General features: G+C 46.0%; 10 protein-coding genes across 20 annotated transcripts; 5 read left to right on the plus strand and 5 right to left on the minus strand.

Moving 5' to 3' along the window:
- The first annotated feature begins 4,773 nt into the window (after positions 1–4,773).
- Tmem97 (transmembrane protein 97) lies at positions 4,774–14,230 on the plus strand. The gene is made up of 3 exons (XM_076870193.1): positions 4,774–4,981; positions 11,481–11,625; positions 12,488–14,230. The coding sequence occupies exons 1-3, from the start codon at positions 4,865–4,867 to the stop codon at positions 12,739–12,741; spliced, it is 516 nt and encodes a 171-aa protein (XP_076726308.1). The 5' UTR covers positions 4,774–4,864; the 3' UTR covers positions 12,742–14,230.
- On the minus strand, positions 13,885–21,205 carry Ift20 (intraflagellar transport 20). Of its 6 annotated transcripts, none has more exons than XM_076870197.1 (7): positions 21,061–21,205; positions 18,736–18,803; positions 18,227–18,262; positions 17,942–18,070; positions 16,607–16,692; positions 15,242–15,345; positions 13,885–14,202 (listed from the first exon to the last, which is right to left on the minus strand). In XM_076870197.1, the coding sequence occupies exons 4-7, from the start codon at positions 18,066–18,068 to the stop codon at positions 14,049–14,051; spliced, it is 471 nt and encodes a 156-aa protein (XP_076726312.1). In that variant the 5' UTR covers positions 18,069–18,070; positions 18,227–18,262; positions 18,736–18,803; positions 21,061–21,205; the 3' UTR covers positions 13,885–14,048. The 6 variants fall into 6 exon arrangements, with proteins under 6 accessions (XP_076726312.1, XP_076726309.1, XP_076726311.1 ...); XM_076870194.1 differs by having other exon boundaries at positions 18,227–18,459; XM_076870196.1 differs by lacking the exon at positions 18,736–18,803 and adding an exon at positions 18,849–18,964 and having other exon boundaries at positions 18,227–18,459.
- Positions 21,206–21,414: 209 nt separating this feature from the next.
- Tnfaip1 (TNF alpha induced protein 1) lies at positions 21,415–33,592 on the plus strand. 4 transcript variants are annotated; one of them, XM_076871238.1, is made up of 7 exons: positions 21,415–21,574; positions 26,178–26,496; positions 27,118–27,287; positions 27,912–28,001; positions 28,078–28,130; positions 28,994–29,189; positions 30,929–33,592. In XM_076871238.1, the coding sequence occupies exons 2-7, from the start codon at positions 26,292–26,294 to the stop codon at positions 31,163–31,165; spliced, it is 951 nt and encodes a 316-aa protein (XP_076727353.1). In that variant the 5' UTR covers positions 21,415–21,574; positions 26,178–26,291; the 3' UTR covers positions 31,166–33,592. The 4 variants fall into 4 exon arrangements, with proteins under 4 accessions (XP_076727353.1, XP_076727356.1, XP_076727354.1 ...); XM_076871241.1 differs by having other exon boundaries at positions 26,178–26,325; XM_076871239.1 differs by having other exon boundaries at positions 21,415–21,550.
- A 178-nt stretch (positions 33,593–33,770) lies between these two features.
- Poldip2 (DNA polymerase delta interacting protein 2) lies at positions 33,771–42,774 on the minus strand. Its single transcript, XM_076871237.1, has 11 exons — positions 42,546–42,774; positions 41,087–41,168; positions 39,728–39,825; positions 39,013–39,109; positions 38,767–38,842; positions 38,442–38,549; positions 37,872–38,008; positions 37,033–37,059; positions 36,712–36,837; positions 35,635–35,714; positions 33,771–34,835 (listed from the first exon to the last, which is right to left on the minus strand). Exons 1-11 carry the CDS (start codon positions 42,704–42,706, stop codon positions 34,721–34,723), a joined length of 1,107 nt encoding a protein of 368 aa, XP_076727352.1. The 5' UTR covers positions 42,707–42,774; the 3' UTR covers positions 33,771–34,720.
- Positions 42,775–42,897: 123 nt separating this feature from the next.
- Positions 42,898–47,072, plus strand: Vma12 (vacuolar ATPase assembly factor VMA12). The gene is made up of 6 exons (XM_076870245.1): positions 42,898–43,126; positions 44,165–44,238; positions 45,229–45,318; positions 45,815–45,857; positions 46,057–46,169; positions 46,456–47,072. Exons 1-6 carry the CDS (start codon positions 42,916–42,918, stop codon positions 46,549–46,551), a joined length of 627 nt encoding a protein of 208 aa, XP_076726360.1. The 5' UTR covers positions 42,898–42,915; the 3' UTR covers positions 46,552–47,072.
- Positions 47,073–49,898: 2,826 nt separating this feature from the next.
- Sebox (SEBOX homeobox) lies at positions 49,899–50,770 on the minus strand. Its single transcript, XM_076871723.1, has 3 exons — positions 50,740–50,770; positions 50,437–50,597; positions 49,899–50,279 (listed from the first exon to the last, which is right to left on the minus strand). The coding sequence occupies exons 1-3, from the start codon at positions 50,768–50,770 to the stop codon at positions 49,899–49,901; spliced, it is 573 nt and encodes a 190-aa protein (XP_076727838.1).
- A 1,466-nt stretch (positions 50,771–52,236) lies between these two features.
- Positions 52,237–55,229, minus strand: Vtn (vitronectin). 2 transcript variants are annotated; one of them, XM_076870015.1, is made up of 8 exons: positions 55,019–55,229; positions 54,816–54,935; positions 54,427–54,738; positions 54,208–54,347; positions 53,783–53,939; positions 53,455–53,607; positions 52,641–52,994; positions 52,237–52,429 (listed from the first exon to the last, which is right to left on the minus strand). In XM_076870015.1, the coding sequence occupies exons 1-8, from the start codon at positions 55,092–55,094 to the stop codon at positions 52,323–52,325; spliced, it is 1,419 nt and encodes a 472-aa protein (XP_076726130.1). In that variant the 5' UTR covers positions 55,095–55,229; the 3' UTR covers positions 52,237–52,322. The 2 variants fall into 2 exon arrangements, with proteins under 2 accessions (XP_076726130.1, XP_076726131.1); XM_076870016.1 differs by having other exon boundaries at positions 55,031–55,228.
- Positions 55,230–56,708: 1,479 nt separating this feature from the next.
- Positions 56,709–75,558, plus strand: Sarm1 (sterile alpha and TIR motif containing 1). Of its 2 annotated transcripts, none has more exons than XM_076870285.1 (9): positions 56,709–57,529; positions 61,590–62,208; positions 64,477–64,689; positions 64,987–65,078; positions 65,189–65,428; positions 68,144–68,374; positions 68,449–68,638; positions 74,871–74,992; positions 75,138–75,558. In XM_076870285.1, exons 1-9 carry the CDS (start codon positions 57,060–57,062, stop codon positions 75,265–75,267), a joined length of 2,307 nt encoding a protein of 768 aa, XP_076726400.1. In that variant the 5' UTR covers positions 56,709–57,059; the 3' UTR covers positions 75,268–75,558. The 2 variants fall into 2 exon arrangements, with proteins under 2 accessions (XP_076726400.1, XP_076726401.1); XM_076870286.1 differs by having other exon boundaries at positions 65,189–65,424; positions 68,272–68,374.
- A 3,013-nt stretch (positions 75,559–78,571) lies between these two features.
- On the minus strand, positions 78,572–85,982 carry Slc46a1 (solute carrier family 46 member 1). The gene is made up of 5 exons (XM_076870485.1): positions 85,691–85,982; positions 84,297–85,149; positions 81,711–81,794; positions 80,102–80,258; positions 78,572–79,202 (listed from the first exon to the last, which is right to left on the minus strand). The coding sequence occupies exons 1-5, from the start codon at positions 85,916–85,918 to the stop codon at positions 79,154–79,156; spliced, it is 1,371 nt and encodes a 456-aa protein (XP_076726600.1). The 5' UTR covers positions 85,919–85,982; the 3' UTR covers positions 78,572–79,153.
- A 46,538-nt stretch (positions 85,983–132,520) lies between these two features.
- Positions 132,521–134,560, plus strand: LOC143410148 (proton-coupled folate transporter-like). Its single transcript, XM_076870859.1, has 2 exons — positions 132,521–132,748; positions 133,357–134,560. Exons 1-2 carry the CDS (start codon positions 132,521–132,523, stop codon positions 134,236–134,238), a joined length of 1,110 nt encoding a protein of 369 aa, XP_076726974.1. The 3' UTR covers positions 134,239–134,560.
- Positions 134,561–138,782: the final 4,222 nt, after the last annotated feature.

Raw genomic sequence — 138,782 nt, forward strand, 5'->3', positions numbered from 1 at the left:
TATAATTCCATCATCCTGCCATTTTTTTTCAGTGCTAGGGCTCTACCAGAGACGCATCTCCAGCCCATCATGAAAAATGTCTGAGAAATTCAACAGGTGATATGTTACCTAATATGTCAAGCACATTCAAATTTATTCAGTTGTCCCTCATTTCATTTATAAGTATTACCCTCTCAATTCAGAATCCAGTTTAGGATCACATCTTACATTTGGTTGTCATGTCTTTTTAAGTGTCTTTTAATACAGGAGAGTCCCTCCCTCTACCCCTTCTTATTTCGTGACACTGTAATTTATAAAAGGGCGAAGCCAATTATCACGTAGAAATTTCCACAAAGATTTGGATTTGTCTGTTTCCCGATATTTCAAACATTTTTGAAAAAAAAATGTGAAATGGAATATTACTCAAGACATTCTGTGAAAAACTATTACAGAGGTGATGTGGTATACTTCCCATTTCCTCAAAATGAGCAGAAGCCTGGTGCAGAAGCACACACCTATAATCTCCAGACACTTGGGAGGCCAAGGTAAGAGGAATACAAGTTCGAGGTCAGCCTCAGCAATTTAGCAAGGCCCTAAGCAACTTGATGAGACCCTCTCTTTCAAAAAAAAAAAAAAAGGCTGGGGATGTAATTCAGTAATAAAACACCCCAGGTTCAATCCTCAGTTCCAAAAATAGGGGGACCATGCAAAACAGCCTAAAGCCAGGTGGCCAACTGCCCACTACCTCAGTGAAACCCACAGATCTCAAGAGAGATTCTGAGTCTTATGAATGAGAACCTACTAGTTCAGTTTTGAAGCGTGAAGCCATCTGCTGATTGGGGAGCCACATGGCTTTCCAGTTTTTACCACTTTCCATAACACCAGAACCTGTTGAAATTTGATTCATCTACATCATGCCTTTGGCTGGCTGAGACCCTTTGTTCCTTATCCTAAGTATCTGACTACATGTGGCAGAGGATTAATTTCTCTATTTAGTTCATTCAACAATGACTCCAGCTTTGTGTTAATAAATCAAGGCTCATAAGGCAGAATGCTTGTTTGTGAGGAACCTGAGATTTAGTGGGAAACATGTTCAGAGACAGAGCCGCTAAATTCAGACAATGGGGGTGGGGGAGAGCACACGGCATATGCCTGTAATTCTAGTGACTCAGGAGGCCAAAGCAGAAGGATCAACAGGTTCAAGGCCAGCCTAGGCAACTTAGCAAGACCCTGTCTCAAAAAATAAAAAGGATGGGTGGGTGTTGTAGCCCAGTGGTTGAATGCTTTCCTAACATGTATGAGGCACTGGGTTAGATTATTAGCACCAAATAAAAATAAAATAAAGGTCCATCAACAACTTAAAAAAATAGTAAAAAATAAAAATAAAAAGGACTTGGGGTGAAGCTCAGTGGTAGAGTGGCCCTGGTTTCAATTCCTATTACCAAAAAAAAAAAAAAAAAAAGAGGTGGTGGTAATGGGGAGGGATTGGCTTTCAACAGGGCCTTAAAATACAGAAGGATGTAGGGAGATAGGTGGGGATAGAGTAAGAAGGGTGGGTGCGTTTTAAGTAGAAAAGTGAAGCAAAAACAGGATAATAGCTAGAATCCCCTTTGCACCAGCACAGTGTCCAGTGTTGAGCTGATGATGATTGTCTTGTCATAATGCAAATAAATTTCAAAAGGTCCTAAACATAGTCTCTTCTCCTAAGGACACATGCTTTTGGGTGATGACTGCAGATTAGCTGTGTCCTCCTCAGATGATCTCTCCCAGGACCATTTACATTCCAAGACTGATCTGAAAAACCTCATCAAGTCAAGAACCAGTTCTCCTGCTAAAGGAATTTCACAGAAGGAACAATTGGAGAGATTTGTATGTGTGTGTATGAAGGGGCCCTCCAGTGAAAGTGCTTGACCTTGAAAATCTTTATCTACAGATAACAAACTTGGCTGGGCAAGATGTTTTTCCAGTTGCAGTCACACTGACAGCTGTACAGTTACCATGTTCCCTGGGCAAATGCCAGCTAAGGGCCCTACACTCCTCCCCCAGCAAGCAGTGATAATCAACTTGGAGTACAAGGGTCTGTACTCCCATGCTCATTAAAATATGCTGTCCCATTCTTAAAGCCATTCAGGGTGTTGGGGGTGGAGTTGGCACACGCAGGCCCTTTCCTTCCTGTCCAAGCTTCTCCTGGGCCCTGGTCTTCCCTCATTGGGAGGGTCTGGGGACCTTATTGGGGAGGCACTTGCCCTGCCCCAGAGATAGAAGCCCTGAACCAAACACTACTCCACCCTTGTAAGAGACAGGCTGGGGTTTAGGACACAGGTTCTACTGTCTGCCTTATTACCAGTTTTGTGAGCTGGGATGATACCTCTCTGAGCCTCAGTTTCTTCATGAGGTATTAGGTCCTCAATTATCTGGAGGGGGCCATCTCAGCTCTTCTTAGTCTCTAACAAGTGAATGATATGGAGAAGGGGAAGAGGCAGAAGCTTACAGACAGAATTGAAGGCCAGAGTGGAGGGCAGGAAGGACCAACTTGCCTTCAAGGCCTTACTTCATAAACAACAATCTCCTCAGGTGACTGAAGATTCCTCAGACACCAGCCTTTTTTCTAGAAAAAGCCACAGCTGGATCTGAGTTATCCCTACCTCAACCTCCCTAAAGGGAAGTTTTTTTTCCCCTGGACTCAGATCTTCTCTGGAGCAGGAAAAACAGCACTGAATGCCCCTCATTTGCTCAGGCTGTTGGCTCCAGAACCAGTCCAAATTTTGTGTTTTTGCGTGTTCACCATCCAGGTCGTTCACCCGCTTGCTCCCCAACTCAGACGGAACCTCCATGTCCCTCTGCGACTATGCCTTCTCACCCCCTGCCAATTGTATTTCCTTGGTAAACACCCCCTCTTCCCCAGTCAAACCCTTCCAGGCCCCTCAGCCATGGACTCTGCAGAAATTGGCGCCTGGCTCTCCCCAGAACTCAGCTTCCACACAGCTGTTCATTTTCTCACTCTTCAAGGTCAGACTCAGGGTCACCAGCCTCCCTGATCCCTAAAACCATGCCCACCTTCCTCCTGATTACTGCCATTACATACAGGCCTTCTCACGCAAACATGCCTAAGTGGCCTTTGGATACTCTGTCCCTTGACCTCATCTCCAAAGACCTTCCTCCCCATTCCATTTCAGTCATACCCTCCCACAGGCACTGACATCAGGATTCCAGTCATTGCACCTCCTTGTCCTAATCTCCCAGCCTCTGGCTAATGACACTCATCACACGAAGGGCTTCCTCATCAGTGCTTCGAACCCATTCACTTCTCCATTTTCTCTGTCACCAGCCCCCTTTGGCCTCATGTCTTCCTAACTAGCTTGAATTGCATGCTCCATCACTTCAACCACCCTCCTGTTCAACTCCCTCAAATCACCTTTGTTTTCCTGCCCACTTCTGGATGAGTCCAACTCCCTTTTGCTGAGCTGACCTCACAATGAAGAAAAGCACAGCCTAGGAGAATGGGGCCTACAGGTCAAGGACCACCCACCTCAGCACTGCCAACCATCCCTCTATCCATGGGGCACACAAACCACCTAAACCGAACCCTAATCCTTCCTCCAATTCTTGGAAGCCTTAGGCCATATTTTCTACTCTTTTTTCCTCTATAGACAGGCTTTCCTCTGACCATAAACTTTAAACACCTTCTTTTGAGGATCTGTCCTCCCCTTTATGACACTTTCTGCCTCCATTTCCCCAACTTCCTTATTCCTTGCTACTCTGCCATCTGCCACCCTGCCCCCACAACTGTTCTCAACAGGGCCAATGGTGGGCACTACCCCAGGTGGCCCTGACCCAGATGACCCTCCCTTCTCCCTGTGATGTCATACTCCTCCTTGCCCACCTTCATCTCAGACCCCTGAGGTGGAGCTTTAGGATCTCTTCTAGGCTTTCTCCTCAAAAATTTGACTCCCATCAAACGCTGATGTTTCACAAGTCTAGTCTCCAACAGGTTCATCCAACGGCCTATTAGCATCCACCAGATGTTGCAGAGACTACGCAGTGTCAACAAGGCCAAAACTGAATCATCTTCCCTTGAACTCACTTCCCCTGTGTCCCCTCTTCTCAGTGAATGGCAACCCCATCCATCCTGTTCCAACCCGACCTGGGTTCTGCATAAAAAATCAATATTTGCTCAGTGACCAATGAATCTACTCTTCCTCCTCTATAGACAGATCTTTCCTCATTCTCCACAGCCAATCACCAAGTCCTGTCCATTCTACCTCCTGAGATTACTTCCTATGCATCCTTCTCAAGTTTCCCTGGACCCCCAAGCCGGCGGGACAGGGATCTTGCGGAGAGCGCCATCGCACAAGCCCGGTCTGCCCGGCTCTGCCACCCGCACTGTGCACTGGCAGCTCCAGTCCACACGCTCCATGGCCCAGCACTTAACAGGTGGTGGTAAAAACGACTGAGCTCAGCGGGCGAATGGAATCTTGAAGGAAAGGGACCAAAGCGGGCAGCCCCTTGTACCTACGACCGGCGCCGAGACACCAGGCGTCTCCTGGCAACCAGACTCCCGCGCGCCCACTTAGGTGTTGGGCAAGAGCCCCGCCCCTCTCACGCGGCGCTCCCGGCAACCAATGGAAACCGTCTGCGGGGCGCCTTCTCTCAAGCTATACGCAGAGAAGCCAATAGCACACCGCAGAGAGTCCCGCTTCCTGTAGGCGCGCCTCTCCTGCTTCTCCACCAGCCAATGAGAACAGTCGGAATGCCCTTCAAGGGGGCGGAGCGACCGCTGCGGCCCGGGATCCCTCCGCCGCTGCACGGCGCGGGCCTTCTTCCCAGGTCTGCGGGTCCGGACCCAGAGAACCTCGGCCCCCGGCCCGTCCACAGTAAGGGGACTATGATCGTCAAGCGCAGCCTTGACTTTCTGCTGGGCTTCTACTTTCTCTCCCACATCCCCATCACCCTGTTTTTGGACCTGCAGGTGGTGCTGCCGCGACAATTATACTCGGTCAAGGTGAGGAGCGTCCCGTGGTTCCCCGCCCGCTGGCCCCTCGAGTTCGAGACACCTCGGTGCGTTGTGGGTGTCCCCTGGTGTCCCATAGAACCTCTTCTGGCCGGGCGCGGTGGCGCACGCCTGTAATCCCAGAGGCTCGGGAGGCTGAGGCTGGAGGATCGCGAGTTCAAAGCCAGCCTCAGCAATGGCAAGGCGCTAAGCAACTCTGGGAGACCCTGTCTCTAAATAAAATGCAAAATAGGGCTGGGAAGGTGGCTCAGTCGAGGGTCCCTGAGTTCAATCCCCGGCAGACATACACACACACACCCCAACACCAAAAAATAACCAAAAGAACCTCCTCTGGCACGTTTCTCCCTCCCGCCTTCCTTGGGACCTGCCAGTGACCGGCGCACTTCTTACCTAACTTCCATTCTGCGTCTTCCTGGCTTTTTGTTCATCTGCCCCAGTCCCTTCTCCCACATTGCAAGGTACAAACGTTTTGTTTGTTCCCTGAGTATGTGTAATGCTGCACAGTTTCACCTGTGGTCAGTTGTCATGTTTGAGGGAAGTAGTTTGAATGAACCACTCTCATCACATGTTGGATTCAAAGTTGTGGTTTTCTTGCCAAGCGCGGTGGCGCTCGCCTGTAATCGCAGCGGCTCCGGAGGCTGAGTTAGGAGAATCGGGAGTTCAAAACCAGCCTCTGTAATTTAGCGAGGCCCTAAGCGACTCAGCGACCCTGCCTCAAAATAGATAATAAAAAGGGGCAAGGAATGTAGCTCAATGGTAAAGCGCCCTTGGATTCAATTTCCAATACCAAAAAAAAAAAAAAAAAAAAAAAAAACCAAGCTCAAGAATAAATAAATTACCAGCCAAGGGCATTGGCGCACGCCTGTCATCTCAGCGGTTCTGGAGGCTGAGGCAGGAGGATCATGAGTTCAAAGCCAACCTCAGCAATGGTGAGGCACTAAGCAACTCAGTGAGACCCTGTCTTTAAATACAAAATAGAGTTGGGGAAGAGGCTCAGTGGTCAAGTCCCCCTGAGTTAAATCCCAAATACAAAAAAAAAAAACAAAACAGTAAATAAATTATCAACACCTTTCACACTGCCATTATACTTAGGTTTGAGTAAGAATGATCACCTGAGTGAAATGTCACATCCCTGCCCCTCCCCCCTTTCCCCCCCTTTCCTGGCTATTGGAGAGCTTTTTTTGCTTTTAAAGTATTCAGAGCTACACTTGGTTTTTTTGGTTTGTTTTCTTATCTGAGTTTTTGTTTTGTTTTTCCTTTATCTTGGCCATGTAACCTCCTTCTACGAAATTCCTACCCTCAATTCTGTGTTTCTCCAAACTTCTGATAGAACTGGGCAAGACTGACTCCACTACCCAAACACTTGATTTTTCCTTTCCTTTCCAGGAGCATTCTACCTCTGAGCTACAATTCCCAGTCCTCCTCTCTCCACCCACCTATCCCTGCTTAAGACTTTAGACTTGAGATCCTCCTGCCTCCAAAGTCACTGGGATTACAGGCATGTGCCACCATTCGCCACCTAAAGATTTGATTTTTGCCTCACTTTCTCCTGAACTGCTTTTTCTCTGCAGATCAACTAGTTGTCTTTGGTGCTGGAGATTTGGGGTTTGAATTCAGGCATGCTTTACCTAAGAACTACATGCCCAGTCCTTTCTTTGAGACAGGCTTACTAAATTACTGAGACTGACCTCCAACTTGTGATGATCCTGCCTCAGCCTCCTTAGTTGCTGGGATTACAGGTGTGTGCTGCCATGCCCAGTTTGTAAAGCAGCTTTGTTTTTTTTTTTTTTCTTTTTTAACCTTTATTTATTTTTATGTGGTACTAAGGATCGAACCCAGTATCTCACACATACTAGGCAAGTGCTCTACTGAGCCACAACTCCAGTCCCTGCAAAGCAATTCTTAATCTGAACTCCATGAGCTTGCAGTAGTGTACACAAAATTGCATGTGCCCTGTATTTCCTAGAAGAGTCAACTTTTCCGGGGTCAAACCCTCCCAAAAAGGTTAGAATGCAAAAGTATACCAACTCCCATAAGTCTCCTTTTTGCTCGCTTTTAGAACTAAGCATAACTGGGAAGACTTCTGACCTCATTTCCATGGGAAAAGCGAGGCGGGTATGTAGCAAGAGCATTGTGCTACACTCTGGTTACTCCGTTCTTCAGAAACTAGCCAAGAGGGTGAGTCAGGGACCTGTAGCCTCTACTTTTAAATAGGAGTTTAAATTATAAGCTCAAACATACATAAGTTGTAAGTTTAGGGATGGAGCTTGATGGTACAGCACTCACCTAGTACACATGAGACCCTGAATTTGATCCCCACATGTGCATACCTTGTAATTTCCTACTGCTACTTGAACAAATAATCACAAACTGTTTCCTTTCAGATTTATTCTTTCACAGTTCTGGAGGTTAGAAGTTCAAAATGAATCTTAAAGGATGTCATTAGCGCTGGTTCCTTCCCGAGGTTCCATGGGAGAATGGTGTTCCTCATTTTGTGGCCACACCACGTTAATCTCTTCTTCAGATCACCCCATTGCCATTTACTTTTATTTGGTCAAATCTACCTCTGTCTTACTTTTATGAGGTTACTTGTATTGCCATATCTATGGTTTTTGAAACCTGTGTGGCCACAATTCAGGCCAGCTGCCTATTTATAGTTTTTCGATATAATAGGTCCCTTAAATACTTGGAAATTGACATGTTACTCCACATAGCCATTCCTGACTTAGGAGCCTGTGGTTTATCCTTTCTGCCATTCCCCATCCTTGCTCACCACTTACAAAATACTACTAAAATGTGCCCAGCATCATGAAGACCCCATTTAAATGTATGTCTTTGGTTGGGCAGAATATACTCCGCTTTGGATCTGGGAGTTTAGCTCAGTGGTAAACTAAAAACCAAGTAACCACAGCCTTGCATGTACAAGGCCCTGGGCTTGATACCCAGCATCAAAAATAAAAAGATTTGAAAAGGCTAATAACCAATGCAGATTGGATCTGGCTAGAAACTATGTAATTATTTCTTGTTGGTTTCAATCAAATCACTTGGAAAAACTCCTTTTTTATTATGAAACAGTAGAAGAATTTGTATTGGTTAACACATGGGAAGCATTTGTAGTATCCTTTGCAGCTAGATAAAATGTTTCTGTTAAAATAAAAACAGGTAGGTGTCTGTCCTTGTTCAGAATTAGAGAAATACAAGATTTCACAGCAAACTTTGGCTTAGAAAGCCATGAGTGCAGGACCCATGAATCTTTTTGTGGTGCTAGGGCTGAAACCCAGGGCCTCAAACCTGCTAGACAAGTACACTACTGCTGAGCTACAGCCCAGCCCGGTGAATTTTCATGGGTATCAGTGATGACTTGAGTCAAATGTAAGTCAGCTATAAATGGAAACAATTTTTAAAAATATTTTCTTTAGTTGTAGTTGGACACAACACCTTTATTTTATTTATTTTTATGTGGTGCTGAGGATGGAACCCAGCGCCTTGCACATGCTAGGCGAGCGCTCCACTGCTGAGCCCCAGCCCCAGCCCAAATGGAAACAATTTTATCACATTCTTTTGGGGAGAGGGATCTTAAGTAATATGTAATTATTAATGACCAGTTAGTTGCATGCCAAGATTTTTTTGGGGGGGAGGGGGGTTACCAGGGATCAAACTCAAGGACACTCAGCCACTGAGCCACATCCCCAGCCCTGTTTTGTATTTTCTTTAGAAACAGGGTCTCGCTGAGTTGCTTAGCACCTTGCCGTTGCTGAGGCTGGCTTTGAACTCACGAACCTCCTGTCTCAGCCTCCCAAGCCTCTGAGATTACAGGCATGCGCCACCGCACTTGAAAAATGCCATGCCAAGATTTTTATTAGAATTAACTTGAACATCCCCAGATATATATTAATTACATCCAGTCAAGTAATTTTAGCTAGCAATTGTTCTAAAGATGACATGTGTTGCCACAGTAAGATTGGCCCTATTTTATCAATGGGGAAATAAAGAGTACATTAAGGGTCTTGTCCAGAGCCAGGACTTAGCCAAGAGCTCTGCCTCTGGCTCCCATGCTCCATGCCACTCTGCCAGGGGCCTGGGTCTTTTCTTCTGCCTACCCTTTGTTCAGCTCATGTTATGACATCAGGTGGTTGGTTTGTGCCTATGTGCAGTGGTTCCTAATTATTAGGAGAGTGAAGTGACTAGATTTTTTTTTAATATTTATTTTTTAGTTCTAGTTGGACACAATACCTTTATTTTATTTATTTTTAGGTGGTGCTAAGGATCGAACCCAAGGCCTCACATGTGCTAAGCAAGCGCTCTACTGCTGAGCCATAACCCCAGCCCCAAGTGACGAGATTTTTAAATTTTGTTAATCTCACCCTGCAGCCCAGTACCCTAACAAGCCTACCTTGATTTATGAAATAGGTGAATCGAAGATAAAGTTCAAGTGGACCAGAATGCCTTTCAAGTTCTGTGCTAAATCTTTGTTTTGTTTTTGTAATACTGGGGATTGAGCCTTAGATTGTGTATTTTTTGTTGTTTCGGTTGGTGGTTGTTGGGGTTTGGTTTTGTTGTTGCTTTTGTTTGGACAGGACCTTGCTAAGTTGCTGAGATTCAAACTTGCAATCCTCTTGCTTTAGCCTCCCAAGTCACTAGGATTACATGCATGTGTCACCACATGCCGCTGCAGTAAATTTTTTTTTTTTGCTTTCCTTTTTTTCCCACGTTTTTTACTAGTGCATCATAGTTGTACATAATGCAGTAAATATTTTGAAGCACATAGTTTTCCCTGATACTTTTATGATTTTTTTGTTTTTAGATTTATTTTTAAATCACTTAGTTCAACTTGCTCATTTTACAGATAAGGAAACAGAGCCCTGAAGAGGAGCAAAAACTTACTCCTTTAGAGTTTTCCTACCACATTACTATCCTGAAAGTGCTTAGGAGGTGGCAGAGGGCACTACCTTGCCATGAATTCAGAGTTCACATTAAGAACAGACAAGAGATCATTGGTCAATAGACTGGTCAACAGACAGAACCTTTCTGAAATTAATATTGTGCCAACAGAATATTTGTTTCTGGATGTTTACCTCTATTTCATAATAGTGAACCTTTATCTTTTGATTAAACATTAACAGGAGAAAGGTCCTTGAATTTTCTAATGTAAGATAAAATTTTTAACCTCAGAGTTGCTTTATATTTTGGGAGGTGGCGGGCAGGAGAGGTTCTGGGGATTGAACCACCCGGCTACATCCTCAGCCATTTTTATTTTGAGACAGGGTCTTGCTGAGTTGCTGAGGCTGGTCTCAAATTTGTAGTCCTCCTGCCTTGGTCTTCCAAGTTGCTGGGATTGCAGACAGTGCCCGGTTGATAGAGTTGCCTTCATTCATAATATCAAGATACTGTTTGGCTTTGAAACATGTGTTGAGACAGTGCCACCTCCTGGAAGCTAACTGTGATAGACCTTGGTAGTAAACCCAAGCCTCTAGGCTTTAGGTTCCTGTAAAACACAGTAGGCATCTCAAACTCTACTGCTTCCTTCTTCTGTCTATGGCCACTTCAGCATGGATGTGCTTCCCCTTATTTGATTATAAGGGTATTTTCTAGTTTGGGTGGGGCCCAAACTAGAGCTGAGACCACTAAGTCAAGCCTTGACAACCTAGCAGCTATATGGTTTGGGGCAGTTCATTAATCTACAAATATCCTACTGGTCTTCTCAAAGAAAAAAAAAATTGGGGAGGGGGGCTAAAGTTAAAAACAAAGAGGAACTTACTTGTGATATTAAAGTATCCAAATTTACATCTCTACATAGGTTAGATTTATCCTCTTCCCTCTCACAACTACCTTCCTCCACCAAAAAAGAAATAGAAATTCAACTTATTTCTTTCTTTTTTTTTTTTTTTTTTTAGTGAGAGAATTTTTAATATTTATTTTTTAGTTTTCGGCGGACACAACATCTTTGTTTGTATGTGGTGCTGAGGATCAAACCCAGGCCGCACGGATGCCAGGCGAGCGCGCTACTGCTTGAGCCACATCCCCAGCCCCTCAACTTATTTCTGCATTGAGGGAATCTGGCCTTTGGAGTTGGGTGTACAGTTATTGTGAAAGGAAAAATGTCAGGATGATTTTCACATTTCTTGTTTCCTTACAAAAAAGGATGTCAGCAGAAATGTCATTTTCCTTTAGCAAACATCCTGAGAGCCTACTGTGTGTCAGCTGTCTGTTGCTCTTGACAGTGGGCAACATAATCTGAACTTGTGTTGTTATAGAATTCTCAAATTCTGGGTAGCATAAAGAAGGGACTGGAAGAGTTGAGGGAAAACTTCGCAGAGAGGGTAACATTTGAGTTAGAGCTGGACTATGATACAGAAGCCAGCTGGTATGCCACCTGCCACCAAAAGGACTGGACAGTAAAAGACTACCAGTTATCCCTAAATGACCTGAAGATGCTGAACCTGACCAAGCCAGGTGCTGTAATTCCCCATGATTATCATCTTGTTTTCAGCTCAGAAACCTGCTGGCTTGGTATGCTGAAGAGTTCAAAGACCCTCTGATACAGAGCACCCCAGTGTGGTTCCAGTCCTTCGTGTTTTGTGAGCTTTTGTTTCAGCTGCCCTTCTTTCCCGCTGCAACATATGCCTTCTTCAAAGGTTGGTAAATGGTGGGAAAAATCTCCTTTTTTCTCAGAAAACAAGCCCCAGAAATTTTTTGAGAAAGTATCTCCAAGATAGAGGGGCATAGTCCCTGAAGTTTGCACAAGGGCCTCATAGGATCTGGTGGAAGCAATCAGGATGAACTGGTAAAGGGACATTAATTTGGCTCAGACCATCTGGTCAACTGAGGCACATGGCTACTTCAGTTATCTGGAAATCTCTCCCATTACATTTAAAGATTGAATTTGTCATCCCCTGACCCCACCATTGAGTCTCTCAACCATTGGCTTTACTGCCCTACTTTGAATAGTATCATACTGACCTACAAGCAGTAGCATCAAGTGAATTCATAAAAGGCTTAACTTCTCATTTAAAAATTATTCTTACATGTTCTTGTATAATTAATGCCCTTATAAATAAGAGGCCATACCTCTGTCCTTAGTAACTAAGCTCATACAGCTGAAAGTGCCTACTGGAGTTTACCAGAGGCAGTGGATCCAACTGCAGGCCTCTTGCCTATATATGATGACTTCACAGGCGGGTGCTGGGACAGGGATGTACCTCCTTTTGCATTTTAGACCAAACGGGTAATGGGAGTTTTACTATCCTAGAGTTCTGCTGAGTTATATTCTGACCCTCACTCTTGATTTCTCTGGCAAGTCAGTGGCTAGGGTCCTAGCTCTCAACTAAGTTTATGTGTTGGATAGTGTAACATCCAGTTTTCCATTTTTTTTCTGAGTTTCTACCTGGAGAAAAGCACAAAAAGGGAACAGGCCAGCAGAGATAGGGCAAAGAACATCTCAGACGTCCCAGAAGCCATACACAGATCTAACCATCCTTTTCTCTTTCTTTGCTTCAGGAAATTGCAAGTGGATCCGTATGCCTGCAATCATCTACTCAGTTCACACCCTGACAACATTAATTCCAATTCTCTCCACATTTCTATTTGGGGATTTCTCCAAAGCCAGTGGTTTCAAAGGAGTAGGTCCTGAGAGTTTCCATGAACGAATAACCCTCATGGCCATCTATGCCCCCTACTTTATCGTTCCCTTCATACTTCTGTTGTTCATGTTGAAGAACCCCTACCGTGAGGAGAAAAGAAAGAAAAAATGAGGGAAACAATCATTGACCCAGGAAGAGACATTCACGGGGCAGTTGCCCCTTTTGACCCAATACAAGAAAAACTACTCTGAACCCATGTCTTCAGTAGCATTTGAAACACAAACAGCAGTACTTAAGAGCAAGATGGTGGCAGGAGCCACGTCAAAGGGATGAACAGATCCATCAGCAGGGGTGGGGGGCAAAGGAGAGTGGGCTGTCGTTGAAAAGTCGTGCCAAATACCTTATCATGTGCCCAAGTTCCATTGCAGGATTTATAAGAGCAGGATCAGACCAGAAACTGAGTAAGCTCCCTCAAAACATGGCCTCCTTGACTCACTCATGAGGCATCTGACCCACAGCATATACACATGACTGAACCTTTGACTCATGATTCACTGTAGCCTATCAATCATCAATCCAAAAATAGTGGAGTGTTTCAGACCATTCAAATCAGAAATTGTGCCTCTTTAATATTCATTAAAAACCATGTTTTCTTGGCCCTACCTCTACCCCTGGGAGAAAAAAAAGGAAAATATTATGCAGAAGAGGTTTAAACTGAGTTTTCCTAAGGTTCAGCCTCAGCATGATTTGTCAAACCGGTTAGACTGGAAGGTGTTTGTTTCTTAAACAGGTCATCCCAAGAGATTTTAAGTCACCTTGTTCATCTTATTTCCAAATCTTAGACATGTATATTTTTAAAGACCACCTGGGACAGTTCCCTTCATTCTGAAGTCTGGAATCTAAGGACTGTTCTGGAAGTGTGCTCCCTAATGGACAGCTTCATTCTTCCTAATACAGTATGGTCATTCCCACCCTGTTTAGGGCTGGGGATAGTTGGGTGTGACAAGCCCAATATGTGCATGTCAGGTCTCTTCACATTAATGCTCAACATTCCATCAGGTTTCTCTAAATCTACTTGAGGCCAACACTAAAGAGGGTAAATGAAAAGTCCTGGTCAACTCTTTTTGTCTTTTTTTTGTTCACAAGTCGTACTGGTCTGACTGTTGGTACTGACTCTGGTGAGACTGGTCCAAATAAAGGCAGCTGCTGACCACTGCCTAATGTGTTTTGTGGACTGGGAATTGAGCATCCAGGGTTCTCTCACAAGGGGTGAAGCACACTGCAAACCACAAGGGGGGAAAAAGGCAACTAAGCTATTTGAAAACAATAGTTTATTGCTTTTTCTTCCCAAAGCTTTGTAAGTTTACAAAAAAGAAGATCAAAGTTTACAGACTGCTTCATTCCTACTAAGAATGTAAGAGGTGAGAACCTGCCCAGCATGGCCACTGGCAGTAGCTGTTCACTCACTCATTCCAGTCCTACCCCTGGACTGCATTACTGCCTTCAGAGGGCTGTATTCCTTGCACACTGTCATGACGTAGATCATTAGTCAAGTCACTGGAATGGTACAGAGGTTTTTTGGTTTGGGGCTTTTTTGCCTTCCTGGTATAAAATGAAATTTTCAGTTCATTTCTGAAAAATAAATTGGTCAATAAATTCATTTTGTTCTGCTTCTACTTTACACAAAGCTTCATATTCAACCCGATACCTGAAAAACAAAATTATTAGAAGCCCTGAAAAAGATGAAATAAACTACAGACTTAAGTCTTCCAGAGAAGACTACAGAGGTTTAAATGATTCTAAGAAATGGTGAGTTCAGAATGAAGTTAGGATAAGAAAGAAAAAACAAACAGGCAAAGTCCTACCCATAGGAAATCTCCAGGGCTGGGTTGTGGCTCATGGGGAGCACTTGCTTCACATGTGTGAGGCCCTGGGTTTGATCCTTAATAACAGATGAAAATAAAGGCAGGGTTGTGGCTCAGTGGTAGAGTGCTTGCCTAGCACATGTAAAACACTGGGTTCAATCCTCAGTACCTTATAAAAATGAATAAAATAAAGCTATTTAAAAAATAAAAGGCGGGACTGAGGCTTTAGCTCAGTGATAAAGCGCTTGCCTCACATGTGTGAGGCACACTGGATTCGATCCTCAGCACCACATGAAAATAAATAAAGATACTGTGTGTTCATCTACAACTAAATAAATATTTTAAAAATAAAAATAAAAGGCATGCTATCCATCTACAACTACCAAAAACAACCAAAAAAACTCCACCCCTAACAAAGTTACCTCTGGGAGCCAGCCAACTGGCCCCTTGCTATCCGAATTTTCATACTCAAACCTGGTCAAGGATGTTTGTTATAAAACCAATTTTCTGTTTTCTTCCCATAAAATGTAATTTTTTTTTAAATTTTAATATTTATTTATTTTTTAGTTATTGGCAGACACAATATCTTTGTATGTGGTGCTGAGGATCGAATCCGGGCCACACGCATGCAAGGCGAGCGTGCTACTGCTTGAGCCACATCCCCAGCCAAATGTAATTTTTAAAAATTCTTCAAATCGGGTTGACTAGTGCAATGCTATTCCTGGGGAAATGATAATGAAGATGATCAAGAAGGAAAATAGAATCTAAGTGGAATGAAGAACCTGCTTCACATCATGGCTTCTTACCTTTCTAGCTGCATTTTCTTTTCTGCTATCAGTGCTTGAAGTTGCTGCTGTTGGGCTTCTCTCTGCTTTGCTATGGATTTGAGCAAGTTCCGAGCACCAATGGCCTAAGAAACAGAATCACCAAAGTTTGTGGCTTCATTAAAAAATCTATAGCAGGAAGTCCTCAAAATAGGGGTGGGCCATCAGGAGTTATTTCAGTGCCCAGAGGGGAAAAGAAAGTGGCACACCAGGGCTTGGGGATAAGCCAGAAAGATGATTAACCTACCAATCAGAGTGCCTGGGGAGAACTGGCCTATAGCTAGGAGGCAAGTCCAGAGCTCTTCCCAGAGCCCTGCCTGCAGGTACTGAATGGCTGGCTGGTAGTGCCCTTCAGCCTCATGCCCTTTAAGTTATCTGTACCATGTAAGTCTTCATTTTTCCATGTATATAAGATAAAACCTGGGGCTGGGGCTGTAGCTCAGTGGTAGAGCGCTCGCCTAGCATGCATGAGGCACTGGGTTTGAGCCTTAGTACCACATAAAAATAAAAAGGCATTCTGTCCATATACAACTACAAAAAAAAAAATTTTAAAAAAAACAAACAACTCAGTACTGATGTGAAGATCAAAGTAATAAAAGTATCCTGACATATAAGCTCAGGTTAACTGGACCCTAAATTGTTACAAAAATCTTGTTTTGACTTGGAATGGGACCACCATTTGGCTCTGTTATCCCATTCCTTGGCATATACCCAAAAGGACTTAAAATCAGCATTCTCTAGTGATATGGCCACATCAAGGTTTGTAGCAGCTCAATCCATAATAGCTAAGCTATGGAACCAACCTAAGTGCCCTTCAACAGATGAATGGATATAGAAAATGTGGTACATATACACAATGGAATATTACTCAGCCATAAGAATGAAATTATGGCATTTAACAGTAAATGGATGGAACTGGAGACCATTATGCTGAGTGAAATAAGCCAATCCCAAAAAACCAAAGACCAAATGTTCTCTCTGATGTGCAGACAGTAATTAAGAGTGGGGGGTGGAGTTCACTAGATTAGACAAAGGGAAATGAAGGGAAGGGAGGGGAGATGGCAATAAGAAAGAATGAACTGGACATAACTTTCCTATGTTCATATATGAATACACAATCAGTGTAACTCCACATTGTGTACAACCACAAGAATGGGAAGTTATACACCATGTAACATGATATGTCAAAATACATTCTACCGTCATGTGTAAGAAGAATAAACAATTTTTAAAGAATCTTATTATGATTAAAAGAACCCACTCATTCTCCCCAAAAATAAAGAGAGCAGAGATTAAGAGAGTAGAGAATCAGTGCCCTGGGCCAGGCCAGAAGCATGCTAAGCTTACCTTCATTTTTTCATTTTCTGCTTCTTTTGCAAGTTGGTCAACAAGCTCAATTAGACCACCAACTATTTTCTGAAACTGGCCAATTTCTTTTGGAGAAAGAACAAAAAATATCTTATTTTCTCAGCACCATCACTCTCTCTCAGCACTCCCCTGAAGCAGTGAGGGCAGAGCTGAATGCCCCTTTTAATCTATGTCAAAAACAGTTTGGTGCCTACTGGTGCAAGTCTCCCACCCTTGGTCTGAACCTAGAGAAAGGTGGCCAGGGGCCCAGAGTTGGACCAGGGAATACCTAGACCTTGAGTTACCACCAAGCCAGCCACCTGCTGCTACTTCAGGCTACAAAGGCAGCAGGCTCCTGGTGGTCCACCTGGAGGACCCAATTCCCCAGGAGTGACAAGAAGCACAAAGCACAATTTACAAAAAAACTGTTTCAGAACACCAGTGCTACCACTGGACTAGCCACACATACCCTAGATTTCAGTCAATGGTGGGGTGGGACCTTCCCACCAATAATCAGAGCCAAGTAAAGAGCTCACAGCATTTAAGTATTTAATCTCCCACTCACTTATTTCAACATCCTTGGTATGCTGGAACCCCATTTTACTAGGGGAAAAAAGAGGTGAGACAATAGCATGCACATAGCAACCACAGACTGGCAATGAAACCCAAGCAACTTTCACCAGCTAAACTCTCTTCACAGCATAGGGAGGTCCAGAGGCTCAGAAATCCCTTGCTCCAGCTAATCTGGCTCTCTTCATCAGCACTGGGCTTGCTTGGCTGCTGGGACAGGAGATTCTAAAATCTCTAGCTCAAACATAACTTCATTAAGTCTGTTGAGCTGCCTCTAGAGACTTCAGTTAGCACCTCTCACTCCAAATAATGGATCGCCTACCACTGAGAACACTTTCTATCAAGAAATCAAATAATGCATAATTCCCATTTCCCACCCCAAAGCCCTGGTTCTGCCCCATGAAGATTAAGGTTTTTAAGAGCAAAAAAAAAAAAAAAAAAAATCACAGATGGCATGTCAGAAAACACCCTCCTCTCCCAATGTGCTCAATACAGGATGACATGACAAGTATAAGAAGACAGCAGTGGGCTGGGGCTCGTTGGTAGAGCACTTGCCTAGCATGTGTGAGGCACTGGGTTCAATCCTTGGCACCAGATGAAAATTTTTTTAAAATTTTCTTTTTTTTAAATAATAATGACAGCAGGTACATGGAGATTCAAAGCCAGGACCATTCTTGCAACCAGGAGAAAGAGTGGGGCTACAAATCCTACAGTGGGGTGCTGCTCAAAGATGAATAGTACTGTGTCTCCCCAAGTGATACTCACTGTCCACAAACTCCTTGCACTCTTCCTTGAGCTCTATGGTCTGCTGGGTTACCTCGGGGTCCAACACCCGCAACTTGTTCAGCTCATCAAAGTGCAGCCCTGCTTCACCCAGGATGTCCTTGGCCATAGCTACAGAGAAACCAGGCCCAGTACCCAATCACTTCTCAGCCACTAAGGAAATACCTGCTGCCCGCCCTAGCCCACTCCTGCCCCCAGACACTAATGCCAAAACCCCTGATGTTCCAAAGAATCCCCAATCCCACTGTCTCCACCTCTCAGCCTCACCTGTTTCCCTTCCAGGTTCCCTAGAGAAGTTCTGTTCTGAAGGGGTGACAGTGGCAGAAGAGGTGTGCCATAGGAGCAAGGGTCAGGAAAGAATAAAGTCCAGTTGCTTGTCACAGGCATCGTTCATTCAACACACATTTCTTGAGTGCCTACTACATGCCAAGACTGCTAGATGCTGGGGGTACAAAGCTGAATGCAACATGGTGCCTGCCCTGGAGGAGCACATAGTTCAGCTGGAGGAAGATAGACAGGTAAACTGAAAAATTATGCTGTTAAGTGCTTTACCGAAATATCACTACAGAACAAGAAGAGAACAGAGCAGTTAACTTGAGTGACATCGGGACTGTTATGAGCCATAAACATATTTATATATCCCCATTTATGTAGCAAAAAAGGCTTTTCAAATACATGTTTTGTGTTGTTTGTGGAATAACATCAAAAGCAAATTTTTTTAAATCTGGGTAAATTAAAAGGGTTAAAAAAAAATAAGCTATGAGTAAGAATATTACCCAAAATGTATGATGCAAGTCACTATACCGTTGCCCGAAATGGGAACCAAAGTTGGGTCAGTCTCTTCCTAGCAGAAAACACAAAAAAGAATAAAGTATCAGCAAGAACGTACCAAGTAAGGAGGCCAGGGAAAGGCATTCCAAGCAGAGAAGGCAGCATGGACACAGGTACAACGTCACTGAAAGGATGCCTCAGTTCCGAGAAGGAAACTGGAAACTCACCCTCATTCTGGCTCAAAAAATAATCTTTTAAATACTAAAAATAAGTGAAATGTGCATGCTCTGTTCAAAAAGGGAAGTGATGGTAGACTAGCCCAGTGGTAGAGCACCTGTCTAGCAGATGTGGGGCCCTAGGTTCCATTCTCAACATCACAAAAAAAAAAAAAGAAAGAAAGAAAGAAAGAAAAGGAGGAAATGCTAATTAGTTCTAGTCATTGGCTCTAGGCCCATTCCAAAACCCAGGTGTTCCAAAGACTATCATCACCTGTCCCTGTACCACCCCTTTCCTCTGCTCCCATCTCCCCATGCTGCACCTGTTTCCCTTTCAGCTTTGTAAGAGGTTTGTTTCCGAATGGGATGAAGTCAGAGAGTGGCTATCAGAAACAGGTGTGCCATAGGAAGAGCAATGTTTGGAAAGAATTAAGTCCCTTGGGCTGGAAATGCCTCTCAGGGGCAAAGCGCATGCCCAGCATGTGCAAGACCCTGAGTTCAATCCCCAGCACCAAAAAATAAAGAAATAAAAAAGAATTAAGTCCTACTGTTGCCACAACACTGTGTGAGCTAACTAATACATGTCTTTGGGCTGTCTATATTTGACTCTGGCCTTTGGCCGCACTGGAATCAACTAAAGTGAGTTGATTCTTTCTTTTTAAATGTTTTAATCATTCAAAGCTTCCTTAAATCTGTCTTCCTGCTTGTTCTCTTTACACATCTAGTCGAAGTACTTAACAGTTACCCAGGTAATCAATCAGACCAGATGCTCCAGAAAGAGCCACATAACTTGATAGAGCAAACAAACACTTCAACTTCCACTACCTTACCTGAGACAGAGCATTTATCCAGAAACTCCTAAGTCCCTGCTCTGGGGATAAAGAGCTGTCTCTGGACAGAAAGTGCACTAATCACAAATTATGGTAACAGTGTGAGGAAAAGCACATGGTGCTATGTGAAGATGCAGCAGGACATAGTGTGGAGCACAGGGATGTCAACAAAAGCTTTCTAAAAAAGTGATTTTTAAACTGAGACCTAAAGGATGTCAAAGTTTGTGAGATGAAGGCAGGAGGGAGGCAATCTAAGAAGAAAAAGCATATGAGAACATCCTGAGGCTACAAAAAATCCAACATGTTCCAAGAACTGAAAGACTAGTGTGATCAAAACAGTGAGCAAGAGACAGAATGGATCAATATGAAGCCAGAGAGGGAAACCAGGGCTGGATCATGAAAGGCTCCAAAAGCTGCAGTAATGAGCTTGGCACCTGGTGGTTTCTCAACAAAGTGACATTTTCGTTGAAGAAGATCACTCTGACTCAGTCTGGAGACTGGACTGGAGGAAACAAAAGAGCAGGGTCATGCTTACCTGATTCCTCACTGTCACCCTAGCACCTAGCATGGTGCCTACACATAATTGGCACTCAGTTAATGTTTGTGGAATGAATGTCTGTGGAAATAGAAGGCTACTGCAAAAACCAAAGCTTGCAGCTGAAGACAAGTGTTCTGAGTTGAGATGTTTTCTAAGCTGATCTGATAAGAGAGTAAGGAAGTGAATAAAGGGAGTGAAAAAGGCATGATTCCCATAAATCTGGCTTGAACCAATGTATGATTGGAGGGGATAGTTTGAAGAGATGGGTGAGATGGAATAAGGGATAGAGAGAAGCTTCACGGAGGGCTATCGTATTTCACAACTCACACCACACACGTGTCTGAGTATCTGAGGAACATCAGAGACCTGGGACTGAGCTCCCTAAGGATGAGGGCGGTGATACGCTGTCCCCGCGTCCGGGCCCTCCCAGGTCCACGCTAGGCACTACCTACGGGCTCCACCAATGGGCTGTGGAAGAGGCACTGGACAGAAAGTCAGAAAAGGCCCGGGCGAAGGAACTAGCGGTCTTCTCTACCTAAACCCCGCGCGGTTTCCGAGCCTCAGTTCCCTGCGGCTATCAACGGGCCACGCTTCAGGCGTCACCTGGGTGTGAAACCACTCCCTAAGAGTCTGGCGGAATTCCCACGTTCCTTTCCGCCCGGGTCTGCCTTTTCTTAAGGCGGGGGCCTGTCAGATTCCTCTAGCCCCAGGTCCGCCTGCGTACCCCAACCCCAAATCACTTCTTACCTGCCGGCGCTCTGCGGCCGAGGGTGACGTTGGCAGGCAGCTTCTTCCTCCAGTTAACAGCACTCCGTACGTAACTCGCTCCCCTCGGCTGCTGCCACGGCTACAAGATCTGTTTACCATAGCGTCACTACCTAACACCGGAAGCACTTGGCCTCGCACATCCCACAGAGCCTACTGGGAAATACTGCCTACACAACCCAGAAGCCTTTGCGCCAGGGAGATCGCCGGAAGTAGCTGCGCTCTCACGGCGAGGGCGGGGTGTACGGAAAACTCGCAGAATTCTGACTCCGCCCCTGATCGGGGGCAGTGCATGCCGGGCCTTGTAGTCTCAGTTTCCCAGATAGGCAGGGATGGGCCGCTGCACCGGGAGGAGTCTGCTGGAGCAGGATGTGAGCTCACACCCCGGGATTGCTGTTGGGCAGGCTACAAGCTAGGGGCGGCAAGGAGTCGGTTGCCATTCAGCTGAGAGGAAGAAGCGCCCCCGGGGACGGTGAGAGCCTGGCCTGCCGATGCGGTAGGGGAAGGGAAGGGGAGGACTGGCCCCCAGACGGGTCAGGGGAAAAAGGGTTGGGACGGCTTAGGGGAGATGGAGAGTTCAAATCCTCCGCTGGGTGGTGGGTGTCTCAGTTTCTGTGTAGAAAGGCAGGGTGCGGGCTGGAGGAGAGCCTGCACTAGCTACAAGAAAGACTGGGCGTCGCTAATTTTTTCCCAGACTCTCTGGGTGAAGCGGCCACTTCACACCTGGAATTTCTGCTTTATCCGCCCTCTCTTGCCAAGCTCGGCTTCCCCTCCCCCGCCGTCCGCCGCGTGTGCCTTCTTCCTTTAGGACCCCATCTTCTTCCACCGCCGCGGTGATTTGTCCTTTGTTCTGCTTGGGTTCCCTTTAGCTTTGCTGAGTGAGACACGGATCCGCCCCTAACCCCAGGCATCCCCAAATATCCACAAACAAGTCCGGAAGGAAGAGCACTGAGGCTTTCAGTGGAAACTTCAATCTCACCGGAATTACTTTCTAGGGCGTCACCTGCCACAGGATTCCTGGCACCCATTGGTCTGGGTGGAATCTAGCATGACGTCATCCAGGGGCTTAAAGCAACTGCTTTGTAGGAAAAGAATAGATTAGCTCTGGATTTGACTTCCTCTCTTGGCAAGCTCAGCCATTGAGTTCCTTTGATTTGGCAGAAGTCCATGTGTGTGTGCTTTCCTCGATACTGGGGATATTGGGACTGGACACAAAATACATGAACCTAATAAAACCTTTAATTTTTCTTTCTTTCTTTTTTTTTTTTTTTTTTTGCGGGGGGTGGGCGGGTGTGCTGGGGATTGAACTCAGGGTCACTTGACCACTGAGTGACCGCCCCATCCCTGTTTTGTATTTTATTTAGAGACAGGGTCTCACAGAGTTACTTAGCGCCTCGCTTTTGCTGAGGCTGGCTTGAACTCGAGAATCTCCTGCCTCAGCCTCCTGAGCTGCTGGGATTACAGGCCTCCCACACCGCGCTTTCCTGGCTAGCTAAAACCTTTTAAAGGGTGGAAGATAAAGTGATTTCATGCCATTCCAGTGTTACTTACTTATTAGACAGCATCCTAGGGTTCATCTCATCCATACCCCATCCCTGAGGCAAACCACCAAAGGAATTCACTACTTCCGGCAACACCCACTCTGGCCCTTCCCTGAACATTCTTCCCACAGACCTATCTAAATCTTTTCAGGGTTAATTTCAGTCTAACAAGCTGACATATATTGAATACTTAAAATGTGCATGGCACTTTTCAGGAAGCAGAACAGTTAACAGAACTTAGAAAAACCAGTACCATGCTTCTAGTTGCATTTATGAGAGATGATGAGCAGCCAGGTGCGGTGGCTCACACGTGTAATCCCAGCAACTTGGGACACTGAGGCAGGAGGATTGCAAATTGGAGGTCAGCCTCAGCAACTTAGTGAGACCCTGTCTCAAAATCAGAAATAAAAAGGGATGGAGATGTAGCTCAGTGGTAGAGTTGCCATTCTCCAAATAAGGAAAGAATGGAAGGAGAGAGGACAGTAATTAATATAAAACCCAAACTCTTTACTGTTATTTACCACCTTAGGTGCCTTCCCAGGCGTTCATCGAATCAACTTCCCCTGTTTTCTGTGTACCAGCTACCATATCCTTATTTCTGTTCCTAAAACTCAATTCCAACAGGAACTTTGCACTTACTCATCCAACTGTCTAAAGTGCTCTTCTCAGACCTTAGCAGAAATGTTATCTTGTCAGGTGCCTCTGTCTAAATTAGTGTCTTCCTTGGTCACTCTCTTATCACTGTTTTATTCTCATCTCCTGAAGTTGTCTGTTTTCGTGTTTATAATCTGTCTTCTCCCACTTAAATGTAAGCTCCATGAGGACATGACTCTTCTGTATTTGCTTTCTGTTCCCAGTGCCTGGCACATAGCAGAAGCACAGTAAATGCTAACTCAAAACATTTATGTATTTATTTATTAATTTTTTTTTTTTTTTAGAGAGAGAGAGAGAGAGAATTTTTTAATATTTATTTTTTAGTTTTCAGCGGACACATCTTTTGTTTGTATGTGGTGCTGAGGATCAAACCCGGGCCGCATGCATGCCAGGCGAGCGCGCTACCACTTGAGCCACATCCCCAGCCCAAAAACATTTTTTTAAAAAAAAAATTCTTGCTAACAGTTCTTTGACCTTTTTGAAGGCAAGACAATATATTTGCATAGTTCCTGCCTGAGTCAGCTTTCCACTGCTGGAACAAAATATACATATGAGAAAAACAACTTCAAGGAGGAAAGATTTATTTAGACTCAGAGTTTCAGAGGTTTCAGTCCATTATTGGTGAGCTCCGTTGCTTTGGACCTGAGGTGAGGCAGAACATGTGGTGGAAGAAGGTGGCAGAGAAAAGCTGCTCATCCATGGCAGATGGAAGCAGAGAGAGTGAGAGAGCAGGAAGTAGGGGCTGGGGAAGAGAGAGACTCTTCCAAGGAACACCCCCAGTGACTTATTTCCTCTTACTGGCCCCCCGCCTACAGTTTCCACCACATCCCAATAATGCTATCCAATATGAATCCCTGATGGATTGATAGATTGTTGAAGTGGAAAGTCATGATCTGATCAGTCCCCCAAATCCCCACCTCTGAATGTTGCTGCACTGGGGACCAAGCCTTCAACACATGAGTCTTTAGGGGACACTTCATATCCAAAACAAAAATTTCCTACTGTTTAACATAGTAAGCACTCAATATTTATATTGCTGAATGGATTAAATGAGCTAAAAATAGATATGAAAATATTAGCATAGACTAGTATCTGGTACATAGTAAATATTCAATGAATGCTAGCTATTGTATTTTTTCTTCAGTGAATGGGTTATATTGATTCTTTAGATAGCCAAAACATAATACCCTTGCACCTCTGTTGGTTCCAAGACCTCTGCAGACACTGAAATCCAGGGATTCTCCAGTCCCCTTATATAACTGGTATATTACTTGCATATAATTGATGATCATCATCCTGTATACTTTAAACCTCTATATTGGTTATCATACTTTTAGAATATTGTTTTAGTCAGTTTTTCATCACTACAACCAAAATACCCAACAAAAACAACTTAGGGGAGGAAAAATTTATTGGGACTTTTTGGAAGTCCCAAAGGTTTTGGAAGTCTCAGTTAAAGATGGCCAACTCCATGGCTCTGGGCCCAAGAGGAGAGCACATCATGGGGGAAGGGCCCAGTGCTGCTCAGCTCACAGCAACGTTAAAAAGAGAGAGAGAGAGAAAGAGAGGGATAGGGGAGGGGCCAGGGACAAATGTTCCCTTCCAGGGCACAATCCCAGTGATCCACCTCCTCCAGCCACACCCCATTGTTACAGCTCTCACAATCTAATCATTTTACCTTTAACATTCCTCATTTACTCAGGAACTTTGGGGGGATACCTCATATCCAAACCATAACAGTGTGAATGCCATGTAAGTTGTTGTTATACTGTATCAGGAACTAATGACAAGAACAAAGTCTACATGTGTCTGTACAAGTGCTACTATTTTTTTCATGTATTTTCAATCCACTGTTAATTGAATCCATGGATTCAGATGGGTTAGAGTACATATCACAAAAAAAGGGGGGAAAGAGAATGTAAATTATGAGGGTGACCTGGCTTTCCTTACTCCTTGGTTCTGTCAGCTCCAGTTAGTATTCTTTGTGTGTGTGTGTGTGTGTGTGTCTGTGTCTGTGTGTAAATGGTATCAAACCCAGGGCCTTGTGCATGCAAGGCAAGTACTCTACCAACTGAGGTATATCCCCAGCCCTCCAGTTAGTATTCTAATCCCCACATTACTCAAAAATTTTTAATTTATCATCTGATCTTTTCTGATACTTTCTCCTCATTCTTCTTTGGAGCAAAGAGAAGAAAAGATAAAACTGGGTTCCTTCTCAGGAAAAAGAAGCAAAAGTAGCTATCCTGTAGTTGTTCTGCCTTGGAAAATAGCAACGATTTCAGGAACTTGGGTCAAGTCTGGTGCCAAGAAAGGGGAAGGCCAGAAGCCCAGCGGGAGCCCAGGTAACCCTTGCTAAAAACATTGGCTTGCTGCTCCAGACTGGCCCACTCCATCCTCTCCTGAGGACAGGCTACTCCTGCCAGGGCTAAAGGAAACCCTGGCTCTGGAATCTTGAGAAAGGAAGTGTATCCTGTTCCTTTGGCTCCTGGGAAACTCCTAGACTGGCTGGATTCCTAGTAGGTTGGGCTGAAAGTCTGGTATCACAGGAAGTTTATAAAGAAAAATCTGGAAACTCACTGGTAGATCCCCAGAACGATCTCTTCCTCAGAGCCTCTGTGTCTAGTTCCAAGGCTTTGCTTGTCTTACCACCCAGAGCTGAGTTGAGTCTCAGAGGCTGGTGAGGTGAGCAGGATAGGGGTCTGGGAGACTACTCCCAACCTGGCTTCCAGTACAATGAGGAACAGCAGGAAAGTCTTTCCTACTATTGCCTAGGGATGGAGCTTCGCTGGGAATGCCTGGCTTACCAAGGAGGGAATGGCATTGTCAGTGTTCCTTCTGTTAGCCCTCCCTCATTGGAGGACTCTTCTGTTGACTTTCATCTTCTCTCCCATCTCCTGCTCACAGCACTAAGAGTATGAGGCTCTGGCCTCCCCAGGACACTCCCTTGTGAACACTTCCACCACGGCGGAGCCTTCCAAGCCTACCTCCTGCCGTGTGGTGATCTACCTGCAGCGGGAGATGTCGGGGGACACATGTCTATGCCCAGCCTCAGGTGCCAAGCCCAAGCTAAGTGGCTTCAAGGGAGGAGGGCTGGGCAACAAGTACGTGCAGCTCAATGTAGGCGGCTCCCTGTACTACACCACGGTGCGGGCCCTCACCCGGCATGACACCATGCTCAAGGCCATGTTCAGTGGGCGCATGGAGGTGCTGACCGACAAAGAAGGTGAGGCATCAGGGCTGTCTGTGTGGGTAGGGAAGCAAGGGGGAGTCCTGAGAAACTGCTTCAGAGCAGGTCTTACACCTGGTAGATTAGAATCCGGATTCCCATTTTCTCTCACTTGGAATAGGACTTCTTCATCTGGAGTTCTTAGGAGAACCACAGAATTCCCTGAAATGGTACATAGAATATTGTGTATTTATGCATTTTCCAGGGAGAAGATCCATACTTTAAAATATTTAAATAGTACTAGATTCTTTTAAGAGCTGTTACTGTACAGCCTGGGCTGTGGGCAGAAAGTGAGCAAGGGCTGGTGAGTTCTTTGTGGCCATGGTGGCCTGAGTGCTCCTGAGCTTAGACTTCAGTGAGCCTCCACAGAGCCTGGCAGGCCTCTGTGTCCCATGGTGTGTGCCAGTCCTTGGGTTCAGGTAGGAAGGGTAAAGATCAGCCATGGGCCTGAGAGCTAGAGTGTCCATTCCCACTTCTCTCTTCCTAGGCCCTGGGCTCTGTGCTCATGTAGGTCCTTTCCTTGCTACCTGCCACCTGGCTCAACATGTGATCTTTGCCTGCTTCTGAGGTTACCAGGAGACAAACAGTAATCCTGTGGGGCCCATTCTGAATCCCTAGGCTGGATCCTCATAGACCGATGTGGAAAGCACTTTGGCACCATTTTGAATTACCTCCGAGATGACACTATTACCCTCCCTCAAAACCGGCAAGAAATCAAAGAATTGATGGCTGAAGCAAAATATTACCTCATTCAGGGCCTGGTGAACATGTGCCAGACTGCCCTGCAGGTAAGTTTGGGGGTAACCTAATGAAGGTGGAATTTACCACTCCTCTAGAGACTTTAAGTGCCAGGCTTTCTGTATGGAAGATGAGGTCAATGATTCCAAACCTAGTTAGAAGTCAGGCACAGTGGTACACACCTGTAATTCCAGTGACTCGGGAGGCTGAGGCAGGAGGATCGCAAGTTCAAAGCCATCCTGAGCAATTTAGTGAGGCCCTAAACAACTTAGCAAGACCCTGTCTTTAAAAAAAAAAAAAAAAAAAAAAAGGTGGAGGGATGTGGCTCAGTGTTAAAGTGCCTCTGGGTTTAATTCCTAGTAACTAACTAACAAACCCATTTAGAACAGTGAAATGCTGTACAGGCCCAGCAACCTGGCAGCCAGGTTTTCAAGCTCAGCAGTGAGACTCTGCTTCTAGTCCATGTGCTTAGGTATGTGGACTCCAGGTTTTCTGGAAATGGGGGTCTGCTTGCCAGCTGTCAGGATCTCTTGCCAGGGACCTCATGATCTCTATCTGATGCCTCCTTGCTAAGCAGAGGGTAGCCATGGCGGAGGGGCTACAGGGGTACCTAGCTAAGCCTGGCAAGCAAAGAACCCAAGGAAGGCTCTCTGTTCTGTGCATGTGTCTCCCAGGACAAGAAGGACTCCTACCAGCCTGTGTGCAACATCCCCATCATCACATCCCTGAGGGAGGAGGACAGGCTCATCGAATCCTCCACCAAGGTACCGGGAGCTCAGAGGGCTGTGGCCAGGGAATGCCATGCCCCCAGCCTGGCCCTCACTCTCTCCTCCCTCACAGCCCGTGGTGAAGCTGCTGTACAATAGAAGCAACAATAAGTATTCCTACACCAGGTAGGTGGGCATGTCTGCAGGGGGACTTGAGAAGGGCTTCAGAGGCAGCTGAAAGGGCACAGCCAGAGCAGACACAGGGCAGCAGACCTGGGGACAGCCTCCTGCTCTCCTGGAGTGGATAACTTGGATCTGGGGTTATTTCTTTTTTTTTTCTTGAGGTGCTAGATTTGGAACACAGAGTCTTGGGCATGCTAGGCAAATGCTCCACCACTGAGTTACACCAGGGGAAGGGAAATCAGGGTAGAGACATTTAGAACTTGGCACAGGACCTTGTTGGGATATAGAGGAAACAGGAAACACGCCCTTAACATGTATCATGTCAAGAGCATGCCCAGTGTTTTCATCAACATTGTCCCACCAGGCAGGGGGCTGCTAGGAAGCCAGCAGGCTGGGAATCCTCCTAAGCCTCCTGCAGCCTTTGTGTTTCCCACTGGACAACTTCCCCGTTGCCTCCAGGGTCCTTGAAACAGGCCACAGTTAATCATACCCAGATGGTTGCGGGCTCAGAGTCCCAGACTCTCCCTGTGCTTCCCTGTAGACAGGCACATTGCCAGCCCCACAGCAAGGGAAGGAACGCCCCCTGCTGGAGTAGCAGCGGGACTTTGTCTCTTTGAGCTTAGGGAGAAGAGATCCCCCTTTCCTTAGTCTCTGCTATAACTTAAAACCAACTCAATCCCTTTTCCTCACAGGCCCCCAAACCCAGAGGTTGCCCCATGACTGTCTTCCTGTGCCCCTGGCATCTTGACTTGTCTTCATTTCAGCATGGCAGGCAGGGAGGGGAGGGGAGGGCCCAGCTCGCCCTAACAGCTCCTCTGGTGCCAGAACCTCATTCCCAGGCCTGCCGGCCCTCATGGGTTTTTCAGCAACTCCGATGACCACCTACTGAAAAACATAGAGCTCTTTGACAAGCTGTCCTTGCGCTTCAATGGCCGCGTGCTCTTCATCAAGGATGTCATCGGTGACGAGATCTGCTGCTGGTCCTTCTATGGCCAGGGTCGTAAGCTGGCAGAGGTGTGCTGCACCTCCATCGTGTATGCCACAGAGAAGAAGCAGACCAAGGTATGGGGCCTTCCTCTGCACAAGGCAGAACACACAGCAAGCAGCTGGGGCAGTGCTGCCCCCAGATGAGGCTTTCCCACAAAGCTCTGTGTTTGGCTTTCTTTCCCAAACATGCTGTGATACTGCTGGCTAGGACAAAGCCAGAACAAGGGATTCGGGAATGGATGGAAACCATCTGCTTCTGGTAGCTAAGGGACAGGAGGCATTGGCCAACAGGGAACTGTGTGATACAATGGGAAGGACCAGGTATTTGAAGTTGGCCCAATTCGGATTTAAATTCTGGTTCCACCACATACCAGCTGATTTTCTGGATAAGCCATTTAACCATTTGGGCCCATTTCCTCAATTGCAAACACAGGAATGAGAGTGCGAGATTACTAGAGATCTGAAAATGACAGTTCTTCAGAAATCAGCATGATGCAGTGGATATGACTTCAGTTTTCAAGAACACTGATAGGATCTCTCTAGCCCTGGCTAGTAAGGAGTTCCTGGTCAGTCAACTTAACCTCTATAGTAACACCACAGTGCTGGACATGCCTGAGGCATTAGACAGGTGATAGTTTACACAAACTCAGCTAACCCCTTTTTCTCAGGATGTAAGCAGAAGGTATCTTCCCCGGAAAATAACAAGGGTCAGTCCCAGAGATGGCAGAGCTTTTCTAGGGCGGAACAGTAGTTCATTTGGGGAAGTCATTTAGGTACGAAGGGCTTAAGCCCAGATAGCACCTTCTCGGTTACCAGGTTGCTAAAGTGCCTCCAGCTAAGTGTTTCGCCAGGGTCAAAGAGCAGCTTATAGGAAGTGGCCCTGCTTCCTCATGACATGGGACAGTGAGTGTGGGGCTCTCAGCCATGTCCATGAAGGGAAGACTTGGGGAGCTGAGTTGCAACCATAACACCTGTTACCTGCCTGTGTTTTTTCTTGGGGGGGGGGGAGGTGCAGGGATTGAACCCAGAGGCATTTAACCACTAAGCCACATCCCCAGTCCTTTTTATTTTTTATTTTCAGACAGGGTCTGGTTAAGTTGCTTAGGGCCTTGCTAAGTTGCTGAGCTGGCTTTGAACTTGAAATCCTCCTGCCTTATCCCACTGAGCTATTGGGATTACAAACATGTGCCACCAAGCTTAGTTTCCCGTGTTCTTTTGTCCATGAACTTCTCTGACCCCTCACACCACACCTACAAGACAGGCCAGGCTTCTGCCATTCTTTGCATTGAGAGATAAGGGTACAGAGCTTAACATGACATGGCAAGTTTGCTGGAATTCTGCCATACCTTCTCTTTCCTCCATACTGATCCTGGGGATGGGCATGTTGGGTCAGGCAAAAACAAAAAGCAGTAAGACTGCTCATCAGAGCAGATGATATATACATAGGCAGACAGATAAACTGTGTGTCAACCTCTCTGCTAAGCAGTTTACATATTTCTTGTGTTGTTAATAATAACTCTGGGAGGGAAATATTAACCATCACTTTACACAAATGGAAACTGCAGCCTGGAAAGCTTAGACCCAAGGCCTCACAACTAGTAAGTGATGGAGCTGTTGGTATCTAGGCCACGGGTGCATACTAGTCCATCAGTCTCGGATTGGGGTGGGACAGGTTCAGGATGGTCTTCTGTTATGTCCACAGAGCATGTCTCCTGACATTTAGGAGGCCTCATGAAGCAGCACAGGGCCTAGAGCCCTGACAGGCTGTACATCCTGAGACAAAATCTGAATCAGTCTTGACTACCTCGCCCCAGGTGGAATTTCCAGAGGCCCGAATCTATGAGGAGACACTCAATGTCCTACTCTACGAGACCCCCCGCGTCCCTGACAACTCCTTATTGGAGGCCACAAGCCGGAGCCGCAGCCAGGCTTCCCCCAGTGAAGATGAGGAAGCCTATGAACTGCGGGATCGTGTGCGCCGCATCCATGTCAAGCGCTATAGCACCTACGATGACCGGCAGCTCGGCCACCAATCTGCCCATCGTGACTGATAAGACCTTCAAGGAGATGGGGCACAGGAGGCCCTGTCTCCTGCCCTCTGCAGCCCCACACCGCAACTTCCTGGTTGTCTGCTCCAGCACTCAGAAACATGACAAGCCCTTCCTGTGAAATCAAGGGCCTGGGCTGGGAAGGGCCCGTTCCCTGGCCCTGACTGTTGAGCACTACTAGATCCATCTCCCTTCCTGTCCAGCAGGGAGCTACTTCTGTTGTGGGGTGAGCTGACCAGCCTCCCTCCTCCTGCTAAGCACATTCCCCTCTGGGCCCTATGCTGAGTGCCCTTCCTCAGCGGAGCCCCACAGGAATGGCTTCATTCTGGGGGAAAGGCTGCTTCTGGTGCTGTGGAGGCCCAGTCTTTATCACAGGTGGGGCTTCTTTTTCCCTAAGGTGTTGAAGCACAGGTTTGATGAGCTTGATTTTTAAAAAATAATCTAGGAAATGAATAGTTTTATATAATGAGGGACTAGGCATTTGTTACTAGGCAGGGCGCCAGAATCCTGCATAAGGTAGACCCCTCAGCCCTTCTTGGTGCTTTTGGGATCTGTCTTTATTGCACTTTGTACTGTTATTCAGGAGACTAGCCTGCCCTGACCCACACCTTTTCCTGACCCTAATTCCCTTTTCCTGCAGAATCATTCTGAGAAAGAGGATAAAGAGAAAGCAATAAAAACAAAACTGACCAGTTTTGGCTTTATCAGCCTGGCCAGGCAGCCCAGTACACCAAGGAAGACAGGCTTTGTAAGACGAGACCGTGGTCTCACAGCATGGTGCCTAAAGAGACATCTCACCCCCACGTCCTGGGGTCATGTCACTGATTCCTGGGATGTAATAGTGCTATTCTCTTTGATTCTTATCCTTGAGTGCCCTTAGTTCCAAGGCACATTGACTCCACATACTATAAAGGCTAACACTGTCAATAGTGGCTAGGAGCTACCCTGGGCCATAAACACAAGCAGCACCTGGAAGGCTATAAAGCCCATGGGCGTTGTACAGTGCTGGTCAACATGCCCATTAGCTGAGGACAGTGGACTCAGCCCTGCACATTCAACAGGCCCTGTGGCCCACCCCAATCTGCATGCTGTTGGTTTTTGTCCTGGATGGGATGGTGGTTCTGCCCAGTGGTGAGTCTCTGAACACAGAGCTATAGGAAAAACCTAAATCCCTAGAAGGTCTTCATTCCTTCTTGGCATGGAAATGCCACGTATCAGCCAGGATATGAGTTCTTATGACTTTGGTTTTTCATCCCGTGTGTGTTTGGCTTGTCCCTCGGGAGGCTGCTCATCTGAATTCTTTGCTGAGGAATGCCCTCAGGGAGGGAGGAGTCTACCAGCCTAACAAAGGAGAAGGAGCACAGGCTGTCGGGTTTATCCCTCTTTGACTACTCAAGCAGCTGCTCACAGCTGACCCCATAGAGCTTATGGGCAATTGCCAGGCCCAGGGTTGGCCACTCACAAGGACCTGGAATGACATGATGGAACAGGGGAAATGTGACTTATTAAGCAGGCATTTTATGTTAGTCAGTCTTGAATGTAAAATTAGCTGAAGACTCTCAAGTCAGGTACTTGGTGATCAGCTACTAGGTCTTCCAGCCTTCACTGCAGTTAAGATGACAATCCATTTCTTTGGGCAAATTTAGGCTTCAGGGGCTGGGGATATGGCTCAGTGGTAGAGCATTTGCCTGGCATGCTTGAGGCCCTAGGTTCGATCCCCAGCACCAACAAAAACCAAAAAAAATTCAGGCTTCAGCTGTGTGGCTTTCTTAAGGAGATGGAATGCTTCAGCCTAGAGCCACTGGCCTGTTTTCTCAGCTGCACTCTTAAAGCCCTTTAATACTCAGATTCTCAGCTCCCCACTGAGGCATGATCACACTTGTCCTTTGATCTCCACATTCCCCTTAGCTTCTACTTAGTGCTCTGATATTTCAGATCCTGGGCTGTCTCAGTGACCCCTCTTTTTGGTTCTGAGGAAGCACTATAGTCTAGGGCTGGGCATTTATCTTCTGACTGAAATATCTTCTCGGTCTTACAGAAAACACTGACATAATTTGTTGAAATGATCTCTGCTTCTTTAATCAGACTTTGTGGCTTAAGGGTTTGGGGAATTTCCCAGCCCCGTTCAGAAAGCAGCTCTTGGCAGTGTTGAATTTTTCAACTCTAACCAGGTGGGTGGGGAGGGGTAAGCAAAAACTGTGGGATGAAGGTCAAACCTTGTTGGTTTCTGAGAAAACTGGAAGCTTACTGTTAACAATGCAGACCAGTAATGGGGTTTTGAATCTGGTATGTGACCATAGCCTACCTGAAGGATGGCACAGATCCTGGCATGAGAAATTTTTTCCTGTATCACATAACTGCGATCCTTTTTTGCTCAGTCTAAGTGATGGAAATAAACACTAATTTCTAATAAAATTGTGTTACACTGAAGTGGTAGAGAGTCTTGTTTTACAGTGAGGAGAGCTCGGCAGGCTTGCAGCTGTGGGCTTGGTTCCTGTGTTTCTCTATTCGCCATCTGACCTTGAGTTCTAGCTAGGTCATAAAACAGAGGACTCCAAGGCCCTACAACCCAGGCTCCCTCTGGTGGAGGATTAAGAAAAACAGTAACAAGGGCTGCAACCGAGATTTAATAATTATTCAAGAATGAAATGACCTCTAACAATCACTGCAATGGTGGAGAAAAAAGAATCCCAAGAATTGGGGCAAAATAATCCCAATTCATCTATGGCTCTTGGAGATCTGAGAGAAGCTCAGGAAGTAGCTTGGCTCAATCAGTGTCCATACCTTAAGCTGCTCCTTGGCCAAATTCTTGCCCCTGTGGTCTGGATGCTTGACAGATCCATCTTTGCAGTTGGCAAGCTCACTGCTGCAGGAAGCTTGACTGGCTTGCCTCGCTCCTCTCCCAGGCCCTGCGAGGCCAGGTACATGGGTGGTAGGTTAGTGCCAAGATCCAGACCACTGTGGCCCTGGAATTGGCCTCTTCCTCTGCACTTGGCAAAGAATAAGTAAAAGTCCAGTCCGGTGCCTATCCACTGGCTGAGAGGCATAGTGCCCCTGGGAGACATCCAGCCGGTCTCAGAAGGAAAAGAAACCTTAGCAGTAGAGGCAGTTCTCTAGACATGACCTTGCATGGAAAGCAATCCAGGGCCCCACTGGGTCAGAAAGGGAACCTGAAAAGACCCTGAGGGCAGAAATGGCAAGGATGGCCAAGCATATATTGGTTTATTAACCAAACCTCATATTCCATACAACTTGAGTGACAGGCTAAGAAACTCCTCCACCTCTGTGGCAGCTGAACACAGTTCCCTGTGGCAACATTTACTGGACACAGTGTAGGCAGGGCTTATGAGGAGGCCAGCCTTGGAAGAGTTCCATGTGGGTCTTCCAAAGAAAACAGTTACAAACCCCCCCACCAGCAAAGAACCCCACAATCAAATGTTGCAAAGGATTAAATGACCCAGTGTGGCCCTTAATGGGGAGAGAAAAGAGTTCTGCAGCAATTGTGGGTTGAGACCTGTTCTGAGGGGCCAAGCCTAGGTATTCAGGGCCTTAGCTGGTCTACCAGTGAAGGCCTGAGGGTGGTGTCTTCTCATCTTTATTGCTTTCCAAAGAGAACGGTGGGATCCGGACATCAAAGTGGGAGCCATCAGGTCTCTCGAAGCGGAACGTGCCCCTGAGGATCAGAAAAAAGCTGATTTAGAGGGAGTCAGGTCAGAAGCCCTTCTATGGAGCTGGATGGCCCCATGCCCTCATCTCCTAAGCCACAGTGTGGTGAGGCAGGCTTGAACTCTCTTTTATCTTAGCTCATGACAAGATGATTGGTCCAGGGCTGGGGTTGTAGCTCAGTGATAGAGCATTTGCCTAGTATGTGTGAGGCACTGGGTTTGATACTTAGCACCACATAAAAATAAATAAATAAAATAAAGAGTTTTGTATCCATCTACAAATTAAAAAAAAAAAAAAAAGGACTGGTCCGGAGACCTAAGAGCCCCGCTTGGCTCCAAATGAAAAGAAACAAGACTGGAATGATGGCTTGTGCCTGTAATCCAAACCACTTGTGAGGCTGAGGAAAGGAGGATCACTTGAAAGTTTAAGATGAGCCTGAATAATATAGAAAGACCCCATCTCAAAAAAATAAAGAAAAACACAGTTGTGCAGATTCCATCCCTTCAGTACATTACATACATACTATATGAGCTGTCCAGCTGCATTTTCAGGTAAAGACGTGAAACACGAGTTAAAACAGCCAACTACATGAGCAACACAGTGCAGCATCAGATCCCTGGGCCCAAGTCCTCAGCCCACAGCACAGGGAACTTGAGAAACAGGCACTCATAAACACCAGAGTGTTCGCACACAACCTGGCTTGGCCCAGAGCTGGCCATAATTTTGAGCTTGCTGTGAGCTCTCACTCTTTAGACCTGTAGCAGCGTCTGTGGAGTCCAATGGTTTGTGCCCCATTACACACTCACCACATGTGCCCACTAGAAGCTTGCAGGGAGACATGACTGCTATATTGGAACGCGGGCTGCTCCTTAGATAATACAGGTTCCTGTGAGAATACAGACAAAAGTGGTCAGGCCAGGTACCAGGGACACATTCCCTGAACCAAAGGGCCACATACTGACTGCCAGTTCATCAAGACTAAATGCCCCCAACCTAAGACACTACCAGAGCAGGCACTGCCACAGTGACTACTTAGCAGTGCCCTAGGGGGCCTTTTATTCTGACTCTGGGAAAGATAATCTCAGACTAAGGTACCAGGAAAAGATTCTGAGCATAAGACCCACTCCGAAAGCATCCCTTCCAGTGTCCATTCATGAGAATTAAGTGTCAGGCACCAGAGTCTGTATTCTGCAAACCTCTGCTGCTTAACTTCCAGTGATCATACAGTTTTAAGTGTGATCTCTATTTTAGCAATAATAAGCTGAGATTTTGCTTACATAATTTACTGAAAGTTTGCAGTGAGTACTCAGCTGGAATTTGGAGCCAACTATCTAATTCCAAGTCCTGTTCTTAATCACTTTTCCACCTTGCTTCCCCAATCCCCTCCTGACATGAATAAATACTTTGGATGTTGGCCTTGACATTAGTACTACTTATGACTTTATTTCTCAAGAAACAGGGTGGGGTAGGCAGGGATTGTAAAATCAAATCTCTTCAAGGACCAGCAGAGGATGTAGACAAATAAAGAACCAGAGACAACACAACCATGAATGATGGGAGTATGCATGCCCCACCCAACTAGACACAATTAAATTTAGGCTTTAAAAAGGCATTATGATGCTCAAAAAGTGCATAAGCTTTGACTTCAGACTCGTTTGGATTTAAGTCCCAGCCCTAGTGATGGGACTGTAGACTTGTTATTTAGCTTCTCAGTCTCACTCTCTTCATCTGTGAAATAGGTTACAGGATAACCCACTTTACAGGGTTGTTGTTAGATTTATCACCCCAGGCAACCCAATGTGTTCACACAGCGGGCCTCTGTGAGGAAACCACGTGTGAAGCCCCTGGGGCTTGCTAGGCAGGACCAAGCTAGTAATGCTCACCCTGCCCACCACCCCTCGGCCTCGAACTGTCTCCAAGGTGCCCGAGAGACTGAATATCCTCCAGTGCCGCTCCCGGAGCTGTACCACATCACTGTCCAGGTTCTCCAAACGAATACAATAGCGCCACTGTGGAGGTGTGGGGAGAAAGTTCATGTTTGAGAAAGAACAGACCTTAGGCAAGCCTATCCAGAATTCTGAGAGCAAAAAGAAATAAAGGCTAACAATTGCATTAAACAGGCTCCACCCACACCAGGACACCACCTTCCCATCTGATCCCTGAGCACACCTTCTGAGCTCACCCCACCCCAGGGAGACACTCACCCAGTAGACGTGGGAATTCTGGGCTTCCTGGGGGGAAAAGAAAACACAAAGAATTTAAGTCTCAGAGAATAAGACCAAGTCTCTTTCAATCAACATGTATCCAAAGTAGAATTCCAGAAAGGTTGCAGAGACAGCTCAAGCTGGGAATGAGTGGGATGATGATGACAGTATCAGAACTGTGGCCAACAAGCCCACAGGCAGCCTCCTGTGTATGTATACTCCTACTCATGGCCACTCTCCTTCTTGTCTTGCCAAGATCACCAATAGCTGGATGCCATCAAATCAACTACAAGACTCCCTCCTTTCTCACCACCTTGCTTTCCAGGCCTGGCCTTCGCCACTGCTGCCCAGGACCCTGTCCTCTGTCCTCCCATAACCTCTAATACTGCAATACTTCATATGTTGGACATTGACCTCCCCCATTACCCTAAGCCCTGAAAGGCAGAAACAATCTTCCATTTGTATCCCAAGCCTGACTCAGAGTGAGGCAAGACACAGCTCAATAAACATTTGACAACTGTATAAAGTGTGAAGATTAGCCCACTCTCATTCAGGTAAGCATGTGCACATTCTTAAGGAAGGCTCCCCCTGAGCCCCAGGAAAGGCAAACCCACGTGGAGAACGCTTTCCTGGGACCTACAGGTTACCTACTCTAGGTCTTCATGTCAGCCACCATCAAAAGGCTACTCAACCCCACCCAACACATGAGTACTCTGGAACAGAACCACAGGGACATGTTTTAGATTTTGGCCTTCACCCCCACTCTAGCAGTCAACATTAGGACACACACAGAATCTGGAACCTAGCCCTGTGGGAAGGAACACAGGCTGGGCACATACCCTCATGCCCATGTAAAAAGGGATGACAGTGACACGAATGTTCTCAGTTGTTTCCCGGTGGACATCAGAGAGCTCTAGCCAGGGGTGATTCTTCTCTTGCCAGGCCCGTAGTGTTTCCCGAGCCACAAAAGGGGGTGCTAGGACAAGAGACAATAGATTAGTCCAAGCCAGAGTCCAGGGTGTTGCACCCACTCTCCAACTGCCCTTCCTAGAAATTCCTTCCCAGTGGTGGCATAGGCAAACAGGACAAAGACAAAAGGAGAGCAGCTAGAAGGCACAGACATACTACAAGAATAAACCCTGAGGGGTTGTGATGTCATGGGAGGAGAACTGTACTAGAAGTTAAGAGCCCCGGTTTTCAGACCTCCAGATGCTACTACCAAGCGACCTTGAGTCACTTATGACCTTCAAGCTTGTTTCTATCCCTGGAAGGAGACAGGAGCCACTGACCTCATAGAGTCAAGGGGAAGTTGAAAGGGGTTATGGAAATAAGATTCATGGAATTATTCTTATGATGTCTCCTAGAAGAAAGCACCCTCCTATTCCTATCTCTCTTCTTGAAAAAGATACCTTTTGTCTGATCATACAGAAGAAATCTTTCAAAGAGCTCATGTTGGATGGGAACCTGATCCGTAGAAGTATAGGGGAGGATGTCTTCATGGCTGACATAGTCCAAGCCTGGAACAGAGAGGGAAAGAGTAAGACTCACACAGGAGGAAAGGAGAGGAACACGACTGAGAAGAAACATTTCCTGGCCTTGCCCAGGGAGGACAATGCTGGCCCCATGGCTCCTGGCACCCAAATCCCTCCCAGGAGATTACAGGACAGCAGAACTCTCTCCCTGGGACACACCAGACCCTTTCTCCATGGCACCATTCAGATGCTAACTGCTCACCTGGGATGGCATAAAGGGCCCGGCTGTCATCATGGTTTGCCAAGAAGGTCACAGCTTCTGTCTGAGATCTCTGAGACTAAGGCAAGAAGTGAGTCAGGGGCTTTCTTGGCCACTGTTCAGTTCCAATGTCTTGGAGGCCAGGGCTGATCTAGGCTTTGTCTGATCCCTCTCCCTCTCTCTGTCTCCACTGGGGTACAGGCCTATCCCAAGGAGGGGACCCCAGGCCCACGCATCTTGCTTACTTACTATATGTGGACAGTCACGGGCATCAATCAGCACCTGATAGTAAGTGTGAGTTTTTCCTTTCACCTCCTTAGAACCATGACCGGCAGGGTTCTCTGCTCTGCAGGATGGGAGAAGAAACCCAAGATCACCCTGAGAGAAGGGGAAATGGTGTCTGATCAGATTCCTACCACCTCTTTACCTAAGCAAGCTAGTCCTGAGCTGAAGGAGCTTTAGTACCAGCTAGGCACTGCTCAGCAACAGCCCAGCCTACCTGTTCTCCAGTCAAGACAAACAATGGAGCCTGGAAGGCCCACATATTCACCATCTGTCTTGTTCTCTAAATGTCTCCTGGAAGGGGGCCATGTTGAGAAAATCTAATTGCCACCTCAGTTCAGAGTACCCTACAACTCTCATATCCCAGGGGCTATCTGTGATCATTTAATAGAGCTACTGCTTTTCTTTTTTAATGTACTCTAAAGAAGATGTGAAGAGTACTTACGAAAACTCAAGATAGTGGGAGAGCATTCTGGGGAGGTCCAAAGGGACCCTCTGGCTTAAGCTGTCCTTAGCACTCAACTCTATTGTCTCTGTGAGTATTAGTGCCAGAGAAGTACTCTGGGGCCGTTTCTAGGGTCCTAGAGGATGCTGTCTTCACCCCTGAGGCCCCAATTACGTATGTCTGCCATGAGTCGGGCCTCCTCCTGAGAATACTGTGAGGCAGGAGAGGGAAACTTACTTCTCTGGAGTTGCAGAAGCCACATCCCGGTCATACAGTCTGGCCTGCCAGGGAAACAGGACAACACCTCGGTATCCAAAAACACTATGAAGGAACAGCTGGAAGGAAAGAGAAGTGGCCTCAGTGAGTATGCAGTCCAGCAAGTCCATCCAGGTGGGCTGCACAAAGCAGCACAGGTGGAGGCAACTACAGCACAAGGTCTTGCCACCTCTTCCCTTGATCCTTGAGATCAACTCAGGCCAACTTTGGAAAACTCAACACCCTCTTAACCTGGCTGACTCTTCAGATCTCAGCTTTGGCCTTCAGGAAGCCTTCCTTAATCTACTCATTTAGCAGTATATAGATATCAACCATTTGCACATCATTAATTCCTTCCTAGACCATAGACTCCCCGAAGGCAAGAACCATGTCTACCTTGCTTTCTGACTTAACCCAAATGCACAATGCATAGTCCATTTTAGGCATACTAAAAAACAATTAAATCAACAAAAATCTTCCTTACCTTCATAGGACCTAAATCTATCCCAATAGACCTAGAACAAATCTGATACAGAAAAAGATCCTCACACCCAGAGCTAACCACACTGTAATCACTTTGCTAACAAGACGTTAAAGGTTTCTTTCCTGAAAGCTCCCTCTACTGACTTCTGACTATTCAGTATGCTAGAAGAATTTTCAAGGACTTGACTTTCTCCTCACTATAGCCCAAACAATCCTTCTCCACGCTTACTTGGAAAGAAAATTCACTATTAAGTGCATTGAAATACAGGAACACAGAAACTGTACCTTTTTTTTTTTTTTTTTTGACGGGGGGGGGGGGGTCATGCTGGATTTGAACCCAGGGCCTTGTGGTTGCAAGGCTAGCACTCTACCAACTGAGCAATATCCCCAGCCTCCAGAAACTGCATCTTAAAAAATCTGATTCCCTTGGGCTGGGGATGTGGCTCAAGCGGTAGCACGCTCGCCTGGCATGTGTGCAGCCTGGGTTCGATCCTCAGCACCACATACAAACAAAGATGTTGTATCTGCCAAAAACTAAAAAAATAAATATTAAAAAATTCTCTCTCTCTCTCTCTCTCTCTCTCTCTCTCTCTGTCTCTCTTTAAAAATAAAAAAAAAAAAAAAATCTGATTCTGTTCTGATACCAAACACAAAGGTGGAATGGAGCTGGGGGTGTTGCTCAGCAGTAGAGCACTTGCCTCGCAAGTATAATGCCCTGGGTTTGAGTCCCCAGCACTGCAAAAAAGATAAAAGTGGAATGAGTAGAAAACCTTATCATTCAGGCCTGTGACCAAATCTGACTCCATTCAAAAGCAGAACACTCCAAGAAAATGAAAGCAGACCCATCCCAAAACTTACCTGCCCAGTCTCATATTTTCCATTCTGTTTTGGCACCTCAAACACACCAACTGTCTCCAACACTTTGCCTTCTGGTCGGTTTCTGATCAGGAAGGAAAAGAACAAGCAAATGAAAAGCTAAGAAGGTACCAGTACTTATCCAACAGGAAAAAAAATCACTAGGGTACTGAAGGGCCAGGCCAATGACAGCAGACAAGAGCTGGGAAGTGTGGCCATGTAACAGGTGAGGGCCCTGCCAAGCCACCAAACCACAGAGCTGCTGCCTTTCCTCCTCTGAGGTTCAGCCACAGCTCCTCCTTGATGAAAACCTCTCTAATCTCCCAGTGATAGCTGTGACTTCTCCCAGGTCACTTTCTTCTCTTTTCACCAGCATTCTTCATATCATGCCTTAATACCCTGTTAAATACAGTCCCCTACCCCATGTCTTCCCTAACCCACTTCCTGACTCCCACAGCATTTTAAAGGTCCTTCCCACTTTGCATTTCAGTTATTTGTGTCCATTTCTTATCTCCATTAGAGACTAGGTTTCCAGGAGCAACACTCATGTCTGATCAGCTTGAGCTGCCCCCTCAGAGCCTAGTGTATAAAAGGGACTCAAAATTTTTTTTGTTCTGATAATAATTCCATGTCCATTTCTCCTCTATAGTCCTTACCTTGCCATTAAGAGTTTAATCATTTCTAGATTCTCTAATGTACTCCATGCATTACACCTAGTACTGAAGACTCTCAATTATAGTTTTTGTTCAGACGTCAATTTTCTCAGGAGTCTTCCAATTTGCAAATAACTATCATCTCTCCCCAATATTGGTGTCTAATCTGAACCACTATAAGGTCAGCTCTGTCAGTTTACCTCTCTCGACAGTGTTGCTCTTTCTAGGGGCCCTTCAAGCACTGCTATTCTATTTTGGAGACATGCACTTGAACCACTGCTCCAATCTCATCTGCCTGTCCCAACCTCAGAGGCACTGCTCACATCATCCCCATACTTCAAATCCCCTTCCCCAAATCACATAGAGAAAACGGGTGTACCAAGATCATAGCAAAACCTGGGACCCACAAGGGCCCACACTCAAGCAGACTTGCTTCCCACCTCTAGCATCTTCCTGAGAGGGGCCCAATAGGGCCCGGGAGTTGAAGTCAAAAGCCCTGGGGCTGCATTCAAAGGCTGTCCACTAACAGCAGTGCTGGGAACCTCAGCTGGGGAGGTAGGGTTTGCTCGGAGAGTGTTACTAGTTCCCGCTCAGAGCCAGCCTGCACAGCGAGGGCCCTGGGCCGCGCTCCCTTCTCTGCCCCTGGCACATGTCCCAGACAACCAACGTCGCTCAGTGCTCCAGACCCTGTCAAGTCATACGCCGATCACCCCCAGGCAGCCTAGCCTCCTAGCTCTCTCACGGGCCAGGAACACGATACACGCTCCTCGGTCTCCGGCCCGGACCGACCCCAGTGCTCCGTCCCTCACCGAGACGAGAGATGCCTCCGCGACGTCGTAGTTGCCACTGGCGGGAAGGCCCCCGCTCCACCCGCCGCACAGAGCGGCCTCGACCCTCGGGCCGCGGTGAGAGACCGGGACCACCAGCGGCTGCCCACGGCCAGGGCCCTCCGGGCCACACAACTTGCCATGTCCCGTCCGAGCGCCGGCTCGGCTGCTGACACAGGGCCCGACCCGCGGCGGGGCGGCGTCCCGCCCCCGCCCCACACTGCCCCGCGCCGCGTCCCGCCCCCTTGGCCCTCTGCCTTGCCTAGCTGCCCCCCGGGAGCTCCGAACTACTTCCGGCGAGCGTCAGGCGGAAGCCCGGTTTGGGGTCACCTGACCATAAAGGCAGCTAGACATGGCGTCTTCCTTTCTTGCCGGTGAGCGACTGGTACACGCTTTGGGCCCCGGCGGGGAACTGGAGTCAGAGCAGCTGCCTCGGAAGCTGCGAGCCGAACTAGAGGCCGCTCTGGGGAAGAAGCACACGGACGGTGATAGCCCTAGTGGCCCCCGACGCTTAGTTTCCTTCCGTCTAATCCGGGATCTGCACCAGCACCTGAGAGAAAGGGGTGAGTCTGTCTCCAGTCTAGATCGCCTCCGTGTTTCCAGATCTACTTCCTCCTGGTTTTTTCCACTATTATTGTCTGTAACCTGTAAAGCACTTAAGTAACCAACTAAGAGTCTCCTCATAAACCCAAGGGCCACCCACACTCCTTTCTCCACTCCTAAGGGAATTCTTCTTGGACGACAAAATTTACTTGTTCAGATTCTGTTCTCTTATAATCTCCTATTCACTTGGCAGGCACACCTGACCCTGAGGAAGTCGAGGATCTAACCCAATACCATCTCCCAAATTCCATTCCTCCTCCTTTTTTTTTTTTTTTTTTTTTTTTTGCCACATTAGGAACCACTTAGCATAGTGAGCTTAATTCTTTTTGGTCCATCTCAAAAGCAAGAGTTGATATCCTATGTTGTCTTTCTTTGTTCATTTCTCTTGGTGATAGAACGATGAAAGCTATGTTAAAAGATCTAGACCAGGAATAGCATGTGAGTTTTAATCCTAGTTCTGTCACTGTTTTCCCTCAAAGAAGTCATTCTTCCTTCCTGGGCTCCTGGGCCTCAATTCCCTTATCTATAAAGAAAGGGAATAGGACAAACTAGGTATTTTTCCAGAATTAACATAGCCTAGCCAGAAGTGCAAAACATAGACTGCTCAAGTATTAGAACTAAAAAAAAACTTAGAAAGTATCAGGTACAGTGACTTCTGAGTATTTAGCATTACTGTGACAGAAACCTATTTAGGGCAGAGCTATTGTGCCACAGAAATGACCTAACCCAAAGGTAAATGTTAGGTCTTGGTTTTCATGTTGGCAGAGTAATTGAGAGTTGACAATTATAGTGAACTTTGCAGCACTAGGAAATACTTAGGTGGAATTTCCCTAGATTTTTCCCAATTGAAAGTGATCCTAGCAATGAGTTGACATAGGTATGGGCATATTTTTATTTCAGCAGGAAAAAAAAAAGTAAGAGCTAGACCCTTCTCTGATATTAGATTTTCAACCTTAACTCTATGGCTCACTACATTTGTGGAAACCTTTTCTTCTCAGATTCCACACTATACCTTCATGAGCTCCTGGAAGGCAGTGAAATCTATCTCCCAGAAGTTGTGAAGCCTCCCCGGGTATGTAAAGGATATATTTTTGAGAGTGGGTATTGACTGAGTAGGGCATCAAATTTTTTAATCAGTTTTGGGGCTTGAAATTTTGTCTTTTAAATCTTTGACATCTGAGATGAGTAAACCAGGTATTGCCTTCTTTATTTGACAGCTTTAGAAAGCTGAGATCCAAAAACCCAGTTTCCAAAACAGTGGAGATAGAATGACAAAAGCTATGTTGAAAGATCTAACCAAGAATAGCATGTGAGTTTTAATCCTAGTTCTGTCACTGATTTCCCTCAAAGAAGTCACTCCTCCTTCCTGGGCCTCAATTCCCTTATCTATAAAGAAAGGAAATAGGGGCTGGAGCTGGGGCTCAGTAGTAGAGCACTTGCCTAGCATGTGTGAGGCACTGAGTTCGATCCTCAGCACAACATAAAAATAAGTTGAAGGTTATTGTGTTCACCTACATCTAAAACAAACATTTTTTAAAAGGAGGTGGAATAGACAAACTGGGTATTTTCCAGAATTAACATAGCCTAGCCAGAAGTATAAAGTGTGGACTGCTCAACTACTAGGGGGAGGCAGCTCTTTAGAACTAAAAAGAATCTTAGAAGGGCTGGGTTGTGGCTCTGTAGTAGAGCGCTTGCCTAGCATATGTGAGGCATTTGGTTTGATTCTCAGCACTGCATGTAAATAAATAAATAAAATAAGGGTTCATCAACATCTTAAAAAAAAATAAAAAAGAATCTTAGAGAGTATCAGGTACAGTGGACCTATGAGTATTTAGCATCACTGGGACCTAAATCTATTTAGGACAGAGCTGTTGGCCACAGAAATGACCTAACCCAAAGGCAAATGTTAGATCTTGGTTTTTATGTTGGCAAACCTGGTATGCAGGTCCTCTGGCACTCTTAGTAATTCAGTGCCCCCTTGGAACCAGTGATTACGACATGCTTCCTAGCAAGACACATGTAAAAGAACATCAGTCTTTTCACACACTTTTTTCTGCTTTAGAACCCAGAGCTAGTTGCCCGGCTTGAAAAGATTAAGATACAACTGGCCAATGAGGAATATAAGCGGATCACTCGTAATGTCACCTGTCAGGTAAGGACCTGCTTCTTAATGTATGGACTGAGTAGTCCCTAAAAACAGAAATAAAAACTGGTGCAGAGCAAAGAAACAACATGGGAACTTGGCTTGTCTCCTATTCCAAAACCATACAAGTTCTGTGTTATCTAAAACGGCATAATTCCCAGCTCACTCACTGAAACTCTGAGCTTAGATGTGACTGATTCTTAAACATTGCAGAGATGGAGATGAACCTTGCAGCCTTTTTTCCCACAGGGTTCCCTACTAATCTCTGGAATGTTCTTTCCCTGAAACAGGAGAGAAGTAGATGAGTACTGGGAGCCTATGTCCTCTTCTCTGAAATGCTTGCTCTGTGGTCCAGCAAAGAGTCAGGCTGGTCCTAGACAAAAGAATACATGGAAAATGCAGAGTTAGTGTGTTGAGGAATAGAGAGAGGTGAGGCCAGACTGACACATGTGAGTTGTCTCTGAGCTGCTTCCATTCTGAATCATCTACTTTTTCTTTTTTCTAGGATTCACGCCATGGTGGGATGCTCAGTGATCTGGGAAAACAAGGTGGGATACTAGGAAATTAAGCTTCCAAAGCCTCTCCTTGGGATGGAGGTGGCATTTCTTTCCACCCCAACATTCTGGGTTTAGGCTGAGCTATTCAGACTTGTTCTTTGAAAGGAATGCGGTTAATGGAGGGAAGCAGCTCTGAGGGAACAGGGCCACCTGGAGAATGCTGACCTAAAAATTTCTCCCTTCCTCAAAGTAAGGTCAGTGAAGGCTCTAGTCATCACCATCTTCAACTTCATTGTCACGGTGGCAGCTGCCTTTGTTTGCACTTACCTTGGAAGCCAGTATGTCTTCACAGAAATGGCCTCGGTGAGTATGGGCTAGACAAAATGCCCCAAGTGGAGGTGTTAGTGGAAAAAGGGGATGTGTGTGAAAGTGCCTTACACAGGTTAGAAATTGTGCATATTTATGCACTAATCAAAGGGAGCAATTTTGGGGAGAGGGCTGGACAGGTATTAATCACAAGAGAAGCCAGATCCCCTCCTCCTCGATTTAGGAGCTGGGTTGGAGGTTTTCCATCCCCATTAAAGGTGCTGAGGGCTAGAGAGCTGAGTCTTGGCTTACATTCCTTAAGCCTGATTTTCCGCCTCCCTAGCAAGTGCTGGCTGCATTGATCGTTGCCTCAGTGGTGGGTCTAGCCGAGCTGTATGTCATGGTGCGGGCAATGGAAGGTGAGTTGGGAGAACTGTAACTGGTGCTTCATCAACAAAATCTGGAGAAGATTTGAGGGGGCTCAGGCCCCCAACTGCTGATAACCAACTCAATCAACCTATGAAGCTCTTTGTACTCAGCTCCAATTAGTCAGAGGACCAGGCTAGGCCACCTCCTGTTCTTAGAGGAAGCCCTGTCTTCTGTGAATTTCCAGAGGGAGCATTGGAGGAGATTCAAACAACACCACTTCTTTAAAACTAAAAGAACTGACCTCTCAATACCTTTCTACTGAACTCAGTGCCCATTTGCCTTCTCCAGTTCATTCTGGGCACTGCTGGGACTGGGTTTTTTTCAGCAGGAGTAAATGGAATCCAGGCCTTCTCAGAAGTAGACCATACTGCCTTGAACTTGCCCAAGTGCACAAATCAATCAAATCCTTCGTCTGTACATCTTTGGTACAGGCCTATAATTGAGAGCAGAAGCCTCCAAGAAAGCAGAAAGGCTTCCTTTTTCAGTTTATGCTGGAAGAGGAACCAGAGGACAGGTATCAAATAAGAGAAAGAAAGGTTGGTATGGTATGGTAGATCTGGAAACCAGGCAGCTACCTTTTTGGAAAAGGAAGTGGTGTTGGGCCCCTTTTCCAGAAGGCAAAACAGTCTAGACTGAGACCAAATGGCCGGCTATAGTCTTTCTTCTGTTGATTGGAGCCAAAGATTCCTATGTTGCCCTGATGTCTCTAACATTAAACTTCTGAGAACTTAGATAAGTGGTGTGATAGTAGAATCTTTATATGGAATTTGAAAGTATATCAACTTTAAGTTATTTACCCAATAAATATTTATTGTGCCCAGTGTATTCTTATTTCAAATCCTGTGTCAGATACACAAAGCAGAAAGATCTCCATAATTCTGTGAGTTTTTTAGGATTTGCTCCTAAAGATTGACTCATTACTGTTTGTTCATTGTACATGCTCCTGTAGTTCTTGTTTTTTCCCAGAACTTTTTTATTCTTAGAGATTATATACACAGTGGATTAGTAGACATTTCCTCTACAACATTTGCCAGTTTCTGGTAGTTGAGAGGAAATGTCACCTGTGAGAAAATGTAGGTGACATTTTACAGTGTTCCTAGTAACCTGAACTGTTGAAGTTTGGTCAGAAAGCTTCAAAAGCCTTGTGGGGTTCATGGCTGTACTTCCTTGTACTCTGTGCTCCAGACTGCCCATCTTTCACCTCTCCCCAGGACTTGAATTTAGGTTGAATGGATTCCAGATGTTAAAAGAGATCTAACTTAATCAGAATCTCCTCAAACAGATTCTGACCCTAGGACATCCCACAGTAAAATCAGGGTCATTCCCTCTCCCCCTGATCCCAAATTGGGATTGAACCCATGGGCATTCTACCACTAGGCTATATCGCCAGCCCTTTTTATTTTTTATTTTGAGATAAGGTCTCACTAAGTTGCCCAGACTGGTCTTGAGCTTGTGATCCTCCTGTCTCAGCCCCCCAAGTAGCTGGGATTACAGACATGTGGCAAAATCGGAGTTGTTCTCTTCCCTCCACCATTTATTAGGATGGAATCTACACTAGATCCCAACCACCTCCTCACAAGTTAACAAGTTTCTGTGGCATTTCAATCTTATTAAGAGCTGCTTTATGGACTGGACACCAAGTTAGCATCTGAGGCAAAAGACCTAGCTCCTGCCTAGTGAATGAAGAGGAGGCAATGGCCATTGTGCAAGGAGGGTTCCATCTGTAAGGGCAGGATGGTGGTGTTGCTCAATGGTAGAGCACTTGCCAACCATGTGCAAGGCCCTGGGTTTGGTCCCTAGCACCTAAAAAAAAATCTGCTAGGGCCAGTCCTCATTTACCTCAGTGAAGGGAGCATTGTCTTTGCCACTTCCTCTCAGGGTACCATGCTTTCTCCATGATACTCTGGGTTCAGGAAGTGCCTGGCAGGAGGTCAGAGAAACAAGAAATTTGAGGCCTTCCCAGTTCCTTTTTTTTTTTTTTTTTTTAAACACAATATCTTTATTTTATTTTTACATGGTGCTGAGAATCGAACCCAGTGCCTCATGCATGCTAGGTGAGCACGCTACCACTTGAGCCACATCCCCAGCCCCTTCCCAGTTCCTCTTGAGCTCTAGTATAGAACAGCAGAGGGAATTAGCAGTTTTTGGCGTTTTTATCATGTGTCACACACTGCATGAAGCCCTTTGCCTACATTGTTTCTTATTCCCAAAATGGAGACAAGCAAGTTTTTCTGCTCAGCTTTTCATGCACATAGTTTCAGAGAGTTGCCAATTAAATAGCAGAGCCAGGATTTCAGTCCAGTGCAGTCTGATCACCAACTCTGCTTTTCTCCCCAAAGCTGAGCAACTCCAAAAGTGGAGGTAACTGGGATATTCTGAAGTTAGTAGGACTGTGACAGGGGTGCTAGCAGAGGCTCCCATCACTCAGGGCCTCAGTCAGAGCCCTAAGCCCTTCAATTAACCATCCCCCTAACTAATCCCAGCAGAAGCCTTTATAATACCTCCCACCCAGAATCTGTGTGGAACCTGGCCCTATTTAGGGATTAGGTGATAAAGATAAATTTCCAAGGCAAACAACCCTCAGCCTCATTTATTTGCAACATACAACAATCCAGATTAAAGTACAGAGTTGGATTTTATTTGGAGATTAGTTGGTATTACAGATGACAGTGATACCAAAACCCAGTGCTGCTGTACCCTCCTCAACCCCAAATCTGTCAGGTTGTCTCCACAGCCCCACGTCAGAAGGCAATCTGATTTTTTTGAAAATTAAATCAACTTAAGCCCCAGGCTTCTTTTCTACTTTTATTACTTTAATATCACTCCCTCTTCAGGTCCATAGTTATGATTAATTTGTCCAGGTGGTAGGAGATGAAGGGCCCCTGAACCATAAAAAAGGTGGGTTTCTAGCAGTCAAGAGTAGGAGCAGCCCTCTTCCCCTAGCATGCATAGCAGGCATTTAGGTAATGATCTAAAGGGCCCAGGTCAGACAAATGGCTGCCCCATCAGAGGGAGGAGGTCATCTCTGTGGTGAGAACTGGGGACAGGTCCTAGCAGGAGAGATGGGAAACAGTACTCCTTAACTCATCCTGATGGTACTGTCAAGACAATAGATATGCCCTAGGAGGGTCCAGAGTGCTAGGTAGCAAGTACCATGCTGCAGTCACTACCGAGGACCTGCATCTGAGCTGGCCTTGAAGTGGAAGGGAGGGGGTCCTAAAACTAAACTCTTCCCATTAGATTTCTCCATTATGTAAAAGAAGAGGGCAGGGGATCCAGTTCTGATGTGTTCAGTCCTAAGTGGGCTGGATGGACCGTAAGAGCCAGAGGAGAGGTCTTGGAAATTCTGGACCTGGATCAGGAGTGGTCCGCATTGGTGACAACAGCTGAGGCATAAATAAGGTCAGATAGGCTGCCCAATGAGGTTTGAGGAGTAGCTTGCTCCAAAGAAGGGTGGACCCCTGAGACCTCAGCAGGTCCCCGTGGGGCTACAGCTTTCGTCACTGCCCAGCCCTGACCTAGACCCAAGCTGGGAGTTGCACACAGGGCCTGTGAACACACTGAGGTACACTGAGCTGTGCTGGTGGCAGGTGGAGGCTGGACCAGCGTTGGGGGTGCCCAGGGCTGCTGGGGGGTATCTGGAAGAGAATAGCAGCTCTGGGGAGGCTCAGGCCTGGGACTTAGGCCTCCTGGATTTCTGTTCTTGATTTTCTTGGCCCGGCGGTTCTGGAACCACACCTGGTAAGGAAGATGAAGAGGACTATTCTGTCTCCAGCACCACTTCCCTGGGACAGAACAGACCCTGAAGGCAGAATACCCAGAGAGGAACTGTGGGTTAAGGCCAGAAGTTGGCTGTATGAAAGTAACCTATCCTGGGGGGGAGGTCATGGCTCACCTGTATCTTGGCCTCCGGTAGGCGAGTAAGTTGGGCAAGGTGTTCACGGGTACCAATGTCAGGATAGGGTCGTGCTGCAAACACCCGCTCCAACTCCAGCAGCTGCCCAACGCTAAATGTGATTCTCTTTCTCCGGTGGGGACCCAACCCACTGGCGTGGCCTAGGGGTTGACATGGGGGTCAAGCCAGGACTTCTTGCCAGAGCCTGACTCTGCAGTCTGCACTAGCCAACCCTCTTCAACCTTCCCCATCACACCCTGCCCCACCTCTTACCCAACCCACCCTATATCCCTGTCACCTCACCTGCTGGAGACGCTTCCACAGGGCTGGCCATGAAGCTGGCAAGGGCCGAGGAGCCAGAGGGCCACGCCAGGCCTGTGCCCACACCAGACCCATCTGTTTGGGGTTTTATGCTGTTTGAGTGCCTGGCCCCTCCCCCAGCAGGAGAGAGGCTTAAAGTCCAGCTAGAGTGAGGCAGAGAAGCCCAGAGCGGGGAGGGGAGGCCAGGGCTAGGATTGGGCTGATGGGATATGGGTGAGCCAGTTTGATGGCCCCTGCCCTTCCCCAGCTTCACAAAGGAAGCTGGTCCCAGCCTCTTTCTCCAAACAACCTGTGGCAATCTGCCTGCAGTCCTGTACTTCATGAAAATCCTCCAGGGCTCCTTCCAGAAGGCCACTGAAATTTTTCCAGTGTTCCCAGATCTTCAACTGCCCCTTCTGGAGCCCTCCATGCCCTGGTTCTGGCTGCCTTCAGGGAAGAGTAGGTAGAGGCCTACCCCACAACTGACTGGGCAGTAAAGCTGGACAAGATGAGGATGAAGGGGACAAAATGAGCTGGAGCACATGCTTTCAGCAGGGTTGGGGAACAAAGGTCCACACCAGAGCTGTTTCACTTTCTGCCTGACCCTTGAGGCTTTCTGGGGCCCAGGAATCTGGAGCCAGAGGAGGCCTCACAGGTACAATTGAGGGTTTAAAGGTGATATTTTAACAGTGCTCTCTTCCTTAGAAGCCTTCGAAGTTAGTTTGCTAAAAGAAAGGGGTACATATGAATTTCCTTCCAGCTCCAGTCCTTCCCTCTCTCTCCTGACCCCACTGCTCTCCACCCGGAACCCAGGACAGAAACTTCAAAAAACTCCCATCCTCCAGGGTGTGGTAGTGCACACCTGTAATCCCAGCTACTCAGGAAGCTGAGGCAGGGAGGGTCTTGAGTTCAAGGCCAGCCTGGGCAACTTTAAGGAGCCCTGTCTCAAAAAACAAGAAGGGCTGGTGATGTAGCTCAGTGTAGAGCACCCCTGGCTCAATCCTCAGTACCACAAAAAAAAAAAAAAAAAAGGAAGGGAGGGAAAGAAAGAAAGAAAAGAAAAGAAAGAAATACGGGATGGAAGGAAGGCAAGCCTATCCACCTACCTAGGGATGGGTTACAGGAGCATGATGACCCCGTTGACCCTACCTCTTCTCTTGCCCCTTCTATCTCCATCAAAACCCTAAGACCCTAGTCAAGTCCAAGGCTCAAAGCAAGGCAAACCCAGGGAGGAGTGGCTTAGTGACTCTGTCATGACCAGGGGGTTTAGTGCCTGCCTACCTGGGCTGCTGGAGGCTCCTTAGCTCAGAGGAAGGGTAGTTCTCCCAACACCCTCCTCAGCCCCCAACTTTTCTGGTTCACAGAGAGGGCTGTAAGCCTAGCATGGACTGACAGTTGAAGCTCCTCTGTTTCTCCTCCCCTTGACCTGTCCTGATAGCCCAGCTTGCTCTCTACCCAGGTAGGGATCCGTTGACCCCAGTCAGGACAGTAGTCTTAAACTCAGGGCCAAGTGAGCTTTATTGGGTTGGGAGAAAAGGCTGGAAGAGGAAAAAGCTGTGGAAGACCAGCTGTGTGGACTCTGGCTCCTACTTCAGGTCAGGGCAGCCCAGCCAGTACTGGGCGATAGGACGTGGGTAGGGAGGAGTCACTGTGTCCACTCGCCGTGTGCGAAGGTTAACTCGGTAGTACTTATCTGAAAGAGAGGATGGAAGAGGGTGGGTGAGACCCTATATGGTTCTGCCCACTCTTGCCCTGAGAAAGAAGACTGTATCCACAGTGCAACTAAGGACTCCTGGCCTGGCTTTCTGGGGTCTCTGCCTTCAGACTGCATTCAGACCATGGAGACCAGAGGCAGCAGGGAAGGCTCAAGCAAAACCAGCTTCAGAGGTGGCAAGGGCTCCCACCTCCTGAGAAGAAGTAAACACTCTGGATGGGCTCACAGGTGGCAGGCACAACCCAGTTCATGTCATAGTCATAGTTGTAGGCTTCCAGCCCGCTGTCCTCGCTAGAGAACAAGTGCAGCCAGGTGGAACGGGATGGCCGACGGGAGTTCTGGCTGTGACTGCGGCCACGACCACGACCACGACCACGGCGGGAGCGGTAGCGTTTGCGACTGCGACGTCTGGATTTTTGCTTCTTGGCCAAGGAGGAGCGGGGTGCTGAGCCTGAGATGTAGATCCGGCCGGCCATGACAGCATCCACCTTCCCAGGCACACCATGCCAGTCTCTGCTGATGAGCCTGGGCTCTCTGGCGCCCCCTGTGGCAGGGAAGGGGTTCATGGGAGGGGTTTAGAGGACCCAGTTTTGCCCTCTCCAGCAGGACTTTTAGGGTTCATCTGTTACACTTTCATTGCCAAAGGACACAGAAAGCTGGTGGCAGAGTCCAGTGCAGACCTCAGTCTCCCTGTCCAGTGTTCCTTCCTGTGTCTACCATATCCTTGGTGTCTCCACCCCCCAGCCTAGGTCTCCACAGACCCCCTCATCCACGGCCCCTCCCTCTGCTGGTTGTGTCCTTGGCTGTGCTAGGCAAAGTCCAAGATGTGGGGTCTGGGTAGAGCCAAACCTCCCCCTAAAGGTCAACAGAAGCAAAGTTTGGTCTGAGTAAACAGCGCTTGATCAATAGCAACCCAATCGGCCCCCTGCAGGCAGCACAGCCCTCCCCCTCCCCAGGGATTCTGGTCCTTAGGAGATGAAATCAAGCCTTTCCCTCAGCCATACCAGAGGATCTGCTCCAGAAGAGCAGCTCAAAGATGTCCTCCCAGCTGTCTCTCTGCAGCAGGGCAAAGTGCTCAAACACGGCCGACATGGAGCTGCCTTCACACTCCTCCCAGCTGGGCTGGTGCTGGAATTCGTACTCCCAGTACTGCTTCCCTGAGGAGCAGGGGAGCTGGCATCAGGAGGGTGGGCCTAAGCAAGGCTGGAGAGCCCAGAGGCTGCATCAATTAGGAGCTCTTGGCACAGGGAATGTGCATACACTGAGGCCTGACCCCAGCAAGGAAGGAACCCGAGACAACTCTGCCCATTCTTCTCCCACCCTTCTGAGTACCCTTAAAGAAGTAGACCCTTTCCCGGCCACTGTAGCTATGGGCCGGAAGAGCCAAGGCTGCGTCCACGTTGTCTGGGATGCCACCGAAGCCTTCAGAGATGTTTTGGGGGTAACCAGGGTCCAGAACACCATCCTCAAAGCGCCAGTACTGACTACCCTAAGAGGCAGGAAAGGTGAAAGAGAGTGAGGAGGCAGCTGGTTGGGCACAGAGACAGAGTCTCATACCCTAACATGGCCATTCCCAACTCCAGCTTGCTATGCAGGACCTAGAACCTCAGACTGCTGCCTTGACTTCCACAGAGCCCCAGCCAGGTACCACAGGGTCCTGCATCTGACTTTCCTGCCCACCGTGGTTCTGGGAATACCAGCTCTCAGCCCTTCCCTAAATGTTCTCTGTCCTGACCCACAGTCCCTGGGCCTGGCACCTTGAAGAGGTAGGTCTTCCCCTGACAGTTGACGCGGGTGAAGGCAGCATCAATGGGGCCCTCGATGCCCCAGACATCTCGGATGAGCTTGGGGTACCCAGGCCTCACTGCTGTTTCATCTAGCTCATAGCAGTACTGTCCTAGAGTAGGAGAGGCTATATGAGAGAGAGCATGCTCCTGAGGCAGGCCCCCACCCGCAAGGCCTTCCCCTGGACTCACCTCGGAAGGCAAAGAGGGAACCATTCTTGAGGTCAGTGAAGGCATCAAAGGGCTTCCCACTGCACAGCTCCTCCTCTGTGGAGAACTCAGAGGGCCCTTCAGCAGTAGCTTCAGGTTTTAGGTTCATCCCCTCAGGTCCTGAGGTCTCCACCTCAGGCCCTTGGGGACTTGACTCAGATGTAAGAGCTTCTTCCTCAGGGTTCGAGACAGTTGTCGGCTCAGGAGTCCCTTCAGGGCTCACGGAGGAGCTCTCATAGAGGTCATAGTTCCCATATTCATCTTCTGGCATAGTGAACACATCCCCACGAGTCACTGCAGATAGAATGGGTGATATGAGTCTCCAGCTACAGAGGAGACCCCAGGCCCACCTACCTAGGTATTGAACGCACCTTGGGTCTTGCACTCGGTCATGTAGTCAACACAGCAGCTCTGGTAGTAAGAGCAGAGCTCATCGCACTGACACTTCTTGTCAGCATTGAAACCCTCAGTGCAGCGGCCCTTGCATGACTCTATGGAGAAGGGGTGTCAGTTGATACCGCCAGGACCAGGCCACCCTCACCCACCCTTACATTGCCTCAGATGGTATCAACACCTTGGTTCACACCTTGGTCAGCCACAGCAACCCACACCAGCAGAGCCAGTATGAGAAGGGGCCTTGGAGGTGCCATGAAGCAGCCTCTAGTTGACGGGCCTGGCAAGCTGGGCTCTGAGCTCCTGGAGTCTCTGCTGCCTAAGATAGGGAGGGGGGAAAATGAGCCAGGGAGGGAGGGAACTGGAGAAGAGGAGCTGTCCTCTCTGCCACTCTGTTTGCTCAGCCTCCAGCCCAGCCCCCAGTTTCCCTACTCCACAGGCTGCAGCTACAAAGGGTCACTTTCTCAGAACCCCAGGCCTGGGAGAGCTGGGAAACAGAGTCCTTGCCAAGCTCAGGGTCATCAGGTCATCTGGACAGGGAATAGCATGGTGTGTCCGGAGGGCAGAGGGAAGGCTCATGTTGTCACTCACTGAGAAAACTGCTTTGTCTCTCTGAGTCTTTGTTTTCTTTTCAGTAAAATGGGACTAATAGTACTTTGCCTTGTGGGATGTTGAAGGATTACATGAGCTAGAACAGACAAAGTGCTCAGGGCCTGCAGTAGTTTCAAATTCATTCTCATAAATGACTACTGATGCATGATTTATTTGAGCAGGCACATCTCTGGCTGGGTGCTCATCTATCCACTGTGTATTTAGGACAGAGAAAAGGGGATGGGAGCAGAGATGGTAAGCATCCAGGGAAATGCTATTTTTTTTTTTTTTTTTTTTATCATTAAAGTACAAAGTTTCAATTCTGGCTTCTCCTTGTGGGTCTGTCATCTCTCCAAACTGGTCTTCAAAGCACAGAAAAAAAGTGAATATGAACCCTTTGGACCAGATCCAATTCCTGAGGCTTCCATTAGTTCATCAGTGGTAGGCAGACCACACCCTGTTCCCACCTTCAATCTCCCCATTTGTAGAGTAGACTTATTCAGCACACTTTTAGATTCTTTAAAATAAGTGTTATCCCCCCACCCAGAAAATGCCTGCTGGAACAAAACACCTGTTTGTTTGTTTCTTCTTCTTGTTGTTGTTTCAATATTTTTTAGCTGTAGAGGGACACAAAATCTTTATTTATTTATTTATTTATTTATTTATTGCTGAGGATGGAACCCAGTGCCTCACACATGTGAGGCAATCGCTCAACCACTGAGCTACAACCCCAACCCCAGATCACCTGTTTTTTTTTTTTTTTTTTTTTTTTTGTGCCCCATTTCAGGCATCCACAGGCTTCTGAAGCCCCTCTCACCATCTGAAAGTCATGAGTTTTCCCGAGTTGTCAGCTAACTTTTTTTTGTTGTTGTTCTGTAATCTGTGGAATGTGACTTTGGCCAGTGTCTTCCGTTTGGGCCTCAATGGTGTCAACTGTAAAATGGAATACTAATCCTACCCCACAGGCGTATTGTGAGGCTTGAGAAACAGGCATAAAACCTTTAGAATTTTACAGAATCATTACCACGACTGCTTTAACCACTAGGAGGGGAAGGGGCACATTCAGCGGTATTGCTCTCACGTCAGCGCAATCCGGGAGGAGGAACTGTGACAGTTCTCTTTCTCCACTTCCCCCGCATCCAGAGCAAAGCAGTGGAAGGCGATTGTGGGAAGGGGCGGGGCCAGAGTGTGGGAGGGACTGCAGAAAGCTTGGGGTGGGGCTGCGCACGCGGCGAGGGAGGAGACTTAGAGGAGGAGAGTCGGCTCGGGAACACAGCTGCTCAGGGGCGTGGCTGCTGCAGAGCTTCCCAGTCCAGCGATCCTAGCTGGAGCCGCGCTTTGTTCTGGCCGCCGCTTCCTCTACCCTTTAGCGTCTGGATCCATCCTTTGCCTCCCCCACTGTCCCCTTCCTCCTTCTCCCTGCATCTGGGTTTGCATCCTCTTCCCCAACCGCTGCACTCCCTGGCCGCCTTCACTCCTGGCCGAGTCGCTGCCTGGGATGCTTCTCTGAATTCTTCCCTCTGCATCTTCTTCCCCTTCGCCCTTTTTTCGGGTCTGTTTTCCCCAGGTCCAGGTCGCTCCTCCCGGCCCCACCCCTCCAAGCCGGGAATGTCCCTCGGAGCTCTGTGCCCATGGTCCTGACCCTGCTTCTTTCTGCCTACAAGCTGTGCCGCTTCTTCGCCATGTCGGGCCCACAGAACGGGGCCGACCGGTTGACTGTGCCGGGGCCGAATGGGGGTAGTGGCTCGGGCCCATGGTGGGCTACTGGCTTCCGAGGGTCCCGCGAGGTGTCGCCTGGGGTGGGCACCGAGGTGCAGGGCGCCCTGGAGCGTGCGCTGCCGGAGCTGCAGCAGGCTCTGTCTGCGCTGAAGCAGGCGGGCGCCGCTCGGGCTGTGGGCGCGGGCCTATCGGAGGTCTTCCAGATAGTGGAGGAGGCCTGGCTGCTGCCGGCTGTGGGCCGCGAGGTGGCCCAGGGTCTTTGCGACGCCATCCGCCTGGACGGCGGCCTCGACTTGCTGTTGCGGCTGCTGCAGGCACCGGAGCTGGAGACCCGCGTGCAGGCCGCACGCCTGCTGGAGCAGATCCTGGTGGCTGAGAACCGGTGAGGGTTCTGGGCTTGGGGGAGAGTGCCATGGGTGGTGTGGCAGCCAGAGCGGTGGAGTGCCTGGGTCTCTGGTGTGCCTGGACTGTACCTTTGCCTGCTTCACCTTAATATAGTCTCACACTACACTTCTATTAGGTATCAGCGCCTCTATTTTACAAACGAAGAAACTGAGGCTAAGGAAAGTTTAGTGACTTGCCCAGAGTCACACAGAGAACTAGTGGTGCAGTAAGGATTCACACCCAGCACCAGTAGCTTAGGAAAGGAGCCTGTCTTCAGTTCTATGGATGGAGATGGTATCCTATTGCCAATGGCTACCTACACCCAGCTCTTGGAACGTTGTGGTGCCCTTCTATGCTATCTTCTCTCCTGACTAGACATGATCTCATTGTGCTGCTGCTGATGGGGAACAGAAAGTTTTCTGCTGGAGTGAATGGGTGGGGGTGGAGGAAAGGAGGTGCAGAGCTGGGTAGGCACCAAAGCATGTGTTCTCTCCTCCTTCCCAAATAGCACCAAGATTTAGTAAGCAGGGTCCAAACAGAGCCTAGTTGCTTCTATTTTGCCTCCCTCTAGGGATCTCCCTTGATGCATGAAGACCCAAGGGTTCACTTTCTCTCCCCTCTGATGCCACAGCAGTTCAGGTTGTCACGCTCCAGTCTCTTTCTGAATTCTCAGGCTCCTAGAGCTTAGAAGAGTTTTGCAAGAGTTACTTTCAAGTCATGCAGTCCTCACAAGTGTGATGGGAGTGTGTTGGAGTGTTTGCCATTTTCAAAAAGAAACAAATCACCTTGAAATTAGTGGAAATTATACAACTGTCAAAAAATGCATGAATGAAGCAGTTTAAGCTAAAAGACCAAGATCAGCTTCTGTTTAGCAGGTCATTAATGTCTTATCTATCATCATGTGTCCTGATTGAGATGGGTCATGAATTTGGAGGGCTAGAAAAATGGATTGGGTGCTCACTGGGTGTGGTGGGGTCCATGTTGGTGGGTGTGGGCTTTACACGTGGATTGAGACAGTTATAACTAAATCCCCTGGGAATTGGGAAGAGAAAGCCTTCAAGATGCAAACAGTTTTATTTCTCAAGGATGAAAATAACAATTCTCACTTGGTGCTAGTTACTGAGAGAGCAGTCACTAACCAGTGTCCCTGGTCCCAAGAAACAACCCATGTACCAGTGCCAGTGTTACTTCAGGACCAAGGACAGAGTGCAGTGCAGGATCAAAATCCTTCCCAAGAAATGCGTTCCTCTAAACTACCCAGGGTGGGAAAAGAGAGAAGGGGGACAACATAATGACAATTTGTGTTCATGAAATGTTTTTCCTTCTATACCAATCCACCCCTCCCCACACCAGCTCCTGTTAAAGAAAGTTCTTCCACCTGTATGCCCACCTCTTTTGCCATTCCTATTCTTGCGACTTTTTTCCCCAGGGGGTGCTATACCTACTGCCCAGAAGCTCAGATCAAAATTTCCCTCACCTCAAACTGCCATAATAAGTCCAACAGGTGGGGTCTCTGAACCTGGCCCCACAACACCCCATGAGGGTCTCATCTGACTACCAACCCTCTAAATTCACAGCCCATTCCCATCTAGGGACCATAATGAATATAACTTCAGAAAGGTTAAATGGTTTTCATAAGATTACACAATAAATAAATATAGGAAACAGGCTTTTTAAATAAAAGCAGAGAAAACATTGCACATAGGTTCAAAAAGTGCAGAAATAATACAGCTAAAACCTCTCACCAACCAAACTCCCTCTTCATTTTCATTTATTTGTTTGTTTGCTTATTGGTACCAGATTGAATCCAGGGCCTCACTAAATTTCTGAGGCTGTCTTTGAACTTGTGATCCTCCTGCCTCAAACTCCCAAGCCAATGGGATTACAGTTGTGTGCCACTACACCTGGCCAAATCTCCTTTTCAGAGGCAATGCACTGAAAGCAAGTTTCCTGTATATCCTTCCAGAGAAAGTCTATGCCTACTCAAGTATTTGCATATATATGTATAAGTCACATATACACAATTTCCCTTTTCAATTTTCCTTTTCAAGCTGATAGTTGAACCTAAACCTGCATGGATCCTATGTATGTGTCCATTTTATCAAACTCGAATTCTCTCCGATCACAGAATTGGGAACTGAGTGAATAGTTCCCACAATCAGCACACATTTTAACTCTGGCAAGGTGCCAGGTGCACATAGAAAGATAAGGGCTGCAGGTAAAGAGACCTGGAATAAAGTCCTAGCTCTGAATTGATATTCCTGAACAAGCCCTTTCCTTCACTGGGCCTTAGGTAGGTCCTTTGAAAATGAGTGTTAGATTAGGTGATTCTTAAGTACATACTAACACATCAGATATCTGAAAGCACAAAGTAAAGATGAAAGATATTGAACTCTGGAGACATACAGACCTGGGATTACAGGTGTGCACCACTGTGTTCAATATTAGTTTTTTTTTTTTTTTGTGTGTGTGTGTGTGTGTGTATGTGTGTGTGCGCGTGCGCCCCCTTGCGCGCTGGGGATTAAACCCAGTGCCTTGTGAATGCAAGGCAAGCTCTCTACCAACTGAGCTATCCCCAGCGCTCAACCCCAGCACCAACCCCAGTTGCAGTGTTATCATCTGCTCAGTCACTTGTTACTGTTCCAAAATCCTCCTTGGGCACCCGCCCACATTACCTTTGTTCTTCAGGCCTTGATACCAACTTCAATTTCCTCACGCCACAAATAATACTGTGGGGGGAATCCTTACCCTCCTGCCCTCATTAATCTGTGGACACTCTTTAGAGAGATTGCCTGCCCCAGCCTACACCTCCATCCACAGTGCCTCAGCACATTTATAGCCCTACACCCTGCCAACTTCTTATGATCCAGCGTATGATTTTGCCCATCTAATAGGCGTAAAGTGAGAACTGTTGTTTTAATATTCATTTTTCTGAATACTAGTGGGTTAGAGCATCTCTTTGTTTGCTTACATTTTGGATTTCCTCTTTTATAAATTACCTATTTATGTCCTTTGCCCATTTTCTACCAAATTCACTGCCTTTTCCATGTTGATTTGAATATTACTTGTGCACTTTCCATATGATCTTTTGCTGATTTTCAGTTTTTCCTGGTTGGGGTTAGACACTGTATTAACTGGCTTTCTTTTTCTTCCTCAATCATGCCAACCCTGATGGAGCTCATCAGCCTCCAGACCTTTGTCCTGGTCTTCTTACTCACTGTTATGCTCTTCTCTGGTATTTGCAAGCAGGATTTTCTCAATATTTAACTCTCAGATGTCACCTCCTTAGGTACATCTTCCCAACAGGCATGCTTTAATTACATTATCCAGTTTTGCTAGCATCATGGCTGTATCACTAAGATCTTGTTCATTCACTAGTTACTTGCTAATCGTTGACTTTCTTTTTAGTTGAGGGTAAACCTTGGTCACTGTTTAACATTAGCCTCTCTAGCAGAAGCATGATACACAGTATATGCTCAACAACATCTGTGAGTGAATGAATAAATGTGCCTTTGTCATGAAACATGGTGTGAGGAAAGGATTTGAAGGCAGACCTAAGTGTGATGTAATTCAAGTAACTCTTAAACTGACCATAAGTTAACATTTGAGTTTTTATTATGGAGGCATGGTGCCAAGCACTGTATATGGGTTATCTCATGAGTCTTGATAAGAATTCTATTAGGTGTTCTTATTTTCCTGTTGATGAAATAGGGAAACTGAGGTAGAGATATAAAGGACTGTACCCAAGGTCCTTAACAAAATGAAAGAGAAGGACCAGGGACCCTGGAGGTTGGCTCCAGAGCCGGAAGCATACTGCTTCTCACGGGGGAGGTGCGGAGGACATGGCTGTAGCCAAGATGGAACACCTTTATATTCAGAGAAGCTTGCTCCTTGCAGGTCTAGAAATGAGGGTGAGGCTGGAAGGATAATGCTGTCCTCCATGTCTCATGTGATACCAGTGAGGTTAAGAGGATAAATGACCAGGCCCCCATACTGAGAAAGCCAAGCTCTCCAGGCTGCGGTAACTCCTTCATCCCCTTCCACTTTTTTCCTCGCAGAGACCGCGTGGCTCGCATCGGACTGGGCGTGATCCTGAACCTGGCAAAGGAGCGCGAACCCGTGGAGCTGGCGCGAAGCGTGGCAGGCATCTTGGAGCACATGTTCAAGCACTCAGAGGAGACTTGCCAGCGGTTGGTGGGATCCGGGGGCCTGGACGCGGTGCTGTTCTGGTGCCGCCGCACAGACCCGGCGCTTCTGCGCCACTGCGCGCTGGCGCTGGCTAACTGCGCGCTGCACGGCGGCCAGGCGGCGCAGCGGCACATGGTAGAAAAGCGCGCGGCTGAGTGGCTTTTTCCGCTAGCTTTCTCCAAGGAGGACGAGCTACTGCGTCTGCACGCTTGCCTCGCTGTGGCTGTGTTGGCAACCAACAAAGAAGTGGAGCGCGAGGTAGAGCGCTCGGGCACGTTGGCGCTGGTGGAGCCACTCGTGGCATCGCTAGACCCTGGCCGCTTCGCGCGCTGCCTAGTAGATGCCAGCGACACAAGGCAGGGCCGCGGGCCAGACGACTTGCAGCGCCTGGTGCCTCTGCTCGACTCATCCCGCTTGGAAGCACAGTGCATCGGGGCCTTCTACCTCTGCGCGGAGGCTGCCATCAAGAGCCTGCAGGGCAAGACAAAGGTGCGGTTCATGGTAGGGTGGGTCAGTGGTTAGAGAGCGCCTGGACCTTCTTCCCAGAGGAAGTGACATTCAAATGGGTCTAGAAGTACACCTAAGAATTAAATGAGGGCTGGGGTTGTGGCTCAGTAGTAGAGTGCTGGCCTAGTATACATGAGGCACGGGTTTGATCCTCAGCACCACTTAAAAATAAAATATTGTGTCCATCTAAAACCAAAAACTAACTAAATAAATAAAATAATTAAATGAAGCAAGACAAAGGATGAGAGGCCAGTCATTTGGGCTTTGAAGGCAAGACTCAGAGTTTGTACTTGGTTTGGGGAGCAAGAGAAAGATTTGGTTTTAAAACAGGGATCTTGTGTTTGTTAAACATCATCCTGGCTGTTGTGTGGAAAGGGGATTGGTAAGGGTGAGACTGCAGGTAAAGGGACCTAATAGAAGGCTATGACATGGGACAGGGAATGTCAGGGGTGTCAGCAGTGACAGAGAGAAGCACTCAAGAAATGTTTAGGAATGGAGTTTGCAACTTGGTGCTTGGGAGAAGAAAGAAGAGCTGAGGGAGGCCTCTGGCCATGAACATAGGCGGCCCAGTGGATGTGGTAAACTGGGTGAAAGACAGGGCAAAGTGGGTGAGAGGAAGAAAGTGAGTGCAATGGGTCATGTTGAGTTGGAGGTACCTGAGAGATGCCCGGCTGGCAAGCTTCAGTGGGCAGTTTAGCCACCTGGGTTCTGGAATCTGGAAAAGAGATGGTGACCAGAGACAGAGACTTGGGATAGAACATCAGTGTGTCAGCAAGCTAGATGTGGAGGCACACGTCTGTAATTCCAGCTTCTCTGGAGGATGAGGCAGGAGAATGGCAAATTCAAGGTGAGCCTGACAACTTAGTAAGACCCTGAAATAAACAGCTCGGGATAGAGTGCTTGCTTAGTATGTGCAAGGCCTTGGGTTTAATCCCCAGTACCCATGAGCAAAAACAAAAACCTCTCACTTTAGTCCCAAAAGGTCCCTACCACCAGGGTCTAAACTATGGCTTTTGCTTACTGCTTTAACTTTGTATGTGACCTTGGGCATCTTCTCTCCCTTTCTGGGGCTCATTTTTATCCTTTGGAAAATTGAAGAGGTCGGACCACAGATTGCAGTTTTTACACTGGTTGTGGGGCTAATAATAGTTTCATCATCAAAAGTTTGTGGGTTTATTTTTTAAATATTACTGGTTCAAGATTATCCCTATAATGTTACTTTCTCTACTTGGCAGTCCTCTGGAGGACTTGGGTGTTGGTAACAGCTAGTGTGCAGGGAATGGTATATCCCATGGCCTACTCTCTCTGCACCCACAGCTGTTATTCATGGGTGCTCAGAGGAATGCATCTCTGTAGGTGATGGCTACTCATCACATGTGTCCTTTCAGGCAAAAAGAGAATGTGTTAGGAGTCTCTGAGGTCTCTTCCACCATCTAGTTTTCTAGGAGCTTCTGATTCTTCTCTCTGAGTCCCAGAGTTGAGCCATGAGACTTGCTCTATAAAGCACATCATTCAGCTTTGGGAGAAGGGACTTGGATGGGTGTAGGGAGCGAGGGACTCAAGAACTGGGTCTGGGCAGCAGTTGTGACCACAAGCTCTGTCACCCCTTTCCCATCAAGAACAAATGAGTGCAGTTCAACAAAGATATATTGAATTTCCAGTCTATGTCCTTCATTGTGCCAGGCACAGAGCTTCTGTGGTGACTAAGCATGTCCTTACCTTATAATCCAATGGAAATTGCATTATCCACTAGTAACAGTGATATTTAGAGCATGATACAAGTCCTGTTTGGAGGTGTGGCTCAAGCTTAGGAGGAATCAAAGCAAGCTCACAGAATAGATGCTAATCAATTTGGATTCTGATGGATGAGTAGGTTTCCCACAAATAGTCTGAAAGCACTAAGGGTTTGGAGACACCATGGGTGGAGACCCGAGGTGTGAGCGCCTTGGTAGGTATGTGAAGGGAGCTGGGTGCGGTGGGCTGTTGGCCATGCTGAGAGCTCAGACTTCATCCCAAGGTGGGTAGAAGCTGTGGAAGAGACAGGCGAGGGGAACCTGGTCAAGAGTCCAGTGAACTTCACAAGGGAGACTCCACAGGACCAGGTGACAGTGGATGAAGGCAGGGCTAGGGCAGATTGAGGCAGAGGGGATTCTCAGCAGACAGATGAGACGAGTGGGAGGGACTGGGCATGTTTGGGAGCGGCTGGTGAGCTGGCGGACTCTAGACGTCCTTTCCTCCCCTCCTCCATAGGTGTTCAGCGACATTGGCGCTATCCAGAGCCTGAAACGCCTGGTTTCCTATTCCACTAACGGCACCACGTCAGCGCTGGCGAAGCGCGCACTGCGCCTGCTGGGCGAGGAGGTGCCGCGGCGCATTCTGCCCTGCGTGGCCAGCTGGAAGGAGGCCGAGGTCCAAACGTGGCTGCAGCAGATCGGCTTCTCCCAGTACTGCCAGAGCTTCCGGGTAGAGCCTCAGGGTCGGGCTTCCCCAAGTGGGACCGAGCGCTTCCCTGAGAGCCACAGGGTCACTGGGGTCCCCATGAGCACAAGTGACTGCATACTTCCTGGCCCCGTAGGCTCCAGGCGCCACGGTGCCCTTTTGGGGATGGGGAGCCTGCACTCATCCTGGAAGTCCCTCATCTCTGATCTGGGTCCCATCCACCTCCTCCACTGCCACTTCCAGTTTCCTATCCTTGTATCTTAGTTTGAAATTTGAGGGTGGGGGAGGGGAGTCCCTCCTCACATCTGACCTCTCCTCCAGGAGCAGCAGGTAGACGGCGACCTGCTTCTGCGGCTCACAGAGGAGGAACTCCAAGCCGACCTGGGCATGAAATCTAGCATCACCCGCAAGAGGTGAGGGGAGCCCTGAGCCAGCAGGACCCTACCAGGTCTAACTAACTGCCCGCACGGCCACTAGCCAGTCCTGAGTCAGGATCTCAGCATCTTTTCCTCCTGTGGCGCAGGTTCTTTAGGGAGCTTACGGAACTCAAGACATTCGCCAACTATGCTACGTGCGACCGCAGCAACCTGGCCGACTGGCTGGGCAGCCTGGACCCGCGCTTCCGACAGTACACCTATGGCCTGGTCAGCTGCGGCCTGGACCGCTCCCTGCTGCACCGCGTGTCAGAACAGCAGCTGCTGGAAGACTGTGGCATCCTCGTGGGCGTGCACCGCGCCCGCATCCTCTCGGCTGCCAGAGGTCAGCCCACACACCAGGGACCCCACCCCAGCTCTGGCCCTGGAGGGGCGAGGGGAGACAGGGTGGAGCTCAGAGCCCCGCATGGGAGTGATTGAGTGCTGCGCTGTGGCAAACTGGGCTGTGAGGATCTAAAGATGTAGCCCTCAGGAAATTCACAGTCTGAGGCGGTATTGAGTAAGGCCAGGTGGTTCTACTGGGAAGCATATCCAGGACTCCAGTAGGTGGGTGGAGGCAGCACTTACTACCCTATTCACCCAGATCTGAACTTCAGAGGAGACGCCTGACCAAGTACTGAGGGGTGTATGGCAGGGATGGGGTAGCAGGATGGGCAGCCCAGGCCAGGGGTCAGCTTGTGCCATAGTAGTAGGACAGTGCAAGGGCCCATACATGGGGTAGTAGCCAGCTTACAAAGTATGGTTTCTGGAGATGTTTTGCAATGGCATCTAGGTAGAGCTCTAAAAACTCTATTTACAAACTTATTTTCACTAATTTTCTATTTAGGTAGTAATTATCATTAACACCAGGTACTAATATTAAATTTTTTTACATTTATTTATTTTTATGTGCTGCTAAGGATTGAACCCCAGCCCCCTAATATTAAATTTTTAAGATATTACCTCATTAATTTCTACAACCATCCTATGCAGTGGGTGGTTAATATGTTTTAAATCAACTTTATACACCTTTTAAAGAATAGAAAGAGGGGATGGAGTTGTGGCTCAAGGGGTAGAGCGCTCACCTAACATGCGTGAAGCACTGGATTCGATCCTCAGCATTACATAAAAATAAAATAAAGGTATTATGTCCACCTACAACTAAAAGTATATATTTTAAAAAAGAATAAAAAGAGGCCCTAAGAAAAGTAAGTTTCCAATTTGAAGAGTTTGGAAAATATACGCCTCTGTGATAGAGCATTTCAATCATAAGTGTTACTTCTAAAGATAATGAAACTAAGATTTAAAGCATTTAATTTCCCAAGGTTATAAAAGCCAAAAGATGACAGAATTGGGATTTGAGCCCCTGTTTTTCTGCTTCATAAACAGATAAATATCTGTGGGTGTTAATTCTGAATACTATAGGAAGAAGAATTCTTTTCATTGAACCCATTCATTCAGCAAGTAGGTACTGAGCACCTTCATGGCACAAGGGACTGGGCCTTGGCTTCATTCTTTTGCTTCAACCAAACCAGGTCAGCTTTTATTATTTTCACATTACAGCTCTCAACAAAATTCTAAGATTTATTGTTTTAAGAAAACAGGAAGGTCTAGGGCAAAAATAACTTTCAAAAAACATTTTCTCTAGGGAATAAGGAGCCATGCACAGGTTTTTTTTTGTTTGTTTGTTTTTGTGTGTGTATAATTGTTATTGTTTTGCTTTGGTACTGGGGATTGAACACAGAGGCACTCAACTACTGAGCCACATCCCCAGCCCTGTTTTGTATTTATTTAGAGACAGGGTCTCACTGAGTTACTTAGTGCCTCACTAAGTTGCTGAGGCTGACTTTGAACTTGTGATTTTTCCTACCTCAGCCTCCCAAGTCGCTGGGAATATAGGCGTGTGCCACCATGCCCAGCATGTACTGTTTTTAAATGGGACAGTGACATGCTTAGGTTTCGGTTTTAGAAGGACCCCTGTGGTGACTGGAGATGTAGTTTAGTGGGAGAGTGTTTGCCTAATGTGTGAGGCCCTGGGTTCTATCCCCATCACTTCAGAAAGAAAAAAAAAAAAAGAAAGAAAGAAAAGAAAGAAGGATGTTGTAAAAAAATGAATTAGATGGGACAATCCTAGCTGGATTTTGGGAGCCCATTGAGGTGAATAGTGTCAAGGATCTACACATAGGACCCTGTGGCTAGGTAGAAACCATAGCACAGGGTGCCTGATGCTGAGGCTAAACTGTGATATTCAAAAGGCTAGATGTATTAAATGCATTTTATTTATTTTTGTGTATTTATTGGTACTGGGGATTGAACCCCATGGTGTTTAACCTCTGAGCCACATCCACAGCCTTAAATACTTTCTTTCTTTGTTTTTCTTTCTTTCTTTCTTTCTTTTTTTTTTTTGTGTGTGTGTTTTGTACCAGGGATTGAACCCAGGGTGCTTAACCCTTGAGCCCTTTTTTATTTGTATTTAGAGACAGAGTCTCACTGAGTTGCTTAGCAATTCACTAAGTGGCTGAGGCTGGTTTTGAACTCTGATCCTCCTGCCTCAACCTCCAGAGCCACTGGGATTACAGGCATGCTCCACCACGCCCAGCTTAAATGCATTTTGACATGATATTTTCAGGTTGGGTTTTCATGGGTTTTCAGGAAGTAGTAATCTCATTGTAAGTGGAGAAGCATCTGTATTTATTTATTTTAATATTTATTTTTTAGTTATAGTTGGACACAATACCTTTATTTTTTAAAATTTTTATGTGGTGCTGAGGATCGAACCCAGGGCCTTGCACATTCTAGGCAAGTGCCCTATTGCTGGGCCACAACCCCAGCCCCAACATCTGTATTTATTGAATAAATAAAATACCCAGGTTTCTGATGGAAATTGGAATGAAGGGGCGAGAGGAGGACCTGGGCTGTATTGAGTTCGGAGTACCTGTGGGAAGCTGGCTGTACAGGTCTGCAGTTCCAGAGAGAGGGCAAGGCTGGAAGTTCATGTCAATGAACCTTTTGACAGGGACTCATCAATGGCCTTCCTTCCTGTAGGCCCCACATCTCCACCTCAGTCACCTTGTCCAGGCTGGGCTGAGAGGGCTGGGTAGACACAGGACCAAGTCCCCAAGGTATGATGGACTTCATGATAAGTGGTGGGGAGGGACTTCCCTCACCATGCTTTCTCTCTTATTGGCCTCAGAAATGCTACACTCCCCACTGCCCTGTACTGGCTGCAAGCCCGGCGGGGACATCCCAGATGTCTTCATCAGCTACCGAAGAAACTCAGGCTCCCAGCTGGCCAGGTAAGGAGGGGTAGGCAGCAGGCATCCTGGGCCTTGGGGAGAGGCCAGGATGGTGACACAGGGCCTCTCTGCAGTCTCCTGAAGGTGCACCTACAGCTGCATGGCTTCAGTGTCTTTATTGATGTGGAGAAGCTGGAAGCGGGCAAGTTTGAGGACAAGCTCATCCAGAGCGTCATGGGTGCCCGCAACTTTGTGCTGGTGTTGTCACCTGGGGCCCTGGACAAGTGCATGCTGGACCATGACTGCAAGGACTGGGTGCACAAGGTAGGTGTTGACCTGTGCCTCAGCCATCCCAGTACTGGCCCCAGGCCCAGGGGACTGAGTTCCCCTTCTATCCATTCTTTTCTACACACCCAGCAACACTTGGCCCCAGAACACCTCTCTGGCCCAGCTGGAAGTTGGGAGCCACAGCTCTGACTGGAATGTAGCTTTAGCAAACCACTTTGGATCTCTCTCTTTTTTTTTAACATTTATTTTTTAGTTGTAGGTGGACACAATACCTTTATTTTATTTTTATGTGGTGCTGAGGATCGAAACCAGTGCCTCACACACGCTAGGCAAGCAGTCTATCGTTGAGTCACAACCCCAGCCCCCACTTAGGATCTTGAACCTCAGTTTTCTCATCTACAAAAGGGGATAACTTACCCATGCTGTTCACCTTATAGGATTATTGTGAGTGTCAGAGGGGGATGAAAATGCTTTGCAAAATAACCTCTGTGAGGCAGAAGAGAGTACAGTGACAGGCAGACAGGAATCATTGTTAAGAGCATAAAACTGGAAGTTTGGATCTTGGCTCTGGCCTTGGGCAAATTACTTAACTCCAAGGAACTTCATATTTATTACTGTAAAGTGGAGACAATAATAGTAGCAACTCCCTAGGATACTGTTACAAGGATTAAAAGATCTAAACTGAAGTGCTTAGCAGAATGTCTGGCACATAGTGATTGCTCAATAATGACAGCTATTATTATTATTGTGCCGATTGTATCTGTATAATTCACCATTATATATTCAATGTATGACACATAATAGGAACTTAGAATATTTATAGAATAGCTGGTTGTAGAGGTGCACATCTATAATCCCAGCAACTTGGGAGGCTGAGGCAGGAGGATTGCAAGTTCCAGGTCAGCCTTGGCAACTTAATAAGGCCCTAAGCAACTTAGTGAAACCTTGTCTCAAAATAAAAAGTAAAAAGTGCTGAACTTGTGGCTCAGTAGTTAAGCATCCCTGGGTTCAATCTCTAGTATATAAAAAAAGAAGAATACTTATAGAATGAATGGGTAGATGGAAACATATTGCATCTTCAAGTTAATCATTAATCAGTCAAAAAGAATTGAGGGTTGGTGCTAAGGGATGCTGTAGTTATCTGAGATGGAGTCCTTATCTTCAAGTAGTTCATGAGATAAGAATGTGCCATCCCTGACTCAGGTGTGGTGGCTCACACATGTAGTCCCAGCCACTTTGGAGGCTGAGGCAGGAGGATCCCTGAGGCAGGAAAAAGGCTGAGACCAGTCTGGGCAACATAGTGAGACCCCTGTCTCTTAATACACACACACACACACACACACCACCACCACCACCACCACCACCACCACCACACACACAGCATATGCTTGCATTGCCTAAATCATATATAAGTTGACATAAATGCTAAACTAGGTAGATGAACCTGTTACTCGCTGTGGAATATGGAGAAGGGAGGGATCATTGAGGGCTGAAATAATCAGGGAAGTTGCCGGATTTCTGTTCTCGCAACTAAAAGGCTCAGGGGTCACTCCAGTTAAACTGGGCTAATTGGGCTGCAGGAAATAACTGCACAAGAGACACAAATACCTTTTTCTTTGGGGTCGCTGTGACAGCTCCTCTGACCTTAAGGGTCCGCAGGAAGAGAGAGAGTGAGAGCACAAGCTGACCCCTTTTATTGAGAAGAAGCTGTTCAAATGAAGCAAGGGGTCAGGTTTCAGGGGGCTGAGTCTATCTTCATGATGTCCACTGTCAGCAGGTTGACTGACACCCGGGTAGGCCACACCCAAGGGCACAGTAAGAGAAGGGGACACACACAAGGCACTTCCATGGAAGATTCTCTCCTAAACAGGGCAAGGGGATATATTACAAAGGAACAGGTGAGCATAGCTTCACCCATGGGGCTGTAGCAAGACAAACCCATGCACAAGACACTGACCCTCGGACCCAGAAGGGTGGGGAAAGCTCTGCCACATTTCTGTGACTGAGCGCCTCAGCACCCAGCCGGGGAGTGTGACTTAGTCATGTGTAAGGTTGGTGTCCCACAGGAAGTTTTCATGGAGGAAACAGGACTTGAAAAGAGTAGGTAAGTGGAAGAGAAGCCATCCCAGGGAGGGGAACAGCATGAGTGAAGGAATGACGTTAGGAGTGAACCCATATGAACCACTAGTATTTATCTATCTGTCTCACGGATGAAGAAACTGAAGCTCAGAGAAGTACAGTAATTTTCACATGACCACAACTGCCAGTATAGAAATCAGAAAATCTGGTCTTAGACTCCATCTGTCTGACTCCAAAGCCTGTGTTCTCTCCCAGGACTTGCACTATGGTCCATGCTGCCAATCTGAGTTGGTAGGAAGGGAGATGGTAGGTAGGGTTGGATTCAGCTGACACCAAAGCTGATTGTCTGCCCCTGCTCTCAGCTGCACATCCAGTGACATCATGTGGTGGGAATAGTTACATCAAGAAAATTGGCAACCATTACCAATTTGTGTGTGTGTGTGTGTGTGTGTGTGCGTGTGTGCGTGTGTGTGTGTGCACGCATGTGTGTGTGTACTGGGGATTAAACCTAGGGGTGCCCTACCACTCAACTACATCCCCAGCTTTTTCTGTTTTTTTTTTTGTTTTTTTTTTTTGGGGACAGAGTTGCTGAGGCTGGCCATGAACTTGCCATTCTCTTGCCTCAGCCTCCCAAGTTGCTAGGATTACAGGTAAGCACCACCACACTCAGCTGGCATTTTTGTTTGTTTGGTTGGGTAGATGTTTTCCTCTATAGAGAGCTAGTTGTTATACTTTTACCAGCACACCTCTGGCTGGATAAGAACTATGGAACTAGGTTATGGAGTCTAAAGGCAGGGAGAGGATCTGTGCCTGAAGCACTGGGAAACAGAGAGCCCATCATGGGATGGGGGAGATGGGCAATGGGTGTTTGGATGGAAGCACTAGAGTATAGTCCAGATTGGCAGGTGCGGGGAGGGCCTATCTCCAGAAGCCATGCAGGAGGAGGCACACACTGGGTCTGGTTTCAGGAGGAGGCTCTGGACCAGGAAGACATCCTGAAGGAACATGGCTGATGACCAAGAGCAGGCAGCCTTCTGAGCAGGTGGCAGGTAGCCTTCTGAGAGAGGAAGTGTCTGTGAGATCCATGAGAGTTCAAAGGAAGCTTAAAAGAGTGTATAGAGCTGGGTGTAGTGGCACATATCTGTAATCTCTGTAACTTGGGAGGCTGAGGCTGGATCACAGGTTCAAGGCCAGCCTCAGCAACTTAGGATGACCCTGTCTCAAAATAAAAAATTTAAAGGGCTGAGGATGTGGCTCACTGGTAAAGCACTCCTGGGTTCAATCTCTAGTACCAGAAAAAAAGTTTATAGAATAAACTTTGATGAATGATGAATGAATGATTTTCATGTGCATCTACTGTTTAGCAGGTCAGAAGACTTGTCTTTAAGTTTTCATTCTAGCCAGCTGAGGGATCTTGAACAAGTCATTATCCCTTCCTTAGCCAGTCTCTGAATCTGCATGGAGAAGTCTCTTTGGTTCTATGTAATTTTACATGAAACAGATTATTCTAAAGTCTTGTGATTAAACTGTGACAGGATCGAAATCCATCCAGATGCTCAGCAGAGATGCAGCAGGGCTTGGTTGAAACAGGCCTGGACTTAGGCTCTGAAGGCACCAGTTGCAGGCCTGGCCGCTCCCGGAGTGGGTGTTTGGGTGATTGTTGGGGGGTCCTTTCCTTTCTCTAAGCTTCCTTCCCTTCAGCTGTAGCACCAAGAGGCTCCCAGAAGCCAGTCAGGGTTGAAGTTAGGCTGATTCTTTCTCCAAAAAGTCTCCACCCCACAAGGGTGCTTGACACCCATTGTCCCAGCAGACAGTGAGGGGGAGGTGGGAGGCAGGGTGGTGACAGCATTTGCCTTGGACTGGTCCCAAAGGCTCCATCATCCCTCTCTGGTCGTTTTTAATGCTTAATTGCTTCTGGTTTTAATCCTCCTTTCCCTGAAGCCACATTTGGTGGGTAATCAATCTGGAAAACCACAAGAGAACTGCACTCAAGAAAGTCACATCCCTGTGGTTCCCCCTTGAAAGGAAAAACATTCAATAAGCACTTACCAGAGTGCCATTAATAGTAAGAAATACCATCAGAACCACCCAGTGAGGTAGGTTTTATTTCCACTTTACAGAGGAAATAAGGACACCAATTACTTCTTAACCATTCACTACATGCTCAGCACTGCGCTCAGCACTTGCCGTGGAATATTGCAGTTGTTTTATGCAACAATCCTACAAGATACAGGACTGTCATTAGCCTTATTTTATATGTTAGAAAACAGAAACTTTGAGACCCCATTATTTTTGCTTCTGGTCACAGAGCTTGTGTCAGAGACTCACTAGGAACCTAGATCTGATGATTCCAGAGTGCAGCCCCCTAACTGCTGGGCTGTGTGGCTTTGTTCATTCACTCATTGTTTCATTCTTTCATCTATCAGTCAAATAGTTAGTGAGGGTTGACCATGGGCAGGACTTTGGGAAAGATGCTAATAAACTGAGTAAAAAACACACTAGCCCCTGCCCTTCTGTTTGGCAGAGAAAACAAACATTAGGTAAACTACATGTTAATTAATTTAAATCTGCAACTGTAGCCTGGGCTGCAGAGCCTGAGAGTATATAAGAGGGGAAGCTGACTTGGTCACGGAAGTAGGACAACTTCCCTAGAAAAGTGTTGACTGAGGGCTGGGGCTGGGGCTCAGTGGTAGCGCACTTGCCTGGCATGTGTGAGGCACTGGGTTCGATTCTCAGCACCACAGAAATAATTTTTTTTTAAATAAAGGTCTATCAACAACTAAAAAAAATATTTTAAAAAAATTGTTGACTGAACTCAAATCTGAAAGATGTGGGGATTTAAGTGAAAGGGCAGAGAAGCATGTTCAAGGCGGAGGAAACAGCATAGGCAGAAGCCCTCTGCAGGGAAGGAAGATAACAGAGCTAAGGGTGTAGGTTCTGTGTGTCCGGGAGGATGGGGAAGGGGTAGAGATTAAGAAATGGGCTGTGGCCAACCACACAGGCCTTGCAGTCTGCATTAGAAAGTTTCGCCTTTATTCTAAGAGACAAAGTCTTGAGGAGTTTTAAGTAGGATGTGACATGATCAGATATGTCAGATTTTTCATTTTTCAGAGATTATTCAGGTGAAAAGGCATTTTGGAAAACAAATTAGAGGAGCAAGAGTGGATGAGGAGAGACCTGGTAAATAGAATGGGATTGGACAAGGCTGGGCAGGGTATAGGTAGAGAAAAACGGTGGAATTGAGAAATAAGTAAGAAGTACAATGGGCAGGGCTCGTGATGGAGCCACATAGATGCAGGGGTGAGATGAATTTCTTTGACAGAAAATTATATGGGTTTTTTCCTACACTAACAACTAATCAATTTTCTGAAACCAAGGGGGTGCCCTTCAATTGAGTTTGATCCTGGAGTATCCAACTCCACAGGCTGAAGAGCTGAGTCCCACAAACCCTGACTTAAGTCACAAGTCCTGGGTGCCTAGGCCACCCCTGTCTGACTTGACTATCAGTTTGGCAGTTCTCATGATCACTACCCACCCAGCCCAGTTCAGTTTTTCTCTGTGACTCATTGAACTCAGAAAACCCTTGACTTACTCTTAGTGGGGTTTACTATAAAGGACACAACTCAGGAAAAGCCAAATGGAAACGAATCATAGGGCAGAGTAAGGAGGGCATGGGGCTTCCCTACCTTCTCCCTGGCACCACCTTCCTGGCTTCTTCGCCAACCCAGAAGCTCTTAAAATCCATTGTTTAGGGATTTGATGCATGTTTTATTAAATAGGCATGATTGGTCAATCATTGGTCATGGGGATTGAACCCAACCTACAGCCCCTCTCCAGACGTCACCTAAGCATGCTGGGGTCTTTCTGGTGACCAGCCCTCTTCCTGACTCTCTTGGCCACTGCCCCGGCTCACCCCTGGCTGGGAGTTATCGCATTAGCAGAAGATGTACTCTTATCACTCAGGAAACTGTAGTGGGTTTAGGAGCTCAGTGCCAGCTCTGTCCCAAGATCAAATCTTTTTTTCACTGTAGGGGGGTGAAGGAGAAGTTGGGGAGATTTGAAGCCCAGTGTCTTGCCTCAGGCTCAGTCCCAGGCCAGTACCCCACTTCCCCACTGCCCCAGCACCTATCTGGCCCTAGGGTTCCTAGATGAGACAGTGGTTTCTTCCTCTTTTCTCTTCTCCTTTTAGGAGATTGTAACTGCTCTAAGCTGTGGCAAGAACATTGTGCCCATCATTGATGGCTTTGAGTGGCCTGAGCCCCAGGCTCTGCCCGAGGACATGCAGGCTGTACTTACCTTCAACGGCATCAAGTGAGCCCCAGGGGCCCAGGGAATGAAATCCAAGGGGAGTGGGTACACATCACCCCTATAGGCAGCATGGGGGTAAAGCAAACAGGCCCCTGGCCAGCAGCTCCATCTGTGCAGCCATCTGATCCCTTGATCCTTGTGCCTACAGGTGGTCCCATGAGTACCAGGAGGCCACCATCGAGAAGATCATCCGCTTCCTGCAGGGTCGCTCCTCCCGGGACTCATCTGCAGGCTCTGACACCAGTTTGGAGGGTGCTGCACCCATGGGCCCACCTTAAGTAGTTTCCAGTTCCCAGTCCCTGCTGTGACTCCCATTTCCATGGTCCTCCCTGAAGGAACAGCTCTTTAAACAGAGTTAGCCTGGGCTCTTCTCAGGACTGTCCCCTACCCTCATAGCCCACTTTAATACCCCCTTCCTCAGTATGTGGAAAGGGAAGGAAGCTGGGCTTGGGTGTGGGGGTTCCTCCTCCCTCAGGCCCTGCAATCAGGTTCTCTGTCTCCCGTCCTCAGAGTTGTGTCCCTGCCAAGTTCTGGAAATGCAGGAGACTGAGGGGAGGGTCACGGCATATTCTCTCATATGCCACCCTGAGAGCAGCCGGCTTGAGTAGGCAGCCTCTGACAGAAATCAGGGCCATGTGCAGGCCCTGGGCAAGGGCCAGGTCCTAGGAGGCAACCATGGACAGGCCCCTCAATGGCTGTTCATGGGCCCTGATGCCACTTCCTACTGTCTTGTGGCCTTGCCCTATAACCACTCAGTGCCCCTCCCAGCCTTCCTCACAGCTGGGGTCCAGGTTGAGCTGAGCTGGCCCACAGGCTGTATATGCCTTGGCTACTTTGCTGTGCTTGTGCATGGGAGCCTCCTACAAGGGTCCAGTTCTGGGCAGGGAGGCCATGTCTCAAAGCCCACCTACCCCAAGCCTTGGTGCTCTGCCTAAGATGCCTGACCACCCAGGCCCTATTGGCTTCCCCAGCTCCTTACCCACCCAGGACTTCCCACCCACTTGCTCAGGGAAGAGGGGGACCAGGCACCCCCCCCCCCCCGGCAGCCCCAGTAGCCTGGACAGCACCCGCAGCTCTGTGGGAAGAGGCAAGATCCTGAAGGGCAAGGGTGATGACCTAGCAGTTTCTCCCAATGTCAAGTGTATTCAGGAATCTTGTTAAAATTCAATTCAGAAGACCTGAGGCAGGGCCTGAGAGTCTGCCTTTCCCACAAATCCCTGGGCAAACCGATGCAGGTGGTCAAGGGACCACACTGAGCAGAAAGTCCTTCACAAATCTTTTGTCATTTCCCAAACACTCCACTCCTGGTCTCTGTAATCATCACAGCAACCCTGTCCAGTACTGTCCCCCTGTGCTGGAAGGTAAGGAAGAAAGACCGAGTGATAAATCCCATTTTTCAAATCATTATTGGTAGCCCCAGGATTCAGAACCAGGTATCCCAGCACGCTGGCCACTGCAGATGGACTGGGCTGATGATTCCTGAGAATCATCTTGGCGGATGAACCTCTGCAGGACTGTGGCTTCTCCCATGCTCCAGAGAATCAAGCAGTAGGGGATAGGTTTTAGCCAAAAGGCTGACCAAGGGGTCATACAGAAATAGCTAGGGAGGAATGTCTCTTTGGCCCTCCCTCCACTGGAGTAGGAGGACAAGAAATGCCCTCCCTCCAATAATCCACGCTCCAGCTAGTGGGGTCGGCTGTTACCTGCCCATACTTCCTTCTGGGGGCAGTGGGTTCACACCTCAGGGCTGGCTCAGCTCCTAGACCCCAGCCCTGCAGAGCTGGCCAGGTTTCTCCTTGCTTTTGGACCACATCATCAGGAAGCCAAAGATCTCATTGCAGGCTTGGGACTCCTTCCTTCCGCTTTCCACCCTCCGCTTGTCTTAAGTGGATCCTGGCCCAATTCTGGCTTTGACCATACACCATCCTCTCCCAGACACTCAGCCCAAGTGCATGCTAGTTCAAGCCCAGGATTCTGTCCTGGATGTGACAGATGAAGCAGACTGGATGTTGCCCTCACACAGCAGTCATTAATACAGCGTCTGTGAACTCCCAGGGGGATCTTTCTGGGGCTTCTCCCATGCTCCAGAGAATCTAGCAGCGGGGGATAGGTTTTTGTCCCTATGGGTACTACTCAGAGAAGTTCCTGGTTTTTCTTCAAGCACACGCTCCACCACTGTCCACCTCCACTGTCCAGCCTTCTGCCCCGTCCTCTGTCTCTCCAGGCAATCAGGAGCCTATCTCTAGCTTCAGACAGAGCAACTGAACTGATGAGCCTGTCCCAGCCAGGCCAGTGTGTTCAGGGGTGGTGGCCTCCTCTGCCATGTCAAACACTGCTCAGATTGCAGCTAGGGCAAACAGCTGGGCCTTCAACCTCCACCTTAGAGCTCATCCTGAGATAGGGCTCAGAAGTAGCACCCCTCCCACAGCCTGTTCTGACTCAGGTCTGCAGAGTCAAGGTTTTTTGCTTGTCTGGGCTATAGGCATTGCCCCCAGGTTAAGGCTGAGTCAACAAGGTCCCTACCCCACCTCACCTGTCCCTCCAAGAGCTGCTCAGGGACATTCAGAAATCAAAAGTCCAGCCACAATTCATTCATCCTTCTCTTTAGCCCATGAAGATAGGCATCTCATCCTAGAATGTGTCTTGGAAGGTCCATCCAGGTGTGGTCCCCACATTCAGACTATTTGGGGGCATTGCTGATCTAGCCTTTCCTAGAGGAGACTGCTCAAGTCACACAGCTAGCTAGAGTAGAGCCTGGCCTCAGGCCAGCTCAGCCCCATAGTGCGGGGGTCAGGGAGGCAGAAGTCTGGCAACAAGGGCCCAGGCTGCAGGGGCTCTAGCCAGCCCTGAACTACCCATTTCATCTGTGTGATTTTTCAGCCAGCAAACTGGATTACAGGACAGATGAGAAAGTAGGGAAAAATGGCAGCAGGCCAAGCCCCCAAGGGCAGTTCTGGTTTGAAGACTGAAGTAGCCCCTGATTTGGGTCTGCTAGGGGACTTATGGGTCCTCATCAAAGCCAGTAATTAATATTAAATAAGATTCTGCCTTTCAACTTCAGGTCCAGACCTTCCTACCTCCCTAGAAATTGGTCCCTCGTTCTCTGGGAAGCTCTGGTCCATGAATCATATGGAAAATCAGGTTCAGCTCCCAGTAGACCTACAGAGATACAGGGATGGGCTTGGCACATGACTGCTGAAGCGCTCAGCAATGACAGGTGTCAGAGGGCTGTGTCAACGAAAACTGATCCTGCCTGGTGTAGCCAGGAAGATCAGCGTAGGTGCTTCTGGAAAGTGCATCTCACTGACCCTCAGGAAGAGGCAGCCAGAGCTCTGCCCAAGCTTTCCAGCTGGCCTCTTGGAAGTCTTGCAGCTTGTCACCTGACAGCTCAGGAGGTAAGAGCGGGAAGCCTGAGGTAACCGGATAGCCACACCCAGGACCAACCCCACAGGTTGCCCAGGGGCTCCCCACCCAGCCCAGCAGCAGCAGATGGCTGGAGTCTGATCTATGGTAAGCAGACCAGGAAAACAGAGGGCACCAAATGCAATGCCTTAGGGACTAGAAGATTCCTTTTGGTTTGATTCAATTAATTTATTGTGATTGGCACAGTTAAGCCCAGGGGTGCAAAGGTTGCAGTCAAGGATTGAGTCCATCCACAGTGACAGTAGCATTCTCCCTCTAGGGGAGCCACGCCCTCCCAACCCCTCCCCCACTGCCCCAAGGCTGGCACTAATTGGATAATATAGTTGTCATTAAGAAATGATTGGCAGCTGCTGTACACATCAGGAACACATGGCTGTGCAGTTTGGGCTGAAAGGAGTGATGCCAGCCCACACACTCCACTTGGTCCCTGAGGTCTCACTCCATCAGGATTCCTCCCCTAAAGGGTTCCAAGTGATGGATGGTAATAAAAGGTAACCGGACCCCTGCTGCCTGCCCTGGAGTAGGCCTGTCAGATTGGGATTCTAAATTCTAGACACAGGCTGGCTCAGCTGTGGACTAGGTAGTACCTTGAATGAGCTTGACCACCTTGTCTAAGAAGCGCTGCCGTTTGAGGGGAGCTGCAGCTCAGCTGTGGGCTGGCTCCTAGATGCAGACTCGAAGTCAGTGTGTTCATTCTGCTCCTCTTGCCCTCTGCCCTTTGGCACAGGCATATCAGGGGTTCTAGGAAATGTTCTGGAATTCAGAGTGAGGATTAGCCCTTTCCAGCATCCTGTAAAAGAACAGAGAGAGGGTTCCGACTTGACAAGAATCCTCGACTCCTGTCTGGAAAAGTGACACAGGATTCACTCAGGTGGGCTGTCCCAGTGTCCTCTCCTGAATTCCTCCCTCCCCAAGCTGCAAGGTAAAGGACACTATCCAGTGACAGATGTTTCTGGAAAATAACTCTTAGGTCAGCAGTGGCTCCAGGTGCAGTAGTGCAGGCCTAGAATGCCAGATACTTGTGAGGCTAGTGCAGGAGGACTGCTTGGGCAGTTTAGTGAGACCCTATCTTATAAAAATAAAAAGGGGGCTGGGGTTGTGGCTCAGTGGTATAGAGCACTTGTCTAGCATGTGTGAGGCCCTGGGTTTGATTCTCAGCACCACATATAAATAAATAAAATAAAGGTCCATTGACAACTAAAAAAAAAATAAAATAAAAATAAAAGGGACAGAGGTGTAGCTCAGTGATAGTGCCTTCCAGGTTCAATCCCCAGTGCCAACAATAAAAGAGACAATGGGGGAAGAAGTCAGTGCGCTGGGCTAGCCTGTGGCCCAGCCACCAGGAGAGAGGAAGCTTTGTGGAGTCCCTTTAACACAGTTCTGCTGCCCATAGTTCCACCTGTAAAATGGGAATGGAAGGAAGTGAGGGGACCTGGGGAGGTAACAGCCCGGCCACAAAGCAGTGTTAGCCTGATCCTTCCCTACCTGCCCCTCTATTTGGCCCTTGGAGAATGGCTCCTGGAGGATTAGGCAGCCAGCCATCTGCAAGGGGACAATCAGCCAGGAGGGGACACCCACGGGAGAGGGGGTAGGAATGACACTGCCATTTCCAGGTAGAAGTAGGAGGAAGAGGAAACCTTTTAAGATAAAGGGCTCCATTATGAGCATGGGTTTAGGGGCCTACATTACCCGATCAAAATGGCTGGGATGAAGAGGAGACCAGCTCCCAAGAGGAAGGGGAAGCCCTTCATGAAGTTCAGAGTGGCTGGATAGAGTGAGTTGAAGATCCCGGAGGCTGCCAACATGGCCAAGCTGCTCACACAGGCCATAGCGGAAAAGAGAGCACCTGCAAAGAAATAAATGCCACACTCTGAGGCTGGGGTGAAGCTCAGCAGTGGAGCACTTGCCTATCATGTGCAAGGCCCTGGGTTCAACCTGTAAAACAGGAAGGAAAAAGAAAGAAAAAAAAAAAAGCCAAGTTCCAGAGTTCAAAAGATTCAGGGCAAAATCCTGGTACCACCACACCACTTCACAGCTGTGAGACCCAGGGCAAGTCACTTAACCTCTCCCTCACTTGTAAATCCTACCACATCATGATAAAGATTCAGTAATGTCATGCATGGAAAGCATCCCCCACAAAAGGGTGACTACATTAGTGCCTGCTTTTAAATCCCCAATAAAGGTACATGTGATAGCTTCTCATGAAAGCCTGATGGAAATGGTGTTTGGGGGAGGGGGTTATCCTCTTTGGAATCACCTCCTGTTTGGCATTAACTGCTGAAATGATTCTCAGTTCCAATACTCATGGTTGTGATCACTGAAGAGTGGCTTATCCTGATGGGTTTCTGTTCCCCCTCCTGTGAAATAAGCCTAACAACTATTTCAAAGTTTGTCAGCAACTTAAAGCTCACACGTAAAGCATGTATCCCAGCGTGCCTGCTGGAGGTAGCTAGTAAATAAAGGCTGTTTTCTCCTTTTCCCCTTGACATGTCTGGGCACAGTGAAAAGTGTTGGGAAGAAAGCTTACTGAGTGAGTGAATGAAGGCAGCTGGGTTCTGGAGACACCTGAGCCCATGGTGGGCTGTGTAAGCCACCAGGTGTCCATCAACAGATCCAGGGCAGATGTTTCCAGACTAAAGTATAAGAACCCAGAGGTCAGAGGAGCTGTCTTACAGCTATGCCAGAAGAAACCAGTTTGCACACATAAGCAGTGATCAAAGAGAAATTAAGATTAAACTGTCAGGCTGTCAGAGCTGAAGGGCCTGCAGATGTCACTAAGAGCAAACCACTCGTTACACAGAAGGAAACTGAGGCCCATGACAGAGCCAGGGCTGAACCCCAGCTCCCAAGACCCACTGCTCTTAAAACAGACCTCGGTGTGCATCCCAGCTCCACCATTTACTGAGTGACCTTGATTGAATCAATTTAACCCTCTGGGGCTGTTTCTTCACCTGACAATTGGGCACAATGAAACCTAGGTTACAAGGTTGCTCATTTCCTCTGGGTTTGTACACTCTGACCCCAGGGAAGCAGGGAACTCTAAAATCATCATGGATGGAAGAACTGAGGTCTGGAAAGAGTAAAACTTCCACACCAGTTATCAAGAAAGAACACAGGCAAGTGCTGCTGAGTGCAAAAACCCAGCCCTCCACCAGAACCTAGGCCATCTGACAGAAGTGTATTCGTCCTGGCCACTTCCCCAGGATGGGAGGAAGGTAGGCTGTTCCCTGGCCTAGCTGCCCAGTTCAGCCAACACTGGGCTTCAGGAACCAGAGGCAGACAAAATTCTGATACTTACCCTGCTCAGACTCACCCACCAGCTTGGAGAGTTTGGCCCGGATGATAGGTGTGATGACTAACGACAAAAAGAGCAAGCCATATCCTGTGGAGAAATAAAGACACATCAGGAAAGTGGGGTCAGGGAGAGGCAGCAGGACTCCTATACATACCCCCATGGGACTTAGGTTAGACCCAGGAAGAACTTCCTTGATGATGAAGGTGGGGAGAGCATCCTTCTCTGGGCTCACCTATCTGCCATCTCTTTCAAGAATGAGTGTTGATTCCCACCAATGGCTTTGTTGTCAGAATACCTCTTATGGCCACTATAGGCACCACCCACCCATGGAGCATTCAGGAGGGAGGGCACAGAAACCAAGCACAGACTTTGGAAGCAGCTCCAAGTTCAAAACCTGATGCCATTGCTTACCATGTGTGGGACTTGGGTACCTCCCTGAGCCCAACTCCCAGCCTATAAAAGGAAGATTATAAGACATCCATCTGCAGTACAGGGGGCTGAATAACACCCCCAAAAGGTATCAGGTCCTAAATCCTGGAACCTGTAAATGATGCCTTATTTAAAAAATGGGCCTTTGTGGAAGTGATTAAGGTAAGTATTTTAAGAAGGGAAGATTATCTTGGATGATCAGGTTGGGCCCTAAATGCAATCATACATATCCTTTCCAGTAGAGGGAGATTTGACACAGACAGAATGGAGAAGGCACAGAGATAAGAAGGCAATGTGTCCACAGAGGCAGAAACTGGTGATGTGATCATGTGTGAGGAGTGCCAGCAGCCACCAGAAGCTGAAAGAGGTGAGAAACGGATTCTCTTCTAGAGCTTTCAGAGAGAGCACTGGTCTAATCAACTTCTAATTTCAGTCTAGCAATACTGATTTGGGACTTTTGGCTTCCAAAACTGTGAGAGAATAAATTTCTGTTGTTTTAAGCCACCCAATTTGCGGTAATTTTTGTTTTTTGAAGTAGCAGGGATTGAAAAGGTGCTCAGACATTGTGCTCTACCACTGAGTTCTATCCCTAGTCCTGCTATTTACTTATTTATTTATTTACTTTAATTTTGAGACAGTCTGGCTAAGTGGCTGAAGGCTGACTTTGAACTTGCCTCCTGCCTTGGCCTCCTGAGTTGATGGGGTTGTAATACTTGTTATTACATTTGTAATAATTTGTTACAGCAACCATAGGAAACTAATACACAGGGTAAAGAGGTAACAACTATAAAGAATGCAATAAGTATACAGTAAATTCAGCAGAGTAAGGACATAGTAAATATAAGCTCCTTTTCCTTTTGCATTTAGTTACGTATAGACATACCCTGTTTTCTTTAGAACTATTCTTCCTACATGACTGTTGTGTCCTCAACAAAACTTCAAATTCCTAGAGGACAGTGTATCCTCCAAAGTCAGTATATGATGAAGCACCCCAAGACCTCTTTAGGGTCAGGACCCCCAAATTCCACTCTGCTAAGACTCCCAGAATAATGGTAGTAACTTCATCCTCTCTGCACCCCCAAGGGCTGCAGGTATGAATGAAAGGTACCTGGACCCCCACCTTCACTGTCAGTCAAGAAACTGAGTTAAGAAATTTGTGACTACTGAATGGTTGACTTTGTAGACAACATATTTTAGGGCTCTAACAAAATAAATCTGTCCCTTTAAAATCGTTATTTCCTTACTCCTTTGCTAGCCACCCAGCTGGAAGCCAAAACAAACAAACAAAAAAAAAAAGGTGATGAGGAAGCAGGGAAGAGAGGAACTGAGCAAGCAGCAACATCCTGTGGTCTGAGAAGACTGGCTTTTTAAAAATAAATAAATAAAAATAAAAGTTGACTGACATTTTTGAGGAAGGACCTGTGGTTCTTATCAGAGAAATGAGTATCCAGGCATTAACAGCATGGACTTTGTTTAAGAGCACCATGAATAGGCTACGGGAGGCCAAGGGGTGAAGCAATTAGTGTATGAGCCATACTTTTGTCTTTTGCTCCAATTACTAATAGTATTTACAGTTGATAATGTGCATTAATTACTTTGGCTACTTAAAAGCTATATTTTCCATTTATCAAAGATGGCATTTTTCTGGGCTGGGGTTGTGGCTCAGTGGTAGAACACTTGCCAAGCATGTGTGAGGCACTGGGTTGATCCTCAGCACCACATAAAATATAAATAGCTGGGCACAGTGGCCCACGCCTATAATCCCAGCAGCTCAGGAGGCTGAGGCAGGAAGATGGCGAGTTCAAAGCCAGCCTCAGAAACAGTGAGGCGCTAAGCAACTCAGTGAGATCCTGTCTTTAAAGAAAATACAAAATAGGGCTGGGGATGTGGCTGAGTGGTTGAGTGCTCCTGAGTTCAATCCCCAGTACCTAAATAAATAAAAGGTATGGTGTCCATCTACAACTAAAAATATATATATATTTTAAATTGATGGCATTTTTCTGGGTTTTTTAGTTATCTGTCCTCTGGTGCAGGCTGTGGGTATAACTTAGGTTTCCAAAGACACAGGTCTGAACTACATTTGGGAGCAGTGAGTGGGCTGGCCCCCAATTTTCACCCACTGCCTCTGGGACTAGCTGTCCCTGAGCCCACATACTTTACCTGTGAACATGAGAGCTGTGATGGTAGCAAATGCAAAGACCACCATCCCCAGAATGTTGAAGGTCAGACCAATCTCAGCCACCCAGCTGTCTGCCAGGCAGCACTGCAGGAGCCGCAGGCCCAGCAGGCTGGTGAGGTAGGGGAGGTGCTGAGCTGCAGAACCATAGCCAATCAGCTTGGAGTCCCAGCAGAGGGGTGTGCTCAACTCATAGATGGTCAGGATGTCCTGAGCCCCAAAGTGCACAGTGATCACCACAAAGAAAGCCAATGAGTATAGGGCTAAATGCTTCCTGGACTTCTCCGGGGCTGGAGACAGGTAGAGGTGGACGATGGATCTGTGGTGACGGAGGGTGAATAGCCGGGTGGACTTTGGCTCTTTCAAGGTCTCACCAAAGCAGAATGCTGCATATAGAGTCATGACTATTAGCAAGGCCAAGGCCAACCAGAAGGGGTTGGCATAACCCTGGGCTCGGAGCCAGTGACCCCCAAGGAGGCTTGCCAACATTCCAGCCACACCAATGCACGCTTCCAGCAGAGCCATCCTGAAGGTGCGACTGTGATTAGAGCTGACATCAGCTACGGAGGCAAAGCTAGCAGCCAAGAGCCCACTGAAGTCACCGAGGAGAGCACAAAGGATGCGGCCTAGCACAAAGTAGCCGACGTGGAGTTGCAGCTGCACCACAAAGATGGACACCACAGCTTGGAGCAGCAGGCCAAGTGAGGCCAACACCAGCAGTGGGCGGCGGCCCACCTGGTCACTCCAGGCTCCAAGCAACGTGGACGAGAAGAGATCCACCAGGAAGCCGCCCACATTCATGTACAGGGTCCAGTGGGAGGTAAGGGTTTCCACTTCCTGCGGGAACACAATTACTAGGATATGACTCCTCACTGGTCGCCTACTGCCCCCAGCATTGCCATCCTGGGAGATACAGGGTTGAGAACTGTCTGTGGAGACCTAAACCTCAGAGAATCTTCATACAGTCTCAAAAACGGTCACCGTGGGGGACGATGGGACACGGAAATGGCCCCATTCCCCTGCCTTTCCCCCTTTGTTAATTGCCCAAGGCAGGTTTTCTCTAGATCAATAGCCCGCATCCCTTATGCTGCAATTCTAAAACAGAACCCCCTGTGCTCCGCCCCGAGCACCCTGCAATCGCAAACCCCGCCTCGGACGCCCCCACCACCCCGCAGGCCCCGCCCCTCGGCAGCCCCCACGCTCCAGGCCAGGGCCCGCCCCCAGGCCTCCTCACCTTCCCGCAGCCCCGCCCCTCAGCAGCCCCAAAGCTCCAGGCCAGGGCCCGCCCCCAGCCCTCCCCACCTTCCCGCAGCCCCGCCCCTCGGCAGCCCCCAAGCTCCAGGCCAGGGCCCGCCCCCAGCCCTCGCCACGCTGTTACCGTCATCCTGGGGTCCACGGTCTGGTTGCCACAGTGCCCTCGGTGGCGAGTGCCATTGTAGCCGAGGTCGACGCTGAAGCGGTGCCACAGATACTGCGTGGTGATCGGACCCTGGAGGACCAAGGCAAAGTTCCCCAGGAAGACGAGAGGCTCCACGGGGCCGCGGAACAGCACGGGCGCCGCGCGCCGGGTGCGGGATTCGCGCGGGGGACTCGCTTGCCCCTCCATGCGCGTGCGCGTCGGGGGCTGGATGGCGGCCGGCGGAGGAGCTGGAGTGTGACTCCCGGGACCAGTAGCTGGAGCCGGGGCCTGCGCTGTTTGCGCCTGCGCCCGCGTCCGGCGTTCTTAAAGTGAGGCGGGGCGGGGCGTAGTACTCAGACCCCAAACTCTTGCTGCGCGCGCTTTTAGCTGCGTGTGGCGGGCCACAAACTCAGCAGCCCTGGCCAGCAGGGTGACCTCACGCGTACTCTGGCAAGAATACCACCCGGCAACCTTCCCTTTTGAGCCCAGAAACACTTGTGACAATAACATCAATAATTAACATTTATTGAACACTTTCTGTATGCAGGGCACAGTATTAGATCTTTTGCGTGTATTAATCTCCCAACAATGTAATAGGCTAGCCACACCTATTATCCACATCTACTGATGTGGAAGCAAGGTCAGTTGGCACTCAGAGCTAGAGGAGCACGTAACTACTGATGCTAGTGCTGATGTTCTGCAGGACTCTGCAATTCCCTTAAAGGAGCAGAGTGTGAGCAGAAGACAGTGGAGGGCTCCCTGGGTGTGGCCTTATTTTCTTGGGTGCTACCACTGCAGGAACTGGGCCAGAAGGCAGTCACCTGGTCTGCTGTTGAGCAGCTCAGACCTCCTGTCTGGGCTTCTGTTTTATTGCCTGTAAAAGGAAATAACAGGGCTGGAAGTATGGCCCACTGGTAGAATACTTGCCTGGCATGCAGAGGCCCTGCGCTCCATCTCCAGTACCATAAATAAACAAATAACCTGTTCCCTATCATTTATTTATTCACTCATTAAATGCATTTATCAAGCACCCTTATGAACCAGCCACCATACTGGGGGACTCTGCGAACATAATATTGAAGAAAATAGACAAAAGTCCTCACTAGGCCTGGCAGTTTCTAGAATGGTAGGGGAGATATAATTGATGGAATTGATTTGTCTCACCAGTTGATGTAAAACTGAAATCTAGGCAAATACTTAGTGGTGGGAGGCTCCAAGGGTGCTCATTCAGAGGCCTGGTCAGAATCAGGGAAGGCCTTCCCCTGACAACAGGACAGCTGAATGCATGGTTGTCTGGAGGCAGGCCCTGCACCAGTTATGGCTCCAAGCACACCTGATTCTTGGGGTGGAAGGTGTGACTCCGTTTCTAGCCACAGTGACCATGCGTGCCTGGGCTTGTTGAGATTTATTGACTATCCTTATCTCTCCTAGGCCAGAGTTTGAGGCTCAGACTAATGGCTAGGTACTGATGCCCCACTACCTTCCATGGACTTCCAGACAATTCCACATGAAACATTCAAGTCTCTGGGTGCCTTTTGTCACCCCCACACACTTATTCAAATCTTGGTCTAGTGAGGTCAACTGAAGAGAGGAAGGGGCGCCTTAATTGCTGCATTAAGATGAACTGTTTCTCTGGCTTGGTGGGAAGGAGTCTTGTGGCCCACTAGCAATGTTTGCCATGGGTTCAGGGGTGGTAAGTCCTGGGCACTCAAAACTGTGTTGTGGGACTGGGGCTATGGCTCAGCGGTAGAGCGCTTGCCTTCCACGTGTGAGGCCCTGGGTTGGATCCTCAGCACCACATAAAAATAAATAAACAAAATAAAGGTATTGTGTCCATCTACAACTAAAAAGATTAAAAACAAAACAAAACTCTATTGTCTAAGCTGGGAGCATTGGCACAGGCCTGTAATCCCAGCGACTCAGCAGGCTGAGGCAGGAGGATTGAGAGTTCAAGGCCAGCCTCAGGAACAGTGAGGCACTAAGCCACTCTAAATAAAATACAAGATAGGGCTAGGGATGTTGAGTACTCCCTGAGTTCTACCCCTAGTATCCCAAAAAAACAAAATAAAAACCAACACCATGTTGTCTAATCCTGGATAGGTAAACAGGTGCTCGGTAAGCTTTGAGAGGCTTTGGGAAGTGCCTGGAAGCTTCTTCCTAGGGGACACTGGAACAAGGAACATGGATTCCTCTCTCTAATGGCAGCTTTGTCAGCCTGCACCCAGTCTGAGCTTTCTTTCCAGAAGTGGACAATCAGAGCTTCCAGTTTCTGTTTTAGGATACAAAGAGGAAGAGAGGGGCATGCAGGAGGAAAAGCCATTTCCTGCTTTGAGTTTTGCTTCTCATGTATCAGCCCTAAAAATCAGATCAGCATCCATTTCAGTATGGACTAAGGGTGTGTTCATAGCACTGAGTGGGAGTTACAACTATGTCCCTGTCACTGTGAGACTTTGGCCAAGTCCCTGTCTGACCTCAATTTGCTCATCTATGAAATAATTTCTGGTCTTGTATTTCCTTGTCTGTAAAAATAGAGCAATAATACCTACCTATCGGGAGCTGCCACATAGGAGCCGAAAACCCTTAGCCCTGAGAGATGGAAATGTGGAGACTGGTTTCTGTTGTGTGGGGAAACAGGTGGATCCCATCTGTGCTGCAGGGGAGTAAGGCTTTGGGAGTGGGTATTACCCAGTGGGAGTGGGCTGCCTTCTTGTTCCTTTGTAATACTACCCCTGACCTTTTTTGGATGGAATGTTCTATCCAGCGGCTCCCCTCAATAAATAGGGCTTCAGGACACGCCCTCACTCTCTCTCCAGCCTCCAGTGTTTTTACCTTGACTCCCTTGTGGGAGCTTAGAGCTGGAGGTGGAGTAGCTGCCCTGAATGGCCCCCAAAAAGGTATTTTCTGTGTGATTCATTTGTGCTAGTCCAATTCACCCGAGTGACCCTGGTTTCGTAATCTGTGCTGGACAGGGGCTACACCTACCCACAGGGTGGCTGTTAACATCAAATGAAAAATATGTGTAGCTGGGAGCTGCATATGGCTGTGTCCAGGTGCCAGAGATGGTGGTTGCTATTGAACTGTACCTGTGATGAGGAGAGATTTCACCACAAAGAAACCAGGCTGTCCTGGGTGAGAGGAACAGCTGGGCCTCAGAGAAATGCTGTCCAGAATCCAGAAACTCACAGGGATGGAGGTCACTCCCAATCATGTACTCCTTAGGGAGGCTTCTCTGAGTTGCTTAGCATCTTGCTTTTGCTGAGGCTGGCTTGAATTCAGGATCCTCCTGCCTCAGACTCCCAAGTCACTGGGATTCAGGAGTGCACCACCATACCTGGCTTTACTCCATTTTGAACAATGTAGAATCTTAAAATCATTTAACTTCATTAAGCACCTGCTGCCTTTTGTGCTTTTGCTCTCTTACATTTTACTTCCATGTGGGTTTTTTTTTATACCTTTATTTTTTATTTATTTTTAATGTGGTGCTGAGGCTCAAACCCAGGGCTTCGCACGTGCTAGGCGAGCGCTCTACCACTGAGCCACAATCCCAGTGTATTTTGAATCCCATGTTATAATTATTGCTAGTTTAAACTGCTGATATTTATCTACCTATTTGCTTTGTTCAGTGCTCTTTATTCTTCACTTCTATGCTACTATCTTCCTTTGGCCTAAAGAGTGAATTCCTTTTCCTTTTTCTTATGATGTGGATCTTCTGGCAACACAGTCTCTTGGCTTCTGTTTGCAAATATTTCTATTTCACTTTCACTTTGAAGGATATTATTCCTGGGTGTGAAGCTCAGTTTGTATGTTTTTCATCCCTTTGACAAAGTCATTCCATTGTCTTCTGGCTTTCATTTTTCTCATGTCATCTCCTGTCAAGGATTGTAAGCCCTTAAGCTATGTCAATGCTTTTAATTTTTAAATGGGGGTACTATCTTAATCATATTTATTTATTTATTTATTTTAATGATGCTAGGGATTGAGCCCAGGGCCTCATGCATGCTAGGCAAATGCGTTCCTAGTTTTATGCTTTTTTTTTTTTTTTTGTACTAGGGATTGAATCCCAGGGGCTCTTTACTACAGAGTGACATCCCCAGACTTTTTTATTCTTATTTTTAAAATTTTGAGACAGGATCTCACTAAGTTGCTTAGGGCCTTGCTAAGTTGCCGATGCTGGCCTCAAACTTGCAATCTTCCTGCCCCAGCCTCTCAAGTTAGTGCCCCACTATGCACACTTGTAATCCCACTAACTATAGTCTTTAAAAGCATAGGGCTAGCCAAGTGTGGTGGTGCACACATGAAATTCCAGCAACTCACAATTTCAAGGCCAACCTGGGCAACTTATTGAGACCTTGCATTAGAATTTTTAAAAATGGGAGGGGGTACTAGGGATGTAGCTCATTGATAGAGCATTTGACCATATGCCCAAGGCCCTGGGTTCAATTCCTAATGCTGCAAAAAATAAGTAAATGATAAAAACACCTGTTCTGCCTCAGGTGGCAAAAATCAGCTTTGTATCCTTGGAGTTCTGAGTGTATCATTAGGTGCTGGGAGCCATCAGCCAAGTAGATATGACAATTTCCTTGCCAGCTACTCCCATGCTGTCTGGTGGAAGGACTCTTGAAAGGTGACCTTGCTCAAGGACCAGGGCAGTTTAGCATAATAGGAGATTAGGGTGTTCCCCCTTTAGAATAGGGCATATCCTGCTGCCTGAGGTCCTCTTGAGTTCTTAGGGTCAGACAGTATATTTTGGGAGACAGAAGCCCAGGAGAAGTGGATTTGGGCAGAGTGTGGATTTGGGCAGAGAATGTGGATTCCCCCAGAACGTGTTTGTAGACGGCCGGTGTGAGTTCGGGAATAAAGAATTGCTGTTTGAATCTACAAGCTGTGTGGAGACTCGTGATTTGTGCCCAGCCAGAGACTGCGGCATACCGGTCAACTGACTGTCTGAGGGCATTACGTGTCTATTATCTTACTGGATCCTTACCACAATTTAGGAGGTAAGTCTGACTACCCACTTTTCTAGACAATGCAACTGTGACTAGAGGAATGAAGGGAAATGGTCCCTGTCAGGCTGGGCACAGGTTTTATTCTCCCTACACTCTCCTTGTGCATTCTGTGTTCCAAGCCTTAGTATGTGTTAATCCTTGTACTAGGCTTAAGAAAAGGGGGACAGTAAAACACAAGTCCCTGAATACCCTCTTTCTGTTTCCAAAAACCTGGCCAAATTAAAGAACAATGAGAGCAAGCCTGGGCTGAAATGCCCACATACATATTACCTTGAAGGACTCTGGCTTTGTCTCATATGCACTGGGAACTGGAGCAAGTTAGTGTTATCTGTAGAAAGCTACTTTCTTGCAAGAACAGCAGTTGCTCCTTGGGATGCTGGTCACCCAAACAAACTAAGTAAGCTCATGCTGATGATGTCCCTGCTTCTGCAGCCTAGTGAAGCATGACCCTCAGTGTGTGGATGGTGCATCCTCAGAGAGTGGAAGACTTAGTTTCTCACATTCAAAGCACATTATGTCACATGTTCTAAGAATTAACAGCAGTGAACTGATATGGTCACCCCCATAACACACTTTTTCTTTTCTCATGGTACTCAGGATTGAACCCTACTCTACTACTGAGATGCAACTTAGCCCTTTTTCTTTTGAGACAGAGTCTGGCTAAGTTGTTGAGGCTGGACTTGAACTTGCTATCCTCTTGCCTCAGTCTCCAGTCACTGGGATTATAGACATGCACCTCCATGCCCAGCAATTATGCCCTTTCTTTTTGAATATCCCTGAGTCTCCTTTCAGATATTTGTATTTGATACGTGTGTGTGTGTGTATGTGTATCTGACCTATCCTCTGTAATTCCCCATTTTAAAAATGCATATTTAATCACCTTTTGAATGTACATTTTCTTTACTTCCTTGTTTTCTCTAAGAATACACTTGAATCACATTCCAAATACATAGTCCGAGTGTGTTCATTGTGAGGTACAAGGACCTCTCTTTACTGTGGATCCTAAAACAGATCTGCAAGATGATAGTGGTACAGAGAAATTTGTGTGACCCCCACAAATCACAGAGAACCATAACACATGGTATGAGCCACATCCAGCGTCTCTAGAGTGGGATCTCCTCTCACTGTTTCCTGAATGCCTATTTTTTGTAGGAAAATATAAAAGTCATATTCCAAAACATAAATTAATAATAATGACAAAGAAAAGTTGCTGATCCAAGTGCAATAATAAGAACAAAACTAGCTAAAGGTTAATGAATAGTTACCAAGTGCTAAGCACAGAAATAGCTCAACTCACCTTATAAAACCTTATGTACAAGCTGGTTATTGTTACTCCCATTGATAAAGGAAACAGAAGCTTAAGGAGGGTGAGTGGCTTATCAATGGTGCTGTGGCCAATTTAGGGTCAAAGTCGAGACTGGAACTCCTACCTGTCTGCTTCTAAAGCCAGACTCCTGTCCTCTGATGCCCCCAGACATGCAGATCTCTGAGTGGACAGCCAGGTCATTACCAAATCCTTCTTCCAGCAAGAAACTAGTGTTCACTTTTCTCTTGATTTTTAAAGAAAAGTTCCTACAACCCCATCGACCTTTACACCATAATGTCTTCTTCTATCTTCTACAAAATCCCTGTTGAAAATTCAACAAGTCTTTATTCTCAACCTGGAAATAAATTTCTCCTGTTTCCTAAAACAAGAGATCAAGAGATGGGTAATAAGAAATGACCCAGAGCCGGGCACCATGGTGCACACCTGTAATCCCAGCAGTTCAGGAGACTGAGGTAGGAGAATCACGAGTTCAAAGCCAGCCTCAGCAAAAGTGAGGCAATAAGCAACTCAGTGAGACCCTGTAAATAAAATACAAAATAGGGCTGTGGCTCAGTGGTTCAGTGCCACCCCCGACCACCGCGGGCAGACAAACTAAGGGTCGCTCGAATGAATTTCCTAGGGCACCAGATAAAACACAGACACTCAATCTACCTTTGATTCAAGCCCCGGGTTGGCTCTTCTGTCCTCAGCCTCAAGCCCCCCAAATGGGAGAGCAAGGAATGTCACGAGAGGCTGGCAAGAGAGAGCTAGCATGGTCAGGAGTGGACTTTTACTGGGAGTACTCTCATTATGTAGAAATTTCCATCCAAAAAAGGTCAAGAGGGGCAGGGTTACAAAGACAGGTAAGGTAATTCAACCCCTGGGGCTGTAGGAAGGCATACCTATGCATGAAGACACATTTTGCGACATTCTGCGACTTCCAGGACGGGCAGCAGTCTAGGTCATGTTGATGTGGCCAGAACCCTGGAAGTGACCGACAGAGCCTCAACCTATCAGGAAAGGAAAATGCTGATCACTCAGCACAATGGCCTCCCACAATCCAGTGCCCCTGAGTTCAATCTCTGGTACCCCAAAGTGGGGAAGAAAACCTAGAAATTTAATTTTTATTGTTGCTATTGTTTAATCCATTTTTTAACTTTTACATGATTATGAAAAATTTCAAACATACACAAAACAGATGGACTGAGGATGTAGCTCAGCGGTAGAGCACTTGCCTAGCATGTGAAGGTCCTGGGTTCAATATCCAACACCACAGAGGAACGACTATTTTACTGGGTGTGGTGGCACATGCCTGTAGTCCCAGCTCCTGGGGAATCTGAGAAGCAGAATCCAGGAGAGGAGTGTGAGTCCAGCAACATAGCAACACAGTGAGACTCTGTCCAAAAAAAAAAAAAAAAAAAAAAAAAGTTAAGCATGTGAAAAATAGAGCAATGCAATTCCATATACTCATCACTGAGATTCAACAAATCTGCCATAGATTTTAATCTATTTTCCCCTTTACTGAAGGTGGTTGTTCTTGTTTTTTGTTTTTTGTTTTCTACTGGGGATTGAACCGAGGAGCACTTACCACTGAGCCACATCCTCACCCCTTTTTTGTATTTTATTTAGAAACAGGGTCTCCCTAAATTGCTTAGGGCCTCAATAAGTTGTTAAGGCTGGCTTTGAACTTTCAGTCTTCCTGCCTCAGCCTCCCAAATCCCTGGGATCACAGGTGTGCACTACCTGGCTCACCCCTACATACATTATCATGAATCTCTGAAGCATACAAACATTTTCTCCCAGAAGTACCTTCATGTAAGGGTAAGATATCATCATACCTTAGCATTCAACAATTCTGAGACATGATAACAATACTGGATACTCAATAACTGTTTCAAAAAACATCTCTTTTTTTGACTAATGTATTTAGTTAGACTTCAGAGAAGCCTGAACATTGCATTTTAAGAGCATGTTAAAATGGATATGGTGGCACATGTCTGTAACCCCAGCAACTTGGGAGGCTGAGGCAGGAGGATTACAAGTTTAAAACTAACCTCAGCAACTTATCAAGTCCCTAAGGACTTAGCAAGACCCTGTCTCAAAACAAAAAAATAAAAAGGGCTGGGAATGTTGCTCAGTGGTTAAGCGCCTCTGGGTTTAGTCTCTGGTACCAAAAAGAAGAAGAAGAAGGAAGAGGAGAAGGGGGAAAAAAGGAGGAGGAGGAGGAGGAGGAGGAGGAGGAGGAGGAGGATAAAGGAGGAGGAGGAGGAGGAGGAGGAGAAGAAGGAGGAAAAGGAGGAGGAGGAGGAGGAGGAGAAGGAGGAGGAGGAGGAGGAGGAGGAGGGAGAATGTTAAGGCTCTAAATCTCTTTTTTTTCTCCATTTCCCATTGTCCCCTGTCTCCCAAAGCTTGTTTGTATACCATCAACTTGTCACAGAAATGGTGTTTTAAGATTTCAAAAAAAAAATCATACATATATTGAATAACATCTCAGTATAAAAAGTACCCATAGGGGGTGGGGTTGTGGCTCAGTGGTAGAGTGCTTGCCTAGCATGTGCGAGGCACTGGGTTTGATTCTCAGCACTACATATCAATAAATTAAATAAAAGTCCATCAGCAACTAAAAAAATTTTAAAAGTACCCATAAGCTTTTACATCATAAATAGGGATTTTATAGCATCTCTAGACTCTAAGAATGGATTCCTCCATATGACATGCTCAGCTTTTACATCCTTGATTTCTATAATATGGAAGAAATAAATGCACAGCCTGTAGTGCAGAAATGTTCCAACTGAAAAATTGGCTTCATATAGGAGGTGTCCAGGAAGTGGAGAACAAAGGGAATTTGTTCAGATAAATAAATACCAATTTATCTGTTCTAGGTATGGAATTCAGCAGACGTGAGCCTTCCCTTCATGGGCACTGCAGACTTATCTGTGGACAGGACAGTCCTCACATTGCTCACAATCTTCATAAATGTCCTTACAAGCTAGGCACAGTGGTGCACATCTGTAATCCCAGTCACTGGAGGGTCTGAGGCAGGAGGATTGCAAATTCAAGGCCAGTCTGGGCAACTTCACTAGACCATGTTTCAAAATAAAAAGGGCTGGGGATGTAGCTCAGTTGTAGCGTACTCCTGGGTTCAATCTCCACTACTAAAAATAAATAAATAGATAAATAAAGCAAAAAAATGTTAACTGGTACATACAAATTGTATATATCAGGGGGCAACATGTGCTGTTTGATACATGTATACATTGTATATTTTTGTATTTTTTTAAATGAATTTGTTTTTTAAAAGGAATTTGAAGGTTCTAGAGGAGCAACACCTGACCAACTAGGTGATAAATATAGCAGGAAGAAGGACAGTTCTGGGAATCCAGGCGCATGAATCATGTGACATACTCTGTCGCAGGACATTGCTATCTTAGAGATCAGCAGTAACCCTATTCTGTCACTCTACTCAAGATTCCAGTCCCCAGGGAACAGGCTGGCTGGCCCATTTGAGCCCCACCCCTCTCCCCTTGGCCAAGAGGGAGACATCTTGTGAGATAGTGCCTCTGAGGCTGCACCCAGTGCAGCAGGCAAAACAAGATGCTGTTATCCAGAAGTGAGTTTGATACTCTGATACTGGTGCTGTTGTTCTTTTAACATAAATTGGGCAAATCTTGGAGACTGCGGAAGCTAGGGTAGGCAAGATTTATTGTTCTGTGCTGAGGATCACTTGGGTCAAGTTCCTACAGGGTGCATCTGAGGCTGTCTTCAGAGCAGAGGAACCCTGCAGCAGGTGGTCCCTTCAGAGCAGATGCTGCCCAGGGACAAGTTGGGATTTATGGAGTGTACCTGGGCTCACCACCTCACGGATGACGCCAGAAAGCAGGCTTCAGCAGCAAGACTAATTTCGACCTGCTTGGCCAGGAGGTTTCTGGGCTCTGGCTCCCTGGGAGCCTCTGTGGCTTCCTTCCTTGGGTGGGGCTTCTAACAACTGTCTCTTCAGACCAGGCCCAAGCTGCTCCTGCTTTCCCCCTGCTGGTCATGCCTGGTATTGCAGGGCTCTCCATCAGAAATAGTCCCTAGTCTTCATGGAGGGACACAGTTTACATCTTGAAAATGAGCCAGTGCAGCAAGCCAACAATATTTCCAAAGACCTGTCAAGATGAATTCTTTTGATGGGTTGATTTATGTAATGACAAAGGTGTGCACGAGCAGTCACATACACCAAACCATGATCTAGGTCATTTATGCTGATCTAGTAGAAGTACAGACACCAGGGTTGCCCTGGAATGTTGTAACTCTGGGCCTGTCATCCCAGCAACCTAGGAGGCTGAGGCAGGAGGATCACAAATTCAAGGCGGTCTGGGACAACTTATTGAGACCCTGTCTCAACATAAAAAATAAAACAGGCTGGGATGTAGCTCAGTGGTAGAGCACCCTTGGGTTCAAATCCCAATACCCAATAGGGGTGGGGGTAATGGTGGTAAGGTCCCTCCAAGATGACACACCTCTTGGCTCACTAGGGAGGAAAGTGCACACGTTGAAACCTTAGCCTGTCAACACCTTACACCCCAATCACACCAGGAAATTCCTTCCCACTATGCACCCCTTTCCCATGCACACTGTCTTGATGACACAAGACCTTGATGACACACTGCTCCAGATTTGATTGATAGAACTTTATCCCCAGACTTCAACAGCCAGCTGACATCTTCAATCCCCATGTATTGGATGTCCTTAGAAGATAAGCTGTACCTCATCTCACATACACACACACACATTAAAATTAAAAAGGGAAGAAGGGAGAAGTCACTATATTAAACACTTAACAATCATTATCTAACCATCATTATGTCTCTGAGACCTGTGGACATACCAGCTTTACAGATAAGCAGGCCCAGAAGCCCCACATCTAGTAAGAAGCAGCATTATCACCAACAATAAGTGGGGTTTAGGGGCTGTGGGGTGGCTTCCTGACCAAATGGCTACACCTACTGATTTCATGCCTGAAATCCTACATGAGAGTCATTCCTCTAGGACTTCAAGGCTTTTAGGTTGCAATTGTCATTGAAAATGGTGGTTAATTAAGGGTTCATTAACCAGAATGGTTTATCAAAGAAGTTGTGTGTGTGTGTGTGTGTGTGTTTGTGTGTGTTTATGAAGTCCCTAAATGATTTTTACATCTCATCAGCATTCAAAACCTTCCAATCTGTAGAGGATTTATATTTTTCAAAACAAGTTCTTTTGCCCAGGTTGACCCCAAACTCTTGGGCTAAAGTGATTCTCCTGCCTTAGCCTCCCAAATAGCTGGGACTATAGTTATGCACCATCATGCCCAGCCTGGATTTTTAATTAAGTACTTTAATTTTTGGTTAATCATAGATTCACATGCAATTGTAGAAAATAATATGGAGAGATCCTATGTATGCTTAGCCAAATTTTCCCAAATGGTAACCTCTTGAAAAAATACAGGTCAAGGGTTGTGAATATAGATCAGTGGTAGAGTGCCCCTAGGTTCAATCCCCAGTACCAAAAATATATATATATATATATATTATTTAAATGGAATCATAAAATATGTAATCTTTTGAGATTGATTCTTTTTGGTTTTTTTTGCAGTACTGGGGATTGAATCCAGGCAACTCTACTGTAGCTCTACTGAGCTACATCCCTAACCTTCTAATTTTGAGACAAAGTTTGTTAAATTGCCGCGACTGGTTTCTACTTTTGAGATCCTCCTGTCTCTGCCTCCAAAGTCACTGAGATTATAGACACATGCCACTGTGCCTAGCCATATTGACCTTTTTTTTTCATTCAGCAAAATTCTCTGGCCATTCATTCAAAGTCATTTTTTATATCAATAGCTGTTTTTTTTAAATTGTTGAATAGTATTTCCTAGTATGGTTGTATCACAATTTGTTTACCCATTCATCTGTTGAAGGATGTTGTGTTAGTTAGCCTTGCATTACCATAACAAAAATATATGAGATAATTAACTTAAAAAGAGGGAAGGCTTAGCCTGGAATATGCCTGTAATCACAGTGACTCAGGAGGCTAAGGCAGAAGGATTGCAAGTTCAAGGCCAGCCTCAGCAACTTAGGGAGACCCTGTCTGAAAGAAAGAAAGAAAGAAAGAAAAGAAGGAAGGAAGGAAGGAAGGAAGGAAGGAAGGAAGGAAGGAAGGAAGAAAGAAAGAAAGAAAGAAAGAAAGAAAGAAAGAAAGAAAGAAAGAAAGATTGATTTTGGCTCACAGATTTGAAAATTTCAGTCCATGGTCACTTACCCCCATATGCTTTGGGGTCTATGGTGAAGCAGTACATCTTGCCAGGAGTATGTGGCTGAGGAAGCTGCTCACCTCATAGCAGCCAGGAAGCAAAAGAAAGAGAAAAAGAGACCAGGGTCCCACAGTCCCTTTAAGGCCACGCCCCCAATGACCTAAAACTTCCCATCAGGCCCATCCCTCAAAGGTTTTACCACCTCCCAGTAGCACATGCTGGGGAGCAAGCTTAACACATGGGCCTTTGGGGACGTCCAGATGCAAACTGTAGGATAGAAAGAAAGTAAGAGAGAAAGGGAAGAATGGAGAGTGACACACACACATTATAGAAATCGGCTCCTATGTGATGATGCAGACCATCAAGTTCCATAATCTGCCATCCTCACGCGGGAGAACCAGAAAAACTTGGGGCATAATTCATTTCTACTCTAAAGTCCCAAGAATCAGGAGCATCAATGTCCAAGAGCAGAGGAAGAAGGATGTTTCAGCTTAAATAGAGAGAACAAATTCTTCCTCTGCCTGTTTGTTCTGTTCAGACCCTAAGTCAGTTGGATAATGTCCACCCATGTTGGTGCCTGTGAATTTTTTTTCCCCTCGGTTGACAAATTCAAATGCTAAACTTCTCCAGAAACATGCTCACAAGCATGCTCAGAATTCATGTTTTACCAGCTATGTGGATATCCCTTAGCCAAGTTGAGTTGGCATATAATTAACCAAGACGATGGTCTGTCTAATAAAAATGTGCTTAGTCAATTGAAAATCTGCATGGGAGGGAAAAGAATATTGATTTCTACACTCTGCCTTCACAGAACTCAATTGTAGATAAATTATATTGGTAGAACAATAAAGCTTTTTAGAAGAGCAGGGAAAGAATTATTTTGAGGTGCTGAGGATTGAACCCAGGGTCTTGCACATGCTAGGCAAGCACTTTATCACTGAGCTACAAATATCAAAGAATATTTCAAAAGGGCATCAAAAGAACTAAACATAAGGAAAAGTGATAAATCATAGTATATTAAAATAAAGAACTTCTGTTCTTCACAAATACCCTTAAAAAGTAAAAATGCAAACCGTGGAGCAGAAGATCTCTGTAGTATATTTATCTGATAAAACTCATATTTGAGATATATTGAAGAACTCCTGCCAGACGTGGTGGCACATGCTTGTGGATCCCAGCGACTCTGGATACTGAGACAGGAGGATCGAAAGTTTGAGACCAACCTCAGCAATTTAGTGAGGCCCTAAGGACTTAGTGAGACCCTGTATTAAAATAAAACTTAAAACCAGATGTGGTGGCACATGCCTGCAATCCCAGCAGCTCAGGAAGCTGACCAGGTGGATGGCAAGTTCAAAGCCAACCTCTGCAACTTAGCAAGGCCCTAAGCAACTTAGCAAGACCCTGTCTCCAAATAAAATATATGGGACATGGCCCAATGGGTAAGTGCCATTCTGTACAATCCCTGGTACCAAAAAATAAAAAAAAATATGAAGAAATTTTTACAAATGGACAAAGGACCTGAAGAGACACTTCACAGAAGAGACTATCCATATGACTAATAAACACATGAAAAAATTGCCCAAATTCACCTATCACCAGAGAAATACCCATTGAAGTCTCCATGCAATACTATTGTATGCCTGAATAGCTAAAATGCAAAAGACAAAAAATATCAAGTCTTGACTAAGATAGCCAAAATCTGGAAATAACCCAAATGTCTATGAGCAGCTGGATAGATAAATAAATTGTGGGTATTCACACTGTGGAACTATACAGCAAGAATGAGCAAACAACAACTATACCTGATGCCATGGGTGGGCCTCACCAATATAACACTGAGTGAAAGAAACAAAATACAAAAAAGTCCATTTATCCCCTCTGCACGAAACTGGTAAAAAAAACCTGTGTTAACTGTTATGACTTCTATTTTTTTTAAATTAATATTGTTTTTTTTAAATTTTATTTTTGTATTTTTCGGCAGACACAACATCTTTGTCTGTATGTGGTGCTGAGGATCCAACCCGGGCGGCACGCATGCTAGGTGAGCGCGCTACCGCTTGAGCCACATCCCCAGCCCTGTTATGACTTCTATTAACCGCTATGATTCCTCTTGGCCATACCATGGATAACAGGAGATAGTAAGTAGGAGGTAGCATCAAGGAGCTTTTGGGGACTGTTATTGTGCCACTGTTGCCTTTGATTGCTGGTTACACAAGTATGTTCACCTTGTGGAAATTCATCAAGCAGTACACTTATGGTGTATGCACATATTTTTATCTCAGGAGAAAAATGATTAACCGTTTCCCCTCATTCTTATGTGCCTGTAGTTTTTCTTGTTCTCCTTCCCAAATCCTACCTCTCCATCACCCACCCAGTGTCTGCTCTTCTCTCCTCCCTCTGTTTGTTTTACCACCCAATCTTATTTGCTTTCTCCTTCCTTCAGTCAATATCCCATCACTTGTTTTTTTCTTTGTTTTTGATTTTTTTATCCAGGGATTGAACCTGGTGTTGCTCAACCACTGAGCCACATCCCCAGACACACACACACACACACACACACACATATATATATATATATATATATATATATATATATATGTGTGTGTGTGTGTGTGTGTGTGTGTGTGTGTGTGTGTACACACACACATTAAAAAAATGTAGAATTGTGGTGGGTTTGAGTGAAGATTCTTTTGACAGCAATAGACATTGGAATGTCATTTACAAAGGTACACCAAAGGTATTGAAGAAATTGCAGAATTGATTGGAAAAACAGGCTTGGAAAATAAAGAACAAACCATGGCTTGCCCAAGAATTATTTGACTGGGACATTGGTGATCACCACTGTGGTTAGGACACTGTTGGACATGTACCCTGCTGTTGATAACACCACAGGACATTGACCCCCTGAATAGAATCTACTCTCTCTTACCATTAGACATAAAACTGTGCGGCAATTGTGGTAGACTGGCTTACTCAGCACTATCACAATTGATTTCTGGCCTTCCCGCATGGCAGAGGCTGATGAGTCTGCAGATGGGAATGGGGTTCCAGGATCTAGACTTTACCTAAAGGGATTAGGTAATGAAGCATGGGAGTAGAAACATATGTCATGTCCTTGCTGGAAAATCCTGTGATGTGGATTTTTCTACATATGATTTTCCTGGATGCTTTGGGCTACTAATTTAACTTCCATGCTCAGTTATATAGCCATCTTGGAGACCGAACCTCTAGATGTCTAACAATAAACTTCTTTCTGCTTAAATCAGAATAGATGCTGTGAACTGTAATTAAGAGCCTAAGAATGAATAATCCAACAGTTGCTAATGAGTCATACCTACCACACAAGGAAGAATGAGAAAATGTCTTTCTCTCTCTTTCTCACCTAGGTCTTCCCTGTCAGCATTTGAGCATGCTAAGTTGATTCAATCTTAAGAAAAAACAAAAACTTCCTTTAGCCATATATACTCCTCCACCTCATCCTGTCCTACTTATACCATAGATAGATAGATTGGTTTGTTTTTCTTTTTCATAAAAGTAAACAAAATTCAGATGGACTATAAATACCATTTGTGTTGATTAGACACAGATGAAGAGAGAATTAGTGAACTAGAACATAGAACTGAAGAAATACTCCAAATACTTCTTAATTTTCTTTAGTGATTTGTAGTTTTCATTGTACAAGTCTTTCACCTCTATTGTTAGATTGATTCCTGAGTACTTGTTTTGTTTTGTTTTTTGAGCCTATGTGAATGGGATAGTCCTTCTGATTTCTCTTTCAGCTGATTCATCATTGGTATTTTTAGAACACAATTGACTTATAAGCATTAATTTTATATCCTGCTACTTTGCTGAATTTGTTCATGAGTTCAAGAAGGCTTCTAGTGGGGTTTTTTGAGTCTTCCAAATATAGAATCATGTCCTCAGCAAATAGGGATAATTTGAGCTCTTCTTTTCCAATTGGTATCCCTTTAATTTCTTTCTTTTGTGCAATTGCTCTGGCTAGGATTCAAGGACTGTGTTGAATACAAGTGGTGAAAAAAGGCATCCTTGTGTTGTTCCCATTTTTAAAGGGAATGCTTTCAATTTTTCTTCAATTAGAATGATGTTGGCCTTGGGTTTAGTATATATAGCTTTTACAATGTTGAGGTATGTTCCTACTATCCCTAGTTTTTCTAGTGTTTTGAACATGTAATTCTTGATCTTTAGCATATAACATATATCTCATAAGCCTTCAAAGTTCTTTTTTCCCCCCCAGTACTGGAGACTGAACCCAGGTGCTCTCTACCACTGAGCCACATCCCCAGCCCTTTTTGCTTTTTATTTTGAGATAGGGCCTTGCTATGTTGCTCAGGGCCTTGCTAAATTGCTGAGGCTGGCATTTAATTTATAATACAGCTGCCTCAGCCTCCTGAGTTGCTGGGATTACAGGCATGCACCACCATGACTAGCTCCCAACTTTAAAGGTAAATTCCTTCAACTCAGGAATCTTCTGTCTAGAAAATCCTACAGACTGATTCAAATGTCCAAACATTTTTTCCTATCAGGATATTCACTGAAACTATATTTTTAATAGTTAATAATGGGGCTGGGGTTGTGGCTCAATGGTAGAGTGCTCACCTAGCATGTACAAGGCACTGAGTTTGATCCTCAGCACCACATAAAAGTAAGTAAATAAAATAAAGGTTTTGTCTGATCTACAACCAAAAAAATTCAAAAATTAATTAATAATGACATATGTTATAGATGCATATAACCTGTATATTTATTCATGTGTTTATTCTGTTTCTCTGGAGAAACCTGACTATAGTTTCTCATGGGTGGCCATAGAAGAGGTCTTGGTACCTAATGCTCAGTGTTATTGATGACTGATGTGTACAGAAATTATGGCAGTGAGGTCTTTTCTAAAGAAGTCCTGTGACCTGGTTTGAGTGTTGTTAATGGTTGCAGAGTCTCTAAACCTTGACCCCGGCTCTCAGGGATTATTTGAAAGCTGAGGATGTAGCTCAGTGGTAGAGCACTTGCTTAACATGTGTGAGACACTGGTTTCCATCCCCAGTAAAACACATACACACACACACAGAGTTTTAATGAATTATATTCTGCTAAAACTAGCTAAAGTGATGTCTATTATTTATAGTTAAGAACTGATATCCATGCAGAGTTGCTGTGACTGTTGGTGATGATTGTTTTGTTTTTGAGACGGGATCTTTCTGTATTGCCCTGACTGGTTTCCATCTCCTGTGCTCAAATGATCCTTCTGCCCCAGCCTTCCAATTAGCTGGGACTATAGGTTCATCCTGTACGTGGCTGTTGCTTTTAATTACAAAAATGGGGTCACTCTGCTTTGTTAACTTGATAGTACGCCAGGGCAATTTCTCCATGTCCATTCACAGAGGCCATTCTTTGTACTGGCTGCACAGCATTTCACCTATTTCTATGGATCCTTTATAATCAGATTACTAATAGGTACAGGCTTTGTTTTGGTTTTGGTGGGTGTCTTTATCAGCTTGGGCTGTCACTGTGAAATACCACGGCTGGTGGGGATTGAATAACAGAAATTTATTTTCTTATGGTCCTGGCACCTGGAAGTCTGAGATCAGGGTGCCAGCACGGCCGGGTTCTGGTGAGGTCTCTTCCAAGCATGCAAGTGGTCACTTTCCAGCTGTGTCCTCACATGATGAACAGAGAGCAAGAACAAGCTATCAACTGTCTCATTTTATGAGGCTAATCTCATCCCAAGGGTGTCATGCTCATGACTTTATGGACCTAACTACCTGCCAAAGGCCCCATCTCCACATACCATTACAAAGAGGAGCCAGGGCTTCACCATACACGGGGATGCTCATTTCAATCTATAGCAGTGAGTGATCAAAATGTTCTAGAATTGATTGTGGTGAATACTGCACAACTCTGTGAGTATACAAAAAACATTTAATTATACACTTTGAATGGGTGAATTATGAGGTTTGTAAGTCTAGAGTAAATAGATGAATCCAGGGTGTGCCAATAAAGGTGCTATTTAAAATATAGTTACCTTTGAAAGAAATCAAGAGCAGAATGCATTTTTACACACTTATATACCATTTCTGATGCCTTTCATTCTTCCTTTCTGTGGATCTGTGCTTAAATCTAGCGTAATTTCCCTTCAGTGTGAATAACTTCCTTTAGTGTTTCTTGAGGTGCCAGTCTCCAAGTGACAAAGTCACTCAGCTTTTGTTAACTAAAAATGTCACATTTTCTTTACTTTTTTTTTTTTCAGTATAGGATCCAAGGTACTTTACCACTGAGCCACAAACCCATCCCTTTTTATTTTGAGACAGGGTCTTGCTGAATTGCTCAGAGACATCAAACTTGCTAATCCTTCTGGGCACGATAGCAAGACCTGTAATCCCAGTGGTTTGGGAAGCCGAGGCAGGAGGATTGCAAGTTTGAGACCAGCCTCAGCAATTTAGCAAGACCCTGTCTCTTAATAAGATAATAAAAATGGTTGGGGATGTGACTCAGTGGTTGAGCATCCCTGGATTCAATTCCTAGTACCAAAATTCAACTTGGGATCCTCCTTCCTTCCTCCCAAAGCACTGGGATTATAGGCATGCACCTGGCTCACTCCAAATGCATGCACCTTTAAGTCCTGGTGTGCCACTGGGATCTGAAAGATCACTATAGTCGGATGCAGTAGTTCCATGACTGTGACTCAGGCTCTTATCTCGCTCAAGGATAAGAAGGTGTGGCCCTTGGAGTAGGCAATGCCCAGAGGGGTTGGGTTACTCTCACCTATTCCTTTGTAAACCTGACTCCTTGCCTCATTGGAAGAGCTTCTTGCCGCAGTCTGGCTGGGCACAAATCACGAGCCACTGAAGCAGGAACAAACTTTATTTTTGAACTGCATGAAAACACTTCACACACGCTCCTGGGGAATTCTCCCCAACGCCACGCGGCTCGTCCAGGAACCCGCAGCCGGAAATATCTCTCCTGGAAATCCCTGCACTTCCCTAACCAATGGGAACTCTCGGGGAATCACCGGGAATCCCCACGAGAACTCCAAATTAGTGCGAGAACTCAAAGGTAGCGGCCAAGGCGGATAGTAATGCCTCGCCTGTCAACCAATACTGTTGGCAAAATGCCAGGGGCCATACAGACTGGGCCGTGGATCTCAGCATCTCCCCCCTTCTGTTTAATTAAACAACAAGCAATGTGGCTTGGGTACGGTGCCTGTTAGGTTGTCCAATTCAACATATGGTTCTTACCCGTCATCAGATGAGCTGACCTCTAGGCGTCAGCCTCCTGTCTTAAGTTGGTACCACAGCAATTGGATCATACTCGTCACTGACTACCGGTCCAGCATACAGCCATACTTGTGGATAGGCCTTTGCACCAGTGGGGGGGGTGAGGTTCTTTGCCTCACCTCTGTTGGCCCCCAAATTTGGCCTTGGTGCCAGTGGGGGGGTGAGGTTCTTTGCCTCACCTCTGTTGGCCCCCAAATTTTAGACCATCACTAGTAGAAGGGAGGAGGATGCAAAAAGCCATGACACTAAGCCAATTGAGGGCTCCTTTGAAAAATTGTACCACTGGTGACAACATCAGTAAAAATATTTCAGCACTACCACAATTTGCTGCACCAACCGATAGTTCACAATGCATACAAGTGATACATAGTCCAGGCAAGTTCTGCAAGCAGTTCAAAGCAGAGGAATCTGTCAATATGTCCATTTCCTCCCAAAATAAATCGACTCCTTGATTGAGCATTACTTGTTGAGTTATTATTCATTGATGCATCAGTTTATACAGTTTGTTGTGATAACTTTCAAAGAAGCTGTAGTTTGGTTTTATCTTTGTCTTCACTGGCACTGGGATGAAGATAGGAATTCTGGCAATGATGCTAAAAAAAAAATTATGTAACATTCCAACAGGTACTAAGAAAACAATTTTTTGAACAATTTACATTATCCTGAACAGAATTATTAAATATAATGAAAAGGAAAGGTGAAAGTAAACAAACAGATCTGTTAACCTCCTTATTTGTTCACATATTAAAACAATTTTCAACAGCTGTTTACCCAATCTAAATTGAACCATTAAAATCACGTGAATAAAAAAATTTGGATCCATTTATTCATGAGCGCTCCTCATATATGATATATGGACATATGCACATACAGACATACAACACAAAACAGAAGTGTGCACACATAACATACAACACATAAGACAATAGTAAAGGCCTTGTAGCTTTACCTAGGTGAAATCTCCATTGCAATGTTTAAAAACTCCACAGTCAAAAAATAAAACTGATCAGAAAAACATTAACGTAGGTCTGTATGAGCTCAAAAATAAAATAGAACTTTATGATGTGGGAAAAGGCAATAATAAAATAAATATTGAAAAAAGCATCCTGGTTAATCACTGTCACAGATGTAAGAATAGCCAAACTGGAGCTCTGGATACCAGCTGTTATGGATTTGAGTCAAATCACCTTTTTTTTTCTGTTCTGTAGAATTCGCTTTGGTTAGTTTCTCTGGAATTCAAATCAGCTATTGTTCTCCCTGTGAAAACACACAAACAGACCCCCTGATTCCAGACAATCACTGGGTCAGGACCTTCCAAAGTACCTTAGGCTTATGTACATTTTTTGGACACATATGCCTTTCCTCAGCACTAAGCCCTGATGAATCCAAATTTTAAAAGTTTAGAGTAAAAAGGGTTATTTTAAGTTTATCTTTGGGGGATATATACCCCTTTCCAATTCTTCTTTTTGCTTTAATAAGTACATTTTAATAGTTTGATGAGCTCTTTCAACTATGCCTTGTCCCTGAGGATTGTATGGGATTCCTGTTATATGAGTAATGCCAAATGATGAGCAAAATTGTTTAAAAGAGATAGAAGTATAACCAGGACCATTATCTGTTTTTAACTGTTTTGGAACGCCCACAGTGGCAAAATTTTGTAAGCAATGAGCTATAACATCTTTAGTCTTTTCTCCGGCATGAAGGGAGCCCATCAAAAATCCAGAAGAAGTATCAACTGTAACATGTAAATATTTTAATTTTCCAAATTGTGGCAAGTGTGTGACGTCCATCTGCCAAATATGGTTAGGTATCAGTCCTCTAGGATTGACTCCAAGATTAACTTGTGGTAAAAAGGTCACACAATTTTGACATTGTTTTATTATTTGTCTAGCTTGTTCCTTAGTTATTTTAAAATGCTTTTGTAAAGTATTAGCATTGACATGGAACCTTTTATGAAAATGTGTAGCTTCTTCTAGTGTAGAGAAAATATGTATGTCATGTGTAGTTTTATCTGCTAAATTGTTGCCCAAACTAAGGGCTCCAGGCAATCCTGTATGTGCTCTGATATGTCCTATAAAGAATGGATCTTTTCTGTCCCAGATTAGACTTTGTATAGCAGAAAACAAAGAGAAAACAGTAGAGGAAGGGGAAATCCTACCAGCATTTTGAAGAGATACTATAGCATTAACTATATACTGACTATCAGAAAATAAATTAAATACAGAATCTTTAAACATCACAAAAGCTTGTAAAACTGCATTAAGCTCTACCTTTTGAGCTGATTGTTTGGGTACTAAAAATGTAAAAGTTTGATCAGGGGTAACTACTGCTGCTGTACCATTATTTGACCCATCAGTGAATATATTTGGAGCATTCATGATAGGGGTTTTTCTTGTCATTTTTGGAAAAACTACAGGATGCTTAGACCAAAAAGACAACAAAGGATTAGATGGTAAGTGATTATCAAATGAAACAATAGATTTACACATGATTATTGCCCAAGTATTTAACTCATTAGCTAACTCATCAATTTGATATGGAGTAATAATTTTATTGGGAGAAATTCCAAATACTCCCTTTGCTGCTTTTATTCCTTTGAGTATTAATTGTCCTACAGCCTCAGGATACCTAGCAGGAATAGTGTTAGGAGAATATGATAAATGTATCCAAAATAATGGACCTTCTTGTCAAAATACTCCTGTAGGAATATTTTTTGTTGGTATTACACTAAATAATAAAGGCAAAGTTATATCAATTCTATCCAAATGCATATTTTCCATATATGTTTCAATAATTTTTAATCAAGCTTTGTAATGTTTTGAACAACCAATAAAAAATATATATATAATAATTTTTAATGTCTTTCTTGCTTCAGGCATTAACATGTGGGGTGAATTTGGATCTGATGGACTTTTTAGGATATCAAATAAAGGTCCCAACTCTTCTGTTGGTATGCGTACATAAGGCCTTATCCAATTTATGTCTCCTAATAACTTTTGAAAGTCGTTAAGTGATTTGAGTTGATCTACTTGTATTTGAATTTTTGGTGGACAGACCATGGTCGAGGATAATAGAACTCCTAAATAATTAATTGGAAAATTTAATTGTACTTTATCTATTGATATTGCTAGATTATAATTTTTTAATAAATTTATAAGTGTGGGATAACATTCTAGCAATGTGTTTTTATCTTTGTGTGCTAACAATACATCATCCATATAGTGAAATATTTGTAGTCCAGGATTTTGATTTCTAAGTGGCTGGATTGCTTTGTTAAAATAAATTTGACACATAGTTGAGCTGTTAGCCATCCCTTGAGGGAGTACTTTCCATTCATATCTCTGATCAGGACCTTCATGATTCAGTGCAGGGATAGTAAATGCAAAACGTGGACTATCCTCAGGATGAATTGGAATTGGAAAAAAACAATCTTTAATATCTATAGCTAAAACATACCAGGTGTTTGGCAAAGCAGACAACTGAGGAATCCCCGATTGAGCAGGTCCCATAATAACCATCTCATTATTAATGGCTCTTAAATCTTGCAATAATCTCCATTTACCAGATTTCTTTTTAATGACAAAAATGGGAGTATTATAGGGAGATACGGAAGGTTGTATATGTCCCTCTGCTAATTGTTATTTGACCAGGTCATGGGCTGCTTGTATCTTTTCTTTAGTCAGGGGCCACTGAGGAACCCATACTGGTCTATCTGATTTCCAAGTAATTTTTACTGCCTCAGTGACCCCTTCTAAAAACCCAGTCCATGGCTATTTATTCCTTGATCTATCTGAACTGGTGCTGCTATATCTTGTCCTTGTTCTCCTAATCTTTTTTCTTTCCTGAAACCTTGTCTAGCCTTAATAGTGGGCGCATTTGGATTGATGTTATTTGTTAATGTCAAACCTAATTGATCTAGGACATCTCGTCCCCATAAATTTATAGGAAGATGATCCAATACATATGGCTGTATAGTTCCTTCACATCCTTCAGGATCCTTCCAATCTAATACCATTGCACTTCTATGGGGATTAGTTGCCACTCCTAGGCCTCGAAGTGTTTAAGTGGCTTGTTGTAACGGCCAATGTTTTGGCCATTCTTGACGAGATATGATGCTAAGGTCTGCACCTGTATCCAGTAGCCCATTAAATTCATGTCCCTGAATATTTAGTTTTAGCATTGGGCGAGAATCTAAATTCAAAGACAGCATAGCCCAATCTACACCTGTGGAGCCTAATCCCCTGGAACCTCTTTCTATACTACTACTGGCAAATTTATCATGTAGGCTGGGTATTATTGATAACTGTGCTATTCTATCTCCTGGTGAAATTACTGATATACCCTTTGGAGAACTAGCTGTAATTTTTATTTCACCTTCATAATCGGGATCAATTACCCCAGGACTTATCATAAGTCCTTTTAGCGTAGAAGAACTGCGTCCTAACAATAAGCCTACTGTTTCTTGGGGAAGAGGTCCTTTTACTCCGTGGGAATGATTTGAACTCCCATCTCTGGAGTTAGTACTGCTCTGGCAGAGGCGCAGATGTCCAACCCTGCGCTCCCTCTGGTTCGTCCGATGAGAGATCTGATGGATAATGTGAACTGGGCACTACCCTGATGGTGTTGCTGGGTTCCTCCATGGTGTTTCTGGGTTCCTCCAGTGCCCCGTATATTTGTGGTCATGGGCCAAGGAGCATTGGGCCCCCCTGTCCGTTTTTTGGCAATGGAGCCCGATGCCTTTCTCCACGATATCATGGGTAAATACCTGGTCCTTGTCCATTTTTTGATAACGGAGTACCCTCTATGGTGGTTTGAGAACGGCATTCATTAGCCCAATGTCTCCCTCTACGACATCGTGGGCAAATACCCGGTATTCTATTCCTTTGATACCTAGCTTTGTTAAACCCTCCTCCTATGGGGCAATTCCTCTTAAAATGTCCTGTTTGTTCACAATTGTAGCATGTTTTTGGTCTGGCATCTAAAGCCTGTTGTACTGCTGCCAAGACTTTTTCTTGTTCATTAATGTCTCTACATAATTTAATATATGTGTTTAAATCTTCATGTCTCCATGGTCTAATGACCTCTCTGCAGCAACGATTTGCTTGGTCATAAGCCAGTTGTTTTATAAATGGCATTGCTTGTTCTGTATCCCCCAAAATTCTGGAAGCTGTTTGAATAAGCCTATCTACAAATTCAGTATAAGGTTCATTAGTTCCTTGTATTACCTTAGATAATTGACCTTGTGAATCTCCATGCCCCTGTAAAGTTTTCCATGCCCTAACCGCATCTACAGAAATTTGTGCGTATACACCAGGATCATATTCAATTTGTTGCCGTTGACCCTCATAAGGTCCTTTTCCTAACAACATATCTAGATTTCTTTGAGGTAACCGGCTGCTGCATTTCGCCTAGCCGTCTCCATGCAAAATTCCTCATTGGCAACCTTCCATAACAAATATTGTCCTCCATTTAGCACAGATTTACAGATACTAGCCCAATCTGCTGGCGTCATGTCCAAGTTGGTAATGGATTTGACCATGCTTACAGTGAAGGATGCTTGAGGACCATAGGTTGTTACAGCCTCCTTTAACTGCTTCACTGTTTTGAAATCTAAAGCACAGTGAATTCGCTGCCCTCCTGCCTGCTCAAGTACAGGGCATGCTAATCTTTGAGGTCCTGTCTCAGGATCCCATCTATCAACTACGGGGGTTGAGAGCCACTCAGCTATCTCCATAGGTGGAGCTGTTGGTTGAATTACGTCCTCTGGTGACAGAACGGTGTTAGTAGCAGCCTCCTGTTGTAGCTTTTTCCCTAATAGCTGTTTTTCCTCTAAGCTTTCTTCCTTTAAATTTTCTTCCTCTGTCTGACTTGCTCAAGAGACCTTCTCTTTTGCTTGATCTAAAATGTCTTTCTCCATGGTCTGAGCCTCTAACAATTTACTTAACACTCTTTCAGTTTGTTTTTTACTAATTTCTAATCTGTTATAAAGATAATGCAACCCAATAAGATAACACAAAACAAAATCGAAACAGAATGAAAAAAAAAGGGAACAAAAAATCGTTGTATCAATTTTCCTATTTTCTTGACATGTGCATTTGTGGTCTATTTCTATCTCTTCCTCAGGGGCGAACAACTTCAAACCTTGAGCCAACCATTTTTCCCAGTCTGTCTGAGAAAATTCTAGGGATAGGCAGCTTGAAACAAAAACAAAACAAATCAAAACAAGAACACATTGTTTTTTAAAATGGTCACCCATTCTCTCTCCTTCCCTTAGGGGCGAGCAATTTCACTTACCCCGAAGCTTCAGATGTTCCCCGTACGGGCCGCAAATTGCCGCAGTCTGGCTGGGCACAAATCAAGAGCCACTGAAGCAGGAACAAACTTTATTTTTGAACTGCATGAAAACACTTCACACACGCTCCTGGGGAATTCTCCCGAATGCCACGCAGCTCGTTCAGGAACCCACAGCCGGAAATATCTCTCCTGGAAATCCCTCCTCCTGCACTTCCCCAACCAATGGGAACTCTCGGGGAATCCCCGGGAATCCCCACGAGAACTCCAAAGTAGTGCCAGAACTCAAAAGTAGCGGCCGAGGCGGATAGTCATGCCTTGCCTGTCAACCAATACTGTTGGCAAAATGCCAGGGGCCATAAAGACTCAGCCATGGCTCTCAGCAGCTTCTCCCCAATAAAAAGGTTCAGCACCTGCTCCCTACTCTCTTTTTGCCTACTTGCCCCCTTTTGGGTATCTGAGGCTGAGGAGTGGTCACTGAACCCAAAGAAAAGGTACTTTCTGTGTCTGTGTCTTTATTTAGCTTAAATTCACTTGGAAGATCCTGACTGGTTATGTTGCGTGACGCGATATATTTTTTCTTCTAAATCATTTAAAAATTGCCATATTAGTCCTTTATGATCCAGTAATTCCACTTCTGGATACAGTCCCAAAAAGAACAGAAGCAGGGTCTTGAAGAGATATTTGAACACCCATGTTTATGTCAGCATTATTCACACTGGCTAAAACATGGAGGAACATTAGTGTCCATCACATATCATTGGATAAGCAAAATGTGGTGTATGCATACAATGAAATACTACTTAGCCTTAAAAGGGCAGGAACAACATAGATGAACCTTGAGTTATGCTAAGTACAATAATCCCGTTGCAAAAGGGAAAATACTGTATGATTCCACTTAGTACCATTCCATATGGTACTAAGGGTAGGAAAAATCTTAGAAAATAAAAGTAGTTGCCAGGAACTGTGAGAGGGAGTTAATGGAGTAATTATTTAATGAGTATGGAGTGTCAGGTTTTGTTTTTATTTTTGCCTTCATTTTCTGGGACTATATTAGTTGCATGCACCTTCATAGTTAAGTCTTCCTGGCAAATTAAATGTTGTATCATTATATAGTGAACTCCTTTATCTGTGGTAAGGCTTTTGAAGACAGTTTTGTTGGATATTTTTACAACCATTCCAGCTTAATTTTGTTTATTATTTGCTTTTCATGTACTTTTCCATCCTTCCGTTTCAAGCTTAAGGTGTCTTATATCTTGGGTTAATCTCTTGTCAATTGAATACAGCTGGAGCATATAACTAGATTTTTTATTCTCTTTTGAGATTGGATCTTGCTATGTTGCTCAGGCTGACCTTGATTTCCTAGGCTCAAGTGATTCTCCTGCCTCAGACTCCCGAGAAGTTGAGACTATAGGCATATATCACCATCCTCACTTTAATCCTCTAGTTTTCTTAAAGTCTATTTTATTTTTCCCATTTTATTTGCCTCTGTGCCAAATTTGGAGTATTTCTTCAGTTCTATGTTCCAGTTCACTAATTCTCTCTTCATCTGTGTCTAATCAACACAAATGGTATTTATAGTCCATCTGAATTTTGTTTACTTTTATGAAAAAGAAAAACCAATGTATCTATCTATGGTATAAGTAGGACAGGATGAGGTGGAGGAGCATATATGGCTAAAGGAAGTTTTTTTTTCTTAAGATTGAGTCAACTTAGCATGCTCAAATGCTGACAGGGAAGACCTAGGTGGGAAAGAGAGAGAAAGACATTTTCTCATTCTTCCTTGTGTGGTAGGTATGATTCATTAGCAACTGTTGGATTATTCATTCTTAGGCTCTTAATTACAGTTCACAGCATCTATTCTGATTTAAGCAGAAAGAAGTTTATTGATAGACATCTAGAGGTTCAGTCTCCAAGATGGCTATATAACTGAGAATGGAAGTTAAATTAGTAGCCCAAAGCATCCAGGAAAATCATATGTAGAAAAATCCACATCACAGGATTTTCCAGCAAGGACATGACATATGTTTCTACTCCCATGCTTCATTACCTAATCCCTTTAGGTAAAGTCTAGATCCTGGAACCCCATTCCCATCTGCAGACTCATCAGCCTCTGCCATGCGGGAAGGCCAGAAATCAATTGTGATAGTGCTGAGTAAGCCAGTCTACCACAATTGCCGCACAGTTTTATGTCTAATAGAGAGTAGATTCTATTCAGGGGGTCAATGTCCTGTGGTGTTATCAACAGCAGGGTACGTGTCCAACAGTGACCTAGCCACAGTGGTGACCACCAATGTCCCAGTCAAATAATTCTTGGGCAAGCCATGGTTTGTTGTTTATTTTCCAAGCCTGTTTTTCCAGTCAATTCTGCAATTTCTTCAGTTACCTTAGACGCACCTTTGTAAATGACATTCCAGTGTCTATTGCTGTCAAAAGAATCTTCATTCAGACCCACCACAATTCTAAATTTTTTAATTGTATATATATTTTTTAGTTGTGAATAGACTGTTATTTTATTTAATTTATTTTTTTATGTGGTGTTGAGGATTGAAACCCAGTGCCTCACACATGGATTTCACACATAGGACCTGGTCCCCAAGTAAAATATAAAAAGGGATGAAAACCTGTGTGCCCAGGAGCTTTACCACTGAGCTACAACCCCAGACTATAATCTTATATTTATATAATCACTTAATTTAAAACACTGTTTCAGGCATGGTGGCTTGTGCCTATAATCCCAGAGACTGGGGAGCCTGAGGCAGAAGGATGGCAAGTTCAAGGTTAATTCAAGAATTTAGTGTGACCCTGTCTCAAAATGAAAAATAAAAAGGGCTGGGAAAGTAGCTCAGTGGTAAAGATCCCTTGGGTTTAATTCCCAGCATAAAAACAAACAGACAAAAAACCCTAAATCAATATTTATCCTTCAAGTAAGATAAGAATCAAAGGACAGGCCAGGAGAATCAGGCATTTGTCTTTTTGTACTCTGAGCATCGACTTCCCTCCTTTAGATTTCTGTTGAGGACTCAATCTCTCCTCATTCAGTCCATGCAATTGGGGTGAACTAATCTCCGGGCCTGAGATCCAGGAGTGAGCTGATGATACAGGTTGGCCAATCAGAACAACCCTCCTCCTGGTCAGTGATTAGTTCAGGGCCTATAACTGAAGCCAAGCTGAAGAGAATAAATTCTAGAATAGTCAATTCTTGTTCTTTGCAGTAGTCACATTCTATAAAACTTCTTTTTGCTTAAAACAAAACAAAGCAAAGGCAAATGGTAGCAAGGTCTTAAAGGGTGTAAAAGATTCAAACATGACTTTTGATAAAGGGACAAAAATATCAAAGTGTTAAAATGATTTGCAGCTTCTTGCCATCACCCAGAAGGGCTGCTTGAACCTCTATTTTCTGGTCTTTTTGTGAAAATTGAAGAAACTAACAGGGAGAGAACCAAAAAGAGGAATAAGAGTGATGGGAAATAGCCCGGACATGGTGGTGCATACCTGTCATCCCAGCAGCTTGGGAGGTGGAGGCAGGAGGATCACAAGTTTCAAGCCAGCGTCAGCAACTTAGGGAGGCCCTGTCTCAAAATAAAAATGCAACAAAGGGCTAGGGTTGTGGCTCAGTGGTTGGGTGAAACTGGGTTGAATCCCTGCTTAAAAAAAAAAAGATGAAAAACAGAAGCTCAGGAGGTTGATCAGAAGGATCACAAATTCAAGGCTAGACTCAGCAACTTAGCAAGACCCTAAGTAATTTAGTGAGACCTGGTCCCTAAGTAAAACATAAAAAGGGATGGGAAGCTGCGTGCTCAGGAGGCTGAGGCAGGAGGATTGTGATTTCAAAGTCAGCCTCAGCAACTTAGTGAGACCTTAAGCTGTCTAAATAAAATACAAAAAAGAAAAAAAAAAAGTCTGGGGATGTGGCTCAGTGGTTGAGCAACACCGGGTTCAATCTCTGGTTAAAAAAACAAAAAACAAAACAAAACAAGGGATGGGAAATTGACTGAAGGAAGGAGAAAGCAAATAAGATTGGGTGGTAAAACAAACAGAGGGAGGAGAGAAGAGCCGATACTGGGTGAGGGGGTATTTGGGAAGGAGAACAAGAAAAACTACAGACACATAAGAATGAGGGGGAGGGGTTAATCATTTTTCTCCTGAGATAAAAATATGTATACAGAAAAGTGCATACACCACAAGTGTACAGCTTAATGAATTCCCACAAGGTGAACATACTTGTGTAACCAGCAATCAAAGGCAGCACTGGCACAATAACAGTCCGCAAAAGCTCCTTGATGCTACCTCCTGCTTACTATCTCCCATTATCCATGGGGTGGCCAAGAGGAATCATAGCGGTTAATAGAAGTCATAACAGTTAACACAGAGGTTTGTTTTACCAGTTTCGTGCAGAGGGGATAAATGGACTTTTTTGTATTTGTTTCTTTCACTCAGTGTTACATTGGTGAGGCCCACCCATGGCATCAGGTATAGTTGTTGTTTGCTCATTCTTGCTGTATAGTTCCACCGTGTGAATACCCACAATTTATTTATCTATCCAGCTGCTTATAGACATTTGGGTTGTTTCCAGATTTTGGCTATCTTAGTCAAGACTTGATATTTTTTGTCTTTTGCATTTTAGCTATTCAGGCATACAATAGTATTGCATGGAGACTTCAATGGGTATTTCTCTGGTGACAGGTGAATTTGGGCAATTTTTTCATGTGTTTATTAGTCATATGGATAGTCTCTTCTGTGAAGTGTCTCTTCAGGTCCTTTGTCCATTTGTAAAAATTTCTTCATATTTTTTTTTATTTTTTGGTACCAGGGATTGTACAGAATGGCACTTACCCATTGGGCCATGTCCCATATATTTTATTTGGAGACAGGGTCTTGCCAAGTTGCTTAGGGCCTTGCTAAGTTGCAGAGGTTGGCTTTGAACTTGCCATCCACCTGGTCAGCTTCCTGAGCTGCTGGGATTGCAGGCATGTGCCACCACATCTGGTTTTAAGTTTTATTTTAATACAGGGTTTCACTAAGTACTTAGGGCCTCACTAAATTGCTGAGGTTGGTCTCAAACTTTCAATCCTCCTGTCTCAGTATCCAGAGTCGCTGGGATCCACAAGCATGTGCCACCACGTCTGGCAGGAGTTCTTCAATATATCTCAAATATGAGTTTTATCAGATAAATATACTACAGAGATCTTCTGCTCCACGGTTTGCATTTTTACTTTTTAAGGGTATTTGTGAAGAACAGAAGTTCTTTATTTTAATATACTATGATTTATCACTTTTCCTTATGTTTAGTTCTTTTGATGCCCTTTTGAAATATTCTTTGATATTTGTAGCTCAGTGATAAAGTGCTTGCCTAGCATGTGCAAGACTCTGGGTTCAATCCTCAGCACCTCAAAATAATTCTTTGCCTGCTCTTCTAAAAAGCTTTATTGTTCTACCAATATAATTGATCTACAATTGAGTTCTGTGAAGGCGTAGTATAGAAATCAATATTCTTTTCCTTCCCATGCAGATTTTCAGTTGACTAAGCACTTGTTTATTAGACAGACCATCGTCTTGGGACTTTAGAGTAGAAATGAATTATACCCCAAGTTTTTCTGGTTCTCCCGCGTGAGGATGGCAGATTATGGAACTTGATGGTCTGCATCATCACATAGGAGCCAATTTCTATAATGTGTGTGTGTGTCACTCTCCATTCTTCCCTTTCTCTCTTACTTTCTTTCTATCCTACAGTTTGCATCTGGAAGTCCCCAAAGGCCCATGTGTTAAGCTTGCTCCCCAGCATGTGCTACTGGGAGGTGGTAAAACCTTTGAGGGATGGGCCTGATGGGAAGTTTTAGGTCATTGGGGGCGTGGCCTTAAAGGGATTGTGGGACCCTGGTCTCTTTTTCTCTTTCTTTTGCTTCCTGGCTGCTATGAGGTGAGCAGCTTCCTCAGCCACATACACCTGGCATGATGTACTGCTTCACCATAGACCCCAAAGCATATGGGGGAAACTGACCATGGACTGAAATTTTCAAATCTGTGAGCCAAAATCAATCTTTCTTTCTTTCTTTCTTTCTTTCTTTCTTTCTTTCTTTCTTTCTTTCTTTCTCTTTTTCTTTCTTTCAGACAGGGTCTCACTAAGTTGCTGAGGCTGGCCTTGAACTTGCAATCCTTCTGCCTTAGCCTCCTGAGTCACTGTGATTACAGGCATATTCCAGGCTAAGCCTTCCCTCTTTTTAAGTTAATTATCTCATATATTTTTGTTATGGCAATGCAAGGCTAACTAACACAACATCCTTCAAAGATAAATGGTTAAACAAATTGTGATACAACCATACTAGGAAATACTATTCAACGATTAAAAAAAACAGCTATTGGGGCTGGGGATGTGGCTCAAGCAGTAGTGCGCTAGCCTGGCATGCATGCGGCCTGGGTTCGATCCTCAGCACCACATACAAACAAAGATGTTGTGTCCGCCGAAAACTAAAAATAAATAAATAAATATTAAAATTCTCTCTCTAAAAAAAAAAAAAAACAGCTATTGATATAAAAAATGACTTTGAATGAATGGCCAGAGAATTTTGCTGAATGAAAAAAAAAAAGATCAATATGGCTAGGCACAGTGGCATGTGTCTATAATCTCAGTGACTTTGGAGGCAGAGACAGGAGGATCTCAAAGTAGAAACCAGTCTTGACAATGTAACAAACTTTGTCTCAAAATTAGAAGATTAGGGATGTAGCTCAGTAGAGCTACAGTAGAGTGGCCTGGGTTCAATCCCCAGTACTGCAAAAAAAAACCAAAAAGAATCAATCTCAAAAGATTACATATTTTATGATTCCATTTAAATTATATATATATTTGGTACTGGGGATTGAACCTAAGGGCACTCTACCACTGATCTATATTCACAACCCTTGACCTGTATTTTTTCAAGAAGTTACCATTTGGGAAAATTTGGCTAAGCATACATGGGATCTCTCCATATTATTTTCTACAATTGCATGTGAATCTATGATTAACCAAAAATTAAAGTACTTAATTAAAAATCCAGGCTGGGCATGATGGTGCATAACTATAGTCCCAGCTATTTGGGAGGCTAAGGCAGGAGAATCACTTTAGCCCAAGAGTTTGGGGTCAACCTGGGCAACAGGGAGAAGTTGTTTTGAAAAATATAAATCCTCTACAGATTGGAAGGGTTTCAATGATGAGATGTAAAAATCATTTAGAGACTTCATTAACACACACACACACACACACACACACACAAAACTTCTTTGATAAACCATTCTGGTTAATGAACCCTTAATTAACCACCATTTTCAATGACAATTGCAACCTAAAAGCCTTGAAGTCCTAGAGGAATGACTCTCATGTAGGATTTCAGGCATGAAATCAGTAGGTGTAGCCATTTGGTCAGGAAGCCACCCCATAGCCTCTAAACCCCACTTATTGTTGGTGATCATGCTGCCTCTTACTAGATGTGGGGCTTCTTATCTGTAAAGCTGGTATGTCCACAGGTCTCTCCTGCTTATCTGTAAAGCTGGTATGTCCACAGGTCTCAGAGACATAATGATGGTTAGATAATGATTGTTAAGTGTTTAATATAGTGACTTCTCCCTTCTTCCCTTTTTAATTTTAATGTGTGTGTGTGTATGTGAGATGAGGTACAGCTTATCTTCTAAGGACATCCAATACATGGGGATTGAAGATGTCAGCTGGCTGTTGAAGTCTGGGGATAAAGTTCTATCAATCAAATCTGGAGCAGTGTGTCATCAAGGTCTTGTGTCATCAAGACAGTGTGCATGGGAAAGGGGTGCATAGTGGGAAGGAATTTCCTGGTGTGATTGGGGTGTAAGGTGTTGACAGGCTAAGGTTTCAACGTGTGCACTTTTCTCCCTAGTGAGCCAAGAGGTGTGTCATCTTGGACGGGCCTTACCACCATTACCCTCGCCCCTGCTGGGTATTGGGATTTGAACCAAGGGTGCTCTACCACTGAGCTCCAACCTGAGCCTGTTTTATTTTTTATGTTGAGACAGAGTCTCACTAAGTTGTCCATATTGCCTTTAACTTGTGATCCTCCTGCCTCAGCCTCCTACGTTGCTGGGATGACAGGCCCAGAGTTACAACATTCCAGGGCAACCCTGGTGTCCGTACTTCTACTAGATCAGCATAGATGACCTAGATCACGGCTTGGTGTATGTGACTGCTCGTGCACACTTTTGTCATTAGATAAATAAACCCATCAAAAGAATTCATCTTGGCAGGTCTTTGGAAATATTGTTGGCTTGCTGCACTGGCTCATTTTCAAGATGTAAACTGTGTCCTTCAGTGAAGACTGGGGACTGTTTCTGACAGAGAGCACCGCAATGCCAGGCATGACCAGCAGGGGGAAAGCAGGAGCAGCTGGGGCCTGGTCTGAAGAGGCAGTTGTTAGAAGCCCCACCCAAAGAAGGAAGCCACAGAGGCTCCCAGCAAGCCAGAGCCCAGAAACCTCCTGGCCAAGCAGGTCGAAATTAGTCTTGCTGCTGAAGCCTGCTTTCTGGCATGATCTGTGAGGTGGTGAGCCCAGGTACACTCCATAAATCCCAGCCTGTCCCTGGGCAGCATCTGCTCTGAAGGGACCACCTGCTGCAGGGTTCCTCTGCTCTGAAGACAGCCTCAGATGCACCCTGTAGGAACTTGACCCAAGGTGATCCTCAGCACAGAACAATAAATCTTGCCTACCCTAGCTTCCGCAGTCTCCAGAATTTGCTCAATTTATGTTAAAAGAACAGCAGCACCAGTATCAGAGTATCAAAACTCACTTCTGGATAACAGCATCTTGTTTTGCCTGCTGCACTGGGTGCAGCCTCAGAGGCACTATCTCACAAGATAGCTCCCTCTTGGCCAAGGGGAGAGGGGTGGGGCTCAAATGGGCCAGCCAGCCTGTTCCCTGGGGACTGGAATCTTGAGTAGAGTGACAGAATAGGGTTACTGCTGATCTCTAAGATAGCAATGTCCTGCGACAGAGTATGTCACATGATTAATGCACCTGGATTCCCAGAACTGTCCTTCTTCCTGCTGTATTTATCACCTAGTTGGTCAGGTGTTGCTCCTCTAGAACCTTCAAATTCCTTTTAAAAAACAAATTCATTTAAAAAATGCAAACATATACAATGTATACATATATCAAACATATCAAACATTACTCCTGATATATATACAATTTTTATGTACCAGTTAACATTTTTTTTCTTTATTCATCTATTTATTTATTTGCAGTACTGGAGATTGAACCCAGGAGTACACTACCACTGTGCTACATCCCCAGCCCTTTTTACTTTGAAACATGGTCTAGTGAAGTTGCCCAGACTGGCCTTAAATTTGCAATCCTCCTGCCTCAGACCCTCCAGTGACTGGGATTACAGATGTGCACCACTGTGCCCAGCTTGTAAGGACATTTATGAAGACTGTGAGCAATGTGAGGACTGTCCTGTTCACAGATAAGTCTGCAGTGCCCATGAAGGGAAGGCTCACGTCTGCTGGATTCCATACCTAGAACAGATAAATTGGCAAATTCTTTCTTTCCCTTTGTTCTCCACTTCCTGGACACCTCCTATATGAAGCCAATTTTTCAGTTGGAACATTTCTGCACTATAGGCTGTGCATTTATTTCTTCCATATTATAGAAATCAAGGATATAAAAGCTGAGCAATAGATTTGCATGTCATATGGAGAAATCCATTCTTAGAGTCTAGAGATGCTATAAAATCCCTATTTATGATGTAAAAGCTTATGAGTATTTAAAAAAAATTTTTAGTTTCTGATGGACTTTTATTTAATTTATTGATATGTAGTGCTGAGAATCAAACCCAGTGCCTCGCACATGCTAGGCAAGCACTCTACCACTGAGCCACAACCCCAGCCCTTATGGGTACTTTTTATACTGAGATGTTATTCAATATATGCATGATTTTTTTTTGAAATCTTAAAACATCATTTCTGTAACAAGTCGATGGAATACAAACAAACTTTGAGGGACAGGGTACAATGGGAAATGGAGAAAAAAAAAACCAGAGATTTTGAGCTTTAACATTCTCTGTCCTCCTCCTCCTTCTCCTCCTCTTCCTACTCCTCCTCCTCCTCCTTTTTTTCCCCCTCCTCCTCCTCCTCCTCCTCCTTCTTCTTTTTGGTACCAGAGATTGAACCCAGGGTGCCTAACCACTGAGCGACATTCCCAGCCCTTTTTATTTTTTTGTTTTGAGACAGGGTCTTGCTAAGTCCTTAGGGCCTTGCTAAGTTGCTGAGGTTAGTCTCAAACTTGTAATTCTCCTGCCTCAGCCTCCCAAGCCGATGGGGTTACAGATATGTGCCACCATATCCAGTTTAACATGCTCTTAAAATGCAATGTTCACTGCTGGGGATGTGGCTCAAGGCGTAGCACACTCGCCTGCATGCACGGGGAGCTGGGTTCCATCCTCAATACCACATAAAAAAAAAAAAAATGAAGATGTTGTGTCCACCGAAAACTAAAAAATGCAATGTTCAGGATTCTCTGAAGTCTAATGAAATATATTGGTCATAAAAAGGCTGTTTTTTGAAACAGTTATTGAGCGTCCAGTATCATTATCATGTCTCAGAATTGTTGAATGCTAAGGTATGAAGATATATTACACTTACATGAAGGTACTTCTGGGAGAAAATGTCTTTATGCTTCAGAGATTCATGATAATGTATGTAGGGGTGAGCCAGGTAGTGCACACCTGTGATCCCATGGATTTGGGAGGCTGAGGCAGGAAGACTAAGTTCAAAGCCAGCCTTAACCACTTATTGAGGCCCTAAGCAACTCAGGGAGACCCTATTTCTAAATAAAATACAAAAAAGGGGTGAGGATGTGTCTCAGTGGTTAAGTGGTATACAAACGAGCTCAGTTCAATCCCCAGTAGAAAACAAAAAACAAGAACAACCACTTCAGTAAAGGGGAAAATAGATAAAAATCTATGGCAGATTTGTTGAATCTCAGTGATGAGTATATGGAATTGCATTGCTCTATTTTTCACATGCTTAACTGTTTTTTTTTTTTTGGACAGGGTCTCACTGTGTTGCTATGTTGCTGGACTCACACTCCTGGATTCTTCTTCTCAGATTCCCCAGTAGCTGGGACTACAGGCATGTGCCACCACACCCAGTAAAATAGTCTTTCCTCTGTGGTGTTGGATATTGAACCCAGGACCTTCACGTGCTAGGCAAGTGAGCTACCGCTGAGCTGCACCCTCAGTCCATCTGTTTTGTGTATGTTTGAAATTTTTCATAATCAGGTAAAAGTTAAAAATGGATTAAACAATAGCAACAATAAAAATTAAATTTCTAGGTTTTTTCCCTCCTTTGGGGTACCAGAGATTGAACTCAGGGGCACTGGACTGTGGGAGGTGGTCGCTGTGAGTGACCAGCATTTTCCTTCCCTGAGAGGTTGAGGCTCTGTCGGTCACTTCCAGGGATCTGGCCACATCAAAGCGGCCCTAGATGGCTTCCCTGATCCCTGAAGTAGCAGAATGTTGCAAAATGTGTCTTCACGTGTAGGTGTGCCTTCCTATAGCCCCAGGGGTTGAATTACCTTACATGTCCTTGTAACCCTGTCCCTCTTGACCTTTTTTGGATGGAAATTTCTAAAGAATGAGAGTTCCCCCAATAAAAGTCCACTCCTGAATGTGCTAGCTCTCTCTTGCCAGCCTCTCGTGACATTCCTTGCTCTCCCATTTGGGGGGCTTGAGGCTGAGGACAGAAGAGCCAACCCGGGGCTTGAATCAAAGGTAGATTGAGTGTCTGTGTTTTATCTGGTGCCCTAGGAAATTCACTCGAGCGACCCTTAGTTTGGCTGCCCGCAGTGGTCGGGGGTGGCACTGAACCACTGAGCCACAGCCCTATTTTGTATTTTATTTACAGACAGGGTCTCACTGAGTTGCTTATTACCTCACTTTTGCCGAGGCTGGCTTTGAACTCATGATCCTCCTGCCTCAGCCTCCTGAGCTGCTGGGATTAGAGTGTGCACCATGGCGCCAGGCTCTAGGGTCATTTCTTACTACCCATTTCTTGTTCTCTTGTCTTAGGAGACAGGAGAAATTTATTTCCAGGTTGAGAATAAAGACTTGCTGAATTTTCAACAGGGATTTTGTAGAAGATAGAAGAAGACATTATGGTGTAAATGTCGATGAGGTTGTAGGAACTTTTCTTTAAAATCTTCAAGAGAAAAGTGAACACTAGTTTCTTGCTGGAGGAAGGATATGGTAATGACCTGGCTGTTCACCCAGAGCTCTGCATGTCTGGGGGCATCAGAGGACAGAAGTGAGAAGTCTGGCTTTAGAAGCAGACAAGTAGGAGTTCCATCTCGACTTTGACCCTAAATTGGCCACAGCACCATTGATAAAGCCACTCACCCTCCTTAAGCTTCTGTTTCCTTCATCAATGGGAGTAACAATAACCACCTTGTACATAAGGTTCTATAAGGTAAGTTGAGCTATTTCTGTGCTTAGCACTTGGTAACTATTCATTAACCATTAGCTAGTTTTGTTCTTACTATTGCACTTGGATCAGCAACATTTCTTTGTCATTATTATTAATTTATGTTTTGGAATATGACTTTGATAGTTTTCCTACAAAAAAATAGGCATTCAGGAAACAGTGAGAGGATATCCCACTTTATAGAGGCTGATTGCGGCTCACACCACGTTATGGTTCTCTGTGATTCGTGGGGTTCACAGGGGCTCTCTCTGTACCACTACCATCTTGCAGATCTGTTTTAGGATCCACAGTAAAGAGAGGTCCTTGTACCTCACAATGAACACACTCGGACTATATATTTGGAATGTGATTCAAGTGTATTCTTAGAGAAAACAAGGAAGTAAAGAAAATGTACATTCAAAAGGTAATTAAATATGCATTTTTAAAATGGGGAATTACAGAGGACAGGTCACACACACACACACACACATATATATATATATATATATATATATATATATATATATATATATATATCTGAAAGGAGACTCAGGCACATTCAAAAAGAAAGGGCATAATTGCTGAGCATGGAGGTGCGTGCCTGTAATCCCATGACTGGGAGACTGAGGCAAGAGGATAGCAAGTTTGAGTCTAGTCTCTACAACTTAGCCAGACTCTGTGTCCAAAGAAAAAGGGCTGAGGATGCAACTCAGTATTGGAGTAGGGTTCAATCCTGAGTACCATGAGAAAAGAAATAGTGTGTTGTGGGGGTGACCGTATCAGTTCATGTGACATAATGTGCTTTGAATGTGAGAGACTCGCCTTCCTCTCTCTGAGGATGCACCATCCACACACTGAGGGTCACACTTCACTAGGCTGTAGAGACCCTGTAAGATACCCTGGAGGGAGAGGGACACGGTGAGCGGTGGGGTAAGGAGGGCCAGATGCCCACAGTGGCTGACTATAATCATCAACAAGGTCAAGAATTAGGAATCTCGTGAGAAACCCCCATGCATGTTCTGTCATCTTTGTCCCAATTCGTCCCAGCAGTCCTGAGGTGGCTGGTCCTGTGCTCTAGGTAGATGTTCCTGATCCTTCATTTGTCACTTTAGAGACCTCCCATGTCTTCCTAGTTTGGTCCCCCTCTTTGAGGCACAGTTACATCATTCCTAAAGTTCCTTAAAATCTCCTTTTCTTCACCACTGAACGCCCCATCCCCCACCCTCAGTGCCATGACCCACCCACCTGTGGCCTGCATCCATGGCTTTCAGGTGCCTGATGATTTTCCATCTTTAACTGAAGTGTATCTGCCACTCAGTGAGACAAAATAAGAACAACTGTCCCCCAAAGGTCACAATAAAGCTAAAAGTGGAGAAGGCACCATGGGACAGCCTGGGGTGTTAGATGTCCCAGCTTAGCTTCCAACAGGTGTATACATGCAAAAGGGTCCGTGCTCGGACCATGGAAGACCCTGGCCGCCTGGACAGATTAATGCCTGGAGCGTGCATCTGCAGCAGTCATCCACCTGACCAGCCAGGGTGGGGCCAGGTTGAGTCCTTGGCCTTCTCTCTGCCCCTGACCAGGTTTCAGCCTCAGAGATGCTCCAGGAGATTACACAGGCCATGGAGATCACACCGACTTGCCTGCCCTCTCTGCCTGCCCCTTCCTTGTGTCTGTCCTGAGTCAGACCCCTGCCCAGGCTCCTCGTCACTTTTCATGTCCTCACACATGCTCTGTGCAATCCCTTACCTGTGCCACACGGATGCAGTTGACTCCTGCCCACCCTTCCCCACGAGCTCTGGGCACAGCTGCCCATGGGAGCCCCCCACCAGGATGGCACACAGGCATCTCAAATTCAGTGAGATCCAAATGGGATTCCTTAGAGACGTCACCTGGATCAGCCATGAGGCATTCCTGAGGGTCTCCCAAGGTCAAGAGGCTCTCAGCCTCTTCTCTTATTTGAGAATCCAGACAAATTAAAAACGAAGACTTGCCAAGGCAGGTTTCTATAATATAGGTTTCTATAATATATTTTATTATTTATTTATTTTGAGAGAGAGAGAGAGTTTTTAAATATTTATTTTTTAGTTTTCGGTGGACACAACATCTTTATTTTATTTTTATGTGGTGCTGAGGATCGAACCCAGTGCCCCGCACATGCCAGGCAAGCACACCATTGCTTGAGCTACATCCCCAGCCCTCTATAATATATTTTAAATATTTACATTTAATAAATTAACACATTTTGACACACAATATAATACGACTTAACTGTGCTATTCACACATGATTTCAAAATCAATATACAGATGGTCCCTGATTCATGAGGGTTCAGCTTACCATTTATCAACTTTACAATGGTGTGAAGGCAGTATGCACTCATTAAAAATTAAACTTTGAATTTTGATCTCTTCCCAAAAGAGTGAAATGCAGCACAACAGTCCCCCATGATGCAGGGCAGAAGCAGCTGGCCACAGCTCCCAGCCAGCCCCATGATCATGGGGGTAAACAATGGACACTCTGCAGCATCCACACAGTATTCAAGAAATAAAAGGAAACAAGCAAGAGCCTATTACAACAGGTGTGGTGTTTTTTGGGGCGGGGGATTGAACCCACAGCCTTGTGCATACAAAGCAAGCACTCTATTAACTGAACTATAACCCTAGCCCTACAACACAGGTTTTTGGTAAGGTGATTGTACCCAATTGCATGCTAATGTAAGAATTATGAGCATGTTTAAGGTAAGCTACACAAAGCTGTGATGTTTTCTAGTTTAGGCATATTACCACATTTTTGGCTTATGATATTTTCTATTTCTGATGAGTTTATTGGGATGTAACCTGATCATAATGTGAGATATTTCATTTATTGGAGAAAGCTTACAAGAGATCAGTGATGTTCCAAGAAGAGTTCAGTGGCGACAGGCTGAACTAATATCTCCTCCATCCCTTGAGATGCTTCAGCAAAGACTCCTCTACCTCCCAGCATTTTGTCCAGAGAAAGCTGGCTGCGTAGGTGACACGTATTCTTTCTACAGTGCCTTCAGTTCTACTCCAGTCACCACTGATAGAGGGGTTTGATCTCTTAGGCTACAGAAGCAGTGACATCATCAGCATGAGTTTGCTTAGTTTGCTTGGGTGACCAGCATCCCAAGGAGCAACTGCTGTTCCTGCAAGAAAGTAGTTTTCTACAGATAACACTAACTTGCCCCAGTTCCCAGTGCATATAAGAGAAAGCCAGGGTCCTTCAAGGTAATATGTATGTGGGCCTTTCAGCCCAGGCTTGCTCTCATTGTTCCTTTAATTTGGCCAGGTTTTTGGAAACAGAAAGAGGGTATTCAGGGACTTGTGTTTTACTGTCCCCCTTTTCCTAAGGCTAGTACAGGGATTAACACATACTAAGGCTTGGAATACAGAATGCACAAGAAGAGTGTAGGGAGAATAAAACCTGTGCCCAGCCTGACAGGGACCATTTCCCTTCATTCTTCTAGTCACAGTTGCATTGACTAGAAAAGTGGGTAGTCAGACTACCTCCTAAATTGTGGTAAGGATCCAATAAGATAATAGACATGTAATGCCCTCGGTGAGGCCTGGCTCCATAGTCAGCTCCTAATGATACACTCAGAACTCCAAGGATAGGAAGCTGATTTTTGCCACCTGAGGCAGAACAGGTGTTTTTATCATTTACTTATTTTTTGGCTGCAAAAAATAATCAAACCCAGGGCCTTGGGCATATGGACAAAAGCTCTATCACTGAGCTACATCCCTAGTACCCCCTCCCACTTTAAAAAATTCTGAGAAAGGGTCTCAATAAGTTGCCCAGGTTGGCCTTGAAATTGTGAGTTGCTGGAATTTCAGGTGTGCACCACCACACTTGGGTAACCCTATGCTTTTAAAGACATATATATTTGTCAGGCACAGTGGGGGACACTTACAATCCCACTGACTTGGGAGGCTGGGGCAGGAAGATTGCAAGTTTGAGGCCAGCATCAGCAATTTAGCAAGGCCCTAAGCAACTTAGTGAGATCCTGTCTCAAAATTTAAAAAATAAGAATAAAAAATTCTGGGGATGTAGCTCTGTAGTAAAGTACCCCTTGGATTCAATCCCTAGTACAAAAAAAAAAAAAAAAAGCATAAAACTAGGAACACATTTGCCTAGCCTGCATGAGGCCCTGGGCTCAATCCCTAGGATCATTAAAATAAATAAATAAATAAATAAATATGATCAAGATAGTACCCCAATTAAAAATTAAAGGCAATGACATGGCTTAACGGCTTACAATCCTTGACAGGAGATGACATGAGAAAAAAGAAAGCCAGAAGACAATGGAATGATTTTGTCAAAGGGATGAAAAACATAAAAACTAAGCTTCACACCCAGGAATAATATCCTTCAAAGTGAAAGTGAAATAGAAATATTTGCAAACAGAAGCCAAGAGACTGTGTTGCCAGAAGATCCACATCATAAGAAAAAGGAAAAGGAATTCACTCTTTAGGCCAAAGGAAGATGGTAGCATAGAAGAGAAGAAAAAAGAGCACTGAATAAAGCAAATAGGTAGATAAATATCAGCAGTTTAAACCAGCAATAATTATTATAACATGAGATTCAAAATACACTGGGATTGTGGCTCAGTGGTAGAGTGCTCGCCTAGCACGTGCGAGGCCCTGGGTTTGAGCCTCAGCACCACATTAAAAATAAATAAAAAATAAAGGTATAAAAAAAAAAAAACCCACATGGAAGTAAAATGTAAGAGAGCAAAAGCACAAAAGGCAGCAGGTGCTTAATGAAGTTAAATGATTTTAAGATTCTACATTGTTCAAAATGAAGTAAAACCAGATATGGGGATGCACTTCTGAAGTCTTTGGCAGGAGGATCCTGAGTTCAAGCCAGCCTCAGCAAAAGCAAGATGCTAAGCAACTCAGGGAAGCCCCCCTAAGGAGTACATGATTGGGAGTGACCTCCATCCCTGTGTGTTTCTGGATTCTGGACAGCATTTCTCTGAGGCCCAGCTGTTCCTCTCACCCAGGACAGCCTGGCTTCTTTGTGGTGAAATCTCTTCTTATTACAAGCACAGTTCAATAGCAACCACCATCTCTGGCACCTGGACACAGCCATATGCAGCTCCCAGCTACACATATTTTTCATTTGATGTTAACAGCCACACTGTGGGTAGGTGTAGCCCCTGTCCAGCACAGATTATGAAACCAGGGACACTCGGGTGAACTGGGCTGGCACAAATGAATCACACAGAAAATACCTTTTTGGGGGCCATTCAGGGCAGCTACTCCACCTCCAGCTCTAAGCTCCCATAAGGGAATGAAGGGAACAACACTGGAGGCTGGAGAGAGAGTGAGGGCGTGTCCCCAAGCCCTATTTATTGAGAGGAGCTGCTGGATAGAACATTCCATCCAAAAAAAGTCAGGGGCAGTATTACAAAGGAACAAGAAGGCAGCCCACTCCCACTGGGTAACACCCACTCCCATAGCCTTACTCCCCTGCAGCACAGATGGGATCCACCTGTTTCCCCCACACAACAGAAACCAGTCTCCACATTTCCATCTCTCAGGGCTAAGGGTTTTCCGCTCCTATGTGTCAGCTCCCGACAGGTAGGTATTATTGCTCTATTTTTACGACAAGGAAACACAAGACCAAAAATTATTTCATAGATGAGCAAATTGAGGTCAGACAGGGACTTGGCCAAAGTCTCACAGTGACAGGGACATAGTTGTAACTCCCACTCAGTGCTATGAACACACCCTTAGTCCATACTGAAATGGATGCTGATCTGATTTTTAGGGCTGATACATGAGAAGCAAAACTCAAAGCAGGAAATGGCTTTCCCTCCTGCTTGCCCCTCTCTTCCTCTCTGTATCCTAAAACAGAAACTGGAAGTGTGACTGGCCACTTCTGGAAAGAAAGCTCAGACTGGGTGCAGGCTGACAAAGCTGCCATTAGAGAGAGGAATCCATGGTCCTTGTTCCAGTGTCCCCTAGGAAGAAACTTTCAGGCACTTCCCAAAGTCTCTCAAAGCTTACAGAGCACCTGTTTACCTATCCAGGATTAGACAACAAGGTTGATACTCAACCACTGGGCCACATCCTCAGCCCTATCTTGTATTTTATTTAGAGACAGGGTCTCACTGAGTTGCTTAGTGCCTCACCTTTCCTGAGGCTGGCTTTGAACTCTCAATCCTCCTGCCTCAGCCTGCTGAGTCGCTGGGATTACAGGCCTGCGCCACTCCTCCCAGTTTAGACAACAGAGTTTTGTTTTGTTTTTAATCTTTTTAGTTGTAGATGGACACAGTACCTTTATTTTGTTTATTTTTTGTGGTGCTGAGGATCCAACCCATGGCCTCCCACATGGAAGGCAAGCTCTACCGCTAAGCCACAGCCCCAGTCCCACAACACAGTTTTGAGTGCCCAGGAGTTACCTCCCCTGAACCCATGGCAGACATTGTTAGTGGACCACAAGACTCCTTCCCACCAAGCCAGAGAAATGGTTCATCTTAATGCAGCAATTAAGGCGCCCCTTCCTCTCTTTAGTTGACCTCACTAGACTAAGATTTGAGTAGGTGTGTGTGGGTGACAAAAGGCACCCAGAGACTTGAATGTTTCATGTGGAATTGTCTGGAATTCCATGTAAGGTAGCGAGGCATCAGTACCTAGCCATTAGTTTGAGCCTCAGACTTTGGCCCAGGAGAGATGAGGATAGTCAAGAAAGCCCAGGCACGCATGGTCACGGTGGCTAGAAACGGAGTCACCTTCCACCCCCAAGAATCAGATGTGCTTCGAGCCATAACTGGTGCAGGGCCTGCCTCCAGACAACCATGCATTCAGCTGTCCTGTTAGTTGTCAGGGAAGGCCTTCCCTGATTCTGACCAGGCCTCTGAATGATCACCCTTGGAGCCTCCCACCACTTCTTTAAAATATTTGCCTCGATTTCAGTTTTACATCAGTTGGTGAGATCAATCAATTCCATCAATTATATCTCCCCTACCATTCTAGAAACTGCCAAGCCTAGTGAGGACTTTGTCTATTTTCTTCAATATTATGTTCCCAGAGTCCCCCAGTATGGTGGCTGGTTCATAAGGGTGCTTGATAAATGCATTTAATGAGTGAATACAAGATAGGGAATAAGACAGGTTATCTATCTATTTATTTATTTATTTATTGTACTAGAGATGGAACTCAGGGCCTCTTCATGCCAGGCAAGCATTCTACCAGTGGGCCATACTTCCAGCCCTGTTATTTCCTTTTACAGGCAATAAAACAGAGGCCCAGACAGGAGGTCTGAGCTGCTCAACAGCAGACCAGGTGACTGCCTTCTGGCCCAGTTCCTGCAGTGGTAGCACCCAAGAAAATAAGGCCACACCCAGGGAGCCCTCCACTGTCTTCTGCTCACACTCTGCTCCTTTAAGGGAATTGCAGAGTCAGACCCCAGCCCCAGAAACAAGTCTAGTTTTGCAGGAAGGGATCCTAGCTCAAGAGTGGGCCAAGTGACAACCTACTATTAAAAATAATAGCACTCTCAACTTATCAGACACGGTTCTTTCCCAATAACTCTTTGAGGCAGGTTTTATTACAGATGAAGAAAGAGGCACAGGGAGGTAAGTGGTATGTATGCCGGAGACAGTGGCAGAGCCCATGTATTCCAGCCAGGACAGTTGGTTTCAGTCTCCACGCCTTCATCCGAGTTGCCTCTGTACAGTCCTGCAGAACATCAGCACCCGCATCAGTAGTTGATATACTGATGCTTTCACATCAGTAGATGTGGATAATAGGTGTGGCTAGCCTATTACATTGTTGGGAGATTAATACACGCAAAAGATTTAATACGTGCCTAGCATACAGTAAGTGTTCAATAAATGTTAATTATTGATGTTATTGTCACAAGTGTTTCTGGGCCCAGGAGGGAGGGGCTGCCGGGTGGTATTCTTGCCAGAGTACACGTGAGGTCACCCTGCTGGCCAGGGCTGCTGAGTTCGTGGCCCACCACTCGCAGCCAAAAGAGCGCACAGCGAGAGTTTGGGGTCTGAGTACTACGCCCCGCCCCGCCTCACTTTAAGAAAGAACTCCCGACGCGGGCGCAGGCGCAGACAGCGCAAGACCCGGCCTCCAGCCACTGGTCCCGGGAGTCGCACTCCAGCCCTCCGCCGGCCGCCAGCAAGCCAGCCCCCGACGCGCACGCGCATGGAGGGGCAAGCGAGCCCCCCGCGCGAACCCCGCACCCGGCGCGCGGCGCCCGTGCTGTTCCGCGGCTCCGTGGAGCCTCTCGTCTTCCTGGGGAACTTTGCCTTGGTCCTCCAGGGTCCGATCACCACGCAGTATCTGTGGCACCGCTTCAGCGTCGACCTCGGCTACAATGGCACTCGCGACCGAGGGCACTGTGGCAACCAGACTGTGGACCCCAGGATGACGGTAACAGCGTGGCGAGGGCTGGGGGCGGGCCCTGGCCTGGAGCGTGGGGACTGCTGAGGGGCGGGGCTGCGGGAAGGTGGGGAGGGCTGGGGGCGGGCCCTGGCCTGGAGCGTGGGGGCTGCCGAGGGGCGGGGCTGCGGGAAGGTGGGGAGGCCTGGGGGCGGGCCCTGGCCTGGAGCGTGGGGGCTGCCGAGGGGCGGGGCTGCGGGAAGGTGGGGAGGCCTGGGGGCGGGCCCTGGCCTGGAGCGTGGGGGCTGCCGAGGGGCGGGGCTGCGGGGTGGTGGGGGCGTCCGAGGCGGGGTTTGCGATTGCAGGGTGCTCGGGGCGGAGCACAGGGGGTTCTGTTTTAGAATTGCAGCATAAGGGATTCGGGCTATTGATCTAGAGAAAACCTGCCTTGGGCAATTAACAAAGGGGGAAAGGCAGGGGAATGGGGCCATTTCCGTGTCCCATCGTCCCCCACGGTGACCGTTTTTGAGACTGTATGAAGATTCTCTGAGGTTTAGGTCTCCAAAGACAGTTCTCAACCCTGTATCTCCCAGGATGGCAATGCTGGGGGCAGTAGGCGACCAGTGAGGAGTCATATCCTAGTAATTGTGTTCCCGCAGGAAGTGGAAACCCTTACCTCCCACTGGACCCTGTACATGAATGTGGGCGGCTTCCTGGTGGATCTCTTCTCGTCCACGTTGCTTGGAGCCTGGAGTGACCAGATGGGCCGCCGCCCACTGCTGGTGTTGGCCTCACTTGGCCTGCTGCTCCAAGCTGTGGTGTCCATCTTTGTGGTGCAGCTGCAACTCCACGTCGGCTACTTTGTGCTAGGCCGCATCCTTTGTGCTCTCCTCGGTGACTTCAGTGGGCTTTTGGCTGCTAGCTTTGCCTCCGTAGCTGATGTCAGCTCTAATCACAGCCGCACCTTCAGGATGGCTCTGCTGGAAGCGTGCATTGGCGTGGCTGGAATGTTGGCAAGCCTCCTTGGGGGTCACTGGCTCCGGGCCCAGGGTTATGCCAATCCCTTCTGGTTGGCCTTGGCCTTGCTAATAGTCATGACTCTATTTGCAGCATTCTGCTTTGGTGAGACCTTGAAAGAGCCAAAGTCCACCTGGCTATTCACCCTCCGTCACCACAGATCCATCGTCCACCTCTACCTGTCTCCAGCCCCGGAGAAGTCCAGGAAGCATTTAGCCCTATACTCATTGGCTTTCTTCGTGGTGATCACTGTGCACTTTGGAGCTCAGGACATCCTGACCATCTATGAGTTGAGCACACCCCTCTGCTGGGACTCCAAGCTGATTGGCTATGGTTCTGCAGCTCAGCACCTCCCCTACCTCACCAGCCTGCTGGGCCTGCAGCTCCTGCAGTGCTGCCTGGCAGACAGCTGGGTGGCTGAGATTGGTCTGACCTTCAACATTCTGGGGATGGTGGTCTTTGCATTTGCTACCATCACAGCTCTCATGTTCACAGGTAAAGTATGTGGGCTCAGGGACAGCTAGTCCCAGAGGCAGTGGGTGAAAATTGGGGGCCAGCCCACTCACTGCTCCCGAATGTAGTTCAGACCTGTGTCTTTGGAAACCTAAGTTATACCCACAGCCTGCACCAGAGGACAGATAACTAAAAAACCCAGAAAAATGCCATCAATTTTTTAAAAATATATATTTTTAGTTGTAGATGGATACCATACCTTTTATTTTTTTAGGTACTGGGGATTGAACTCAGGGGCACTCAACCACTCAGCCACATCCCTAGTCCTATTTTGTATTTTCTTTAAAGACAGGGTCTCACTGAGTTGCTTAGCCCCTCACTGTTTCTGAGGCTGGCTTTGAACTCGCCATCTTCTTGCCTCAGCCTCCTGAGCTGCTGGGATTATAGGCATGGGCCACCGTGCCCAGCTATTTATTTATTTTTTATGTGGTGCTGAGGATCAACCCAGTGCCTCACACATGCTAGTTGAGTGCTCTACCACTGAGCCACAACCCTAGCCCAGAAAAATGCCATCTTTGATAAATGGAAAATATAGCCTTTAAGTAGCCAAAGTAATTAATGCACATTATCAACTGTAAATATTATTAGTAATTAGAGCAAAAGATAAAAGTATGGCTCCTACACTAATTGCTTCACCCCTTGGCCTCCCGTAGCCTATCCATGGTGCTCTTAAACAAAGTCCATGCCATTAATGCTTGGATACTCATTTCTCAGATAAGAACCACAGGTCCTTCCTCAAATATGTCAGTCAACTTTTATTTTTGTTTATTTATTTTTAAAAAGCCAGTCTTCTCAGACCACAGGAAGTTGCTGCTTGCTCAGTTCCTCTCTTCCCTGCTTCCTCATCACTTTTTTTTTGGCTTCCAGCTGGGTGGCTAGCAGAGGAATGAAGAAATAAAACTATTTTAAAGGGACAGATTTATTTTGTTTTAGCCCTAAAATGTGTTGTGTACAAAATACAAATATGTTTGTGTACAAAGTCAACCATTCAATAGTCACAGATTTCTTAACTCAGTTTCTTGACTGACAATGAAGGTGGGGATCCAGGTACCTTTCATTCATACCTGCAGCCTTGGAGGTGCAGAGAGGATGAAGTTACTACTATTATTCTGGGAGTCTCAGCAGAGTGGAATTTGGGGGTCCTGACCCTAAAGAGGTCTTGGGGTGCTTCATCATATACTGACTTTGGAGGATACACTGTCCTCTAGGAATCTGAAGTTTTGTTGAGGACACAACAGTCATGTAGGAAGAGTAGTTCTGAAAACAGGGTATGTCTATATGTAACTAAATGCAAAAGGAAGAGGAGCTTATATTTACTATGTCCTTACTCTGCTGTATTTACTGTGTACTTACTGCATTCTTTATAGTTGTTACCACTTTACCCTGTGTATTAGTTTCCTAAGGTTGCTGTAACAAATTATTACAAATGTAATAACAATTATTACAACCCCAGCAACTCAGGAGGCCAAGGCAGGAGGCAAGTTCAAAGCCAGCCTTCAGCCACTTAGCCACACTGTCTCAAAAATAAATAAATAAATAGGACTAGGGATAGAACTCAATGGTAGAGCACAACCTCTGAGCACCTTTTCAATCCCTGGTACTTCAAAAAAACAAAATTACCACAAATTGGGTGGCTTAAACAACAGAAATTTATTCTCTCACAGTTTTGGAAGCTAAAAGTCCCAAATCAATATTGCTAGACTGAAATTAGAAGTTGATAAGGCCAGTGCTCTCTCCGAAGGCTCTAGAAGAGAATCCGTTTCTCACCTCTTTCAGCTTCTGGTGGCTGCTGGCACTCCTCACACATGATCACATCACCAGTTTCTGCCTCTGTGGACCCATTGCCTTCTTATCTGTGTGCCTTCTCCATTCTGTCTGTGTCAAATCTCCCTCTACAGGAAAGGATATGTATGATTGCATTTAGGGCCCAACCTGATCATCCAAGATAATCTTTTCTTCTTAAGATCCTTACCTTAATCACATCCACAAAGGCCCATTTTCTAAATAAGACATCATTTACAGATTCCAGGATTTAGGACCTGATACCTTTTGCAGGTGTTATTCAGTTATTCTTCATGGGCTAAAGAGAAGGATGAATGAATTGTGGCTGGACTTTTGATTTCTGAATGTCCCTGAGCAGCTCTTAGAGGGACAGGTGAGGTGGGATAGGGACTTTGTTGACTCAGCCTTAACCTGGGGGCAATGCCTATAGCCCAGACAAGCAAAAAACCTTGACTCTGCAGACCTGAGTCAGAGCAGGCTGTGGGAGGGGTGCTACTTCTGAGCCCTATCTCAGGATGAGCTCTAAGGTGGAGGTTGAGGGCCCAGCTGTTTGCCTTAGCTGCAATCTGAGCAGTGTTTGACATGGCAGAGGAGGCCACCACCCCTGAACACACTGACCTGGCTGGGACAGGCTCATCAGTTCAGTTGCTCTGTCTGGAGTTAGAGATAGGCTCCTGATTGCCTGGAGAGACAGAGGACAGGGCAGAAGGCTGGACAGTGGAGGTGGACAGTGGTGGAGCGTGTACTTGAAGAAAAACCAGGAACTTCTCTGAGTACTACCCATAGGGACAAAAACCTATCCCCCACTGCTAGATTCTCTGGAGCATGGGAGAAGCCCCAGAAAGATCCCCCTGGGAGTTCACAGACGCTGTATTAATGACTGCTGTGTGAGGGCAACATCCAGTCTGCTTCATCTGTCACATCCAGGACAGAATCCTAGGCTTGAACTAGCACGCACTTGGGCTGAGTGTCTGGGAGAGGATGGTGTATGGTCAAAGCCAGAATTGGGCCAGGATCCACTTAAGACAAGCGGAGGGTGGAAAGCGGAAGGAAGGAGTCCCAAGCCTGCAATGAGATCTTTGGCTTCCTGATGATGTGGTCCAAAAGCAAGGAGAAACCTGGCCAGCTCTGCAGGGCTGGGGTCTAGGAACTGAGCCAGCCCTGAGGTGTGAACCCACTGCCCCCAGAAGGAAGTACAGGGCAGGTAACAGCCGACTCCACTAGCAGGAGCGTGGGTTATTGGAGGGAGGGCATTTCTTGCCCTCCTACTCCAGTGGAGGGAGGGCCACAGAGACATTCCTCCCTAGCTATTTCTGTATGACCCCTTGGTCAGCCTTTTGGCTAAAACCTATCCCCCCACTGCTTGAGTCTCTGGAGCATGGGAGAAGCCACAGTCCTGCAGAGGTTCATCCGCCAAGATGATTCTCGGGAATCATCAGCCCAGTCCATCTGTAGTGGCCAGGGTGCTGGGATACCTGGTTCTGAATCCTGGGGCTACCAATAATGATTTGAAAAATGGGATTTATCACTCGGTCTTTCTTCCTTACCTTCCAGTACAGGGGGACAGTACTGGACAGGGTTGCTGTGATGATTACAGAGACCAGGAGTGGAGTGTTTGGGAAATGACAAAAGATTTGTGAAGGACTTTTTGCTCAGTGTGGTCCCTTGACCACCTGCATCAGTTTGCCAGGGATTTGTGGGAAAGGCAGACTCTCAGGCCCTGCCTCAGGTCTCCTGAATTGAATTTTAACAAGATTCCTGAATACACTTGACATTGGGAGAAACTGCTAGGTCTTCACCCTTGCCCTTCAGGATCTTGCCTCTTCCCACAGAGCTGCAGGTGCTGTCCAGGCTACTGGGGGGTGGGGGTGCCTGGTCCCCCTCTTCCCTGAGCAAATGGGTGGGAAGCCCTGGGTGGGTGAGGAGCTGGGAAGCCAATAGGGCTTGGGTGATCAGGCATCTTAGGCAGAGCACCATGGCCTCCCTGCCCAGAACTGGGCCCTGGTAGGAGGCTCCCATGCACAAGCACAGCAAAGTAGCCAAGGTATATACAGCCTGTGGGCTGGCTCAGCTCAACCTTGACCCCAGCTGTGAGGAAGGCTGGGAGGGGCACTGAGTGGTTATAGGGCAAGGTCACAAGACAGTAGGAAGTGGCATCAGGGCCCATGAACAGTCTGGGTGGACAGCTATTGAGGCTCCTCCCAGGCTCAGGCCCTTGCTCAGATTACAGGGCCCAGGCAAAGGGGCCTGCACATGGCCCTGCTTTCTGTCAGAGGCAGCCTACTCAAGCCAGCTGCTCTCAGGGCATCATATGGGAGATTGTGCTGTGACCCTCCCCTCAGTCTCCTGCATTTCCAGAACTAGGCAGGGACACAACTCTGAGACAGAGAACCTGATGGCAAGGCCTGAGGCAGGAGGAACCCCCACACCCAAGTCCAGCTTCCTTCCCTTTCCACATACTGAGGAAGGGGGTGTTGAAGTGGGCTATGAGGGTAGGGGTAGGGGACAGGGAGTGCTATTTCCTGCTATTTCCTGAGAAGATCCCAGGCTGACTCCATTTAAAGCACTGTTCCTTCAGGGAGGACCATGGAAATGGGAGGTATAGGAGGGATTGGGAACTGGAAACTGGTTAAGGTGGGCCCATGGGTGCAGCACCCTCCATACTGGTGTCAGAGCCTGCAGATGAGTCCCGGGAGGAGCGACCCTGTAGGAAGCGGATGATCTTCTCAATGGTGGCCTCCTGGTACTCATGGGACCACCTGTAGGCACAAGG

Source organism: Callospermophilus lateralis, chromosome 11, assembly GCF_048772815.1.
Source record: "Callospermophilus lateralis isolate mCalLat2 chromosome 11, mCalLat2.hap1, whole genome shotgun sequence".
In the NCBI taxonomy this organism is placed as follows: Eukaryota; Metazoa; Chordata; class Mammalia; order Rodentia; family Sciuridae; genus Callospermophilus; species Callospermophilus lateralis.

Excerpts from the sequence above, each read along its gene's own strand:
- Sarm1 (XM_076870285.1), top strand. The coding sequence starts at position 57,060 with ATGGTCCTGACCCTGCTTCTTTCTGCCTACAAGCTGTGCCGCTTCTTC. Across the intron at positions 65,079-65,188 it reads TCTAGCATCACCCGCAAGAG|GTTCTTTAGGGAGCTTACGG; the intron begins GTGAGGGGAGCC and ends CCTGTGGCGCAG. Across the intron at positions 65,429-68,143 it reads CTCTCGGCTGCCAGAGGTCA|TCACCTTGTCCAGGCTGGGC; the intron begins GCCCACACACCA and ends TCTCCACCTCAG.
- Tmem97 (XM_076870193.1), top strand. The coding sequence starts at position 4,865 with ATGATCGTCAAGCGCAGCCTTGACTTTCTGCTGGGCTTCTACTTTCTC. Across the intron at positions 4,982-11,480 it reads GACAATTATACTCGGTCAAG|CTCAGAAACCTGCTGGCTTG; the intron begins GTGAGGAGCGTC and ends TCTTGTTTTCAG. Across the intron at positions 11,626-12,487 it reads AACATATGCCTTCTTCAAAG|GAAATTGCAAGTGGATCCGT; the intron begins GTTGGTAAATGG and ends TCTTTGCTTCAG.
- Vtn (XM_076870015.1), bottom strand. The coding sequence starts at position 55,094 with ATGGCACCTCCAAGGCCCCTTCTCATACTGGCTCTGCTGGTGTGGGTT. Across the intron at positions 52,995-53,454 it reads CTTCTGGAGCAGATCCTCTG|GGGGCGCCAGAGAGCCCAGG; the intron begins GTATGGCTGAGG and ends TCCCTGCCACAG. Across the intron at positions 52,430-52,640 it reads TGTTTACTTCTTCTCAGGAG|ATAAGTACTACCGAGTTAAC; the intron begins GTGGGAGCCCTT and ends CCTCTCTTTCAG.
- LOC143410148 (XM_076870859.1), top strand. The coding sequence starts at position 132,521 with ATGGAGGGGCAAGCGAGCCCCCCGCGCGAACCCCGCACCCGGCGCGCG. Across the intron at positions 132,749-133,356 it reads CTGTGGACCCCAGGATGACG|GAAGTGGAAACCCTTACCTC; the intron begins GTAACAGCGTGG and ends GTGTTCCCGCAG.
- Ift20 (XM_076870198.1), bottom strand. The coding sequence starts at position 18,068 with ATGGCCAAGGACATCCTGGGTGAAGCAGGGCTGCACTTTGATGAGCTG. Across the intron at positions 16,693-17,941 it reads GTGCAAGGAGTTTGTGGACA|AAATTGGCCAGTTTCAGAAA; the intron begins GTGAGTATCACT and ends TTTCTCCAAAAG. Across the intron at positions 15,346-16,606 it reads CAGAAAATGAAAAAATGAAG|GCCATTGGTGCTCGGAACTT; the intron begins GTAAGCTTAGCA and ends TCTGTTTCTTAG.
- Slc46a1 (XM_076870485.1), bottom strand. The coding sequence starts at position 85,918 with ATGGAGGGGCAAGCGAGTCCCCCGCGCGAATCCCGCACCCGGCGCGCG. Across the intron at positions 81,795-84,296 it reads CACAGCTCTCATGTTCACAG|GATATGGCTTGCTCTTTTTG; the intron begins GTAAAGTATGTG and ends ATTTCTCCACAG. Across the intron at positions 79,203-80,101 it reads ATCCCAGCCATTTTGATCGG|GATGCTGGAAAGGGCTAATC; the intron begins GTAATGTAGGCC and ends GTTCTTTTACAG.
- Vma12 (XM_076870245.1), top strand. The coding sequence starts at position 42,916 with ATGGCGTCTTCCTTTCTTGCCGGTGAGCGACTGGTACACGCTTTGGGC. Across the intron at positions 43,127-44,164 it reads CCAGCACCTGAGAGAAAGGG|ATTCCACACTATACCTTCAT; the intron begins GTGAGTCTGTCT and ends TTTTCTTCTCAG. Across the intron at positions 44,239-45,228 it reads AAGTTGTGAAGCCTCCCCGG|AACCCAGAGCTAGTTGCCCG; the intron begins GTATGTAAAGGA and ends TTTCTGCTTTAG.
- Poldip2 (XM_076871237.1), bottom strand. The coding sequence starts at position 42,706 with ATGGCAAGTTGTGTGGCCCGGAGGGCCCTGGCCGTGGGCAGCCGCTGG. Across the intron at positions 37,060-37,871 it reads CTTTTTACATGGGCATGAGG|GAAGCCCAGAATTCCCACGT; the intron begins GTATGTGCCCAG and ends TTTTCCCCCCAG. Across the intron at positions 35,715-36,711 it reads GCCGAGGGGTGGTGGGCAGG|GAACCTGTATTATCTAAGGA; the intron begins GTGAGCATTACT and ends GTATTCTCACAG.
- Tnfaip1 (XM_076871238.1), top strand. The coding sequence starts at position 26,292 with ATGTCGGGGGACACATGTCTATGCCCAGCCTCAGGTGCCAAGCCCAAG. Across the intron at positions 26,497-27,117 it reads GGTGCTGACCGACAAAGAAG|GCTGGATCCTCATAGACCGA; the intron begins GTGAGGCATCAG and ends CTGAATCCCTAG. Across the intron at positions 27,288-27,911 it reads TGTGCCAGACTGCCCTGCAG|GACAAGAAGGACTCCTACCA; the intron begins GTAAGTTTGGGG and ends TGTGTCTCCCAG.
- Sebox (XM_076871723.1), bottom strand. The coding sequence starts at position 50,770 with ATGGCCAGCCCTGTGGAAGCGTCTCCAGCAG. Across the intron at positions 50,598-50,739 it reads TGTGGAAGCGTCTCCAGCAG|GCCACGCCAGTGGGTTGGGT; the intron begins GTGAGGTGACAG and ends GTCAACCCCTAG. Across the intron at positions 50,280-50,436 it reads TACCGGAGGCCAAGATACAG|GTGTGGTTCCAGAACCGCCG; the intron begins GTGAGCCATGAC and ends CTTCCTTACCAG.